At 37.8% G+C, this 135,662-nt stretch overlaps 1 protein-coding gene across 1 annotated transcript; it reads right to left on the bottom strand.

The window, feature by feature from the left end:
* Positions 1 to 26,228: 26,228 nt before the first annotated feature.
* Positions 26,229 to 97,365, bottom strand: LOC150076590 (uncharacterized). The gene is made up of 6 exons (XM_090387508.1): positions 97,288 to 97,365; positions 93,080 to 93,140; positions 84,035 to 84,184; positions 63,602 to 63,736; positions 40,473 to 40,533; positions 26,229 to 26,476 (listed from the first exon to the last, which is right to left on the bottom strand). Exons 2-5 carry the CDS (start codon positions 93,132 to 93,134, stop codon positions 40,523 to 40,525), a joined length of 351 nt encoding a protein of 116 aa, XP_090243634.1. The 5' UTR covers positions 93,135 to 93,140; positions 97,288 to 97,365; the 3' UTR covers positions 26,229 to 26,476; positions 40,473 to 40,522.
* Positions 97,366 to 135,662: the final 38,297 nt, after the last annotated feature.

The raw sequence follows: 135,662 nt of genomic DNA, 5'->3' as shown, positions 1-135,662 counted from the left end.
TTATTGTTTTTTTTTTGTGATTGACATAGTATGTACTCCTGTTCAGTATAGAAGTCTTTTATACTGATAAAACTCTGCGATTAATAAATTTCAATTTCATTATTTAATAGCTACATTATTTAATTATTAAATGGCGTAATAAATTAATATTACATGTTATTTTTATAGTATGAAATAACTTAATAGTATAATCAATAAATTATATAAATTAGTAATAATATTCGCCTATGATGCAAGAAAGACGGATTTTTGCCGAATGCCGAAAAATAAATAAATAAAGAAAGAATTAAACCATCCTCGTTTCTCTTCTCCTGTGAGTACTGATCCGAACTGACTTTGAATTTACCGAAGGCTTCCGCTTAATCCAGCCCTACAGATAATTTATTTCATGTAATTTATTTTCTGGCTAAAAGATAACTGCCAGCAATCCGCTATATGCCTCTTTCCCTCCTTAATTTAAAATTTTGATTAGTGATTCAAGTACCATTAATATATAGGAACAGCAATTAACCACTCTTTAGTCAGATTTCTTCTAATATTATTTATTAAACAATTTCTAGCCCACATAACTGAAGTCCCTTCTAGTACGCCCTTATTTTGATATTTTCACGACACTTGTCTTGTTCCGGAAAAAATTCCATGATTGGACAAAGTACTGCAAGTGCTTTTATTGAATAACTGAATAACTTTTATTTGATAATTTAATACCTCTTTCTGGTAGAACAAGCATTTGTTCCATAAATCGTCAGAAGAAAACCATTCTGACAAAAAGGCCCAGACCCTTTCAAATCTGCCTCGATCATAACTCCAAAATCCCCTTTTTCCTGAATTGTTTTTAATTCATCCCTCAAAGTGTGTAAGATATTTTGGGATTGCTATTTTTAATTGTAAAGCCAAGGATTCTGCAGCAACAAACGTGGCTGCCACATATAGCTGAATGTCACCTGAGGGTAACTTGGATGGGCATTGCTGGGATGGTCTGGAAGATTATCCTTTTAACTTTATCTGCAAATTTTCACATCATATTACTGTATTTCTATGTCAATAATATTTAAGAAAGAGAAACAGCAGTATGCTTGTTGCTGATTTTTTAAAATGATATGATGTGGTGTTGATTCACTTCTAACCTCAGCCATTCTGAAGTGAAGCCATTTAATTTCTCCTCTTAAGTAGCTTTGGAATGTATATACGGACTTTGTCCTTGGTAAACCTAATACTCCAGCTTGTAAAGCAATCCCTCGTGCAAAATTAAATCTTAAAAATTCAAATAATAATGCCAAAATTGTTCCTTTACAAAAAATGCTCTTTTCCCTGGAGAATACCACATTACTCTAGGCGCTTACTTGTATTGCCTTATTAAACATTAGTGTTTTGATTTTTCCTACCACTGAAGCTAGATTGATCAGTTTGTAGTTAACCATTTCGTTCTTAGAGCTACCTTATCGACTGGTGGTGCATTGTCGATAAGGTAGTTCCAAAAAGAAGCGAATATCCCCTGAATCCAATGAATTCAGCTTGATGAATTCACTCATGATAACCCCCAATGTTTTGACGTAATTCTTCACCGATTCGAGCAGAATAACCTGTTATATGTCAGCTACCTCATTGTTCTTGACAGCGGTCTGAGAACTTATTCTAATAATTAATCCTTTGTAATTTTCCTACCGTTGGCTATGCAGTGATCAGATTCACCAGCAGCTGTTGTTCTGGTAAACTTAATCACTGTTAAATATGGCTTTGATATGGCTTTCATCTACAAAACTCGAGGCCAAATGCTCACTCAGTTCATCAGTTTGGTTATCGATAACTTTCCTGCACAATTAAGTAAGCGTCCAATCCGATTTGCTCCCCTCCTCTTTCTTTATACAAGAAGAGGAAGCAACTCATACACTCCTTTAACTGAAAGATACTCTTCTTTGTTCTCATTCTTTACTGTTTTAGGCAGCGATTTCTCATAATTGGGCTTTTCCAGCTCTTACGATTTAGTTATTCAATGATCCTTCTGTCTTCTTTCTCCACACGCTGTATTACTAGTTGAAAGACATTGAGACATACACCGAGTCTAATTTAGGGAAGCTCCTATACGCATTTTAACTCAGCCATGGGACGATACACATCTCTGTAAAATGCCCAGAATTATGATGTTATGTTTGAGCAGTTATTTGGATGTATTGTTTAGTTGTTTCTGGCCAATTTGCTACCAGGAAGGCCTCACTATTACAAGTCTACACTATTATGAGGCGGTCTTAGCAACAAGAATCGTGGAGGATCTCAACTATCACATACTGAATACCCAAAAAAGTTTGGAACCATTCAAGAGATATCAGAAAGGACAGCAGAAGAAGAAGAAGAAAGACGAAAAAATTATAGGAAAGAAAACAAGTGTAAAATCTCTTTGAGAGATGCCATGAAGCATTTTTACTGTCATAGTCCGTTTTCATAAAAAAAAAAAAAAAAAAAAAACTGAACCTTTACCTATACCGTTAAATACCGAGACCTCACTCGCCATCATCTAACACGGGGATCCCCAGACATTTAGAGAAGCGGCCACATATGAATTTTTGGAATATTTTGGGGGCCGGAGAAAATTCCTAATTACTGAAAACTACATTCTCCGTATAACTTTAGTGTTATGCAGAGAAACACGTTTTATACCTACCATTATCTACAATCTACAGATTGAAAAATAAGTCGAAGGGTATGAAATATAAAATATGACAAATTATTACTTATTTATTGTACTAATCACAAAAATACAGTTAGTAAAACAACAAAATTATAATTAATGCGATGAATGTTTGTAGAGTGCGACTAAGCTTCGTAATATTGGATTTTAAAGTAGAGTACTAGTTCAAAATCTAAAAAAAAGTCACGTAAATGCGGGTCAATTAGACGTGTTCGTATTTTGATTTTACATATTTAATTTTTGGAAAGGCGTTCTCACATATGCATGTAATTCGAAAATCGATGTAACCTTTCTTGGAAAATTTCTGACTCAGATAATGCTGAATAAAATTAAATTAGATTTCCATTTTTAAATATTGTCTTCAGTGGGTCATTAGATTGAAGTTCTACTAACTCTAATTGTAAATTTTCATCAACATCGTTGACCGGTACGTCAAACGGATTTTGAAAAAGTTCAAACACCTTTGAATTATTTTTAAAATCCGAAAATCTATCCGCAAAATTTTCCTGCAACAAACTACGTGATACCATGAATTCTACCGTACCACGTTGTGATTATGTCTGCTACGGTTTCTGCTTTGCCAAACATATGGCCCCAGGTGCTAAGCGAACTCGAGATCAAGCTTTCAAACTGCGGTTTTTACAGCGTGCTTCTCAGAGATAAAAGTTCCTTTTAAGTTATATCGTCCTCTATCAGCAGTTCATTTATAAACTACTGGGATCTAAACTCCCAGTCAGAAGTTATGCCAGAGTGCACATGTTACGTAAGGTGACCATTTGAACCCACGGAGCTACGTTAAATTTGTATAGAGTATGGATTTTGAAATTGTAAAGGGCTTCCCGGCAATTTTATTGAGCCACGGGAGCACAAAGTATTCTAGGCTGAGAAATTTCCTAATATATTCTTGTTTAGTGTACTTTGTACATCACTGCCCACCAAGTCTCATTTAGCTTTCTGCCAAACCTTAAAGGATCCCTGACACTCTACCATATCATAGGTAACGATGCTTATCTGCTGGGGGTTTTCCGCTTTATTAAACAGACAAAATTATGTGATCGTTTTTGTCTGATGTTATAGCAGTCACGAAGCATGAGTAACATTCATACTGTGGAGAGGTGCAATATGGCCTAAGTAGTCCTTGCACCGAAGAACTGCAACAATCAAATATATGATACTAAGAGCACTGGCAATTCCAGTGCTCTTAGTATCTAAAACTCTTGTCTCTCGTGGTGAGTGTCAGAGTTTCTCTTGTCATTAAGGAAATTAAAATTGCTAATAACAAGGCATTCACGAAATTGAAATAACACATTATTATTATAGAAAATAATGTCGTTTTACCTTCGTGGGTAGCACACTTCGTATAATCACAGCCCTTCCCATACCGTGTGGAAAAGACCTGAATTCTAATCCCATCAATGACGCTAGGGGTTTTTATGGGTCATTTCACAACGTGGCTGAGTCAATTGGTCTCAGCCGAGGGTAGCATGGCTGGAAACTCGTGTTTTTCGTCCAGAAAATTGACTACAAACGACAAGCAATTTACTAGACATTATAAAACCGATCTTGAAACCTTGCCCTCTGTACGGTGGTTCTCAATAAAGAACAAGAAACAGCAGACTTCTCAAGCGTTACTTAACCGAAGTTCAAAACATCATCTCGTTTTGAGTGATTTCACAATATGCGATGTTATAATAATGATGCCCAACATACAAATTTCAGTTTAGTTTAAAATTCAACTATTAATAAATCTGCATTTACGCAAAACTGTCTTATTCCTTCGTTTTATTCATATTAATTCATGTAATATTTACAGTAACGGAGCTAATACTTTAAAATAAAACTGGAAGGAGAATAAACATTCATATTTATATAGAAATATAAAAGCAAGTTAATACAAAAATGAACATGAAAAAATTTGATATTATTCATTGGTCAATCGTTGACCAATATCAATCGCTGACATATTACTCGTTGCTGAGAACTGGAAATAAAACTCTAGATCAATTAGTGCATAGCTGTGTTATTATCCTTTGGAATAAATACCAAATATGATCGTTTATAATCCATACTACATTAACTAAATAAATTAGATTTCCTACCTTCAGGGTTGTAACAGTAACTTCGACAGCAGTCTCGGCAGCATTTGCCTCCAGGGCCACATTCATAGTCTGAATTGCATGTGAAGTTAGGAGCACATTTTATAAGGGTGCAGTCTCTAACCTCACAGGAATCTGAAATAAAAGAAATATTTCAATAAAGTTCTGGAGGATTCAATGTAATAAACGTTTCATTAAGATACGAAAGAGATTTTGTCCCTGTTACTCATAATTACATAATTGGAGCAACAGCAATTCTGTCTTTGATGTAAAGCGTTAAAATCATGTATTCCCGCTATCATGTCAACTGGCCCTTCACGGCCAGTTGACATGATAGCGGGATAGACATGGATAATTTAGAAAATGGCATGGATATAACAAAATAACATTGATAAATAAATCACAAGAATGCAACATGCTTAGTTAAGTATACCAGCCTTTAACTAGTGACAATTATTTATCAACCCGTTAACACTGAATTCAGTGTTAGTTTATATTCAGCCAGTTTCAATAATCAAAGTGTTTTATTGCACTACTGGTGAAGCTCACTCTAATTTTTTTAAGAGATTGAATTTTGCTTTGTATGTAGAGAAAAATGCATGGGAAAATTGCGTTGATTGATTTTGCTTTCGGAGAAAAGTATATAAAGTATAGAGTATATATACTTTATATACTTTTCACTCTCATGTTCCTAGAATCCGTTGTATACAAACTGGGCCTTGTGAGATAGCGTATTATCCTGGTGGTGGAATTCCTTTGTAGATGAATGGATACAGTACAGCCATTGGAGGGATGCGCCTGCCCAGAACTATTTTCCGGGTAAACAGCAGAATCCAAAATTTTGCCCCACTTAACTTTGTTTTATCTCAAAGTTTAGTCTGAATACCAAATTCCATGTTGTCTCAAGGGATCCAATATATCCATCACGAAAAAGCCCACCACGATCCTTCACTCTTCACCTAGCAGGATGGGTCCATAAACGCATGCTATTTTCACTATATTTTGGTCCTTACTAGTACCAAATTTGATTGATTGCAGCCTTCATGTTACTCTGAACAAGAAAAGTCTTTGTCGGCCTTTTGGCATCAACGAGCTGTTTCTGACCAGGATTTTCGAGGACTGCCGTTGGCTGAATGTTTTATGGTTAATTAGCTCAATTTCGATACACCGAAGACACAGCCGTACCTTAAAACCCAAGCAGAGTTTCTTCCTGACGTACTCATACCGTTGAGTACTTCAAAAACTTCAAAATTCCAAAATTCACTCAAATCTTTTATCATGCCTATTCCCTCACTGAATTTCATCCAAACAGCATCCCTCATATCCTTCCCACCTGCTTAATATCGCATCATTCTAGGAACGACTGATGATATACCTGATAAAGCGGCATCTAATTCAGAGCCCCTTGGAATCATTAAATTCCAGGGTCAATGTTGCAACAACTAAATAGTCTAAGGCCTCCTTGATGGAACAATTCCCAGTTATTTTCGTTCCGGTTAACACCAAACAAAGCACTGCTTTACTATATAGTAGACTTTGGCAATTAACGTACTCTTTCATGAACAAATCCAGTTATTTCAAGCAAACATGAGGGAGGAGTCCTTCACTCAGTCAAGCACTATCCGAGTGAAGCACTATCCACGCCTGTAATATTTAATTCAAAGCACATAAATATTGATGCCAATATGCACTTACCCGGAACTTTGCGATAACAGTGCTTTCGACCACAACATCCAAGACAACATAAATATCCTTCGTCACATCCACTGTCTGCTTTACATTCGGGAAGACGTGATTTGAAACAGGGGTATGTTGGACAGGTAAACCTCGGGCAACCTGAAAGAACGTAAATATTGTTTAAATAAAATGTTCATAGATCCAGGGAGCACATTTATATTATTCTTAATATAAATAGTTATGAGTATTTGATAATATTTTCTTTAAATCAAACAAGGTTCATGAGCTCCTATAAGCTCCTATGAATTTTATATATTTCATGGATTAGCATTCGCTTAATCCAAGGATGGTGAAACTTTTCCTGCGTACCAAATATAAACCGAAACAAAAAAAAATTACAATTTTCGCATGCCATAGAAAAAAAGAAAACAAATTTAGTAACTACTCTTCATTGATAAAAAAAAATGATACTGCCATACTTGTACAGAGTGGCTGATAGACCATTAAACAAACATACCTTCAAATAAAAAAAATACTTTTTTTGTAGTATTTTATAATCCTGGGCGAGAGCATGCAGATATAGTTCACTGTCTTTGAATCTCACTTAATATTATAGTGTGTTTATGCCAATTCACCACCTCACAAAGACTATTTCCAAGTTAAGATTTGTCAAACTTCTCAGATTAAAGCTAGTTGTAAAGAAGAGCAATCTGTAAGATCCAAATCTTACATAAAGCTGATATTATCTTTATATATTCTATTTTCATTTTTAATTGTTTTGAGAAGGAAAGATATGCGAAATGTTAGAAGAAAGATTAGGCTTCGTTTAAGGGGACGCAGTCAGCGGAGCCCTCGTTATTTCGAGAAACAACGGAAGAAAATGTGTTAAAATCTAGTTGTTGAGGGAAAGTCATCAGTAGAGAATGAGTAATGGAGACGACATTAAAAGTGGAAAGTAAATAAGCCTTTGAGAGTAAACCGCGCCGTATGTAGTAAACACGAGAATTATAACCTTTGGGCCAAGTGGTACCGTGTGAGGACCTTCACGTAAGGAAGTGGGAGGCAGTACTGGAAATACTGTATAGTTAAAACGAGATGCAAAGGACGGCGAAAATCTTGATCATAACGTAAAGACGCGAACAACCCTACTGCACTATGAGAGAGTGTAAACCTGAAAGACGGAGAGGTCTCCAGAGGGGAACCTTTGTTCTAGAGTTGTGTGGGGACAGTGGTGACGGAGGAAAGGGGCCACTGACGAGTTCATCCAACAGGAGGCGAAGATGAAAAACACCCAGTATTTTGGTGTGAAAAAAGTCTCAGAAAGTGAGGGTAATGTGCGAATTGAGAAAATAGGGCTACCAAATGTGAAAGTAAAGAAAAAAATAGTAATAAATTGTAAGAATGTTCTATTGTTATGGAAAGAAAGAATTTCGAGGGGTAAAATAGAAAAGGAAAGAAGTTATGTGAGGACCGGCGGTGGATATATTCTAGATAGGCAGTAGTACCGTATACGGTATGGAGAGAAGAAAAAGAGCGAAGTTTTAGTGAAAAATTGCATGAGCCGCGGATGCGCACTGTACGCGGAAGAAGGCAGAAGTAAAGTCCACCAAGGAAACTTAGCGTAATATGGACATGATGAATGCAGTGACAGAGTAGTTTAAGACAATAACAATCATGTGTATCATATGCGCAAGTTGCATTAATGTTCAACTGGGGCAGAAATCTTTGGCAGAGTGCCCGGAAATCTTTAGCAGAGTGATGACGTTTGGGAGGAACAAGTTGTACTGAAGTCATTATTCAGTTTGAGCAACAGAGAGAAGATATAACCTGCTATGGTGATGATATTAAGCTACAGACCCAGATTAACCCCAGCGAACATATCTCAAACGTCGATGAAAATATCAATCGAAAGTTACACGACTTGGGATCTAATCTCCGCCAATTTGGACTACTGATTAACCCTCCAAAATCAGCCCAAATTGTTTTTTCTCTTAAACACCAATCCACGTAAGTCCATGTTGTTGTTGTTGTTTTAGGATTTTATGGCGCATTAGCATCTAAGGCTATAATGCGCCAAGTCAAAAAGGTGTAAAATATAAAAGTATAATATTATAATTGTTTATATATTATTGTAAAGGAGTATACGATATAAAAAGTTTATAAAGCATAAAACGATAAAACATTCTACATAGAATTATTTAGATTTGTAAAAATTAAAAATAGCTGACATGTTGTCGTTGTCTGATAAAATCTGTCTGAGTGTATAAGGCTCAGAACTGAAGTCCAAGTTTCTCTAGACGGTATTCTCCTTTCAGTGGTCAATATACATACGGACTTAGGAGTCGTCTTCGATTATAAACTGACCTTCAACCCCCACATTGACAAGCTCATATCGAAATTCTCCCAAATGTGCTGGACTACTAAACAACAACTGCTCCACGTTAAAGATCAGGATGTGACCCGTCGTAACGTATACACTTCTGTATACTCAGTACTGTTATATGCCTCAGACATCTGGACATTTGCAGCCCCCACCAACATCCAGCTCGTGTATGCCTCCGAATACTGGCTCCTTCGTTGGATTACACATAAACATCGTCGTCCACCCCAGCAAAGAAGAACAGCGATGGCAACCGCACTAAAGTTTGCCCGATTGTCGCATCTTGTAATGGAAAGACGCCTCGTCCCAACTGCTAAAATGACCACCGGAATAATCTCTGAGCCAAACATCTGTAAACTGTGCGACTGGCGAATCTCTCAACCTGGACTGAGGTCAGCTCCCACACTTATAGTCCACCCTAATAGACTAGCCCTTAGTGGCTGTTTTCTCCCAAGGCAGATGCTCATCACAGTCAAAGCAATCTACAATGACTTTACAAATATGCCAAGGATCGGAAATACTGGAGACAGATCCTTGATGACCTAACTTCAACCAGGTAAACTGCATGGTAGTGTGGGAAGTATAATAAAGTCCAAAATTATAATGTCTGTATAGTACTGTAAATAATCTGAAACGTAAATTTTCCATCAACCCCTGCCATTGCTGCTTTTTTTTTTTTTTTTTTTTTTGCAGTTGTTGGCGCATCGGCTTCTGTGGCCATAATGCACCTCCCAAGGTTTTTGCAGTACTTTGATCCAAGCCCGAGGCGGGATTCGAACCCGCGACCTTTGGGTTGCTAGGCAGGTACTTTACCCACCCGGTTAGCCCGGTCGGCCCATTGCTGCTGTGAAGGGCTATATTGTATATATCACTTTTGTATACAATAAAGATTATATACATATATAAAGACCAGCAAAGCAGACCACAAAAATGGAGGTAGCCTTATCCGAATACGCCGACTACGCCGTATCCAATACGCTCCAGAGAGAGAAAAGATTGTCTGCAATTGACAGTTGCAGATGCTGAGATTGTTTAAATCCATTCATATATCAATATAAAATATGATGGTTTATAAAATTTCTATGGAAAGAAGAGAGAGAGAGAGAGAGAGGGGGGAGAGAATACTGTTCATGTAGAGTTAGGTTAAGAGTCTTTAGGATATTGTTATTAATTCATTGACTTTTCTTCAGAAAATTCTGAAGAAAAGTTAATCAATGATTGTATGACGAATCGTTTGATTGAATCGGTCGCTGTCAGATAGCTCTACTGTGCTACGGACAATTTATTTCGATCAACTACAGGAGCACTGAGCAAATATGCGTAGTAGGGTTATTCGTACCTCATTAAAAGCTTCATCATACATTCAGCAGAAATCTTCTTTTAAATACATGTTCTGAAATCTTTGGAGTGCAGATATTAGACATATGTTTATGACAGCCTCGGATAATTTTATCATTTTGTGGGGATGACTAGTCATGCATGGCTTTAAGCAGCTGATTCTTTGCACGTCACCCAGTCCTGTTTCAAAGAATGAGACAGCTGTACGTATATTTATTCTGATTAAGAGTTCGCATCAATAAATTCGATTCGTTCCAAACCGTGTAAACTTATCAATATAAATGATCAGTAATTTTGGCCCTTGAAGTACAATCTGAATTTTTTGGACCTTGCATATTCGTAGCATAGTTCAAATACTATTATTAGAAGAGGCATTTCAAATGAGTCAAGATGAGCCTATTGTACTGCCCTGTATGGAATTAAAGGCATTTATCCTGAAAAGCTCTTAAAAACTTACTCTAAAAAGTTTTCTACTACGAACTAAAACACTTACCGCCTCCTTGGATTGCAGGGATGTAAAGAATGAAGAGCATCCAAAATTTCTGCATGATTATCTATGTGATGATCAAAACAGAAAGTCATTTTATATTCATGAGCTTTGTGCTATATTGAACAAAGGAGAAAATTATATATATATTTTTAAAATACTAAGAATATAAAAGCCATTGTTCAAATATTTATCTGCATTCTATAATTTTTGATATATTTACTCCTAATTAGTAATACTGTTATTACTACGTAATCATATTTTAGTTCATAATTTATTTTAAGGCCCGAAACAAAAACGTAGAGAACACATGTTGCTTCAATAGAAGCAATGTCAAACGAACACTAGATAAGTAATGAGATGCCCTGTACTTAGTCCCTGCACCTTCATTATGACGGATTGTAACAATTGCTTCTTTCAGTACATTATAGGAGTGGTGGGATGGCCTTGGTCTGGGTGGGCCTTTCCACTTTGAGAGAAAATTGTTGTCGTGCCTTCAATTTTTACCCAAGTTATTGTACTAGTAGATGAGCAGTCGATGAATTTTGCAATTATTTCCTGATTTAAAACCGCACGAAGTTTGTCGTCGAAGTTTAATATCGTGTGGACAATATTTAAGATATAATGTGAAACTTTATATCTCAATATCTAATTTAAATATTAAATAAGAATGCCTTACCAACGTTGACTGTGTTCTCCACTGTTGGCAATCGTTCTGCCGTGGCGTTGTCAATTTTTGCTCAATACCTCGCGAGTATGGCGAGAGGATGTTCTAATACTGTAATTTAGTCCCTACATGTTGTAAATGTAAACGCTGATGTTGCAAAATGATCTCTCATTCGGTTAATAACTCCCCGTCACGAAGTTTTGTGTGTTAGAACAAAGAAGTAATACTCATTTCATTAACAAAACGTATTCCAATCGTTAAGGGGATTTGCGCCCCATCCTGCCAGGTGTCAGGAATATTTTTACGAGCATCGTGTTTTGTAATACATGGACAATTGCAACTTCTAATTGCAACATGCAATTAGAAGTTGAACTTTCCCCAGTCTGGTTAAAGTCAGTTGAAAACTCAGTCTAAGTTCAAATATTGACCCGCACATCGGTTTAATAACCAATAAATGCAAACATCTGTTTCAAAGTTCATAGTGATGTTTTCACATTTTAAATAGCAATTTGAATTTAATTTAAACAGGTTTTCAAATTCTTTCACTTCGGGAAAACTTTGTTTCTTCCTTAAATATGATACTTCTGGATATTTTTCTCCTTTTTCTCATTTAGGAGTAAAATTTCAAAAAAAAAAAAAAAAAAAAAACCGTATTCATGATTAGAAATATTAACTTTAACAGAATTAAAAATTAAGTTTTTGGTGAGAAACTTCCATTAAATTATTTTTGTTTAATTTTTCAAAATAAATAACACATTTTAGAAAGGGTTTATTATATTAAGCAGGCAGAATAAAAGTACATTTTAAAGCCTTGAAATATTTTTTAAATATATTTCAAAATATATCGCAATAAATAAAAACATGAACATATTATGTCAAAATTTCATGTTATCTGCAGGCCCAACAGGAGTTTACTGCGAAATTATTATGGCATGCTTATTTCCATTCGTCCAAAACGTGTATCTTTAATAGATCCAGCTCATTAAGATTTTTGGTTTGAATATCTCCATGCTCGCCCAGTTCAAAGTGGAATTTGAATTTATGTCATTGGAATTTTTTGAAAAGGTGCATATTTTAGTGATATATTTACCTCAAAGTAATTATCTAACTACGAAGTTCAAATAATATGAGTAAGAAGCAAAAATGCTGTGTGCATCTTTGTACAGCACATTAGTGTTACTTTCAGATTTTCTTTTCTTTTTTTTTTTTTTTTGAGACGTGATTCCATACTTTGCTATCCAGTCCATGCCAATGTAACATAATTACTCGAAAACTTTAAAATCAATGAAAAATTAACTACAAAATTGTAGTACGACAAAAAGAAATTTAGCTGTTTGTGTTGCATGCCCGTTATCCTACAAACGAACTTATATTTATAATCCAAAAGTGTTGGAAACATTCAGGTGAATCAGAAAGTGGTATAATGTCCATGTACTTCCCAAAATACCCCGGGCCATTTTAGCTAGCAGAAATCTGTGGTGATGATCAACAACTTCTTTGATTTCATACTAACTAGCAACTGGGAACAAGATAATTCCGAAGAATGATCAAGCGTTTGAAGTTGGTTTGGACCTTAGGAATAAAATTTATAACACGATTTGAAGGTGTCGCGGAATTCCAAATTTAATCTCGACCCCATTTCCAGCGATGATAAAAGGAACCCATCGATATCATTTTCTATAAGCAGAAAACTGTGGCAGCCTGGAACGTAATCCAACCTCTTCAGCTGTTGGTGCTGACAGACTACCCCTGTTTCGGCTGGAGGTGCCTTGGTTCGTATATCATTGGTCTTAGTTACCATTGCTGGGTATGAGGCTAGAGGTTAGTTTGGAGTCGTGCGACTCTTTCAAATCGTGTTTTCAAGTCAGTTCATCTCTGAAGTTGAAGATTAACTGGAAGATATGACATTCTTCTGAATTCCATTTTAACTAGTAGAAATTTCTTTCTAATTGCCAGTTGCTAGCAATTAGCTAGCAATTTTCTAATTGCAAGAAAATTCTCATTCTAATTGCTAGTGTCAACCCTCATTCTTATTCTGGCTGTGAATTCATACAAAATTAGTGTTCAAATTTTTTTCGGTGCACAATAAAGGGTGTTTATTTATTTTCAACGCAGTGCACTCTTTAAACACGTATTTTCTCATAATGGAATATCTGTTAGGTGAGACGCCGTCCAAAAACCGTCTGAATACCAACGCTAGAAAAGCATTCGAGACCATCTTCAGGAGGTCAGAGGAGAGAAGTAACCCGACAGCATCATATGCTGCTAGGATACTCCTCTTCTCTCCTCTCCTCTGACTTCTCGGTGACCACTTCTGCATTGCTTGAGATGTGTTGTTTCTCCGCTCATCCTACTTCTTGTCCGTAGTCACACTCCGTTTGTTACCAGTTTATGCCAGATACCTAACGGTCCCACAAAGAGGGATACATTCCGGCCTCTTCACTGCTATCGATTTTTAAACCAAAGACCATATATACTGTCGTTTACTGAAGACGTAAAAACCCTGATCCCCATTCAGAGAAGAGCACACCTCACTACGATCACAGAAGAAAGAACAATGCACTCGCCTGACTAGCCCGCTATCTCAAACAATTTGGATTCAAAATTAACCTGACAAATTCTGAGTGCATTCTCTACTCTTTGAAGTTTTTTTCATGCACATGCTCTGTAGAGCTGTGATTTCCGTTGTACTTTTTGACTCATATTTATGCATCATTTGCGACAAAAATGACATTCAACCATTGCTTCAGCAAACTTGTCGATTTTCTTGAATGTCTCAGTAGACAGCGCAGCAACATCCCCATAAGGCCAGAACAATAAAATATGTTTTGTTGCTGTGGCGATATAGGGATGTTACAGACAAATATCTTTTATTGATAGTAATACGAATTTCTTTTTTCTTTACAATTTGTTTGGAAAAAGTTTGAAACTTATTAAAATATTTCAAACATTCTGTTGAACAAAGTCATATACGCATGTGTCCATATCTGACTGGTTACGGAGCTGTGGATGTTAAAAAATGGTTATGGAGTTTTAAATGGATCAAAAAATACATACGAATGAGCACACACACTTAGTATAAGCTCTTTCTTATATTCCGGGACGACTACCACGTCAGTGGAGTTTACAATAAATCAATCAATACAAATATTAATCGTATTTAGCAGTCACAGACTTGAATCCCGGTCCAACCCAAAGAGCGTATGCTACTGCACTCGTGTTCTCGGCCACTCGGCTACAAATATTTTAGTATGTACGTCTCTGCTGATGTTTATACATTTTTATTTATTATTATTATTTTTTTTTTTATTTCTACCATTCAAGACTTCGAAGCCATTTACTTTTTATATATAATTCAAACGGCAATATTTCTATAACTGTTAAGAACCGGTTTCTGACTGTCTTCATTTTTTTCTTGACAGCAGAATACGAATACTTTTCTGGTACTTGGAATTCCGTGTACGGTATAATGTATACATATATGAAATATTTACATACGCCGTCCTACTTGCAAATCGAGGGAACATCCCCGTGAGTGCAAAAAATTGGTTGCGAAATAATTTACTCTATACCGACGATTTTGGCATCAGTAAGGCTATCAACCTTACTGGTTAGTTGATCAGCCTTACTGATTAGACTTACACATTTCGTTTTCAATATGTACGATAAACTATGAGTGAATGACGAAAGATTGTTGAATTCCGATTTGGTTTATACCTTTTCAGAAGTGCCCGTAACGCTTCGTAGAATTTTTTTTTGTTACTGGATTTTTTCTTTCTTTCTTTTCTTTTTGTTTTTCAGTGATTTCGGAATGTTATTTGTTACTGTTTAGCTTGGTGGCGTCCGGTATAGGATGATCAGTGTATCATTTTTGATCAGAACAGCACAGTGAAAAGTTACAAGCGGATCTTGTGCTGGATTATTTTATAGCAGCTGTATTCACGATAGCGGCCACGAATGAATTCCAATTAAATTCTTGTTAATACTCCAACATGACCACTAGGTCAGAGTAGTTTACAATTAATTAGTTTTTTAACAATGAATACAATTCTTTTTCAGTCCCGCAAGCTTGAACCACGGTTCACTCAAATGGGGATGCATCTTTCACTCGACTAAGTAGTGCAGCTACGCAGGTCCAATTTCCTAAAACGAAGTACTGAAGAATCGATCTCTTGATGATCTATCAGTTAACGGTGCCTAAAGCTAGAATTTTACTGAAGTTATATTTTATTATCATTAAATTAGATTGTTTCAATGTGATGTGAAAGTGAGGTAACAGATTGAAGAATAACTGCGAGCGAACTGTATCAAGGTGCACTAAGATCATTAAACTTTCTTAAGCCATGACCACAACACCAGGTCAGTAATTACTCATGTCACCTATTGATCTCTCTTTGTGAATATGAAATACATTCGCACATCTACTGCAAAAATAGACCTCCCCTAAATCCAAAAGTGCTGTCTTAATAATGGCGAAGGGTTTGCGTACCTAGGTTGTTGCCTTTCTTAATATGATTAAATATATCCCATCCACTCCGGGTTCCTTTTTTATGTTTATCTTCATCAAATTTTCTTCCACTTTCCTCTCATTTATCATAGAATCATTTAGTTCCCTTTTAGATTTTAATAAACTTCTGGCATCACTATTATTATTATTATTATTATTATTATTATTATTATTATTATTATTATTATTTGTTTTTTTTCGCAAAGTGCCAGCAGGGTACTAATTACGTAGTAGGGTACGAGATACTACGGGCAATGGGTTACGTATACTGAGAACGTAGTCTCGTCCCGAAATATTATATATCCAATTAATATTTAATATATATTTAAACTATGAATTCCTCATGTGTGTGAATGTAGATTAATATACTCATTCAGTTTCTCAGCTTGACCAGGATCATGAACAGTCGAACCATCGATATTGAGTCACTAATCTGATTCATCCCTTTCCTTCTAGAGTTTCCATGAGTGAAGAAGTCTTTGTATGTTTTGCGTGAGACGCTCGTAATCTGCATTAGCTTGCCTAACTTCCTTTGTGACTTGATAGTTAATTAGTTTATATCTACGATAGGCTTCTTTATACAGAATATATCAATTGCATCAATTAATTTATCTGAGTTCCATTTAGGTCTAAACTTTGTTTCTTAGTTGACATGTAAAGCCTCCTAGTTTCTACGATTACTTCCCTGAAATTTTCCGATTTAGAACTTTCTTTTTGTAACATAATCAGCTAATCCCACTGCAGAGAATTTAGAAACTGTCTGTGGTGACTCTACTCACCTTTACTATAGAAAACGCTTATCCTTTTACCCGTGATATTAGTTGTCTTGAAGTAATTCCCACCTTAATCACAGCCACCCAGTGGGTCTTCTTCTGCTGAGCAATACTAAAACTGACAGTCTGGCCTTTTCACGGTTTGTACTGCAATACAGAGAATACGAAAGCGGAGATGTGGGGGATCCCCGCTGCCTCTTGACAATCAACACTATACTAGATACGTCCTTTCGGTACATATTGTGCTCCCCCAATTCAAATTATGCATCCCTTATGTCTGAGTGACACCATATCTCCGAAATCTCTACATTAAGTAACCAAATCTTCATTTGGTTACTTAATGAGTACCTCAAATTCATCAAGTTTACTTACAATGCTGATAGCATTAGTGTACACGTTTTGGTGTTGTTTGCGCTCTGAAGTAGGAAGGAGATTCTATTGCACCACTTGCACAACTCTGTCCTAACTTTCAAGTTGAGCACTACAGGGATCTGCGTAATGGTCGAAAACATCCCATTGTGTCAGTCTAGTCGGCACGATACATTGCTGCCTGCTACCCGTTTGGAAAGGCCTAGGTTCGACTCTTCTCGACGATGGGAGGAATATCTCAAGTTTCCTTTTTTCGAGATTGTAGTTAGCCAATCTCAAGATGTGGGTGTAGGATTTCTCCGTGAATTGTCATGCGGATTTTTCTGCCTTCGTGACATTCATGTAAATCTGCCATGTGAACACGTTTTCTGTTTGAATCCGCGCTTAGTTGCTCTATTACCAGTAATATTTTAACGAGAGTAAAGAGATAGAAAAATAAATTCTGCAGTCCTTTCTTCCGATTCATTAACATTAAAAAAGAAAATGTCTTTCTCAGGTTTTTCAAATCTTGTTTTTTGCCATCGTCCGCAATGTTTACTGGACTCCATTTGCTGAATTACTTGTCGTTCTTTCCGTTCAACCAATAATGTCTGATCTGCTAAATAAGTTTCTGCAAATTGCGACGTCCATTTCTGTTGTTCCGTATTAGACTAAACCCTTCACACTGGTACGGTTGGCATCATATTTATACACCAATATGTATTTTTCTACATAAATGTAGATTAGTATTAATCAGACCGAACGATACAAAACCGTTCTGTAGCAGTAAAAAAAAAAAAAAAAAAAAAAAAATGGGGGGGGGGTTGTGTACGGGGACACAAACGCAATCGTTTAAGGCGTGAATCCCTCTTTGTGTTATTAGAGGAAGGGTAAGATGTAAATGAATAAAGTCTTCGTGGTTATAAGTGAAGTATACTTTTATTTATGAAGGAGAAGTAAGCTACATATGGCATAGTATTTACATCGATGTTTCTTACAAAGGTTAAAGCTATACAAGTGTTGCCCAAAGTAGTGAACGATGTAGAAATGTACTTCAAGTTGAACTCACGTTGAACTTTTGAATTTTTCTTTTCAATGATATACGTTTCTTACATTTTTGTTCCTTTGCAATTTTTTCGACATTATGAAAATTTTCTTCAACTCAGCTCACTTATCGGATTATAACTTTATAAATTTTATTTTTATCGGTTATTATTGCTAAATAATATTGTAGATCCTGTTATTCTTAATTTCAACTTCCTATCTCTTCGCAATCCATAGTTACACTGCCCAAACGCCGCGCGGCGTCGCCATTTTCAGTGTTCACGCGCAAGAGCTACCCACCCCCCCAAACTAACCATAATTTTAGATACGGACATAAAGCCTCTATCCAATAAAATTCAAATCATTAGATTATCATTTATAGTTTACGAGATACAAGCGCGACAAATCTTGCCATTTTTTTGGTCGCTAGAGTGCAGTAGCACACACTCTTTGAATAAACCGGGGTTCAATTCCCTGACTGCTAACTACAACTGATCTGCCAACCCGCACTGGAAACTTCGGCAGATTACGGTCTAGTTTCCCTCAACAGGAATTGTTGAGGAGGCTTCCATCCTACAGTCGATTGATAAAAAATGGCTGCAGATTTCCTCTTTTGTTACCTTAAGGTTCTATACCGACAATAATCTTAGGGGTTACCTGCGGACCTTGCTGAATTTCCAGGGGATACCTTTGCCAAAAAGGTTTAGAACCATTCAGTTAAGTCACTCAGTATTACCGTTGAAGCTCATGCAATACTGTATTTTGCTGTTTTATTGGTTTATTGAATGTGCAGGTCTGAGTCCAGTTATTTGTTTGACTGTATACTGGTTGTGCCGGAAACGGTGAAGCAATTTTGAACTTAGTAGTAGCGGAAGTAAGGCATAAAGGTAAAGCTAAAGGTAAACATATCAGCCTGCATCTGTTATCAGATGCAGGTGACCAGCAGATTTTGATCTGCAGTGGAAGTTTATAATTCAGTGTTTCAAATGAGGAGCCTTTCCACTAGATGTGCTAATTTAAATGAGCTCATTTAATTTTAAAAAGTCCTTAAAATTATTATTAGAAATATTGGGCATTTATAGAAAGTGAAATTTAATTTATTGAATATTGGTACAAACGTTTAGGGGAGGTAGGTAACATCTAAAGGAATGTAGGCGCCTCCGTAGCCAGGTGGGAAGGAGCAGCAGTGCGTAGCACACGCTTCTTGATTAGACCGGGGTTTAAGCCCGTCACCACCAAATACGGAGGATGCGGAAAGGTCAAGGAATGACCACCGCATATCCCCGGAGCAATATGGCCTTAGTTGCTAATGCTCCTAAAAACTAATTAACTAACTAACTCTAAAGGAATGTGAATCGCATAGGAACCCATAACCGGAAACGCTACTGTAAGTCTGTACACGGTGGTGTTCATCAGTCCGCGAGAGGGACAATTTCTGGTTTACTCATTCAAGCAGTAGTCGCCGCACAAAGAGAATGCATCGATATACTGTGAGCTGGCAGACATGCACCTAGTGTATGGATTAGCAGAGGACACATATGGTGTGCGTCCCCATGCGGCACAACATCGCTTCGCAATAAATGTGTGGCCAGGTATGGTCGGTGACTGCTTAGTCGGCCCATACCTATTACCATCCCGCATGAACGCAATCTCGGATCTTTCTTGAACAAGTTCTACCAGGGTTACTTGACGATGTTCCAGCAAATGTGAGACGCAACATTTGGTTTCACCATGACGGGGTGCCTGTCCATTATGGAAGGTGTGTTCGTGACCATTTGAACAGGCGTTTTGCTCGTCGATGGATTGGTCGTGGTGGACCCGTTGCCTGGCCCCCACGCTCACCTGATTTATCGAGCCTTGATTTCTTTCTGTGAGGGCCCTCAAATCTATCGTGTATGAATCGCCTGTGGAGACGGAAATGGATCTCGTGGCGAGATTCGTCTGCGCTGCTGCTACCATCAAAGAAACTCCAGGTGTGTTCGACCGTGTCCGCCAAACCATGCTGCGTCGGTGTCAGGCATGCATCGCGCCTCATGGTGGAACCTTCGAGCATCTGTTGTAACATCATGAAATGCATCCATCTCGTACTCCATTGTTAATATTATGTCAAATAAATGTTTGCCACTAATTACTGTCTTGTGTCATTTCTGCTTCTTGTGCCTTTGCTACTACTTTCCCGTGACGTTTCCGGTTATGGGTTCCTATGCGATTCACATTCCTTTAGATGTTACCTACCTCCCCTAAACGTTTGTACCAATATTTTTGAGACACCCTGTATATGGGAAGAATTCCTTAACTGCACTCTTTGCTCTCTTCTTTATTCCTTATCCCCACTCATTGCTCTCTCCCAGACCGAGTAAAGATAATATAGTGAAAATTATACTTAGCTTAATAAAACGTCTTTCTCCTTCAGAAAACGATGAACCTAATTCAACCATGGAAGACAATATCAGTGTTCCGCAAATTCTTTCCAAAATAAGAAATTACCTGACTCCAATGAGATTTTAAGAGATGAACTTGAGTCGGAAATTAATGAAATACTTTTAACTATTTTGACTAAAATGTTCAAAGCCTAGAAAATATGGACTGAGATCATCTACGATTATCTCAGTACCAGAATAGAATCTGAAAGGGCGTTTTCTGCCGCTAATCAAATACTGTACCAAAATTAGATCCATTTTAAACGAACATTCTATTGATTGCTTATGTTTCTTAAGAACTCACTTTATTCGGACAGGTAGTGTGGATGCTTAAACATAACTAAACTTTGCAGTAACAGTATGTATTTTTTGTTTTTAGAATAACTGTATTTTAATGAATTTTTTCAGAATATTTATTTTTGCAATAAAAAGTTTATTTAAAACACGAATTCAAGTAATTACAGTACTTGTTTTTTTCCTTACTTTATTGCACCTAATTGTCATCAGCATTTATTGAGAAAAACGTTTGTTTTTGGAATACCGGTATTAATAGCGGTATTCCGGTTTCATAAATTAAAAATACCGAAATACAGGTATTAAGATTTTGACCGGTATTATAAGCCCTAGATGGAGACATTAAGTTTTGACCTTCAATTAAATCTGCTGCTCTGGGTGCTAACAACCTCTCAAATAGTTTTACAAGGTTTGCCAAAAGCGGGTCTGTATGCTTTGGGATCAGATTTATTTTTGTCAGCTTTGTGAATAATTTTATTCAAAGCTTAGGAATTCCAGAGCTTAGGAATAATCCCCTCATAGAAGTATTTCTGGAAAGATTTCAGCAAAGTTAAGAATTACAGCATTTTCCACACGATCTAAACCTGGACAAAATTGGATATTTATTTTTTTTTAGGGCCAGCTTTAGCTCGGGAAGAGTGAAGAGATCCGTTTCCTGTGAAGAGTGGTAGGTTGAGTTGCTGTTTATCTATTCCTAATAGATAAATCGTTCTGGAGTTTCTGTGGTGACATCGTCTAGGGAAACAAGCGATCCAGGATGGCGTTAACTGAGTCATTCCAGTTAGTCACTTTTGTATCGTTGTTTAGTAAAGTGTTGTACAGGTCACCAGACTATTTTAAGGTGGACATGTGTTTTTTTAAAGGGCGGCTCCTGGAACGTCTGTTCAACTCCGCCTCGTATCTCTGTGAAGAACAGTAACACTACAAATGGTCAGATATGTGTGTGTGACTTAGGTTTGTGTGTATTATATGTGTGTGTTCTGTTGTTGTGTCTGGCCGCTTGGCTACCCAGACGCATCAGTCACCTGGAGAGATGATTCTGGGTACTCGTCCAAACCAAGGGAAGGTGGGCCAGTCCCAGTAAAACACGTACCGTCTCAAAAGACACTCTGACTCATCTGATTTTGCCAAAAGGTGGGCCAGGTTCCTCGGGGGGCCCATTCCAGAGGAAGAGGAAAATAAAAAAAAAAAAAAAAAAAGAGAGAGAGAGTGAGAGAGCTACACTAGTGGAGAGCGGAAAAAAGTACGCTAGTATAGAGCGCGAAGATAAAATGAGAAACATTTAAAAAATAATAATAAAAATAAAATAACACAAATAATTAAATAAATAAATAAAATAAAAACGAAAATAATTAATTAAAACAATTTTAGATTAATAAAATAAAATTTTTAAACTGCTCTCTGGGGATCCCCATTCCTAGCCTGTGTTTTTCAGAAGAGGCTTTCCTGCGCATAAAAGCTTGTCGAGAAGCTCTGGATGGCAGCCAGGGTCTCTGGTATCTGTAGTAGAATATTCAGTTGGTTTTCAGTGGCAGGGATGGTATTTGCTAGTTCTTGCTTCAGGTCCTCGTAGAGAATGCACTGGAAGAGAAGGTGGAGCCAATTCTCATTGGCCCCACAGTAGCAAACGTCTATGGGTATTAAACCGAGTTGGAAGAGCTTCTCTTTCAATGATCCATGCCCAGTGATTAAGAATGATGGCTGAAGAGTTAGAGAGTGTCACTTCTGCTCTCACTTAGAGGAAGAGAAAGTCACATCCAGCTGGAATTTCTTTGTAACTGCTCCTTTTGTGGAAGTTTGCCATCTTGTCTGCCGGATGTTTATCACATAATCATTATAACAGCGTGTTCTCTCTGCCCTGGTCAGATTCCAGGTTCTAGCTCAATGTTCAAGATCTTGGTCAGAATTTTCTTGTTGATTCTAAAGGTCAGGCCACGGAAGATTACATACAGGTCTAGTGGAAGGGTTCCACCTGGATAGCAGCAGTAGATACTATCCTGCATACCCTAAGGCGCCTCCGTAGCCAGGTGGGAAGGAGCAGCACTGCGTAGCACACGCTTCTTGATTAGACCGGGGTTCGAGCCCGTCACCACCAAATACGGAGGATGCGGAAAGGTCAGGGAATGACCACCGCATATTCCGGAGCAATATGGCCTTAGTTGCTAATGCTCCTAAAAACCAAATAACAAACAAACAAACAACAAGCATACCCTATGGATAGCCAGAAGCATTGTCCATTATATAGAGCCTAATTTGCCTATCATTTTTACCAATCTAGCTGGGTGGAAGCACCTGCAGCATACCACACGATCGGAAGGAAAACGGCTGTATAGTACAACTGAAGCGACCACTTGGACAGGCCCCATTCGTTCCTGGTGATTCTCATGATTCAGCCTGAAATTTTTTTAACTTTGGAGCTGAGATGGATGAGGTAGGGGTGAAAGCTTAATTTATGATCAAGAACCATCCCTAGCATAGTGGTCTCTGCGACAATGGGGAGTTCTAGCCCAGAGACTTTAACTTGCAGAGGTCGCCTGAGGTCGAGCTTATTTTTAAAGAGCATCATTTTGGTCTTGCTTGGATTTATCTGTAGTCTAATTAGGGCGGCCCAGGAAGAGAGGTAGTCAAGGACCCGATTACCGTTGTCTTCTATGGCTTTGCGAGAGCGGCCGGACATCACGATGGTGAGGTCGTCCGCAAAGCAATAATCTTGGTATTGTCAAAGGAGACTGTTTTGTGTTGCAATCTGTCGAGATTTTGTTTTAATGGACGAGATATCTTAAATGTGCGACACTCTTGGTCAATTGAGAACTAAAAACTGCGCTGCAGGAAGAATGTAATTTTTATTCTATAGACATCCAGCATGGTTCACCGCTACCAGGCATGTTTAGCCATTGTAGGGGATCATACAGATGTCAAGTGACCATAGTTTCGAGCAACTTGAATCTATTTCTCTAATGTGACCACTTTAGAAATTCTTATACAACTCCTATAAATGTCTCTCATACCTGTCCTAGGTTTCTCGTTATCTCTTCATTTTATCATTATTCTGTGGCACAACACAATATCAAATTTTGTTCGCTTCATCTGATTTTTGGCTGTTTTTTTTTTTTTTTTTTTTTTTTTGTATACAGATTTGATCGCGGAACACCATACTACATCCTCGCAAGGGCCCTAGTCTGGTAAACCAAATTTATGTCTGATGACCAGCTGTACTAATTTAGTACAATTTTTAAAATTCTGGGCATTTTGCGGAGGAGTCAGCAATTAGATTGGAAGTGATTTAAATCATAAACACATTTTACAGAACAATTTTCGTTCATTCATTTCTATAATTTCTTGCACATGTCGTTCAGCATAGAGAAGCTGTGGCAAAAGCAGTCTTCAATAGTAATTAACCGATTCTCGAATAATTAAAAAGCAGCATATCCAACATCACTCTCATGCAGAAAACACTGCAGGCAGTGTTTTCTAACATATTTCGTCATGCTCAATCATGTTTTGATCACGATGGCGATCACTTAACATTTTTGTGACAAATTAAGTAATGTCAGTGAATAAACAGCCATACTTAAACTGATCACGACTTGCGCGAACGGCAATCATATTTCAGCCATCGCCGAATTTGAGCCTTCACCAGCCTTACAAACTAGCCGATTCCTGCAAACGGGATTTGAGATATTACTAATGAAAACCGAATTCCCTGCATCTCATAGTTGTATAAGCAATTGGTGTTTTATATAATATTATACTTGGATATCTGTTTCTACTCAGAGATAGTCTTTATTAAAAAAAAAACAAAACAAAACAAAACATTGATATCTCCAGTTTATGTATCAGACTATATTTACTTTATAAAATTGTGCAGCACACACAAACTATCCTTTTTTCCAAAAACCTTAAATCCAAAACTACTGAATCTAATTCCTTACTATTTGGTAACAATTTATATTGCGTATGTTGCTAGCCAACTGACCTAGAGATGGGTAAATTTTTCTTTTATCAGTTCCACAGTTTTAACGCGCAACGAATAAAACCGAAATAATCCGTTGCACATTAAGTGTATGCCACTTCACTCATTATTTGCAATATCTGCTAATATCATTTTCTGTCACAAGACTCCATCATTCAAACTCTAACAATATCTTCGAACTTACTTGCAGGGGACTATTTGGATAATTAAATTACAAACTGAAAAACGATGGTACAGGATTCAAGGGGGACACTTAAACGCACAAAATAAAATCTTACAGATTTGTAGCGCGTTATTGCAGCAGGTCCACGCGCACGAGAAGCTTTCCGCTCCCTTAAAAGATCGATGCCAAGATCTCGGTGCTAGAGCTTAGTCTTATGTTCAACTTAAGGACAAATTCCGTTATCAACGGTTCCATCTGAGTTGTTAATATATTTTTAAATTTAGTAGCATTACTTAAACAGGCAAATCCACATATGTATTTAGAAAATTTCGTACACTGTCAGGACGGCTATTTAGAAGCTTATGAGAATACTTGTGGCTTCTTTTAACAACCACAGCTGAAATGAATGAATGGTGCACTTTGTCTTAGTGAACACCCAAACAGCGCGGTATATGGAAAATAATTTCCCTATATAACGCACAACAGCATTATGAGAATTCCCTTTTAAAATGGGCCGCAAAAGGTCTTTGCTTGTTCGTGTGTGTGTGGGCTTCTCGAAAATTGAAGAGTCTCTAGAAACAACAGAGGTTATTATTTGATCTACAATCGGGTATTTAAGAGTCCTTGCAATTTCAATGCAGGCAACGTCTTTTACAGTTAGGCCAACATGCAAAGGAGAAAATGGCACAGAACAGCAGTTCTTCCTCGGCAGAGTATAAGCAAACCTGTACTTTCATATTTCGGCTAAACATTTCAATTTTACGCTTATATTTTAACGGGTCATAATAAGTTTAAGATACAAACCCATAGCGCTGGGGAGGCATAGAATGGTTGTTTCTTAGAAAAAAAATATATTTCTCGAACTTTATGGTGCATTCACATGTCTGGCTTATTAAAATCAATCATTTTAGTAAGTTTTTAGTTTCAAAAAACTTCCGAGGAAATTAAAAGTATATAACATCACGCATAAATAACATCATACATATATATATATATAACATCGCATGAAAATAAACCACAGGCGAAGTGAAGAGGTTTTACAGGAAAATTTAACAATTTTAAACCGTAGACTAATTAATATGGTATGTTTGGTGAGAAAATAAACAAATGAATTTATCTTATTTTATTTCATTGAAGGTATACACTAAGCATGTTGGTGCAAATTTCATATGAATTTGGTTTTTCGTCTTTCGTTTTTACTTCAATGGTTGGTTAAAAACACTAAAAAATCATAGCATCATATATATATATATATATATATAACATCCCATGAAAACAAACCACAGACTATGTGAGGAGGTTTTACAGGAAAATTTAACAATTTTAAACCGTTCACTGATTAATATGGTATATGTTTGGTGAGAAAATAAACAAATGAATTTATCTTATTTTATTTCATAGAAGGTATACACAAAGCATGTTGGTGCAGATTTCATATGAATATCGCGACTGTACAGAAATTACCGTTCTGATGAAAACAAAATCCGTTTGGTGAATACATCAGCAGTTGCGAGTATCCCAAAAGAAAGGGTGTGCATCCATTAAGGCGTTTTATTTATTTATTCTTTATTTTCTTCAGAGCACCAGTGTCGCAAGTTGTGCATAGGAAGACATCATCAAATCCTGGAAAGAAAAAAAAGTAAACGAACGAGTAATTTATGAAAAATCGTCAAGGAAAAATTTCTTTAGTTATTTATTGCCAATCAACTCGACTAGACACTACCACCCCACTCCCACTCCCACATGGCACACTTGTTTTCACGCCCACAAGGTATATAGTATTCATTTCAATGAATACTATATATCTGCGAACTCTTCGAAATATATCTTCGAACTCTTCGAAATAAATCGAACTCTTAGAACTCTTCGAACTCTTCGAAATAAATCTTCGAACTTACTTGCAGGGCACTGTTTGGAGAGTTAAATTACAAACTGAAAAACGACGGTACAGAATTCAAGGGGGGGGGGGCACTTGAACGCAGAAAATAAAATCTGACAGATTTGAAGTGCATTATTGCGCTGCAAATCAAATACTACTATGACGAGGGCAAACCTGTCTGCAAGAGTGGAAGATCTATAGGTTTTATCCTTGCAGAGATTCTCAACCTCTATGGATAACCTATTCAATATTTGTAAGGAGTTATGTGGAAATATATTTTCCAAAGATGACAGCCTACGCAGCTTCGATCTATGGGGATGCGTTGGTTTTGCATATTTTTCTATCTGACGGTCTAGCGATGATATCCCAGATGTCAGGTGAGCTTAGTTTTCCGGATAGAAGCTGAGAGAGGATAAGAAGATTCCTAGAGATGATGTGATACCTCCAAGGAAGCATATTAAGATTGGTGACTAGAACAGATTTGAAGATTGTAGGTGTTAGACCGGCAATCTTATTTAGCCATTTAAAAGCACAGTATTCCAGGGATAGGAATCTGGCTTGGTATGTTGAGGGTGCAGAGGACCACATAGTCGAGGCATATAAAGGAATTGGAATTGTGCATCGAAGAATGTATTTGATGATAAGCTGCGGGTTATGGAAGTTGGAGATCTCGTGTTTTACTGCCCATAAAGCCGCATATGTTTTCATTCGAGTGGCATTAAAGTGGAGCAAGAAGGTGAGGTTGGGTCACCTCATGTTGGGTGACTTTTTTAACTGGGAAGTTCGCTATAATGATGTTCCCATTGTTGATATTTCTCTTTTTGGCGATAGAGTTGTGAGGTTTTCTCCCTGTTGATGGAGAGCCCAATCGCATGAAGTTAATTTTACAGTTCACGTAGCTGTCGGTTGGAGCTCACGGTGATAGACTGGGGGCATTTTGTGACGATGAAGAACTTTATATCACCTGCGTAGGTGGAAAAATGTTTTCATGATTTGCTAGGAAGGGCACTACAGGATCACTGCGTATGCTGGTGGTAGATGCGGAATTTACTGAGTATATTTCCCATCTTTAAAACACAACTAGTCCCCACATTCGTGATATTTTCATCAGCGTGATCTCTTACTTCTTTTAGGCTGCAGTTTACAGACAGAGTTAGTTGCAATGTCTTTCTTTCTATACAGAGCAGTTTTATTTAGACTACTTCTAATTGCCCCCGAAACAGAAGCGTGTGCTTCAAAACTTCAGACGTATTGTCCCGTATTCTCCAAAGTGTCTTAATTTCTAATTTCTAAATATTCATTTATTTTGCAATGAAAGAAAACAAGCCTAACACTTACTTTGTGACATCTGTCTTGAAAATCTTTTATTCATTAGTCCATAGAATTCTTTACATTCAGAATAATTTATAACATTAGAACTTCCCGTTTTCCGAGCTCATGTTAGCTAAATTCTTTGTTAACATGTGTCAATAACCAATGGAATTTTCTCCAGGAAGAAGTAACCGGAGATGGGAGCTTCGAAAAAAGAAACAGTAGTTTCATTTAGTACAAACGTTCCTCCATTTCTCAATTAATTACTTGAGAAATGGAGGAACGCAACCGGTTTCTTTTGATGGAAGGCAATTACCTTCCATCAAAAGATAATTCTGAAACTGAGTAGTTATCTGGTCTTATCTACGAATGCCGCATTTTTTTTCAACATCTTTCTTCTTCTAAAAGATATTTCTTGGCTAAATGCCTAAGAGTATGAAGGAATTTATTTATGCATAAGTAATTCACAGACATCATTTCTACTACCAAGATAGTTTTAATGAATCATTTGATTATATCCATATTGTGAATACCTTCACGAGTTGCCATGGTATCGAACTCCCTCGATTAAGGAATGTTTCACTCATGGAGAAGACTAATGCCACATATTCTGGGCGGATACCACCACCCATGCGGTACCGTTTCGAAGCTTATTGGCTTCTCGTCGGTGGGTGGGAGGTTACGCTATTGTTGCAATAATGCCAACCCAGTTATGATGGAGTTACACTTCGTAACTGGGTTGAGTAATACTACAGTGGGGTTATACTTCATAACTGGGTTGTCACTATTGAAACAACTCAGTACCTTCCCACCCACCGATGAGAAACCAGTAAGCTTCGAACCGGTGTCGTCTGGTTGGTGGTATCCGCTGAGAATAAGTAACATGAATATTCTCCACTAGTAATATTACTTAAATAGGCGTGTAACACTACTCCACTAGTAGCGTTACATAAGTATTCTCCACTAGAAGCGTTACTTATTGAAAACAGTACAATACCTCGGCACCTCGTTGTGAAGGTATTGAAATATGAGATATAATCAAACGATGCATTAAAAATACCTTTGCAGTAGAAATGATGCGTGTGTGTATGCGTGTGCGTGCATGTGTGCGTGCACATTACCCATGCATAAATAAATTCCTTCATCTTTCTTCTTGATTTAACGCGTTGTTAGGAAAAAGACAGTAAGATCAATCTTGTTTCTAAAATGTTGGGTTATGCAGCATAATGGATTCCCAAACACGTATACACTGATGGCAACATAAACTGCATCACCTGTAAAATTTCCCTCCCAAAAAGAGCACTACAATTGAAGTAATTGTTCCTACAGACTGAAATTTTGTTAGACCTTGATGTACAATGATTGTATTTTATTGATATGAAAATAAATTAAAGAAAAAAAAAACTTTACATGCATTCATTTACAAATAATCTCTGAAATACACTGCAGGTCTTTATGAGAATGCTTTTTTTATGAATTTTAAATTAGCAATATGGAATTCATTAGAAAAAATAGGGTTGTGATAGCACTAGGACTTCTCTAACAGATACAGGGTAGTACATTACTGCCTCCAGGAGTTCTAATTATTGATTGCACCTGTCCGGCATGTGTGTGGATCAAATCTTGATACAATCTACTTTAGTCCATAATACCAGGCATTAATAATGATTTCTTTCAATCTTATCTCGCTTGATGGCTTTTAGGAGTAGCGTTCAAATCGGAATTATTTCCTGGCCCTCATAAGGGCTTAAATTATAGCATTGCATGAACTTCTTTAAAAATGGCCCCGAGTGCAAGCAATAGTGAGAGCAAATTTCTGTGATATATAGAGGTCTCTTTCGAAGCTACAAAGTTTAATTTCCTTTCTAGTGTCCTTTCTCTTTTGTTTACCTCAAGTGGTTCTATGCTTCAAGTGTTAAAGTAAGAACCCAGAAAGAAAACTACCTTTCTTTATTAAATGTATATATATTAATTACTAACAAACTCTACTACAACCGCTTCGTCAGGTCACTGGTATCACCGCTCCTGCCTCCACGTTGCGGGGCCAGTAACCTGGAAGAAGAAAGACCCTCTGCCATGGCTAAATGAAGTAAACAAGGAATTTGATAATCTCTCCCAATTAAGCCTCGACGCACATGTTCAAAAATAAATGATACTGATCATGATACATCACAGTCCAAAAGACTACAGACTGACGACAGGAATTTTAATCTTTCCTTATTTTCCACTCCTTGTCAAACAAATTCATGAGTACGCTCTCTCCATTTCTGATACAGAAATATTTGGAAAGCTCATCAGGTTCGCCTAAAATGGTGAAAAGACTTAGATCCGGGGATTTATCAATAGGAAGTGCGAGTCGTAAGCAATCAGAGACTCTGCTGAGCCTCTCAACCTTTGGTAGTATTCCCATTCAAGTTATCCCACATGCAACACTAAATACCTCCAAAGAGGTAATTGCTGAATGGGACTTGATCAATGTCACAGAAGATGAACTAGTCCAAGAGTTAAAAAAACAAAGTGACACAAGCTAAGCGAATTATGATTAGAAAAGAATGGTTAGCTTGTTTCCACGCGGAACATCATTCTAACGTTTGATCATTCACACCAAATTTACCATCGAGTATTAAAGCCGGCTATCTCAATTGCAGGAAGACCCTACATTCATAATCCCATCAGGTGTTATAAGTGCGAAAGGTTTGGGCACTCTCAGACCGTCTGTGGTGGGGATTCAGTATTCCCAAAGTGTGGGTCAAAATCCCACACACAAACGGAATGTGATGCTGAAACATCACATTGTCCGAAGTGTCAAAGCCAACACCCCGCTTATTCATGCACCTGTGATCTTTGGAAAACAATGAAAAATATTCCAATATACAAAGTAGAGCGGAAAGTGACTTACCAGGAACCAAAGAAGCAAATTATGCTTACTACACCAAAATATACCTATACAACAACAGCAAAGAAATTCCAGTTAGTAGCCACTCAAACTGACGTGTCAGTTTCCCCAACCATGTCTATGGCAGGTTGGGCCCGAGAAATATTCTCAACCTCACAGCAGTCTACTAAGAAACAACATGCTATAGAGCATGCCAACAACACACCAATTACAGTACCGCCAACTACATCGCAATCTTCCTCAAAAAACAGTAAAAACTAAAACAGCAGTCCCAATGCAGAAAACCCGGCCAAATTTTACAAATATGGATACAGATAAAAACATCAACCCCGATGAGCCAATCTTAGACTGTACGCAGAAGACGATATGGACACAGGACGACCTATCTTCTCGAAAAAAGAAAGAATAAAATTGGAGAGGAGAGCGAAAACAGACTGGACCTAAAAGACAAATTGAATCAAACCCAACTGCTAAAAACAAATAATGGATCACATCGTACAGTGGAACTGTAGAGTCCTACGTAGCAACATTGATGATATCTGTCACCTAGTCCAACAGTATAGTCCGGTAAGCATATGTTTACAAGAAACTAATCTACCACCACAAGCAATTCCAAAAATTAAGAACTATACTATATCAGCATAATAAAAATAGCAATAACACTTTGCGTGGAGGTGTGTGGCCATTCTTGTAAACTCAAGAATCTCTACTAAACGCATTTCACTGCAGGCCTCAGAAACAGTAGCAATACATGTCTCCTTAGGAATCATGTTAACAATAATTTTAATCTATCTATCACCACCAAAGAATATACTTATAATGACATAGAACTTCTGCTGCAGATTCCTGCTCCCTTTTGTTTATTAGGGGATTTTAATGCACACCACCCACTCTGGGACTTCCCGCATACAGATGAGAAAAAATTCTGGAATTGCAGCTTCACAAATATAGTCTAACACTGTTGAAGATGTTTACATTCATTTTGCTACTAGAACAACTACAGCTATACACTTAACAATCTGCTCTCCAACGGTGTATCCACTCATCCACTAAACAGTGACCATTATCCGATAATTTGTGAAATCCAAACAACTAGAATCCCTCAAGCAAATAATACCCGCTTAAAATGGAAATTTTCCAAGGCTGTTTGGAAGTTGTTTGCTTCTAATATCTCATTCGACGTTGAAATTATCAGACATCAATCGATCGATGATGCCACACAACACATCAAACTCAGATTCTAAATGCTACAACCAAGGCCATACACAAAATCCGTACTCGTTCTTTTAAACATGCCAATGTGTAGTGGAGTGATGCATACCAACTTGCCAAAAAAGAGAAAAACTGGTCATGGAACCTGTTTCGAAAACACTAAACAACAGAGAACCTTATAAATTTAAAAAAAACTTAAAGCAAAAGCCAGATTTGTAAGGAAAATCGCTATAAACGATTCTTGGATCCAGTTTGCCTCTACTATAACAAAGAATACCAATAGCAGAATAATCTGGAATAAAATTAAAATAATAATAATAAAAAGATTTGTAGATTTCTACCAGTATCCTCTACAATACTGAAATGGAATGGGCAAGACTTATCATCTCCATGTTGAAATACGAGTAGTATTTCAACTGGCAGATGTTGTTGTTGTTTGGTTTTTAGGAGCATTAGCAACTAAGGCCATATTGCTCCCGGAATATGCGGTGGTCATTCGCTAACCTTTCCGCATCCTCCGTATTTGGTGGTCACCGGCTCGAACCCCGGTCTAATCAAGAAGCGTGTGCTACGCACTGTTGCTCCTTCCCACCTGGCTACGGAGGCGCCACCAACTGGCAGAAAATTTTGCAAAATTTTGCAACAAAGACTGATAAATGCAAATTAAATTTCAGCACAAGGCTAACGCTCCCATGTAATCAAATTTTTGACTTTAAACTTTTGGAGCTACAGGACGCTCTGAACAAATCAACAAATGGGGAATCAGGTCCTAATGGGATTCATTATCTCATGTAGACAAAAAGGCATTAAATTCCCCATCTCTGAATAGGATCTTCTCCGAAAGCCATTATCCTCGCTCCTGGTGACATTCAACAGTGCTGGCTTTTCCTAAATCTAGAAAAGATCAGAGGAATCCATGCAATTATAGACCAATATCGCTTACCACTTGCTTGGGCAAGACATTAGAATAGATGGTACACAATAGACTTGTATGGTACGTCGAGTCGAACTCAGTCAACAGTTGTAATGAATACGGCTTCCGCAAAAAACGGTTCACATTAGACCTAATGGTAGAATGCCATACGGAGTGTAACATACTGAGGGTAAAGGAACATCTCGTCATTGTGTCTAGATATTGAAAGCGAATTTGATACCACCTGGCGCTATGGAATTCTACAAGACCTGTATGCCATAGGACTCAGAGGTCGACTTCCAGTGAAAATAGAGAGTTCAAGTGAATTATCGTAATGCTTTTTCAGAATCTCATATCGAAAGAGAAGATGTATCTCAAGGATCGGTACTCAGTGCTTACTCACTTTGCTCTTGGAATAAACAATTTAGCGCACAACATTTTGGGTAACGTAGACGTAGAACTATCTTTATGCTGAGGACCTTGCAATATCTTGATATTCGTAGAATATGAGTTCCATTGAAAGACAACTGCAACTTGCAATAAACAAAATAGTGTCAGGTACTTCGCGTAATGGTTATTTTCTTATCAACTAAAACTACAGCCATTCACTTTTGTAAAAAAAAAAAAAAAAAAAACGTCAGCTACATCCAGAAACCTAATTTTAACTGGGAAATCAGCCGATACCATTCACCAGTAATAATCTAATTCTTGAGCATGACGTGTGACACCAAACTGACATTTCAGAAACATATACTACAAACACACGAACTGTCTGCATAAAAAAACTGAATTTACTTAAAGTCATACCATCTATGACATGGTGAGTCATACCATCTATGACATGGATCGCTATACTCTATTCCATCTATACCGAGCTTTAATCAGATCTCGATTAGATTGTGGTGCTCCAGTTTATGACTCTGCTCGAAAGACTCTGTTAGCATGTCTTAACACAGTACAACATAATACGCTCAGGACTGCTCTTGGAGCATTCAGGAATTCGCCAGTCTATAGACTATATATATATATATATATATATATAAGCCAATGAACCTCCACTCCACCTTCGAAGAAACATGCTGCTCCTCAACTATACGGTTAAAATAAATAGCCTCCCATCTCATCCTATCTGGTCACACTTCTACGATCCTCAATGGGTAAATCCTTTTAGAAATAAACCTCATGAAAACAAACCTACAGGAATCCGCCTACAAGAACTAATTCAGCAGTGGAATATGCATTTGAATAATTCTCATCAAGGCAGAGAAATCTTGCAACCTACATGGATAGCGTGTATACCTTCATGTGATGATTACTTCCAACGTTGGCGGAAACATTCCCTGAATAATCAAACTTTTCAGAAACTACATGGAACCCACTCCTTGGTTAATGCACAAACTCTGCAAATTGATGCTGACGGTTCCAAAAGTGACAGAGCTGTAGGAGCTACAGTGGTTCTACCAACATCAACAGTCTTTGTCTCATTACCTCAGGAACGCAGTATTTTCGCTGCAGAACTATGTGCCATTAAGAGGGGCTTGACCTTGATTGCGAATAACTCCACTCCGAAGACTATACAGGCTCTTTGAGAGCTGTGACAGCCCGCCATAGCAATTTCTGCTCTCCACATCCATTTATAAATCAAACAACAACTCGGATATCGGATCTTCATAAAAATAGGCAGAACGTCAGTTTCTGTTGGATCCCAGGGTACACCAGAATACCAAGAAATGAGCATGCAAATAAAGCAGGCGGAAATCCCACGACAATGAAAATATCCGGATTCCTTACACAGACTATAAACTAATCATACGCCGAATATGAGAGTGAAAAATTAACAGAAATTAGCATAACTAGTTAAATAACAAGTTACGAAATATAAAGCAGAATCCACAGTTGTGTAAATCTAGTTTCCGCTCGAACAGACAAGAAGAGGTTGTGCATTCCAGAGCACGTATTGAACATACCCACCTTACGCATCTCTATTTATTGCAAGGAAATATACCCGCACTTTGATTCACCACTAACTATGAAACATATTCTTATAGAGTGCGATCATTATCAGTCTGCCAGATTTACATCATTCCGTTCCCTTTGTAACTTGAATAAATCTCTTCAACCAATACATATTATTGGAGACAAGTCCAATTTATCTGAATTTTTCCACTATCTAAAACAGATTAATATATATACTAGTTTGCTAAACTTAAGGACCAATACCCTTTCTAAAGGCTACAACCACAAAATTTTTACTTAAGGTATTCTTTACCGATGAGTAGATTCAGTCTCTGCAGCGATTCTGGACGTCAGCTAATCTGGCGAGAGGTTGGCACACGGTATCTCCCCGCAAACATCACTGAAAGGGATCGATATGGTTCTCGTCTGGGGAAGCGTTATCTTGGATGGACGTACACAACTCCAGATACTGGATGGCGGTACTGTAACCTGTGCACGCTACTGTACTGAGGTAATCCTTCCCCATGTGGTTCTGTCCCGAGGTGCCATTGGTCCCGAGTTCGTGTTAATGGATGATAACGCCACACTCCATCGCACTGCAGCTGTGATATGCTTTTGGAAAGTGAGGAATTGCTCGTGTGGATTGGCCTGCCCGTTTCCGACGTTCTAAATCCCATCGAACACATATGGGACGCTCTGTTGAGACGCCTAGCGGCACGTCCACGCCCACCAGAAAATGTTCATCAGCTGAAGATGGCGCTGACAGAGGAATGGACGATGTTACTACAAGAACTTATCAACAACATTGTCCTAAGCATGGACAGGCGGTGAAAAAGCCTGAATCGACATCAGGGGTAGCCACATCTTCTACAGAGGCCCACCTCTTCCCTTTTTTTTTTTTTTTTTTTTGATTTGGTAGTTGTTGGCGCATCGGCTTCTGTGGCCATATTGCACCTCCAAAGGTTTTTGCAGTACAGTGATCCAAGCCCGAGGCGGGAATCGAACCCGCGACCTTTGGGTTGCCGGGCAGGTACTTTACCCACTCGGCTAGCCCGGTCGGCTACCTCTTCCCTTTGTTCCATCTTTGGCAGTGATGCATCTGCATCATGACAGCCAGTGCTATGTTGCCATTTTTGAATAAAGTCTCTCTGTACCGTTTTGTTTCCGTTGTTGTTTCCTTCACCATTTGTGTACCTCACCAGGTTCCTTTGGTGTGCTTTTCCCATATCCAGCCACTCCTTTGTGAAGCTACAGATGAAAACCTGACTGGTCCGTAAATTTTGCACGACAGTGGATTAAATGATTATGAAATGTTGTACTAACCTTATGTGCAGTCTGCAATCATGTTGGAAACCATAATTTTCTCTTCTTTGAAAGAAGACTCTGAAGACAGGTAGAAGAGCCGTCTTTAAAAGTTGTGTAATAGTCGCCATTAACATTATAAAATGTATATTCGCCCTCTGTTTTGCTCGTTATGCATCCAAAAACCATCTTTCAGTGGACACTTTACTGTTGATTTAATGAAGTCAGAGTGGCAAGTTTTGTTAGATCACCGCGGAATGTGTCATTTACCTATCTGATCAGTTAAGATTAAATTTGGGTTCATCAGAGAACATTGCAGATTCCCATTGCTTAATTTGCCAATTAGCATGTTCTTTAGCTTAGGTTGGTCGTGTTCTTGCTCATGGATTTTGTCAGTAAAGGCTCCTTCCGAGGTCGATATGCTTTCAAACCATTCATCCCATGTCTTCATCTGACAATTTTATTACTTGCATTTACCCAAGTATCTTCCTTCCACGTGGAGTTTAGGTCCCTGGGGCATGCACAACGATCATGGATGCATAAACGATTTTAACTCTGTCCTGTGCTAAATTACTTTTCCGTTTCAGATTTTTTTTGGACAACGCCGTTCTCACATTTCTTTGACTGATTACAACCAACTTTTGCAGCTAATATGACGACTAGAAAAGCTCTCCTTAACAGGACCAATAATTTTAACTTTTCTGTCTTGAAATTAACTAATTGTGGGCCTACCGTGCAAGGCCATATTCAGTACGCTATGAAACTGAGCTTGCAAAGTGGTCACCAACACGGTAGGTTGGGAGACCTAGGTCTGGTGGCAGAAGAGCTTCTTAAAAGCCAACGAAAGCAACCACATCCTCAGACAGTGAAGGTTAATATCTGTAGCGAAGGCAAGGGGGAATCTACCCTGTTACTTTTTCTTTTCCCAAGAAAACCAGTGATGAGCAGTCAAAGAGGAATTAGAGTAACTGGCAATTCTGGGATCAACAATTCATATAAGCAATGTGATGTAAGGCCCGGCAGGGAAAGTAGCAAGGATTTCCAGGCCATTAGCAAGCGAAATCCCTGTTTTGGAATTGGAACATGGAATGTACGCACTATGCTACAGATTGTAAAATTAGAGAACGTTAAAAGAGGAATACATTTTGGACTGGCTGAAACCCGTTGGAAAGATGCAGGAGAATTCCTCAGCGGAGAATATAAAATAATACATTCAGAAAGTGATAAAGGTCAGGGAGGCGTTGCAATTATTACATCAAAACGTTTTTCATCATGCTTGACAGATGTGGAAACAATCAGTAATAAAATAATAATGACCCGTCTTACAATATCTCCAGTTGATATTGTAATAATACAAGTTTACACCCCTACATCAAACAACAATGAAGATACAGTAGAAGAGATCTATGAACAACTGGAAGAACTTCTGAGAAAAAACAAAATCAAATGATAATATAATGGGAGACTGGAATGCAGTTGTGGGAGACAAAACAGAAGGAAATATTGTTGGAGCTTTCGGGCTAGGAGCAAGAAACTTGAGGGGACAACGACTAATTGATTTCTGTAGTCAAGAAAGATATGTAGTAGCCAACACTTGGTTTCAGGAGCTACTACGACGTACGTATACGTGGAAAAATCCTGGATATTCTCGTAGATATCAGTTAGACTACATTCGGTGAAACACAGATATCGCAATCAGGTAAAAAAGCCATGTCGTTTCCAGGAGCAGATGTGGTCAGTGACCATTCAATGGTGAAAATGATAACAGAACTAAAACTAAAGAAAATTAAGGGAAAGAAAGAAAATAAATAATAAATGGAACTTAGAAAAACTAAAGAATGAAGAAATAAGGATACTGTTCCAGAATACTACACACAGCTATAAAGAGGTAAATAAAGAAATTATGATAAATAATATTGACCAGATGTGGAATAACGTTAAAGAAACTATATACAAAGCAGCTCATAAATTTCTGAGAAATGGAAACAAGGCGAAAAGAAAACCATGGATAACAGAAGACATCCTTCAAATGATGGATCAAAGAAGAATCTTCAAAAATATGAAAACAAAAGATGGAAAAAATAATTACCGTGCTCTCAAGAATGAAATTAATAGAGAATGCAGAAAAGCAAAAGTTAAATGGTGGATAGAATGATGCCAAGAAATCGAAACCTTAATGAAGTATGGACGGACATATAGGACCTACAAGAAAATTAAAGAAATAACAAGAAAATATAATGGAATTCGTTCCAGAGCAATCAGGAATGAAAAATATAATGCCATTCTCGATGCAAAAGAACAACAAGAGACATGGAGAAAGTATATAGAGGATTTATACATGGAACCATGTAGATACACTTGGAAATATGATGAGGAAGGAGAACAACAAAATTTAAAACAAGATAAAATATTAAAAGAAGAATTTGAGCTACCTTTAAAGTTACGTCCTAACAACAAAGCTCCTGGTGTAGATAATACCAGCAGAAATTACAGCAGAATTAATAAAGAACAGTGGAGATCAAGTCAAGCAACCACTATTTGAATTGATTGTGAAAGCATGTAATGAAGGAAAATGGCCAGAAGAAAATTGTACAACCGTCATGGCACCAATACCAAACAAATCTTCACCAACCAAATGCAAAGACTACAAAACCACAGCCTCATATCACATGCATCAAAAATTCTCTTAAAAATCATAAAAATACGAATAGAATCCTTCATCGAACACTTTTTAGAGGATATGGGTTCAGAAAGAACTTATCTACAAGAGAAGCAATAGGAACTTTAAGATTCTTAGGCGAAAGAATGATAAACAATGGTAGGAATCTGTATGTGTGCTTTATTGACTATGTAAAAGCATTTGACATGGTAATTTGGAATGGAATGAGCTTTTTCCTCTACTAGAAATCATGGGATGTCCACAAAGATTAATTAAGCTAAAATTTGACTTGTATAAAAGACAAAAGGCCATCATCATCATTGACAGAAACAGCAAAAATAGGGAGAGGAGTGAGGCAAGGATGCCAGGTTTATTTAATATATTTGCAGAATTAATAGTGAAAGAAGTATTTGATGGTAAAAAGTTAGGTATAAAGATAGGCGGAAGAACACTTAGCACAATCAGGTTTGCAGATGATCAGGTAATCCTTGCAGGTAGCCCAAGAATGTTATCCAATATGCTAAAACAGTTAACTAAGAAAGTGAAGAAATATGGAATGAAAATTAACACTAAAAAACTAAGATTATGATGATAAGTAAAAAGCCAAAACAATTTCACATTGAAACTGAAGGAGAAAAAAATAGAACAGGTAACAAAATTCAAATATCTAGGACAGATTATAACACAAGATTCATCTTGTCACAGTGAAATCGGTTCAAGAATTGCGATGACAAAACAACATTTAGAGGTAAAATCTCTGTACTAAGCCAAAGAAACATGTCACTAGACTTAAGCAAAAGAATTATGAAAACATACATTTGGTCAATTGCTTTGCATTCAGCAGTCAAATTAATTCAAAACCAACTTGAAAAAACTAGAGGCTTTTGAGAAGTGGTGTTGGCGAAGAATGAAAAAGAGTAGGTGGACAGAAAAAATTAGTAATAACATAATTTTACAGCGTGGAGGAGAAGAAAGAGAATTGCTAAGAAGAATCAGAAGACAACGGCTACAATGGATCGGATACACCATGAGGCATAGAGGGATGTTACTGGATGTGCTGGAAGGCAAAATACCGAAAAAAGAAAACAAGGAAGACCAAGAAACACCATCATAAATACAATTCAAGGAAACTGGGCTTCGAAGCTATGCAGAAGTGAAACACCTAGCACAATACCGGGAGAAATGGAAACGGCTCATCAAAGAGGCAAACCAGTCGATAGACTGGTACACTGAAGAAGAAGGCCTACCGTTGCTGAATGAAAGTGCAGGCAGACAGCAGTATGATGCTTATATAAACAAGATGATGCGTTGCACTCTAATATTACAAAAATGATTTTTCAATATCACACTGCTTTTACGGGATAATTTAATAATTTTTATAAAGGGAGTTACTAAGAAAATATTAAACTTTAAGAGAGTCATGCAATTTATTTTGTGGCTACTGCGTGTGCACACACACACACATACAGATTGAGAGAGAAATTTACTTACCATAACCATACTTTTTTTATAAAAATCACTTTGCGACAATCCAGATTTGATCATTGTGCTGCTGAAAAAAAAAATGATTTCGTATAAACAATTTGCATCAGTTAAACAAAACCAGTTGAAATGTATTTTCAGAATCGAATGACATCAGATATCACACTGAAATTACCAAACTTCCCATTTTGAGAAAAAAAATATGTTACGCACACAAATTTAACCACAATTAAATTTGTGGTTAAAGCAATTTAAATGAAATTATTTTTGTCTGAAACCAGCTTTACAACAATTTATATAAAATACCATGAATAGAAATCTTATCAGAACTACGAACACAAAATTCTGAAGGCACTTTTCGCCTTCACAGATTTGTGTCCGTGGTCAGTTCAAAATTTAAAAAGAAATGAGAATGCAAACTAAGTTAGGCAAACTAACGTTCATTAAAATGAAATTAACTTAATTCATGTTAATTAACAGTCCTGTGCTCAGAAAGAGCTGTTTATTATAAGACTGTATATACAAATCTAAATGATTACGATATTTTGTTAAATATACTTCATAGTTGATTCACTATTTTTAAGAAATACCTCCGCACAGTTTCCATAGGTATTTAAACAAGTTAATTCAAGTAAATTTAGGTATTTATACAAGTTAAACAAGTATTCACTTGCGCATTCTCTTCCAGAAGGATCAGTTTGTAATTCGTGTTAGGATTTGTGGGTAGAGGGCGACTTTGTATTATTGAAATTAGTATTAACAGTAAAAAGTAATGCAGGGAAACCAAGTTGTTGCCCTAATGTATATACCGTTATAAAATAAGCTTATAAAATAATAAATAAAATAAGAGTGGTTATAAAATAAGTTTCTCTATTCAGGAGACCCCTACGGTCAAAACGCTTAGAGATAGCGCTGTAAAAATCGATAGGTATGTTATTTAGGGAATGGGGAAGCGATTTATAGAAGGAAAAAAATTAGTTCAAATTCCCTCCATCAGGGGAGAAATTGGTACTGTAAACATGAGAAGGAACACTTAACTTAAGATTAGATTTTAATATCAGAACTTAGAAATCTACACATATTGTTTTATGTGCTATCCTTCACTTGAGATGACATTCGGAAAACGGAGGACTGCGTGAGACACCGCGTAGCATCTCAGTGGGGATGTTGGCTACATGCTGTTTAATGCTTGCTTTCAAATCTACAAGCGTCTGTAAGGTAAACTCTGTCTTTCAGGTATTCTCATAACCAGAAATCACAGGAATTGAGATATGAAAGTGTACCGGAAAAACTGGAAATATCCAGTTGTTTTTTCCCGGATCAGAAAAAAATCTTAAACCATATAAATGCAAAATATGGTATAAACAATACGAATTCAAGGAATGCTAGACTCTACTGGCTATATTTATTTATCTGGAATTTTGAAGAAAATGGCATTTTCAACTCAGCCTATAGAATTAGAAAAGTTAATTCTGCAGTTTGCTCAAGAATGGGCATTTTATAGTTTTCCTTTAGTTTTTGAAAGCGGTTTTTACTTCAAACGGCAGGAACTGAAGAGTTTAGTCAGGAATACTGTTTTTATTTTTCGCAGCATTTGGTTGATAATTGCAAAATAGACCTGAAAAAAAAAACTGGAAAAGTCCAGTGGTTTTTGCCCGGATCAGAGAAAAATCTTAGAACTCTATAAATGCAAAATTTATTATAAACAACACGAGTCCAAGAAACTCTAGATGACAGTTGATTCATTTATTTTTCTGGAATTTTTCAATAAAACGGCGTTTTCCATTCAACCTGTAAAATTACCAAAGTTAGATGTATAGGGTGATCAGAAATGTGGATTTTCTTGTTTCTTTGTAGTTACTGAAAACAATTTTGGTCTTATTCATGAGGAATGAGTGGAAGTGTCACGAAAACTCTTTGTAAATGAAACATTCAGTGCAAATAGCTTTGGAAGCGATCTTTGATACTGCTCTGTACTGTTCAACGTATTTTGCAAAAGTTAGTTCTTTAGGTTGCTCAGAAATTGGCATTTTCGTGTTTTCCTTTAGTGTTTGAAAGGAAGTTTTGTTTTAGACGATAGGAAATGAATATTATAGTCAGGAGCGCTCTTTTACTCTCACCTTTCGCATTAAACTTGGAAACTGTATTGGGAAAAACTGGAAAAATCCAGTTGTTTTTGCAGAAAGAGTGAAAAATCTTAAACCTATATAAACGCAAAATTAATATAAACACTACGATTCCTAGGATTACTGGATAGCACTGGCCTCATTTATTTATCTCGCACTGTTCAAGAAAACTGTGTTTTCCCACCAACCTATAGAATTACAGTTAGTTCTGTAGGTTGCTCCGAAATGGGCATTTTCTGATTTCCCCTAAGATTTTGCAAGAAATTTCGGTGTTATTCGAAGCTGGCTTAGTATCAAAGTCAGGAAAACTCCTTCGTTGCGTGATATTTTGTAAATTTTACGAAAAGGGCATTTTCCGATCAACCTCTAGAATTAGACAAGTTAGTTCTTTAGGTTGCTCGGAAATATGAGTTTTGCTACTATTTCTGGTTCTCAAAGCCATTGCTGTCTTCAGATGTGTAGTCTACAACGACAGTGACACCACTGTTTCAAATTGCGGCGTTCGGCAACTTCCACGGTCGCGTAGCGTGTAGTTTAGGTATGTAAGATTCGACGGAGTCTTGATATGTATGCCTGCCGCCAATTCATTCAGCAACGCGGCTAGCCAGCCGGGCACGATTCGCTTCTCTCTCTCTCTCTCTCTCTCTCTCTCTCTCTCTCTCTCTCTCTCTCTCTCTGTCATAGCAGAGATAAGAACAACAAAACTGAAGCCAACACGAACGCGACATTGCTGTTTTTTCAACCGTACAAATTTGTGAAGTTACCGGACGACTTTCTCGTGCAGCGGAAAGCTGCGGCTTACTTTCGGTGAGAGTTACGGTTTATTTTTACCGAAGTTCAAGTTCATCATTCTATTGACCTTCGCACTCGTATATATGAGGGGAGTGAAGCGTAACGCACTGACACAGGTTGGGTAGAATGAGTGCGATGCACGGCCTGGCGTATCTGTGTTGTTTTGCGTTTCCTCTAGTGCTCCCCGTACCGTTCGCGAAGTAGTGCCTGTTGGTCTACACAGCTGACCCTGCACAGCGGCAACCCCGACCAGACTGGCGGGTACTGTGCTAACTGGGTTCAAATTTCCAATTAATGAGTTTGATGCCATTTCGAATTCCTCACACGCATTTGTGTGTGGGGAACGCGAGCTCGTTTCACGAACCGCCCCACAGAGTGAAACCAGGTCAACGATCGCGGGGACGAAGTGCCTGCGCCAGGCTTGACTCTAGTCTGTTAAGTCAAAGAAACATGAAAGGTAAAGCATAAGTGGCAGGTCGCCTGGCGGCCGCCAATGAAAGACCGCTACTTTCAATGTTTTTTCAAACTGCGTTAAAGGGGAGAGGAATTTCTCGGGCCAATCCCTTCGGGGAACGCTGTGAACGTGCTGAATTCCATTGCCATCCCGATTCCAGTTCAGATTGGGAGTTAGGCAGTCAGTCACCTGCGAAAATGAACAGCAGGTGTCCTGAGGTTAGCACCGCAAGGACAGAAACCTTGCGGAAGCAAGAAGGCAAAAGCTAGCCAGAAAAAGCCGCGAAAGCGGAATCATGCCGGCATCTTAGTTTTAAGACATTTAAGCTAAGAGGTGTCTAGAAGAGTCCTTGCAGGGGCTTCAGGCGACCGTGCGTAAATCGCGTGGTCGCCAATAAGGATATCATGGTCTTTGGCTTTAAGATGTAAAGCGAGAGGCAGCAAGAAGACGTCTTGCCGGGATGGTGGCCGAGCGCAGTAGTGACGCCACCCTCTGTTCCCTTCATGAAATGCGGGGAATGAGCTGGACTTAATGAAGAACAATGTGACCTTTGGCTTTACGATGTAAAGCGAGATGTAGCAAGAGAGGTCTTGCCGGGGTACAGGCGTAAGGCGGCCGAGCGTAGTAGCGACGTTGCCTGTTAGCCATTTTATGCAGGATCCGTAGAGCAGGGTGAAGGCGAAAATCGCCTTATGACCTAGGATGACTACTCGTTGCGAAAATACTCCTGCTCAGTAAGAAAGGAAAAGCAGGTTTAAATTCATGTGCTTGGTGAAGTAGATTATGACCGAACGCCATTAGGTCAAGAATCCCATGTACTGCAATCGCTGCGGTAGTAATTCTGCTCAGTACGAGAGGAACGGCAGGTCTGGATGATTGATCCAGAGGGGGTTATGACTGAACGCATTTAGGTCAGAATCCTGTCTACCGCAACGATGCCAATCCTGCTTTGCGAACTGGAAGGCCTTCCAAAGCAGGTCGTTGCCTTCGTCCTTTCTGGGCACGAGGCAAATGGAAGGAGCCACCAGAATGAAATCATGGCAGGCGTTGAAACCATGCGGATGCCGATTTCAGGGTCGTGCCGTTCAGGTGTGGCGTACAGGCAGACATCGTCTGAGGACGGTGATGATCTGGGAATCTTGCGGAGAAGAGCGGTGACTATAGTGCACTCTGGGGAACATTCCTTTGATCAGGGGGTTGTCCGGTCGCATAAATCCCATTTATTGGGAGCATTTCCGTGCCCTCCTCCGATGTCATATTCTCTGAAGAATATAACAAGAGGAGGAGGGCACGGAAATGATTCAATTCTTTAGGGGGAGCATTTCTGTGGCCTTCTCCGATTGTTGTATTCTCTACTTGAACTCAATGAGGGGAGATTCCCTACTGGGGTGCTTCATCACTGAAGCAGAGTGATTTTTACCAAGAGTACGAGGGACAAGGAAATGCTCGCTCCACGAATAAGAATATTCCAGTATTAGCGCGGAATGAGCATTTTTGTGTCCTTCGTGCTCTTGGGAAATCACTCTGCTTCAGTGATGAATTCTAGCTGTTAAGCGGCATAACAAAACGCTCGCAGTTTCCTTTTTTCCCGAATTGGGAGGAATATCACATGAGAATGTAAGTGGGGGCAGAGCCTCAGATGTGAAGAGAGCTGCGAGCAAAGGGAGAATGCGTCGACCTAATAACATAAAGACACCATCCGCAACTTGTGGTTGAGAGAAGTTATTCAGTGATTATAAGGTCGCAGTATGAAGACCAACAGAAGTCATAGGGGATTCTCTAAGAAATTTGCACACCGTCTGCGCAGACATTGTCAAGTTATGGCTGTTTTATTCACGGGCCATGAGATTATCGAGAGAGAGGCTGAAGTAGGCACTATGGAATTAGCCAGGATGGTTTTGGAGTCTGGTGGAAGCTAAGCTTTCCCATCTCCCCATTTGAGGAAATTTTTGGTTGTTGCAGCTGTCTGTACCACATTTCTGCGGCAGAGAGGAGCTGGGAATAGAAAACAAAGCTTATATACTTCTTTATGATTATGAAGGTAGCCGTGTTAATATTTAAAACGGCAATCCAACACGGAGGGGCGATTAGGGATTCTACAGTAAAAGTGCAATTCTTCAAAGGAGTGCGGGGCACCATTGATATTACATTTTTAATTAATTAAATAATATTTTAATAAGCGGCAAAAAGATTCTATAAACAAAATAACGCAAATGTTTTTATTTTTTTAAAGTATTGATTTATACGTTAGAATCGGGTTGTTGCTCTTTGACCCTTTTGGCTATGTATTCTCACACACAAACGCAACGGGGGCTGAGTGTCAAGCACTTTGTATGGGGTCTGCGTTAGCTCTTGTTTTCTCTATCTGAAGGTCTAAAACCATTCACTACACTCTAAACGTGTTTGGTGAATCATTACCAAATATATAGAATAAAATCTTTAATCGCACTGTAAGAGATATACAATTAATCTCATCACGCCGTGGTGGTGGTGCCAGCGGTTTACAAACATATATATCTTTGAGCACAGCGGACGTTTCAAAAATATTGTTACCAAATTAAAGAATCGTTCACTATATTTATCTAAGGTGCGTGCCTTAGGGATTTTAGTATTTTATTATCTAATTAAAAACATGAGTAAACATTATTGATAAATTAGATAATATGAATAGTTAATTCACAAATATATCACAAGACAAACTCAAGACCTTCATCTCAGACTGTCTTGCAATGCGCAGACTCATATTTGTAAATTATGTACGTTTGTGGAATCAGAGATCAGCGTAAATGGTATCAACTGCTGAGGCCAAGTTTTGTTATGAACTGCTGAGGCCACCTGCCAAGTTTTGAAACGCACTGCCAGAAGATGCGGAGGAGCAGGGTTCTCACCTCTGCCCCTCAGATTCAATCCTCTTGAGGGCTAAGAACTATGTGAAAATTTTGAAATAAATACGCATACTTATACAATAAACCGTACGAAAAACCTTGAAAATCCTAAAAATTCAGCGCATTCTGCAATTTCAATGTAACGATCGTTACATTTAAACAAACATTTAAACAATACAATCTATTTAGTAAACAATGCATGCCTAACAAAAGTTATGAGATATATAATCGTTTCCCGAGTCTGGCTACACCGATCACAATTTGAAAGAAAAAAGAAAGTGCTCCACCCTCAATCTTTGCTACACGAAATTCCAACCTACCTACCCTTTTTCCTTACATACCGATTTCAGGTGAAATATACTTTCAAAAATTAATTCCTGTCAAATACATTGCTGAATTAGCCACCCATGTTTAATAAGAAATGAATTTAATTTAAGTCTATAATAGTGTTAAAGCCACACAATTATTCTTTTCTTTTTTCTGGTGAAAACTAGTGGTGTAAACACGTTTAGCTCCTGACAAAGAGCATTTGGAAAATGAGGCCATCTAGCGAACTAATCTATTAAAAATGACAATACAGTACAACACATACAGTACAGTATTATCCCTTCTAATGTCAAAGGTAATAATCATAATAATTTAATGTAATAAAATAATACGAATTTATATAATAAAATCGTGCAATTTTCAAAACCTCCTAAAATAACAGTCGAAATATTATTTATGGAAAAAAAATCATTTTTTCCCATTAATAATAATTTATATAATAATATTTAGCATTTGACAATAATTTCGTAATTAATTAAACCAACTTAACGATTAATTCATTAACCACATACTCTGTGTTTTGTCAGGGTGGAAAAGGCTCAAATTCAAATTCCATCAGAAAAAAATAAGTTTTATATATACACCTGTATATACAGGGTGCCTCAAAAATACACGACATAACTTCAGGAATGAGTTAGTATTAGTATTAGTATTAGTAACGGCCGCATGGTGCAAGAAAGCCTATGGCTTATGCTGCACCAGCCAAAAAAAAAAAAAAAAAAAAAAATCCGAAAAAAACAATGATAAAAATAAATAACTAAATAATAATAATTAATAAATAAATAAAATAAAATAAAAAGGAAATTAAACCTATCATCCTATGCGCTTCCCTTACCGGAAAGTACTATCCAGATGACCTTTGAATTTCCCCAAACTGTCGGCCTCTACCACCCATGAAGGCAACTTATTCCAGTAATTTATAACTCGCTGGCTAAAATAAAACTTCCTGCAGTCCAATCTAAACATTTCCCCCCGTAACTTGAATTTATGTCCCCTAGTTCTAGCATCATTTATAATCTTGAAAATTTTGTCCTCATTCATTTTACTGATGCCTCTCAGAGCCTTAAACACCTCAATCAAATCTCCTCTAAGGTGTCTAGTTTCCAAACTCTGCAACCCACATATTCGAAGTCTTTCTTCATAAGGACGCCCTTTTGCCGACCTCACCAGGCGAGTTACCCTTCTTTGCACCCTTTCAAGAAGCTCAATGTCTTTCTTCAGGTGCGGTCTCCATACTTGAACACAGTATTCCAAGTGTGGTCTAACATAAGCCTTATATAATGGGATTATCACGTCCCTATCTCTACTTGCAAAAGTTCGATAGATCATTGATAGGACACCATGGGCCTTCCTTGCAACCTGTTTACAATGCTCAGAGAATTTCATGTCTGACCGTATCGTAACACCCAAGTCCCTTTCCTCCAGTACTGGGTTTAGTTGAACTCCACCAAGTGAATAAGTTTTTTTGGGATTACTGTTTCCCAGGTGTAATACCTTACACTTTGTTGGATTAAAGCACAGCTGCCATTTTTCTGACCATTCCTGAAGTCTATCTAGGTCTCTCTGAAGAAGCTCAGCTTGACAGTGATCATTAACTACTCTACCAATTTTAACATCATCTGCAAATTTAGACATCACGCCCTCTATCCCTTCATCAATGTCGTTTTATGAAAATTAAAAACAACAGTGGTCCTAATACTGATCCTTGGGGAACCCCACTTTTTACATCAACCCAATCTGAGGAATAGCCATTTATCACAACCCTCTGCCTCCTGCCCTGAAGCCCTGAAGCCGTCCTTCTATCCATCTAAGGATTTTCCCAGTGATTCCAACCTGTTCCAACTTATAAAGCAGCCGCTCATGTGGGACTGATATGTAGATATCAGTTCCTCATATGTAGACAATAAAAATATTTTATATCAACGTAGTTCAGGAAATGCTTGGTTCCCGAGTTATTAACCAGAATGTCTTATCTCCCTCAGGTTATTTCCTTCATCACAAGGTACTGACAGAATCTGGTGGTTTTCCATTCCGACCAAATCAGGAGTAATCGGATATGCACTTTATGTATGGTAAGGGGGACGGCAATGCTATGGAGGCTCGTCGTTTGTACCACTAAAGATTTCCAGAACGAAGATGTCCAGTGAGGAAAACGTTTAAAGGTATCCATCGCCGCCTTTGTGAACATGGGACGTTTACACCTCGTGCTGCCGACAGAGGACGACCAAGATCTAAGGCTCCTGAAGTAGAGGAGATTTTGGATTTGCACTCCAGCACACCCAGAATAGCAATGCAACTGGCTGTTCAACATTCGACTATTTGGAGTGTTGGAGAACACTAACTGGATCCTTACCATCTGCAACGGGTACAGGCCTCATCACCAGCATATTATGCCAGGTGACAAGATCAGCATATTATGCCAGATGCCAACATAACATGCCAGGAATTTGGCATTGTCTTCGCTAGTCCATGAGAAGTCGATGTGAGGCCTATATTCAGGCAGAAGGTGGACATTTTGAAATACATTGCTGAATGTATTGAACAATTACTATAAGGTGATGTGAACAATTAAGTGTCATAGACAGACCTTCAAAACTCGGAAACCAAGCATTTCCCGAACTATATTGATATAAAATATTTTTATTGTCTACATATGAGAAACTCATTCCTGAAGTTATGCCGTGTATTTTTGAAACACGCTGTGTATACATATATATATATATAAAGCATCCATAATATTACTGAGTTTAGGTTGTAAAGATGTAAAATTATAGTTAAAGTGTAATATATAGAACACCCAATTAATGCCATCAAACGATCGAACATTACATCGGACGTTATGTATATACTAAATAGATACGTTATAGTGTAAAGTTAATATCTTTAAAGTTTGAAAATCCATATAGCCATAGTCCTGCCATATCTCCAGTATACATGAAAACCAAAATATAAATCATATTAAGTAAATTAATAAAATAATAAAATAATAAGCCCAACAGCTTACATTTGTCTCAAATCTTACGTTAATGTTATACTAAATTATTCCACATTTCCACTATTATATTATTTTGGCTTTAGTATACAGGCAGATGATAACAGAAACCGATGGCTCAGTCTAGCATGGGTTGGTTATTTTGTAAGGGTTTAGCCCTCGACAAAGTTCCTTGCAAAATAATTTTCCTGTGTTGGGCTTATTATTTTATTATTTTATTAATTTACTTAATATGATTTATATTTTGGTTTTCATGTATACTGGAGATATGGCAGGACTATGGCTATATGGATTTTCAAACTTTAAAGATATTAACTTTACACTATAACGTATCTATTTAGTATATACATAACGTCCGATGTAATGTTCGATCGTTTGATGGCATTAATTGGGTGTTCTATATATTACACTTTAACTATAATTTTACATCTTTACAACCTAAACTCAGTAATATTATGGATGCTTTATTAATTAGGAGTTTGCCTTTGTATTGACTGGTCTGCAAGGATTCTCCTTATCGTTATCGTTATCTAATTACATTAAATTTCTACATCTTTTTATATCAATATTTTTGTTTTCGCTATATTAAAGTATAAGGATACTATTATGCTAGTTATCATACTCTGTGAGTTTGGTAAGATATATAGTCGATGGTTAACTGTATTTCCCCCATTTTTTAGTTATTTTTACCTTATAATACTATCATGAGTTACTACACTTTGAATAATCATAAGATACTACGTCGGTCGCGTAGGCTAAACTGTACCGCGGATTCTACTATGGCTATGAGTGATCCGATAAGTAACCAAAATAGCCATGTTGCATCTAATGTATTAGGCTTACCAAGTAACCGCCCGGTTAATGATACTATAGACAATAACTTACATTTGGACACGAGGACTTTTGCATCGGAGCTATACTTAAAATTCAACAAATGCAACAATATGAGATGTCAAACTTGCCCGGCCATGAACATTAAACATGTCTCCCATAATACCTATGATCCGGTTTTCTGCCATTCTAGGGGAGCTATTTACCTAATTACATGTAATACGTGTATGGCTAAGTATATTGGACAAACAGGAGGTGAATTACATATTAGAATTAATGGGCACAGATCCCATATTAATAATTTTGTTAATAAAAATGACATTGAACTGCAGCACTTCCAAACACATAGTTTCGATAATATTTCTATTACTATATTAGATATTGAACATAGACACAGCATTAGATTACAACGTGAAAACTGCAATATTCTTAAATATAAAACCCTGTACCCTTATGGTCTCAATAGTTTGTTTAATGGACGTAATTATAATATTGGTAGTTTAGATACTTGTGTTTATAAACTTTTTCATATGGCTAATAGATCCCAGCCTAAATTGCCACGTAGTAAGATGAGAAACAAAGTTTTTAACAATACTGGTACTGGCATTCTAATGCGCACTAAGCATACTTTAGGAAAATTTACCGACATGCTGGATACTTGGGATAAAAATGTTATAAATATTAAACTCATACATGATATCTTATTCGGCCTCAAGCATAGCAAGTTAAAAGCCTTAGAAAAAATTAACCAGACATATTCACATCGTAACCAGCATCTTGACCACTTACTTAGGGATATTTTTAAATATCGTCTATGTAATAAACCTGTTATCCATAACATCTATATCAATATTAAATTCAGTAACATTATATTTGACTACTTACCGTTAAAGGAGATATTAAATAAACATGTTAGCAGTTTTCCACTCAGTAATAGGAAGATAGTAACTAGGTTTAGTTACAATAAACCTTTTGGGCTTACTGCTTGTAATTATAAGCAGCTAGCCTGCAACTTAGATAATGTCTACCAGGATGCTATTTGCTACTGCCACTTACCACAATACCATGATTTCGTTGACTTACATCATGGGCATGTAATTACTGGTAATCTTAACCTGGTTCCTCACCAGGAATTGAGATCTGTTCTTTCCTACGGTTTTAAATACAGACCTAACACTAGCCTTAATGCTAATCTTATAACCAAACTAATACATTCTGACCTTATGCATTTTTGCCTTAAATTGGCCTATAAGTTTAATTTACCACTAGAGGCCTTCTATAATTGGCTAGTTCTTACTAATAGCGATTTTAAACAACATATATTTAGTATGCTTTTACATAGGAAGCATCATACCATTAGAGATAGCAAAAGATATAATATGCAGTTAATCAAACGACATTTAAAGGAGTTACAGGATATATTTATCATAACAACTATAGATAAGGCCGCTAATAATTACAGTTTCATCTGCAAAAAATTCTATGCCACACTATTATACAATGAACTACATAGCAGTGCTACATATACTAAATCTAACTGTAACCTTGGTACTATTACCAAAAAGCTACTGGCTATACAAAAAAGGTTAAAAATTAGTAACTATAATACTAATTTTCCGTATTTGTATGGTATTCCCAAGTTTCACAAATCGCCTATTAGTTTCAGATTTATTACATCTTGTAGAAATAGCTACTCAAAAGTCCCACATAGTAAGCTAGTTGAATTGCTCAGCATGATTTTCAAGGCTATAGATTCCTCCAGAATTATTAATAACAATAGACCTATTTTAACCTTTATAAAGAACAATATGAATAGCATCAAACATATAAATACATATGATTTCAAAAATTTATTTACTAGCATCCCACATGATAGTCTAAAATTGGTGTTAAATAATTATTTTACAGAATATAGCCAAATTTTACCCTGCCAACGTAATTATTGGGATAACTTGATTAATCTTTGTATTTCCAACAGCTATATTTATAATGGTAGTAATATTTTCATACAGCATGCTGGCATTGCCATGGGGGCGAGTAGCTCGTGTCTCATCGCCAACTTATATCTGCATCATTTTGAAAACAACTTTGTTAAAGATATCCATATGTTCAGATATATTGATGACCTAATTGTGTTCAACAATACTAGCTTTCTTACAGAAGCGGTTAAACACTACCCGCAGGAGTTGGTTCTAGAAGTCACTAACAACGGTGACCCTTTTAAAGTAGCATATCTGGACATAGATATTCAGATTAATAATAATACACTATCTACCAAGCTATTTGACAAACGCAAAGAATTCAATTTCAAAACTATAGACTTAACCCGTTGGGGTACTAATATCTCTGTACGTATACTTAAAAACATTATAGTGACACAAACTATCAGAAGAGTATATATTTGTAATAATAAAAGTGATGTTATATATGCGCTTATCGATCTTAAGCATAAATTATTGGATAACGGTTTCCCATATAATTTCATTTTGAAACATATGAGTACTGCTTTATCCATAGCACTAAAAAAGTACCACGATAATTTAAACCAGTTGGAAATTATCGAAAATATTAGGCAGGCAGTTTATTAAACTGTTATATACATTTTGGATATTGCCGTGGTCTTAATGTAATCATTATTGTTTTTTAATATAGGGTATAGATATAGCGAGTGGTGTACTAATTAGACTTTGTATATACATGTACATACTAGGGACTGCTGTTTTGAACTCGCTATATATAGCTTACGCCTTAGAAAAGTGGTACCTATATGGGTTCTTTACAGTAGGAATGAATTCTATATTATACTAGGATTTCTCTTCTACATCTGAGTATTATTGGTTTTGTTTTCTCTATTATAGAGGGCGCTATTATGCTTTTGTTCATCCAAAAAAACACCGGCTAATTCTTGACAAATCTTAGGTGGCGCATGACGCTTTGTAGTTATATAAGTCTAGTGAGGTTGCTGCAGGCGTTTTGTTTTTCCCGCCTTGGGCTACGGTAAAGTATGCTTGGTAGATTCCTTACGGGGTTTTTACCATGTCCCCTCTTTTGTTCTCTAAGCATTACTGACAATCCGACCTTATCTGACAGGTTCCGTCTTTCGTTCTCTTAGCATTACTGACAATTTGACTTTATCTGACATTATTTATGTCATACTTAAAGTAAACTTTATTAGGAATTAGCCATTCCGTTTTTTCCTTTTTCTTTTTCTTCTTTTTCTTTTTATTCGATTGATATATTTTTACAGGCCTTTACTACCTAACCAGGATCCCTACTTTTAGGGTCGGGAAGTTACGCTCCCGGTTAATATCCGATGTACTATCGATAAATTGACCTTTTCTTTCTTTTTGCTTTTAGCTTTCCTCTTGCCTTATTTTTCATACCTCGCGAACTATTAGAGTAATTCGAGGGGGAGTGAGGTACTATTGCTCTACTATACATTTTTCCGTTCTCCTTCGGTTAGCTTTATTAGCTATTTTCTGCAAAATTTTATGCTAAATTGTGTTCAGCAAAAATTTTAATAATTACTCAGTTGTGCTTATAATGTGGTAGCGATCGGTCGGGCTAAATATCATCCAGCCTGTATCATTTATAAATTGTTGTTATGTATTACGGTACGACACTTGTTGTTTTGGCATTCTAGACTTACATTTGTCTCAAATCTTACGTTAATGTTATACTAAATTATTCCACATTTCCACTATTATATTATTTTGGCTTTAGTATACAGGCAGATGATAACAGAAACCGATGGCTCAGTCTAGCATGGGTTGGTTATTTTGTAAGGGTTTAGCCCTCGACAAAGTTCCTTGCAAAATAATTTTCCTGTGTTGGGCTTATTATTTTATTATTTTATTAATTTACTTAATATGATTTATATTTTGGTTTTCATGTATACTGGAGATATGGCAGGACTATGGCTATATGGATTTTCAAACTTTAAAGATATTAACTTTACACTATAACGTATCTATTTAGTATATACATAACGTCCGATGTAATGTTCGATCGTTTGATGGCATTAATTGGGTGTTCTATATATTACACTTTAGCTATAATTTTACATCTTTACAACCTAAACTCAGTAATATTATGGATGCTTTATATATATATATATATATATATATATATATATTTATATATATATATATATATTTTTTTTTTTCATAATGCGGCCAAATTAGCAATTGGGGGGGCAAGGGTTTATGATTTTTATCCCGAAAATAGCTCAGTCGATCTCAGGTGAATGTAGTACACGGAATGGACAGAAATCATGGGACGCCTACCTAGTACCCACTTTTCGCCCGATAAGGGTAGTCGCACGGTGAGGCATGGTTCAAGACAGCGTTCCACAGGTATTTCCAACCATGCTTGCTGCACCGCTGTCCATAATTCGGCCGCATCCTTGGTTAAGGAGCCAAATCTCGAACGGACCTTTCCACAGAATCCCAAAGGTACTCCTCAGGGTTATGTCGGGTGAATGGGGAGGCCATTCCATGGTGATAAAATCTGCGGAATGCTTTTCGAACCATGTACTAGTCACCACGGCTCTGTGGAGAGGGGCACTGTCCTGTTAGAGGAGTCCATTGCCCTGTAGGTGCACGATGACCACGAAGGGATGCAAATGATCTAAACGAACGGACACGTAACCTGAAACTTTCTGAGATGCGTCTAGACGTACTAGAGCTCCCAATGTGTGCCAGTTGAACACGCTACAGACCATTACCGACCGCACCTGCCTGAACAGTTTCTTGTTGACATGACGGGTGCATAGCTTCGTGCGGTTTGCGCCATTTACGCAACTTCCCGTCTGTTCAAATAACTGGAAACGGTACTCATCGGACCGGGAGCCCCGTCTCCAATCATCCAAGGTCCAGTGCTGATGTTCTTTCGCCCAGTTGAGGCGTAGAGTCCTGTGTCCTGATGTTAGCAATGGATGATCTCATGACGGTCTTGGTGGAGACCTTTTTGACACCTCCCTTGTTGAAGTCCGCGGTGATTTGTGCTACAGTCACTCCCCGGTTGACTGAAACAATGCGAGACAGACGCCGACCGCCACGTTCATCCACCACCTTTCTTCGGCCACAGCCCTGCACTGCACAATCATATTCTCCACTGCAGTGATCGGTGTGTTGGGCACAGTACCTCACAAACATACAGCAGGATTACCATAATTTGGTTCGGGACCACGCCCACAAGCAGTAACAAAAAATATCCTTTCTGTGCACACATATTCAAGTTCTGCATCCCTTAGGTCTGAGTAACACTCTCTCCAATATCAAAACAACAAATGTCTGCATTCAATAACTTAAGCAGTACTTCGAATCCATCATATTTACTCTGCTCCTAGAGTAATGTACATGCAGGGATACATGCAACCGTTTTTACTCTTATAACCCTGGCATAGCTCATGTATTTGTTCTTTCTATGAGGATCCCAAACAGTCCTTGAAACCCTTACAACTTGCTTTTCAAGCTGCTGCGCTTCCAATAGCAGAAGTGCACGAATCAGTTACGCTGCTTTGCGGCTACTGTTAAACTGTTAGTCTGTATATCCCTAAGCTAGCAGTTTTCCGATACATCTAACAACACTAACCCGATGGCATCAGCAAATATTCTTGTACCACTTCCGTTTTTAAGTGTATCCAATCTCCCTGAAAAACACTCTCTCTCTCTCTCTCTCTCTCTCTCTCTCTCTCTCTCTCTCTCTCTCTCTCTCTCTCATTAACAAGCAGAGACCATTCTGTGAAAATTGTGTGAAAAAATTCTCCATTTTTTTCAGCATGGCTCATGGGATAGACACATTCTGCCCATGAGCCTTGCAGTCTTTCCACGGCTATATTGATTTCAAAGGCACTCATCACACAATACTCCCTCCTGTCGTGTCTGCTCAAAATTTCAGACACTTGCAATTTCATTCCGCGATTTTCTCTAAACATTGACCTGTTGAGTAAACTCTAAGATCCCTTATTCTTAATATCACTCGTATCATCGTGTACAACAATATCACCTTCTATTCCAATTTTTCACTTTTCCAATCAATTTCTTACTCCTATTACCCCGTTGGTACTGGATCAATTGGCCTATCTTGATTCTTAATTCTTCTATCTTCTGCTGAAGTCTTCTTTCCCGAGCCAAGCTGGCGGTTCTTCTGTTTTCGATTCTTCGGCTGCTGGTCTCTCTTTTCTCTTCCATCAATCCTAGTGGCTGCTATGGCAGCACAATATACGGCTGTCTGAATGGCTTCCAGTGTTGGACCATTTTTGTCGAGGAAATGTAGTATTTGCCGATTGAGGTGGTCTGTGTCTCTCCACAAGTTCTATTGCGCCTCTGCTTCGGTATCACGTGTGCCTAGTGAGGTCCATTCCTTAGAATGCTGTTAGGGCCTTCTTCCATTCGTTTTCTATTGTGCATATCATGACCTCGACTCTTTCCACTTCAGCTGTGTGGGTTGTATTTCTTCTTGCTCTTCCTCTTCTGGTTCGGTAATGGTATATTCTTCCTCCTCTGGTTCTGTACTGACCGTATTCTTTTTATCCTTTGTAGTTGATCGCTCACGTCCTGCTTGATTTTTTCCAAGATTGCAGGAGCTATCAGTTTCTTCGTGAAGATGGTCCTTCTCTGGTCCGCTATTCGCTGTTCGGTGACCTGAATATCCGGAAATCGTTCCAACCACTTGGTATGTAGTTTCGCCTTGTACGTTGTCATCTCGGTCTCTAGCTTAGTTATTTCGTAGTATGTTTGCATGATGGACGTATTCATTTCGATGCTCCACTTCATACGTTGGCGTTTTCTTCCTTCCTGGGTGATCACCAGCGCAGTTGCGCAGTAAGCACTTCCATTTGGTGGGACTGGATGATCTTGTTCTTCTCTTGTGCTAGTCATACGGGGGACAGCACTACTATTATTATATATATATTATTTTTCCTGATTGGGGGTACCAGCTCGCGATGGGTTTTGCTACCAAGTACACAGGGTGGTTGTTTTTATGTCTGGTGTTATGTTGTTCGAGGAAATCTCTGACTATTCTACGGGTATTCAGGATTGCGACTTTCTGGAGTTACTTGTATGTGTTTGCTGGGAAATCTGTTGCTGCTAGGCTGTTATGTAGGTCTTTGGCACCATACCGGCGGTTGACACGTTGATTGGGATGGTCGTTTCTTGTTGCATATTCCACATCTCTTTGATCTTCTGTCTTAGGTTCGTGTACTTCCTTAGTGTTATTATTATTGTTGTTGTTGCTCTTATATTATTTCTGCCTAATTGGGGGAGTCCACTCCGTGACGGGTACTGCTACCAAGTACACAGGGTGGTTGTAATGTCTGGTGTTACTGTCGGTCGAGGAAATCTCTGACTATCCTATAGGTGTTCAGGATTGCGACTTTCTGGTGTTCCTTGTAGGTATTCTCTAGTAGACCTATACTGCTAGGCTGCTATGTAGAGTCTTTGGCACCATACCAGTGGTTGACACGATGATTGGGATGGTTGATACTGCTTGCATATGCCACATCTCCTTGATCTAATGTTCTCAGGTCCGTGTACTTCCTAATTTTATCCTCATGGGTTTTCTGGACATTGCTAGTGATGGGCACCGCTGTGTCAATCAGGTAGGTAACCTTTCCCAAATTGTCCACAACGGTTATGTCCGGTCTTTTGTGCAGGATTGTCTTATCTGTTATTATGGCGTGATCCCAGTACAGCTTGTGGGTTTGGGTCTCTAGTACTGTCTGAGGTTCGTACTTCTAGTATGGTACACTTTCTTTGGTCAACTGGTATTTTCTCGCTAGCTTCTGATGTATTATCCTGGCTACCTGGTCATGTCTATGGGTGTACTCAGTCTGGGTGATCAATTTGCACCCTGCGGTGATGTGTTGGATCGTTTCTGAGGCCAGGTGGCATCGTCGACATGTGTAATCTGACATTCCGGGCTCCTTTGCGATGTATTTTATATAGTTTCTGGTGTTGATTACCTGGTCTTGGATGGCCAGCATGAATCCTTCAGTCGCAGGGAAGAGCGCCCCGCTCGTGAGCCATACATTGGAAGCAATGTTATCGATGTGATCTTGATGGAGGTCATTGTAGTGTCTGCCATGGAGTGTCTTCTTTGCCCATCTTTCTAACTTCGTTTCTTGTACCGTTTGGGCGGGAAGGGTTTCCTCGCTTAGGTTGAGTGGGGTATACCACTTATCTATCTTCCTTATGGCCTGGTGGAGTGGTACTGTGTTGTTCTCGAAGTAATCCTTCAGGTTAACTATCGCTGTTTTCTGTTGTTCTATCAGGTCTATCAAGTCCCTTCCTCCCTCTTTCCGAGGTATTGTTATTCTCTCCACTGCTGACTTCGGGTGGTGTTGGCGACTCTTGGTCATCATTGTCCTTGTCTTTCGCATGATGTCTTCTAGCTCGGTGTTAGTCCAATCTATGACCCCGAATGTGTATATTAGTACAGGAGCTGACTATGTGTTTATGGCTTTAACTGTGTTCCCTCCGTTCAATTTTACGTTCAGAAGGCTTCTGAGTCTCTGATGATATTTTTGGGTCAGGCACTTCTTGATTTCCTTGTGTTCTAACTGTTCAGCCTGCATCATCCCTAGGTATTTGTAGGTCTCTCCTTCTGCCATAGCTTCGATCTCTTTACCAGTCAGCAGCTGGAAGTTTCGGCCAACCAATTATTATTATTATTATTATTAGTTTATTTAACAAAGACCCCTGTACGGAAATTATCTAGAAGGGTGGCCCATACATACATCCAACAAAACGTTTTAGAGACTAACACAGAATAAAAATATCACAAAATACATAAAATAAATGAAGAGGAAAAAAATTACGTAGATACAGAAATCCATAGATATATAGAAAATTTACAAATTTCATAGTCATTTACACTAAGAATGGAATCTGAAAGTCATTCTCTTGACAAAAAAAAAGAAAACATCGTCAGTCCTATAAGAGTCTTTTGAAGGCGTATTATAGCGTCAGTACAGATATTTATGAGTTCATGGTCACTTGAATCTTTTCTATGAGTATTCTTCTTTCTTGAATTACGTTCTTCATTATATTTGCAGTTTAGAAAACTGATCCGCTGCATTGAGTTTCCTGTAAGTTCTCTCATTACAATTCTTGTCCGGGTTTATTTTTGGAGTCTCTAAAGAGCTCCAGAGTATTGGAAGGAAATATTCGCCTTAATCCGTCCGTGTTATGGAGAGCACTACGGAGACGACGAGGGTAGTGGAAGCGGACTCAAGGGCAAGACCACAAGATTTTCAATTTGAGGGGTATCTAAACTCCCAGTCATAAGTTGTGCTAGAGTGCAGATGTTACGTACGGTGACCCTCTGAAACCACAGATCTACCTTTAAGTTTGTATGCAGTATGGATTGTGAAATTGTAATGGCTTACCGGCAAGCCTATTGAACCACCGAAACAGCCAGTATTCCAAGCTGAGAAGCTTTCTAATATAAGCATTTGAGGCAGATTTTGCCTGTGTGCATTCTCCAGTGTTCTGCTGGGAGGCTGAATGCTCGAAGGGTCCCTCTTTTTAATAATTTCTTCAAGGATATCCACCTGTTCCTCCATTGCATTGATCCTGTTTCTCAGGCCCTCATATAAACTTATCAGAAGGTTGACTTAGCGCCAGAGGTCGCCTCTCTCTCCCTCTGCAAAGAAATCACTCAAAGTGCGTGGCCGTATATGTCCCACTAGGGAAATCTCCACAAAAAACACCGCAAGTAGCACAACGGATGTAGCTATGATTCGTGAGAGAATCGCCGTTAACAGTCCTCTCTTGAGCAAAGCATTCCACTGGTTTCTTTGAGCTCTTGTTACAGGCATGATTCTAGTATAAATTTAATTAAACACTAAAATTATTTCATGAACTAATAGTAAGAGTATAACAACGCACTTTATTACAATATTATGTTAGAAAACTAAATACCCTCCTAAATATCGCTACTGCCTTTCTAATTTCTTCATTAAAACGAAAAATATATCCACCTACTTCATTTGTACAAATAAAATGTTACAAATGCTACTATGATGGGCTACACTGCAATTTACTGCCCTCGTCAGTAGCACAGTTGATATAATCACCAGGTGGGAATACTCGAATTCGAATCCCATCAAAGATGCGAAGGTTTTTTGTGGGCGTTTAACACAACACGGCTGACTTAATGGTCTCACGAAAGAGCATAATTTTTTTTCCTCGAAACTCGAGTTTTCGTCCGAAATAGACCACAGAACCCAGCAGTTTACAGATATAATATATACACGGCAGAGTATGGCCTGATTTGCCCTGGTCGCCTAAAATCCTACAAAATAAAAAAAAATCATAAAATCATTGTTTGGTTTTATTCGATTTATAAACCAAATAAATCATAGCAATTACGGGGAATCCTATCCATATTTGCGCTGATGATAGCACATTGCATCCCACCTAACAGTGTAAGAAACCTTGCCCTGTACAAACAGTTTCAACTTCTCGAATATCCGCTATTATCTTTAAGGATATCCACGAATATCCTTAAATGCTGATCTCCAGGTAATTCTCCAGTGGAGCAAACATAAATTAGTTGATTTCAATCCTTCTACCACTCAGTCCTGTCTTATATCTCCCAAAAACGATTCTTCTGCTCCTATTCTTCTGCTTATCTTCAACGTCATGTACACTGTTTTGCCACTTTATTAGGCACACCCTGCTGTGCACACAAATGGTTTGTCCCACAACGTTGCAAGTCACATGACCACAGTTGTGGATATAAATGCAGCAGAACGACCTTTCTAATATCAGTTAATCGTACAAACCGTAGCAAGAATGGAGAAAAGAAGTGCTCTAACAGACTTCGAACGTTGTATGGTAGTAGGTGCAAGACGTGCTGGACAAAGCATCTCTGAAACGGCAGTTCTCCTGAAATTTTCTCGCACCACAGTCTCCAGGGTGTATCGAGAATGGTACAACGAACAGAAAACATCCTCTCAACGGCACTCCTGTGGAAGAAATTCACTTGTTGATGAGAGAGCTCAGAGGAGGATGGCAAGAATTGTGCAAGCAAACAGACGGGCCACAATGTCGCACATCATTTCAGAATACAACCTTGGTGCGCAGAACAAAATATCGCAACGGGCCACTAGTCGCTATTTGTCGCAAATGGGCTACAACAGTCGACGGCCACATCGCGTACCTTTGTTATCAATGAAGAACATGAGAGCACGCCTCTTGTGGGCACAGCAACACCAGCACTGGTCCATCGAGGATTGGAAAACAGTTGCTTGGTCTGACAAGTCGAAGTTCCTGGTGCATCATGTTGATGAAAGCTCAGAATTTGGCGAAAACCACATCAATCCATGGACCCGTCATATCTGACGACTACTGTGCAAGGTGGTGGGGGCAGTGTTATGGTGTGGCGAATGTTTTCTTGGCACACGATGGGTCCATTGGTACCCATAGATTCACGTCTGAATGCCACATCGTACCTAAACATCGTTGCTGACCACGTGCATCCGTTCATGTCGCAAATTTATCCTCAGTCAGATGGTTACTTTCAGTAATATAATGTCCAGGTGAACAAAGACCGAATCACTATTGAATGGTTCCAGGAGCATGACAATGACTTTACCTTGCTGCAGTGGCCCGCTCAGTCTGCTGATCTCAATCCTATTGATATTTGGGATGAGCTGGAAAGGGCTGGTCTCTGCAGGTCTACACCTCCATCAAATCTCAATGAACTACGTGACATACTCATGTCTGCATGGTACTCCATTCTTGCACGACGTTTTCAGCATTCAATCCATGCCTAGACGAATTCAGGCTGTTTTGAAGACTAAAGGAGGCTCAACACGCTACTAGGTAGTTGTAACTAATAAAGTGGCAGCACAGTGTATATCTCTGTTGGGGATTAAATCTAAAAAAAAATCTCTGCATCTAAAAAACTGGGTTCGCTCTTTCGCCTGCAAAAGAGAAAACCAGGCCTTACTTTTCTTCTGAGCAGCTGTTCACTTTGTACAATTCACAAATCTACCCTCCCATGGAATATTGTTCCCACATCTGGGACTGTTTCCCCAAAAACCTCTCTCAGGCTTCTAGGTTCCATTCAAAACAAGGCAGTTAGGTTAATTAATGACTCATCTCTAACAGAGTCTCTCCACTCGCTGTCTCATAGACGTACAGTTTCTGCTGCATGCCTCTTCTACAGATACTTCCATGGGCACTGTTCTTCTGAATTGGCTTCTATAATTCTGGCTCTCTCTTCCAAAGCAGTCCGAGCACGTGCCGCAACCAGTAGACATCCTTTTACTGTCCAACTTCAAACTCACACAAACAACTTTTCTTCTTCCTCGTTTATTCATTCAACTTCCGTTTTCTCTACCACCATTATCATACGTATTTCCTGAAAGTTACAATCTACAGAAATTCAAGTCAAATATCACCAAGTTTCTTTTTTCATCTTCTCAACCTTCAGTCAATGCACGATATTAAGTACTATAGGTTCTAATAACTCTCGTGTTTAGGGTTTTCATTAAATAAAATAATAGCAACCACTGTAATCACTTCTAAAATTACATCGCAATGGAAACGTCGAAAATTTTCCAGAGAGTAGATTTTATTTCGATTATATTTTTATTTTTTACATTGTTCTTTTGTAAAAAGCTAATCTTCAAGATTTGAAACTTTGCATTAATCGGATTTAAATATATCTTATAATAAAAGAAAAACTAATTTTTTGACACATATTATTCTAACCATTTTCAATGCACCTCTTCTGTCCACAGCAAAAAGTACAGCATATTAATTCTGTGCCACAATCATTGTCTTCGGAACAATTGGACAGCGGTTCAATGGTACATTCATCTGGGCATCTTACTAGAGGACAATTTCCTAAGTAATAAATAAGAAAAAACAAATAAATTCCATTATTTACCACTTTAAACTTCATTTATACTCTGCTGAAAATAGAAAAAGAGAGAGAGACGGACGGGCATTCAATAACTAACGTGAAAAGTATTTTCTGAGTACACGGAGTCCAATTTGTTTATCTGCTTCAGTTATGAACCATGCAGCAGTGGTGCTCCATAAAGTAAAAAAGCTGTTGACTAAGCATCTGATAGGAACCAAACTTAATTTTCATTTCGAAAAAAACTTTTCTAGAAATGAAATCGTCTGAATTTGAGCATTCTTGGAATATACCAAGAATTCACGTCTTTTATGGGTTGTGCTTCTTGCTGTCGGTAATTTTTTTTAAAGTTTAATAATTTTTGATCTAATAAGCTTATCTGATGATATGGGTCAAAGTAATGCTTGTTTCTTCTTCCAGTGACGTAACTCTCTGAGGAGCTGTTTGTGACCACAAACAAATTCCTCTAACTGCATCGATCTTTTGCTCTACCACCGGCATGTACTGTCATGCCCAGAAGTTCACTGATCCCTTCCTTCCACCTAGTTGCAGGTCTTCCTCTGTTCCTCTTCTGGCGCCTCCGTGGCCAGGTGGGAAGGAGCAGCAGTGCATAGCACACGCTTCTTGATTAGACCGGGGTTCTAACCCGTCACCACCAAATATGGAGGATGCGGAAAGGTCAGGGAATGACCACCGCATATCCTGGAGCAATATGGCCTTAGTTGCTAATGCTCCTAAAAACCAAATAACAAACAAGTTCCTCTTCTCCTCCATTTTTACTTCCATTATATTCTTCAACAGAGTTTTCCCTCCTTGCTATGTGTCCAAAAATGTGAGTTTTCTTTTGTTAATATTATGAAGAAGAATTTTATGCCTGTTAGTTGTATTCAATATCCACTAATTTGTTCTTCGGTCAATGTACGAAATGCAGCTTTCTCCTGTAACACCACATTTCAAATTCCTCATTATTTTCCCTTTCAACTCTTTTCAGATTCCATCCTTCACAACCATAAGTGGCAATTGGAAAAATTAACGAATCAATGATTCTCAGGTTCAGGAGAGATAACTCCATAATTTCGATATATCACTGACCAACGATTTAGAAATTTCTTGTCGTCTCTTTACGTCATTGGAGCAGTCACCAGTTTTATTTATTCTTGACCCTAAGTAATCAAATTCATTAAAAGTCTTCAATATCTTGCCCATTAACCTTCACTACACTGGAACAGAGATTATCACCAATCACCATTATTTTAATTTTACTCACATTCAGAAACAGTCCTTTTTTTTCTTACTTGCTCCACATACTCTCCTTAGCGTTTCTTTAAGATGATCCTTGGAATTGCAAATCAGCACAGTATCATCTGCATAACGAAGGTTGTTTAACTTTAGTCCTCCAATTTTGATGCCAGTGTCTAAATCTTCCAAAGCTTTATGCACAATATCTTCAGCCTAAAGATTAAAAGGTGAGGTGACAAAATGCAGCCTTGCCTTTAGCGATTTTGAAAAGTCTGTTTCCCACGTTGCTTCTTACAGTTCCTTCTTGTTCCTGGTATAGTACCTTAATCAGCTGAATTACAGTATGTGGATTGGGAATCTCATATTAGTCATCGTTTCCCCATGTGGAACACAATCAGATGCTTTGAATAATCTATAAAACACAAAACGACTGGAACATTGAATTCTTAGCATTTTTCAATTGGCAGTCGTAGACTTCAGATTTGACCTCTTGTTGCTCTGCCCTTTCTGAAATCTGCTTGCTCTTCTGGCATTTCTTCTTCAAGTTTTCTTGAAATTATGTTTAGTTTATTTCTGCCACAGTCGATGTTGGCAAGATGTTCTGAGGAAAGCAAAGTTTCAAATGAGTGGAAAGATAAAACTAGGGGAAACCATCCTAAATAATTCCAAAGGTGTGTCAGGGTAGTAAATCATTGAAAAATAGTGAGTTTGAACTGTGTCTGTAGTAATACCAAGAGCGTTGTCAATAAAATGGCTGAACTCCTGGTTAGAATTACTAATGCGGGCATAATAGGACTAACAGAAAACTGGTGCACCCGGAATTTGGTTATGACGAGTTATATTATGGTATGCACATTTAGGAAATATACGGAAGATAGAAGGGATGGTGCAGTCATACTTCTGATCAAGAGCGGCCCGAGTGCGAAGAGAGCCTTTGCTGAGTAAGAAATTATTTCTGCAGCATGGAATCTCTGTGGTATGAGTTAGTTGGACGCAGAAATATAATTTCTGCAGATGAAGATGAAGTGTGATCATGAATGTAATGTGTCGGACTGATTGGAATAAGTGGAAGTAAAACTCACTATGGGGAATTTTTTTAAAATAAACTAGATGATTATTATTTATATTAGAATGTTAGAGAAAATATTATGAGTGAGAATATTCTTGATGACATCATTATTCAAGAATCACATGACGTCATAAGGCTTAAAGTAAAGGACCCCTTGGCGTGTAGAATTCATGCAGTGGTTAGTTGGAAGATAATGGTAAAAGCACGAGATTTAATTTCAGTAGAGGTGACTTTGACAATTTAAAGCACAATATGGTCTCTATTAATTTGGTGTATTGCAGCCTCCATAGCCGAGTGGGCAGGAGCGGGAGTGCAGTAGCACACGCTCTTTGAGTAGACCGGGGTTCAAGCCCCTGACTGCTGAATACTGTCGATCTACCAACCCGCACTGGACCAGCGTGGCAGATTATGGTCCATTTCCCTCAGCATGAACTGTTGAGGAGGCTTCCATCCTGCAGTGGGTTGATAATGGCTGCACTTTACTTTTTTTTTACATTAAAGCAAAATCAGAGAAACCTGGAAATCATACATACCATTAAGAAAATATTGCTCCAGGAAGATGCCGAAATGTATTAATGTACACTGGTATGCAAAACTAAAGGACCAACACTATTTCTAAAGGTCACAACCACAAATCATTACTTAAGGTACTCTTTACTAATGAGAGTAGATTCAATTTCAGCAGCAATTCTGGAAGTCAGCTAATCTGGCGAGAGGTTGGCACACGGTATCACTCCCTCAAACATCATTAAAAAGCATCGATATGGTGCACGAGGTGTTTTCGTCTGGGGAGGCGTTATCTTGGATGGACGTACACAACTCCAGATACTGGAAGGCGGCACTGTAACCGATGCACGCTACTGTACTGAGATAATCCTTCCCACGTGCATCTGTTCGGAGGTGCCATTGGCCCCGAGTTCGTGTTTATGGATAATAACGCAACACCCCGTCGCATTGCAGCTGTGATATGCTTTTCGAAAGTGAGGACATTGTTCCTATGGATTGGCTCTCGTTCCACCGATCTAAATCCCGTCAAACGCATATGGGACACTCTGTAGAGACGCCTAGCGGCACGTCCACACCCACCAGAAAATGTTCACCAACTGAAGATGGCGCTGACACAGGAATTGACCATGTTACCGCAAGAACTTACCAACAATATTGTTCTAAGTATGGACAGGCAGTGCAAAGCCTCCATCGACATTAGGGGTTGCCGTATCTCCTACTGAGGACCACCTCTTCCCTTTGTTCCATATTTGGCAGTGATTCATCTGTATCATGGCAGCCAGTGCTGTGTTGCCATTTTTGAATAAAGTCCCTCTGTACCATTTTGTTTCTGTTGTTGTTGTTGTTGTGTCCGTGTTGTTTCCTTCATGATTTCTGTTCCTCAAGAGGTTCCTTTGGTATGCTTTTCCCATATCCAGGTCACTCTTATGAAAAGCTTCAGGTGAAAACCAGACTGGTCCTTAAATTTTGCACGCCAGTGTATTAATTGCCGCGCTAATAGAGCCGAAAAAAAGCATGGGATAGGTACAGTGCGACAAAAAGTACTGAAACCTACAACAGCTAGAAGTTGATCTGTAATACTCTGGAAGACAAAATTAACAGAACACGTAGAAGTTTTGATGCAACTCGTGAAGGTTGAGATTAATGGGGAAATAATTTGTTCCTTCGCCGCTTGAGCCCTATATGCAGTGGTGATTCCGTGCGTGAAAAGAAAATCTGGGCCAACCGTACCCTTAAAAAGTCACACATACTTTCGAAGATCTGTTCTCGGTACATTTCCGCAGTTACCGTACCCCTATTAAAAACATAAAGAGGGGTGCGGCCGTTAATCACTATTCGGCCCCACACGAAAACAAAAAAAGCCTCCACTGTAGGTGACCCTTACTTTGAAGTTGAGGCGCCTCCGTAGCCAGGTGGGAAGGAGCAGCAGTACGTAGCACACGCTTCTTGATTAGACCGGGGTTCGAGCCCGTCACCACCAAATACGGAGGATGCGGAAAGGTCAAGGGAATGACCACCGCATATCCCGGAGCAATATGGCCTTAGTTGCTAATGCTCCTAAAAAAACCAAATAACAAACTTTGAAGTTAGAGGGAAGTTAATGTTTTTCTCGTTGTCTCTAGATGGAGTAATGTCTGCAACCAGTTTTTAGAGTAAAACGGAACTCATCAAAGAAAAGGACTGTATCCCTTTTGTCCGAGCTCACAGTCACACGTTCATAGCACCAGTTTCAACGAGCACTGCGGTGGTTTCGGCTTAATCGTAAGAAAATCGCTGGCTTCCTTTTGAACAGTCCACTTGAATTGAGCCTACTTAAAACATGTTCTGGTTGACGTAGCCTTCGGGCGAAATTGGCCAACTCTTCTTCTTTTTATTAATGGAGGCACTGGTTAAAGAAGCACTGCAGGATCATCTAGACAAGACTTCAGTTATAGCTCAGACACAGCATGGTTTTGTTAAGGGGAAGTCTTGCCTGACCAATTTGATTGGATACTATGATGCAGTCACAAAAGAATTGGATGCTATGATGCAGTCACAAAAGAATTGGATGCAGGGAATAACTTTGATATTATATACTTGGATCTTAGAAAGGCTTTTGATACTGTTGCACATGGAAGACTGCTGCACAAATTGGAACAGTGTGGCATTGGAGGCAAATTGCTGCTATGGATAAAGGGGTGGTTCAGGGGGAGAAGACAGAGAGTGGTAATCAATGGACACTGCTCATCGTGGACTAATGTTATTAGTGGGGTCCCTCAGGGTTCATTATTGGGTCCATTATTGTTTTCTGTATTTATAAATGATATTGATGATGGTATATCAAGCTTAATGTCCAAGTTTGCAGACGATATGAAGGCTGGCAGGGTTCTCAAGGACACTACTGACACAATGCTACTGCAACATGATCTGGAAAGGTTGAGCAGATGGGCTCAGAGGTGGCAAATGATGTTTAACATTAACAAATGTAAAGTACTACATATGGGAAATAGCAACCCCAGAGCAACGTATCAACTCTGTGGTACTACACTGACAGTGGTAGAGAATGAAAGGGACATGGGGGTGGTTGTGCAGGCAGATATGAAGTTTTCTGAGCAGTGCAGACGGGTTGCAAGAGTAGCTCATGGTGTATTGTCGATGATATATAGGAATTTTTCTAGCAGGGATAAGGAGGTGATTATTCCCTTGTATACGACAATGGTCAGACCGCACCTAGAGTACTGTATACAGGTCTGGGGGCCTCATTTCCAGAAGGATGTTGAGATGCTGGAACGAGTACAGAGAAGGGCAACAAGATTAGTGAATGGAACAAAGGGGTGCTCTTACGAAGAAAGGCTTAAGTTTTGCAAACTACAGTGTCTGGAGACTAGGCACCTGCGAGGTGATCTGATAGAGGTGTATAAAGCCTTGAATGGTTTGAGCATGCTCAATGCTGATGGGACTCTTCCTCTTGCTCAGAATAATCACCTGAGAGGGCATAAATTCAAACTGAGAAAAGATAGATGTAGGATAGACGTGAGGAAATTTGCCTTTAGCCAGCGGGTGGTTGGTTGGTGGAATAGACTTCCATCCCTTGTCGTGGAAGTTGATAGCCTAAATAAGTTTAAGGCTCAGCTGGACAGGTATTTCGAACGAACAGAGGGGTGAAGTGGAAGTGGTTATTTTTTATTTATTTTATTTTATTTTATTTATTTTTTTTATTTTGGCTGATGCTGCATAAGCTTGCTTTCTTGCATCAAATGCCTCTACTAATGCTAATATATATATATATATATATATATATATATATATATATATATATATATATATATATATATATATATATATATATATATATATATATAGAGAGAGAGAGAGAGAGAGAGAGAGATTCCATCAGAATTCCACAGCACCAGCTTGTTCCAGATGCTGCAATTTGCAGAACCGACCGCTTTCTTTCCAAGCACACAACTTCTTTCTCCTCACTAATCCTGTTGTCCTTCTGCGCACCCCTTCTCCTTATCCCTGCTAGCAGAATTGCTGTATATCATTGACAAAACCCCATGAGTTGTCGTGCAGCCCGTCTCCACTGTTCAAAGAACTTCATATCCAACTGCACAATTATCTGAAAACTTGAACATTTAGTCTGATATGCCTTCATCAATATCATTGATAAATATAGAAAACAACGATGGGCCGAACACCGAACTCTCACGGACTCCACAAATAAGATTAGTCCACGAGAGGAGTGTCCATTGATCACTACTCTGTCTTCTCCCACTCAACCATCCCTATATGCCGCACTGCTCCAATTTGTACAGCATTCTTTTATGTGAAGTCTTTTAGTTCCCGATTTCACTGACAGTCTGAATTCAGTGGTAGGGAAAATCTTAGAGGCAGTTCAGTTAGAAATGGCATTTTGAAGGAAGGACATTCAACATGGTTATGTTAAGGGAAAATCATGTTTAACTAACCTAGTAAACCATTTTGACTCAGTTATTCATGAGCTGGATTTGGGGAACAATTTCGACATAGTTTATTTGGATTTTAGCAAATCATTTGACTCAGTCGCTCATGAAAATTTACTGTTGGGATGACTAGAAAGATTCTAAAGTGCAATGCGGAGTGGTTGCAAAACAGAAGACAGAGGGTTCTGATTAATTGGTATTCTTCAAATTAGTGTAATGTCAGAAGTAAAGTCTCCCAAGGTTCAGTTCTTAGACAACCTTTCTTTTTGATTTTCATTAAAGAACGACATCGACGGGATAGAAGGCATTATGTCAAAATGTTTATATGACATAAAGATTGTTAGAGTGGTTAATGATCATTGCTAAGCAGCTCTCCTTCAGGATGACCTGCTCAGGCTTCAATAATGGTCAGAAAAATGGCAGCATTGTTTTAACGCTGCAAAATGCAAGATCTTACACTTGGGAAATAACAAACCCAAAAAAAATTGTACGCTTCGTATGGTAGAATTAAAAACAATAGAAGAAGAAACGGATCCGGGAGTGGAGATATGGGCAGATATGATGTTTTCTGAGCAGCGTAAACAGATAGCCAGGAAAACGCATGGTGTCCAATTGATAATTTATCGAATATTATCCTGTACAGATAGGGAAGGTCCCACTGTATAAGGCAACTGCAAGACCGCATTCGGAAGATTGTGATCAAATATGGAGATTTCATCTAAAGAAAGACATTGAGCTTCTCGAATGGGTCAAAATACGGGCAAGTGGTATGGCGAGATAGACAAAATAGCAACCGTAAGAGGAAAGACTCCGATAATGTGGGCTACAGAGCTTGGCAACCGGACACCTCAGAAGTGACCTGATTGAAGTTCACAAGGCTCTGAGAGGAGTTAGTAAAATGAATGGAGGAGGAATTTTCACTGTTTTATAGAAGTCAATAACTAGGGGCCATAAATTAAAATTACAGAAGAAGAGGTTTAGATTATAACAAGTTTTCTTTTAGCCAGTTGGTTATTGATAGTTGGAAAAAAATGATTCTGCAATTAATTGAGGCTGATAGTTTCAAGAAATTCTATGTTTAACTGGATAGATACCGACATGAGTAGGGAAGTGCATAATTTGTTGTTTCTTATTCTTTTTTTACACTCTTTGGCTAGTCCAAATACAAAAAATAAAAAAATAAAAGGAATATTTAAAACGTGCTGCTATGTTTTTTACAATTAAAAACACAAGTATTAGTTTTGCTGAAAAATAAAAAAAATAACGTCGACCTAAAATATAAAGATAAAACTTTTGGACTTTTAAATTTTTCAGTTTAATAATTAAATATCCATTTATTGCAAATACAGTAAGCTATCACAGCATTAGGGGCATAAATTCGGTACAAAGGAAATAAATATAAAAACAATACGTAGCAGAATTCATACATACCTTAACAATGAATAGGAATTATAATGATAAAAATATATATATATATTTATTTATTTATTTATTTTTTTTTTATTTGTTTTTTTCTTTTTGTTAATGATTTTATTTCGTCCAATATTGTAGTTGGCTTTCATTTTTAAATGATATTTCACATAATTCGGAAAAGGGTTCTGGGGCGCCATTAAATTATCTTCAGTTGGATTCTTTATAAGTTGTTTTACGTAATATGGTAACATTTGGCTTGTTCTAAATTATTTTAGGAACGTTTCCCTCTACAGTACCCTTTATTCCTTCCCTTTATGTTATCTTATGATATTTGGTTTATTTTATTTTTTCTCATTTGGTTTGTCATGCCACTGGCATTGAATTTATTATTTTAGTTTGTGTTTTAAGAAATATGCGCTGGTTCAGGTTAATGCTGCTCCAATGCTTGCTATTCGTACTTTTAAATTTAATTTCCCACAATTTTCTTAATATTATAATTAGTCAATTTATTTTACAAGGTAGTAGCGAGTCGGTTAGTTAACGCACGCTCATACTGCCCTCTATTCTAATTTCTCTTATATATTTCGGTTCAACAGCTACTGTGTCAGTCGTGTGGTGTTGCCAAGTGCTATCTTTCTGCGATAATTTCTCAGTGCATAAGGACCAACATTATTCAAATCTACTGCCTCCCATTTTCCTAATGATTTTATTTAGTCCAATGTTGTACTTGGTTTTCGTTTTTAAGTGAAATTTGACATAATTTGGAAAGGGGTGCCATTAAATTATCTTCTAAATTATAAGTTGTTACGTAATATTGTAAATTTTTCGCTCGTTTTAAGTTATTTTAGGAATGTTTCCTTCTGCAATACCCATTCTCCTTTCATGTTATCTTATGATATATGGTTTGTTTTATTTTCGCTCATTTGGTTTGCCACGCTACTGGCATTGAATTGCAGAACATCACATTTGGCTTTCGGATGAATTGACGGGGTTGCAGGCAGGTTGCTGGTTTTATTTCTCGTCATTTGTTTGGAAATCTGACTCCTGTAGGCTTCAGAGTTGAGTAACCTCTTGCAATCAATGTCGTGATAATATTATCAGGTGAAGGGATGCATTTGGGAACGTTCTGTACATTTGTTTGCGTCTGTAGAGTTTGGATTTGAATTGTTGATTTCTTGAATTATTTTTCTCTGTTGGGGATCTATTAAGTTGGCTAATTTGGCGAATCGCTTGAAGAGGTATAAGGTATGTTAGTGTCTAACGGCTCCTGGGATTTCTCCCATCTCCGCGGGTGTACATTGTATCGGGGCCAGAGATTTGAAGTGTGTGGGGGTCATGTGCTGTATATTGTGTTGTGCCCTTTGTTCCTCCGGTCTATTAGCCGCCGAGCCCCTAGTGGGACCCGACGTTACCACACCATGCCACGGGGAGGCTGACCGGGTGTACCACTGTAGCTAGAGTACTCTGGCGGGTCCTGCCACCTACTTTCCTGGGATTTCAGTGGCAAGGACCAGATTTGAGAATGAGATGATCGCTGTTTCTTGAGCAACGGTTGTAAATTTAACAGAGCGTAGGGTTGTTCGCTGATAACTTGTTCTAGGGCCAAATAGGTCGGGCAGTAATTTTGATGTTTTTAGATTTAGACCTGTGGGGCATGCGTGTGTGTGTGTATGTATATATAAATATATATATATACACACACACGCACACACATATATATAAACTAAATAAAAAAAATAAATAAAAAAAGTTGTGCAAGAGAAAAGTAAGTGAGGAAGGCAGAAGACTGGAGGGTAGGAAACAGAAGAAAGGGGCCAATAGGGAAGTGGCAATAGTGGCATGCCCAGTGCCTCACCAGAGAGAGGAGTGGGGTGGCGGGTGTACGAAAACCAGCACCCCACAAAAAAAAAAAAAAAAAAAAATCATTCTGTAAGAGAAAAATAGGGGGGGGGAGTAAAAGAACGGATGGCAGGAAACAGAAGAAAGAAGCCGAAAAAAAAAAAAAATTAGAGAGAGATATACGCCGCAAGTTCAGGGTAGGTACAGTTAGCACGGCCAGTCAGTTGGAGCCGACAACTTGCTGGAAATCCAGCAGTGTGAGTGCTGCTATGGTGGATGGGTCATGTTCAGTAAGGTCTAGTTCAGGTGCCGTCATTGGGACTCCATTTGGTGAGTCTATGTCGCATCCAGACTGAAGGCTGGTCCAGTAGTCCATCAGAACGAACAGTGGGGGTGGTCAAAACCGGGAGTCCAAGATTGATGGTCAAGTCCAGGGATCGATGCTAGGCCTCTTCTTGATGAGATGTGTCACGTCTGGTCGAGAAAAGTTTGTCCAGGAATCAATGATGAGGAATTTGTCAAGGTATGTGTGGACCCTGTCTTTGATTGCACTGCTTGTCAAGTCTTGTGCAATTTGGTCCAAGGCGTTAGCATCCATGGCTCAATGATGCGTAGCAACAATTGGCAGTCATGGTTGTTATGACCTATTGATTCGGATACTAAGTTGGTTGGTAGCGCTTTCTGCCTGGTAAATAAGTCCTTTGCAAATTGAGTCAGAGCTCGCTAAGTTTCTTCATTCTGTAGGGTGAGGTGTTCTTGATTTTGGTAGTTGAACGTAGTTTTGTTATTAGGATCCTCCTGTAGTCCTCGTAGATTTCACAGCTGTGGGCAAGGTGCTCCCACGTCTGATCCTCTCCACAGTGGCAGCGGGGTGAGTCTGAAATTCTGAAGTCATGTAGTTTTTTTCTGGAAGGAGCCATGTCCAGTGAGGAGGTAGGTAGCATAGAGTTCTGGTGAAAACCAGACAGGTGTGAGGTGGGTAGGAGGCCCTGACATCAGGGAGGAATCTTTTGGTGACAGCGCCTTTAGTTGATGTCTGCCATCTTTCTTGCCAGGTGTCTGTTAGATGTTCATTAAGTCTCTTCTTTTCAGCGTTTCTATTATTTGCTGGGTCAGTGGTGAAACCTGCACAAGTAACTGCTCTTCCTTTGGCTATTTGGTAGAGCAACCCATGACAAACAATCTCCAGGTCCAGTGGAAGAGATCCAGTGAGGACCTGGAGCGCATGGGTTCTGACAGTCGACAGGCACGCGAGGACAGAAGGAGAAGAGAGCGCTGGATAGTTCCTAGGCGCGATCTGTTTACTACGGTATTGGCCTTCTTGTAACAGACTCCAGAAGCATAGGTGATAACCGGGATGAAAACTGCCTTATAGAAGAGTGATAGCGTTCTCTTCTTTAAGCCCCAGGCCTTCCGGGCAACTCTTGAGAGTTGGGCAGCATACTTCCTGAACTTTATCCTGAGTTGGTCTAGATGAGGAGTGAAGGAAAGGTTTTTGTCTAAGATCAAACCTAGATATTTAAGCTCTGTTTTTAGTTTTACTGTAACACCATTGACCTTGATTTGGGGTGGTCTTCTCAAATCAAGGGTGCCTTTTAGTAGGATCGAATTGGTTTTCTCTGGGGAGATCTTTAGGTTGTTATGCTCTGCCCAAGCTTGAAGGGTGGAGATGGCCTGGTTGGCAGTTGCTTCTAGTTGGGTTCTGTTATTGGCAGAAAAGAGCATGACCAGGTCATCTGCATAGGCCTGGGTTTGTACATTGTTGAGTTTGGTGTTCAGGAAATCATCCAGCACCAGATTCCAGAGGAGAGGCCCCAGGACAGATCCCTGAGAGCATCCCCTGAAGACTGGTCTGGAGACACTGCAGTGGGGAGCAGACACGACAACTCGCCGGTCCTGGAGATAGGTCTTGATGCATCTACATAAGTTTTCTGGGACATGGGCTCTTCGGAGCCTGCCCCGGACGCTGGGCCACCAGAGGGAATCGAAGGCACCAGCAAAGTCAAAGGAGATTAGTAGAAAGTATTTGGAGTTGCAGTTGGTAGCAGCTTCAATGATTGTTTCCAGTGCATCAATCGTGGAGCGTCCTTTCCGGAAACCGTACTGCTTAGGTGAGGAGAGACCAGCGTCATTGTAGTGGGCTTCTATTCTATGGGAGATCATCCGTTCGAGAGGTTTGCTGAAAACTGGCAGCAGTGCAATGGGCCGGTAAGATTGTGGCAGATCATGTGGTTTGGTTGCATTCTTCAATATAAGTCTAAGGATTGCAGTCCTCCATTGTGTGGGGAAGAATCCTTGGTGGAGACAGTGGTTTAACAGGTTGAGTATTGTAGGGGGAATAAGTTCAATAGCCTTCTGGACGATTTCTGGATCGAGCATGTCTCTGCCCGGAGCCTTCTTGTTTCTGATTGTAGATGCAGCTAAGTTGAGCTCGGTTGTGGTGAAGGGTTCTTCAATTGCAGTTGTGTGATATGTTTCATTTTCCGTGCAGAGCTGTAGCTGTTCCGGTGTGTGTGGGTCAGCAGGCTGCTGGAATGTAGCGTCTAGAATATTATTGATAGTATCTTGCCACGATCTGGTGTACAGTCCGTTCGGTAATTTTGTGGTTGATACGACCTCGCCTCTGGGGAGCTTGTTAGTGGTCACTTTGTACACAATCCCCCAGGGATCGGCGTTCCCTTCAGTGCTTACCAGGGCTTCCCATGAGCGCCTTTTGCGTTGTTTTATTGTTGTGGTATACTGGTTCCTGGTCACTCGATATTGCTGCAGTAAAGCCTCTGTTTCTTCTGGAGGCCATGTTCTTCTTGCACGTTGATAGCGTTTTCGTCGGTAAATGACTTCGCGTCTAAGAGCCTGGAGTTCAGGTGACCACCAGGGGAGAGCACCAGGTGTGAATCTCTTCTTTTTGATAGCCTTGTTTGCAGCATTACTGACGAGCTGTGTAATTGCGCATTGATGCTGGTCTGGGCTGAGGCCGCTAGGATTGAAGCGGCTGGCTGCACTGGTCAATTCCTCCTTAAAAAAAGGTTCCAGTCAGCCTTATTCAGGGCATATCTTCTTTGTTGAGTTCGGTTGGTTGTTGAGTGACTAGTGAACGGTGTAGTTGGAAGGTTAGTACCCTGTGGTCAGAGGTGGTCCAGTCCTCACGGACTGTCCAGGAAGCAAGGTTCTGAGCAATGGAGCTTGAGGCTAAGGTGATATCTATTGTAGCTTCCCACAGGGTACTGGAGAAAGTTGGCAGGCAGTTAGGTTTGTTTAGAATGACCAGGTTGCTGTTAGACAAGTAGTCCTCAAGACGTTGGCCATTTCTATTTCCTCTGTGATTTTGAGTTCGGCTGTGCCAGGCTGGGACCTGCAGTTAACATCAGCCCCTATAATGAGTTTTGCATTTGGCATTTGTAGCTGGATGGTCTGTAGATATCGGGTGGCAGGAAGAATATCTTCCCCCGGTCGACAGTATATCGAAACTAAGTAGAATTGCCCCAGTGGTGAAATTACATGGGCGCACACAGCCCAGCTAGTACACAGATCAGATTTTGGTGACAGTCAGTTCGGGATTGCGCACGACGATCGCGGCCCAGGGTGTGTCACCATCAACCTGGACCACTTTAAATCTCAAGGGGTAGCCTTTTACCTCCTTGTTATGAGTGTATGGCTCCTGAAGCAGCAGCACATCTAAGTTCTCTTCATCTGCCTTTTTGACCAGTTGTGCAGCAACAGCCTTGGCCCTCTGAGCGTTATGTTGTGCTATTTTCACGATGTGGGTATTTAGGTTTGGTCTGTTACTCCCCATATTCTATTCTTGATTGTTGAGCACTTCTGGCTTTGAGATAAACTGGGCAACTGCTGTCACGGAGCGAATGGTTGGCTGGCACCTTTAGGGCCTTGCAATTGGCACATGTGGGAGGTTGAGACTTTTTAGGACATGTAGCGTATTCATGCCCCATTTCGGCACAGTGGCCACAGGTGGGCAGATTTTGCCTGCACTGTGCGTGGTGGTGTGGCCGAAACGGCAGCACCTGAAACATTTGGGGACGGCTACATGCTCCCTAAAGCGGTGGCTGCCCCAGTTGATGTAAATTCTTGTTTGTTGGGAGAGGATCTTCCAGGCCTTGGGTGATAGCTCAAAGACCCAGTTAATGGTGTGCCCAGCTCTGGGTTTTGTTTGGAATTTAGGGATTATGTGAGAAGTTGGTTCTTCATCTGGGAGTTCCTGTTTCAAGTTTCTGTGGAAAATTTCGCTTTGCAATTCCTCTGGAAGGAGATCCTTGTCCACATCTAGTACCAGTATGCAAGGGCCCTTTTGTCTAGGAGGCTCGGCCAGGAGTTCCAGAGATGGTAATTTAGGATTCTTAACAATCAGTTCAGAATCTTCTTTTGTGGCTGTTTCTATAATTACTCCTGTATTTCGCGTTTTGCGAATTGACTTGATTTTAGTGTTCTTTAAGTCATCTGTCAAGGAATCCGTGATCGTCTTCTTGACCTCCTCACTGGACATACGACCTTCATTGGTAAGGGGTTTAAGTACCACAAAGTTAGGTCTGGGTGATAGCGTTTTCTTCAGTGTAGTCCGTAGGTTGGCACCTGAATTGTTTGTCTGGTAGCTCAGTTCCTGAGATTCGGGAATAAAGTCCGGTTGTGACTTCCTCAGCGCTTGGGCATATGTGGAGTCGCGCTGTCGCATTTGTTTTACTCCACAGTCAGTGTAGGCTTCCAATTTTGCAGTTGCCTTTTCGCTTTCCAGGTGAGTCTGGATAAGCAGCGATTCTAGCTTATTCCATAGGGTGACGATTTCTGCCCGACGAGAGGTAGTTAACGTTGCAAGAAGCATGACTCCCGACTAGTTGATCATCTGTCTGCAAAAAGCATTAAACGATGGAATATTTCGAGCGGGCGCACGCGAATATATCTATGCTTATTACAATACACTGCTCGACAAAATGAACAGAACAGAAATTTTTTTCATGATGAAGCCGAATATTTGATATAATATGCAGCCTGGCAGGCAAATTCCGAGTATCCAATAGAAATCAATTCCCACCTTACAGAGCTTTCATCATTCAAATTATTCATGCATATAAAAACAATAATTGAGAACACATTACTTCATTTCCGTTTTTGTCTTGCTCAGTTGGAATAACCATATGTCCAGTACTCGGAATGGCAAGTCATCGTCGTTTAGCTGATTCTTTCAGAAGACCGGACCGTTGGATGACTTGATGCTGGGCAATCGCAGGCGAATGTGGCACATTGGCTTAATGTGTCACGCTGTATCGTCTCGGCAGTATGGAAGCAGTTTCAGGAGAGAGGAACCGTTACAAGAGATGTCCAAGGTGACCCCAGAGCTACGTCAACAAGAACAGACTGCGCTGCCATCTGGCTCTAACAACAAGACAGAATTCGACGATGTCCTGTAATCAACTGTCTCTTGAGGTTGCTGCGGCCACAGGTGAAAATATTTCCAACCGGCCTGTGTTGTACAGTTTGAGCATCAGCAAACAGGGTGATATTGCTCCGTGTATATTGTCTGTAATTTGCTTGTGTTCCGTGTTCGATTTTGTTTTTCTGGACGGAACTCCCGAGTTTCAGGGAGAAAAAGCCGTACTACTCTCGCCTAAGACCGACTAACTCAACGTTGTGTAAGTTCTTCAAATTCCTTACGTCATCGATGGAACTAACTGCGGTCTTTTTCACCCGATATGTAGAGGACGGAAATTCTTCCAACTGCTTTATCCACGAGGTTACCTGCCTGGGTTAAGAAGGCTCAGTTCAAGTGGACTCTACGCATGGAAGCCAGTAGATTGTAGCCCATTAGACCCAAACCACGGCAGGGCTCATCGAATCTGGTGCCATGAACATGAGTTCTGAATAATGGGGTATAGGTCTGTTTTGAGTTCCGTTTTAGCCTACAAACAGATTATAAACGTTATTTCATCTGGAAGCAAAGAAAAATGCGGTACTTTCTCTCCAACAGCAGAGAAAGGAACAATTACGATGGAGGCAATATTCTCATGTGAAGCGGAATAACGAACAACGCTTTTCCCCCACTCCCTTCATGTTTTTGGTATGGGTACTGTAAATGCACAGTGGTACCGAGGACTGCTCTTCTAGCACTATTTGGGAGTTTTTAGGGATGTGGTTGGCTTGACTTTCTTTTCATGCACGACAATGCCACTGCACATAGAGCTCAAGTGGCGGAGAAATATCTTGAAACTGAAAATATCCAACGCCTGCCATGGCCAGCAAGACCGCTAATCGTTGATCCGATCGAACATGTCTGGGACTCGCTTGGGCAACGCATTGCACGCCAACAGCAAACTCCTCTGTAATTTGGTGTGGTGAGGTAAGGTCTGCGCTAATGGGATTTAGTGGCACAGAATCTTATGGTCACCCTTATATCCCCGTCAAACCTAACAGCTGTCAGGCCTGTTTAGCCGTTGGAGGGAATGATACGCCGTACTGAAGTCATCTGACCATATTTTCCAGCATCTTCTATCGATTTCTGTAATGTGTTTTTGGTAATTCTTATACAATCCTTCCTAAATGTCCCTTATACCTGTCCGAAGTTTCTCGCTGTCGGCGCATTTCATCGTTATTCTATGGTAAGCGTCCGTAACGGGTTTTTTTTTTTTTTTCTCCATTCCATCTCAAACTACAAGAGCTATATCACGTTTTGTGCGTGTTCTGTTAATTTTGTCGAGCAGTGTATTAACATAATAGCATATACGCAGTTGTCATCGTAACCCTTGGGTGCAGACCATAGGAATTCTTTACATAATTTCATGGTTTCTCCGTTCACAGAATTCCCTAAATTAACTTAATGCCTAAATAAGCTTAGTATTGGTGTGAATATATAGAAATTATTTAAAACAGTGGTTTCCAAGGTGGGCAATACCGCCCCTAGGGGAAATTGGGTGAGCTAAGAGGAAAGGGGGTGGCAGGTATACACTGCGGAGGTGGCCTCACAGAGCGCATTGATTGCTTATTTACGATTGATCAGGCTATAACCTACGGCGAAACACCTTCCTCGCCTCGTTCAAGTTTTACTGCTGTTATCGTTTTCCAAGCCGTTTCCTTTGATCACTTTGTATTTACGATTTGGAGTCTTCATGAGTTGGTAATTGTTGATAATTGAGGTAGGTTTTCTTATAAATTAGTTATCGTGCATCTGTGGTAGGTTGAAGGCTTGTGCATGTTTGGCAAGCAGTTAAATGCAAATATTTAATGCTGGTTTTAGTGTTGTCATTAACTTCTCTACAAGAAAAAAATCGACTGTACATTATTAAAAGTGGGATTTAACACTCCTAAATGACTTTAAACCAGACCTTTAGGAAATTGGTATAACTTAATCAAGTACATAGATCTCATTTAAGAATGTATCGAAAAGTGAAGTAGTTTCTAAATGTGGTATTTAAGACTTGCTTTGACTATTACTTTGAAAGCTGGTATCACTGGATCAGGTTCATACATTTCGATGAATTAATTAAACTGAAAAGTTAATTCATTTTAATGAATTGCAATTAATTGTTACTGCTTTGAATTTTATTGTGTTACCTTCCTTAGTGGGTCATGCAAACAGCTTTACTAAAGTAGCTTTAGTGTGGTAACATTTCGAGAGTTATGGAAATTCGCTAAACAAGGATAAATAAAACATGGATAATTTTATTTCTATACAGCAGACTAACTTTCATCTGCGTGCGTCTCTCCTGAAGGAAATCTCTCTTTTTTTTGTTTTTTTTATGTGAACCCCAAACACGAGAGGTATTAGAACCTATAGTACTTAGTACCGTGCTTGGGTTGACCATGTTACCACATGTTTTCCATATTCGATAAGGGAAATTAAAAGTAACACTGTTTGAAAATATGGTGCGCAACTTCGTCAACAGTCGAATGAGCTTCCCTTTAAAGCTACAGAAAGTGTGGTGTCTTTCTTTGTAATTTAAATGCTGTGCAGAAATGAAACTAGCTAATTAAAAATTAGAAACTATCGCAAGCTAATTTCGTTTCTCCCCTTTTATTACAGTTAGATTTAAGCGAGGTAAAAAAAAAAAAATTGTGTGCCAAGAACGCATAGCGGAAGTTAAGTGAGACTTCTTTAGGACTAACATTTATCACTTGACCGAGGATCCCTTATTGACCGTATGAATTCCGCAGGCGACAAATCGGCATGAATGGGAGCCTCAGAGATTTGAGACGTTACCAAATCTAGCTTTGGCAAGTGCTGTGGCATCGGATGATATTTAAAGCCATTTGACTTCGATAGAACCGGAATCACTTGGTTCTTGACAGAGCCACATCAGCTGTCACAGGTCGACACTTGACTTGCATCCTCATTTGGAAATGCTGCTTGAAGAAGATCGTTATCTCGAACTGCTACAATCTTCACTTCGTTTTTGAACCAAAGCCGATCACACGCGGAACAGACTGAACCGAAATCATTATCCAGGAATGTAAGTTGTCCTGTTGTGTACTTATGGCAGTCGGTTTTGTCTTTTTCGTTTACGACTGGGCTTCCACGATTCTTCATCGTTTTCATTTGAGGTATTAACTTTTATGACTCCTTCCAAATTCACTTCTAACATTTCTGCGAAGATGTAAGGCTCTGAAGATGTGGATGGATCTTCTCCGGCTTCCTTGTTTAACTCCATCGCACGCTGTAATTTCTTCCGCTGTCGAAATAGTTTAGATCTCTCCTTTGTACTCAGTGGTGGTGGTGCTGGTGGTCGCATTACATGTACACGTTCTTTACCCCTTACAACCCTCACTATTAGTCTTCGACATGTTAAATTATAAATTCTCTTCTATCGAAATTTTTATTAAATAAGGTGGAGAATAACGAAAGAAATAGCATGATGCAATCAGTAGGGGGTTCTGATTGGGTAATGCTTCGCTCGTGCCTGGCACGGAGTGGTACAATTGTGGGGTGAAACATTTCTTGACGCATTTTCTGACAATTTTCGTCAATCCACGGGCACATTTTACGTCAGCGTGCGCTATACGCCTTACAACGTTCACTACAGTGGAATCCCGCTTTTCAATTGGTTCACTGTACAATCAAATTGCTTTACGATGGACACTCCATAACAAAATACCGTTCACTATACGATATGTAGTAAGCTCCGGTCATTGTGATCACTTTTACGAATTGAATTTTAATTCTGTTAACGGCGATTCTAATAAGCGAAATTAGGAGGAATATTATCCACAGGCCATAAAAGTAAATGTATAAAGTACAGATTTACACTTTATTACCTTACCAATTAACAACATTAAATGATACGTGAAAATCGGAAGAATATTTACCACAGGTTAGCAAAAGGAAACGCAAGAAGTGAATTGATCGGGTATTTCCGTGTAGTCATCCTCCCAATTACTAACTGGGCCTGACGCTGCTTAGATTTCGGTGATCGCATGAGATCCGGGGCATTTAACCTAGTACGGTAGCTGGCTGTACAGAGTGCCTGTAATGCGTTTACTTAGGTGAATGGTCGCATTTTCGTCGCGTTTTTTTTGCAAATCCACGAACGGAAGTTATTCCCATCAGAAAATTGCCTGAAGTTTCACTTTAAAAAAAAGCCAACTGCAGTCATTATCAATCCAATGGAGGATGGAAGCCTCCTCAATGATTCATGTCGAGGTAAACGAACCATAATCTGCCACGCTAGTCCAATGCGGAATGGCATATCGACTGTATTTAGCAGTCAGGGGCTTGAACCCGGGTTCATTCAAAGAGCGTATGCTACTGCACTGCCGCTCTTGACTACTCTGCTACGGAGGTCTTTAGGCGAGGAGTACATGTTTATTCCTGTCGAAAGTCTGTTTTCATCGTGAGAAACAGGAAAACCATCAGTAGAATACAATTTAGAGATGTTGGCTGTAAACCGCATTCTAGATTGGGATCGTGTTCTAAGATATTCCACTGACTTCAGGAATCGTATTCTACCATTCGAGAAGTCCGTTTTCGTTGATCAATCGGCGAATACCTGTAAAACGATTATTGATCTGATCAGCTGAAATGTAGTTGTTTATGAACAACTATTTCTACAAATAAGCGATTATTACATTAATAGTTCATCTTGTTAGTGGAATTTCGGACGTCTTTTGTACTGGCCAATGAATTCGATGTTGTTTGCAACCCACGAGATAATTCTGTCTAAATGTATGTGTTAGCCCGAGCAAGAATTCCTTTTTAAATACAATATTAAAAAAAAAAAAAAAAAAAAAGCCTTCACCTTATTTATTTGTAATAAGTATTTGAATGTTATACTTGCTTCTGTAGCAATACTTTGTGTTGCAGCATCCAGTGCAACAGTACCCTTCGTAGCCGCAATCTGCATCCACTTCACATTCCGGCTTCACCCGTGACGCATCTTGGAGAGGACATTCTACGTCAGGACAGTTGACTTCAGCAGGGCAATGAACTGTGTAATGAGGAAAAGTGGTTATCAGAATGCACACAATCGGAGCAGATATTTCTTTCAGTTACAAATAAATTAAATACGCCTCGTTATTATTTCGATTTTATTAATTCTGATTCTATTAAATTTATTTGCGATTAACAGTTTATTCTAATGTTGTCGTATTTTAATTATTAAATGGTTTAATAAATTAATATTACAAATTATTTTTAATTAATAATGCAGTAACTTAATAGTGTAATTAATTAAATTAAATAATATTGGCCTATGATGTAAGTAGTTTCTGCTTAATTAATTAACCTAAAAATAGGGTTTTACCACCCTCGTTTCTCTTCACCTGTGAGTGGCGATCTGAACTGGACTTTCAATTCCCTCGAGCATCGGCTTCCTACGGCCCTACAGGTAAGTTATTTCATGTAATTAACTTTCTGTTAAAGGAAAACAGTTTGCAATCCGCTATATGCATCTTTCCCTCAATTTAAATTTTTGGGTGGTTCAGGTGTCATTAATAGATCAGTACAGCAACTTGTTCATTAGTCAAATTACCTTTAATATTATTTAGTTACCAATTTTTAGCCCACATAACTGAAATCTGATCTTCAATGCCCTTATTTTGATATTTTCGCGACGGTTGCCTTGTTTCGGGTAACATCCATGCTTGGACAAAGTACAATTGGAGTCTCACAATTAATTGTATTGCATTAATTTAATACCCCTGCTGTGCAAGCAGTGTTCCTCAGATCACCAGAAGAAATTCATGGGCCTTCATTTCCGATTTTCTGCACTAGGTGCAGACAAGTGGCAAAAAGGGCCCTGACCTATTCACGTCTTCCTAAATTAACCCCTAAATCCCTTTTTTCCTGTATTGTTTATAATTCACCTCCTCAAAGTGTGTAAGATAGTTTCATATTGCTGTTTTTAATTGTAAAACCAAGGATTCTGCTACAACAAAACTTGGCTGTCACTTATATCTGAAGTTCACCTGAGAATAACTTGGACGGGCATTGCTGGGACAGTTTGGAAGGTTCTCTTAACATTATCAGAAAAAGTTTACATCATATTCCTGTATCTCTGTGTCAATAACATTTAAAAAAAAAGAGAATCGGGAGTATATGCCTATTTCTGACTCTTAAAATGATATTAATGATGTGGGCCTCACTTCTAACCCTAGCTATTCTGAAGTGAAGCCATTATAGACACAATACACATTAGTACTTGAAGGTAGGTGACCTTACTATAATTTATTTATTTTTTTGTAGCAAAATATGTCAGAATATCGTCGTTCAAAATATGTCAGGGACCCCATTAGCCTTTCCTGCAGGTTCACAACTATTTCTAATAAGAAATTCTTCGTAATTTCCATATCGCTGACTAAACAGTGATCCGATTCACCAGCAACTGCTGTTCTGGTAAGCTTTAGCACTAGTAAATCTGAGATGAAAGCCATATCAACAAAGATCGATGTCAGCTACTTAATCATTTCATCAGCTTGGTTATTGATAACTTTCCCGCATCAATAAGCAAGCGTCAAATCCTATTTACTACTTTCCTCTTTCTTTTTACATGATGGGACGAAGCAAATCGTACTCCTTTATCTGAGTGATACTCTCTGTTCTCGTTCTTTACTATCTTAGGCAGCAATTTCTCATAATTGGCATTTTCCAGCCTAACACTTTTTTGCAATTTAGTTTTCCCACATGTAGAGAGGGCTGTATTGGAGGGTATACGCCGTATACCCTCTGGAATTCCATTAATATGCACCGTATACTCTCTGCTTTTCTAATATTCATAGTATATGAATCTGATAATCTTGCGACTACAACACTGCATGTAGACATATACAGCATCTAATTTAGGGAAGCTTCTTTTTCAAGCCTTCAGTATCTCCAATTTCTGCTCTCCTGTCAGCTTTCGTATTTTGTGTAATTTACGCCCCCATCTTCGCACCTTTCAATAGATTTATTACTTCTTCCTCACACACACGAAGATTGAAAAGCAATTATAGAGCATGAAAGTTATAAAGTCTCAATTTCGAATTAGAATTGAAAAAAAAAATGAATACTGAAATTTTGTGTCAATCTAATAGCTAATTTCTTCACGAAATTCTTAAATATTGTTTATTTCATTCATACATTGCACATTCAGGTTAATTTAAATAAAAACTGAAGCCTGCTCTTATTTTAAACCCATGATACTAATAAGATTAACATAGGTTTAAACCATCTTAAGATTCCTCAGCGGGTCTCGACATTTTATCAATTTTTTAAATTTATTTTTCAAAATTTCTTATTGTCAGATTAAAGAAAGGATAAACAGAATAATATAAACAAGGATAAACAGAATAATATAAACAAGGATAAACAGAAATTTCCATAAGGCCTCAAACTTATGGAAATTTCTTATTAGGACAAGTGGAGTTTCCATGTCTGATGTTGGCCATAAGACATGGACAGCACTAAGTGCACTTATTCTACAAGACACTGCTGCCTTGTAGAATTTGTTGCTTCTTGGAGCAATTGTTGCACACTTTCTCAGATAGCAGTCCACCGCTTGGAAATGGAAAAAATATCCGATGATGAAGGAACTGATCAGAAAAATAAACGGAGAATGCGACTCAAGTAAAATGAAAGCAAATCTTTCAAATGTAGATATCCTAGAATGGGGTTAATACAGTATTATTCATAACAGTAAGTTGACGATGAGGTAGTTTTAAGTAGCAGTTTTTACTTCGTTTTTATACTCTTGTGGGCCCAGATGCAGAACTTCAATTTTCTTGTACCCTATCGTTAATTTTATTCATTCGATGTGTCAGGAAGTTTGGGACTCATTGGTTCATTCCAGATCAGAATCCACTGAATTTATTTTTTTATTGGAGTTCCTCCACCTAGGATTTTTGTTCCTGTGGGACAATAACAGAACGATGCAGGCTTTGCTGCCAAGTTCGAGCCGCCCCTTCAGGCAGCTTCTATTGTTGCTGAACAGGAGAAAAAAGATCTGAAAATCTGCATTAATGAAAACTAATTACTCACTCTTATGCATGAAGGCACACCTGAGAAAAGTTTTTTTTTTCTTCCCGTCCCTTTTGAAAACACATAAAAGGTCAGCAACTCGGAAACAAGCATTTCCAAACACATATTTAAAAGAAATTTTCGGGAAGCATAACCAGTCCTGTAATTGGAAAAAATCCTGAATAAACTAGTTTTTATTGTTTATAATAATCATATCAGTGCTTTATGGTGTTACTATTAACATTCTGCCTTTTGATTTACTTTAGATGAAAAACCAATCATAAGATTTACAATTTTGTTTATAAACATTACAGCAATAAGCAAGAATTTTCTTGAGGTCTACAGTGAATTCCTACTTCATTAAGCACACCTGTCTAACAGCGAGGAGGACTTTCCCTTCAGAACTGCCTAAACTCTTCATGACACTAAATGTGTCGAAAGTGTGCCACATGGATGATGATTCAATTGCTTGTTGCCGTAAACTTGGCTGTTCGCAGATCTGTAACTGAAGTGATCGTTCGGCCTCATCTCCCAGGCGCTCAGTTAGACTGAAATGTGTGGACTCTGCCATCTCAGTAGGGTGAATTTACTCTCATTTCTAGAATCCATTCTATGCAATTTGGGTCTTGAGATAGCGTATTATCTTGCTAGTTGAATTCCTTTGCAGATGAAATGATACTCTGAGGGATGAGGCGTGAGGGATGCGCCTGGTCAGACTAATTTTCAGATAACCAGTGAAATTCAAATTTTGCCTAACTTAACCTTGTTTTATCTCAAAGTTTGGTCTAAATACCAAACTTTGTGCCGACTTAACGGATCCAAAATATGCCCCACGAAAACAACCACCATAGTCCTTCACAGCTGACACCTGGCAAGATGGGTGCATAAACTCGTGACATTTTCATCATATTTTTGTCCTTGTACCAGGGTGTTATTTCACTGACTGTAGCTTTCATGTTACTCTTAACAAGTCAATTTTTGTAAGCCTCCGTTGGCCTTTAGCATCAACGAGCTGTTTCTTACCAGGATTATCAGAGAACAACCGTTGGCTGGATGTTATTAGTTCAATTTCGATGCACCCAAGACACAATCGGACCTTAAACCCCAGAAGACTTTGTTCCTGAGGTACTCATTAGCATTAGTTGAGGCAAGATTATACACCATCAGCCAAAAAACAAAACTTGCCATTTCGCCCATCCGGTCACTCTAAATTTTGTTTAGCCTTAAATTTATCTAAGCTATCGAGTTGCACACATCCATTCTAAAACTGTCTTTCCTCAATTTGACCCTATGCTCCCTCAGGTTCTTAGTCTGAGCAAAAGGAAGTATCCCGTCAGCATTGAGCCTCCTCAAACCATTCATAGCCTTATACACCTCAATCAGATCGCCCCGCAGTTGCCTAGTCTCCAGATGCTGCAACTTGCAGAACTTGAGCCTTTCTTCGTAAGCGCATCCCTATGTTCCTCTAACCAATCTTGTTGCCCTTCTCTGTACTCGTTCTAGTAACTCTACATCCTTCCTAAAATGAGGCCTCCAGATCTCTATGCAGTACTCAAGGTGTGGTCTGATCATTTCCTTATAAAAGTGGATAATCACCTTGTCTCTGCTAGAAAAATTCCTATGTATATCATTGACAAAACTCCATGACCTGCTCTGGCAGCCCGTCTTCACTGCTCAGAACCTTCATATTTGACTGCACAATTACTCCCAGGTCTTTTTTATTCTCGACCTCTTTGAGTGTAGTACCACACAGTTGATACGTTTCTCTTGGGTTACTGCTATCCACATGTAGTACTTTGCATTTTTCAATGTTAAACTTCAGTTGCCACTTCTCAGCCAATCTGCCTAAATTTTCTAGATCGTGTTTCAGTAGCATACTGTCTTTAGTGTCATTAACAACCCTCGCAACCTTTGTATCATCTGAAAACTTGGACATGAAGCCTGATATACCTTCATTGATAAATACATAAATGAACAATGGGCCGAGCACCAAACTCTGTGGGACTTCACTAATAACATTAGTCCACGTAGAATAGTGTCCATTTATTACCACTTTCTGTCGTCTCCCACTCAACCATCCCTTTATCTATTGTAGCAACTTTCCCTTAATGCCATACCGCTCCAATCTGTACAGCAGTCTTCCATGTGCAACAGTATCAAAAGCTTTCCTGAAATCCAAGTATATGAATCAAAATTACTTTTCGCAACCAGTTCCTTCGTGATCACATCGTAGTATCCAAATAAATTGGTTAGACAAGACTTCCCCTTAACAAACCCATTCTGTGTCTGAATTATCACTGCAGTCTGGACTAGATGATCCTATATCACCTCTTTAACCAGTGACTCCATTATTTTCCCCGGAACAGAAGTTAAACTATCAGGTCTATAATTATTTGTGTGACCCTTTGAACCCTTTTTTGCATTCGGGAACACCGAAGATCCTGCGGCCGACTGCAATCCCACGCTGAAATTGACTTAAATCTCTTCTCATTTCCCTCACTGAATTTTATCAAAACAGCACCCCCTACATATCCTTCCCACCTTAATAATACATCATGCTACGAACACGTGATGACATACCTCATAAAATGGTAGTCTAATTTAGAGCCGATTGGAATCATTAAAGACTAGGGTCGATGTCAGAACAATTAAATGTGGATCAATTTCTAGTTATTTTCGTTCAAATACGTAGCAAAGCAATATTTTGCTTTGCTACGTAGTAGATTTTGGCAGTGAATGTTCTCTTTCATGATCAAATTGAATTATTTCAAACGAAGGGGGAGGGGGAAGCACTACCTCCGCCTTTAATATTTCACTTCAGAGCAGATAAATATTGACTCCGATAGCACTTACCCGAAACTTCGCGGTAACAGTGCTTTCGATCACAACATAAATACCCTTCGTCGCATTCACTGTCTGCTTTACATTCGGAAAGACCCGATTTTAAACAAGGGTATGGCGAGCAGATAAACTTCGGGCAAACTGAATGAATATAAATATTATTTATATAAGTCTTTGAGAATCATCGAGCACGTTTACATTTATTCTTAATTTAAACAGTTGAATATTTGATAATTTGCTTTCTTAAAAGAAAACAAGGTCCATGACTTTCATCATAGAACTCCTTTAAGCGTTCTAATGAATTTTACATATTTCATCTGGATGAACATACACTTAATCTACGGAGGGCAAACCTTTTACAGATACCAAATACAAGATGAAACAAAAAGATTACAATTTTTGCGTTCCATAGAAAAAAAAATTAAATTAAAAATTTTTTTTAATCATATTTAAACGGCGGACTTTAATAAACGTTCCTGGTTTCGCCAAACCTATGAATTACATAATTACTCTTTATTGATATAAAAAAGATACTTAAATACTTGTGCAGAGTAGCTGCTAAACCATAAAACAAACATGGCTTAAAAAAAAAATAAACTTTATAGTATTTTATATTCATGGGCGAGCGCATGCAGATATTTTCTAACGCGTATCATCGTTCGCAATCTTTGAACGGTTTAGTGTGTTTATGCAAATTTACCAAATTCATCATGCGGAAGAAGGCAGAAGTAAATTCCACTAAGAAAACTTGGCGTAATATGGACGTGACGAATGCAGTGACAGAGTTATTTTAAGAAAATAACAAGCATGAGTATCATACGCGCAATTTGCATGCCCGGAAATCTTTCGCCGAGTGCCGATGTTTCAGAGGAATGAGTATCATGAAGACCACCACCAGAAGTGAAGCAGACCATAAAAATGGAGGTAGCCTTATGTGAATACGCCAACTATGACGGATCCGATACGCTCCAGAATCTAGACGTTCCTGGGAACTTGGAATGGTGCTGTCCTGGAGAGTTCTAGCTAAGAGAGAAGATTGTCTGCAATGACTGTGAGGAGGAACAGAAAGAGGCTTTCAGCAAAATGAGCTATACCTTTTGATTGGATAAATGTACTGATTATCATTCCTAATGGTCCATACGAGGATATATAGAGTAGGGCTGTACCATTAGAAGTAAGGAAAAATGGAGAATTGATTGATTTATTTAGCTGATGTGAAGATGAGGTTAATTTTACTTGAGAGTGAATGTGAGAAATGAGAGTACAAAGTGAGCAACGAGAGTTTCTGTGAACTACTGACATTGGTATTAGATAGTTTTGAAAAAACGAATTCTTATTTTCTAAATAAAAATAAGAAAATTATTGTAATTGGGAAAGGGAATTTTTTTTTCTTTTCTAAGTGTCAGTTGCAGTTCCAAGATGGTTTAAATCCATCCATTCATATAAAAAATATGATTTGTAAAATTTCTCCACAGAGAGAGAACAAGAATAGTGTTAATGTATAATTAGGTTAAGAGTCTGTAAGATATTAATTCATCCGAGGATTGAGAATATTCTTACGTTGTAAGAAACATTGATGAAAATGGTTCATGGAGAAAGGTTCTGTATTTAATACATTTATGCATGTATAAAAATATTTATACGATTGAGGCAAGGGCGAAAGAGTAAATGGTAAATAAAATCATGGATAGATAAGTATAGTTGGAAATGATCAGGATTATGCGGAAATTTCAACAGAAAGTGATGTTCATTTTTCATATTCTTTGTATTATCCACTTGAATGGTGAACGTGTAATAAATATTCTGTTTAAAATTAATGATAGTATCCTGTTTCAGGAGAAATTCACTACCTATTTTGAGAAGTTAGATACATACTGGAGTAAAATATAATATAATCCTCCTTATCTGGAAGAATTCTAATAGTAACTGCAGTCAGGTGGGTAAGAAGTGGATCTTCGAGTGGTGGAAAAATAAATTGTAAAGAAAATTAATCCTTTTTCTTTAATGTTGTAAAGAAAAAGGATTATACAACAGTCATCTTTTAGTTCAAGGTAAATGTGTTTTCCGTTACTTTTTTTAATGAGATCCATATTTCTGAAATTGCGGTCATATACGTTATCCTGTTACTAACATTACTCTCACGCGCCGTCGTGGAAAAACATTACAGTTGAAATGAATGTACATATAAGAAAACACTCTCCGCAAATCCTGGCCTCAACAGATAATCAGTTACTGCATCTTCTGTACATGCCATGGATTGCCTTTTTGTTACTATTTATATCTTATTCATAGTCTGAAAGCATTGAATTAAGCAATATTTTTATATTCTGTAGGTCCGAGTGTGATGTGGAGTTTACCTACAAAGATCCACTAACATTCTGTACTACAGACATCTAGGCGGTCTTTCTGAGAGTTGGAAAGCTATTAATCTTAAATAAATTTGATTTATCCAGAAATCGTATATTGAAGTTCAGAACACTGATCTGCGAGGTGTGTTATGGAAGGTGCGATCATCGATTGACTTTTCAGAAAAGTTAATGATCGAATCGATCTCCTTCAGATAGCTTTATGGTGCTGCTCTATTTGTGCTGCGGTACTGCAAAAGTCTCCTTTTAAACAAATGTTCTGAAATCCTTGTAACGCAGATATTAGACATTCGTTTATGATAGCCTCGAATAATTTGACCATTTTGGAGGGATGTCTAGTCATGCATGGATTTAAGTAGTTAATTCTTTGAAAGTTATCCAATCCTGTTGCACAGAATGAGACACCTGCACGAGTATTTATCAAGAAATTCGAGTAGTTTCAAACCGTGTAATTTTAGCCCTTGAATTACCATCTGAATTTTCTGGACATTGCATATTCATAGCGAACTTGTATAGACATGGAGAGAGAAGCGATAAACTATGACTATTATTAGATGAGGCATTTCAAATGAGTCAAGATGAGCCTATATTGTAGTGTCTTGTATGGAATTAAATAAAGTTATTCTCAAAAGCTCCTAACAATTACTGTAAAAAATATTTTTCTAATCAATGAAAACACTTACCGCCTCCGTGGATTGCAGGGACGCAAAGAATGAAGAGCAGCAATAATTTCTGCATGATTATCTAAAGTGATAATCAAAACAAGTTTATTTTATATTCATAAACTGTGCTGCATTGAAGAAAAGATAAATTATTTTATTTTAAAATACTAAGGATTGAAAGGCATTGTTAAAATAAATATCCGCATTCTACAGTGTTTAATATATTTACTCCTACTTAATACTTTTATTACTACGTAATCATCTTTTAGTTCATAATTTTTATGACAAATTAATTTTAAGGCGCCAAACACATTGATTCAATAGAAGCAATATCAAATAAACACGAGATAAGTTATCAGATGCCTAGTCCCTGCCCCTTCATTGATGGATTGTAGATGTTTGCAAGCTTTAATTTTAAGAAAGTTGCACCAAATACGGAGTGACCGAAAAATTGACTGCGAAGAATGTTCACCCAATTCTACTTAAATCCTCTACGGCCAGACTAGTCAGCAAGATACATTTTTGTTTTTTGTTTTTTTGATTCCCGTCTAGGAATTTCTAATTTCGTCTAGGAATTAAAGTCTTTTTCAATCGAGTTAGTCAGTCAGCCGATCTCAGACAATGGGAATAGTGTTTTCTCCATTCAAGATGTTTTTCAGCCTGCACAACAACCTGGACCCCGAACACACGCTTTCAGGCTAGACTACTGCAGGAGTGTCATCGCAGGCGTTGAAGTAGGACTGGGTTTGTAGTCCCAATACTGCAATCCCCACCATCTATTAAGCTGGACACGCGATTATTGTCATTCTGTTGAACATGGTTGAAATTTTTAAGAAGTTCACAGAAATAAACGTTCCTGCTAGATTGGGTTGTTTAAAATAAAATACAATAAACGAGAAAGATTACGCTTTTGTATAAATGTGCATATGGTATTTTTGCATTTAGGTACTATAAAACTGTACTATAGTAGTGTAGTATTTTTCTTTGTTATTGTATTTATTATTACTCGAATACTATTTATTCAAATCAATTTATTCAGTTCAGAGAGAATTAATTACCAAAGTAGTTTTGCAAGTGTCAAAGAAACCTTTACAACAATAAGTGGAAAAGTACTCTTCTCTCAGTTATAATTTCTATGGTTACTAAAAAGCGAAAATTTACGTTGTTGATTAAAGGCAGTGGAAACCTGCTAAAATGAACCGATTTTAATATTGCTAAAATTAAAAAAAAATACTATCAAAGAGAAAAATCGTATTGCGCTTCCAAGAAAAAAGCAGAGGCGTATCGACCTACATGACGATTTAGACAAAACAAGGCACTGAAGAAATCAACGAAGGTAATGTATTCCCTACTTTGTTGCGTGAAAATACCCCCAACTCCCAGTCAGAGGCTGTATCTGTCATCATTATTTTGTCTCTTAGAATAAATAAAATACTACTAATAATAATAAATTGTTTTTTTATTGCTTGGAAATGTTAGTTCGCTATCCATAACCTTTAAACTTTTCTTCGATATAAAATTTGCCTTTAAAGCACCTTTCGTTGTATTATTAGTGTCGGAATACTTCATTAACGGCGCATGTTTTTTATCTAAAATTGTCATTGCATGTGAAGGTTTTACGAGATCTCTTAGATACACTAAAATATTAATTTTTACTCATGGTTTGTCCTTTTTGCATTTAAAAAAATACAAAGTTATGTATAAAGGTAATTTCTTATTTATATACAGTTCTATGATTGAAACTTGTTCTGATTAACGTAGGTGTCAAACTTCGGCATATATTTTACAAGTTAAATTTTGAAAATAATGATACGCAGTATAGTTTTCTGTTGCTGATCAACAGAAAAGTAAACTAAATTATGAATAATTAATTCTAAATATTCCTTTATTTTTTTGTAATTAAAAGGTTAACTATGGACTAAAAATTTAATGAAATGCATTATGTAATTGAAATGGACTATAAAGTATTTAAGGGCAAAGGCCTCATGCTACGAGGTAGAATGACTAATATGGAGGTTAGTGCAAATGCATTTTAACATAGCTATCTACCAAAGTAGTTAATTAATTAAATTGACATAGGTTTGTTTATATCTCATATTGTGACTACCTTCACAACGATTTGCCATGGTGTTGTACTACTTCGAATAAATAACACTTCACAGTGGAGAAGACTATTTCTATTTATTCTCAGCGGGTACTACCACCCAGACGGCACCGTTTCAAAGCTTGTTGGCTTCTCTTCGGTGGGTGGGCAGGTACCCTGGTGTTGCAATAGTGACAACCCAGTTATGAAGTATAACTTCCAATATCCGCTGAGAAAAAATAACAATAGTCTTCTCCACTGGTGAAGTGTTATTTATTCGAGGTAGTATAATACCGTGGCAACTCGTTGTGAAGGCAGTCACAATATGAGATAACCAAAACGATGCCAATTTAATTAATTAAACTACTTTGGTAGATAGCTGTGTTAAAATCATACATTTGCACTAACCTACATATTAGTAATTGAAATGTTCATTCAAGATATGTGTTTGGTCCATAATTAATTCATTCTGCGTTCACCAAAAAATGAATTAGTTCTGAGCCATATTACTTTTTTTTTTTTCACTGCTGGCAACTTGAGATGAATATTTTCTCCGTCAACCTTGGGAGAATTTTCTGATTCTCTCTAGGGCTAAAGCAGGATGTGATAAGTACCTGCACATATCCGCTGGCAGTAATGTGGAGTTTTCGCCACCTCTTCGCGGTGACGTTATGAATTTTATCGGCCGTTTTCATAAATTGGCAGAGTTGGTCTCAAGCGAGTGTATTGGTTCTTTTTCTCCCGGAAACTTGGGTTTTTCATCCATCAACAGAAAATCAACCACAGAAAACAAGCAATATACAGACAGTACTCACCAAGCAATATGGCTTTAGCCGCTAAAACCCTACAATAACCTCGTGGACTGAACGGGCACTAGAAGTAACGATCACCTTCTTGGCGATCGCGGCCTCCCAGCAGCAAAGTAGGGGACCGCGATGACCAAGGTGACCGCTGCTTCCAGTACGTGTTCATTTCTATAGGAAGGTTGTGAAATGAAATCAGTGATCGTGGCCTCTCAGGAGCAAAGTGGCCCGAAACAACTAACCAACACACACACACACACACACACACACACACACACACACACACACACACACACTGTCATTTTACGGAGTTTTGTATTATAGACTGGAGTTTATTATTAGTTATGAATACTCAAATGATTTGACAGACTAATGGGTATCGATCAGAGACACGGAAGCAAGTGATTGAGTTCTGGTTGTTATTGGTCTACCCGTGGCAAGAGAACTTCTGGAAAAAAATATTTACTCGAGACGAAACTTCAATGATCAGTTATAATAAATGCGAATATTCTAAGGCTATTTAAAACGAGTTTGAATTTTTAAACCATACGAAAGAGAACTTGTAGAATTACAATATTTCTATCTCAGAATTCAAAATAATTCCCCCCTCTAAATTGAACTTTCATCTCGGTAAAAATGGCTGTCCATAAAACAGATAAAGTCATCTTAACTATCATTCCAATGCAATTTTGCGCGTGCAAATATGGACACCACTAGCTGAAGGCGCCTCCGTGGGCATGAGCAGCAGTGTGTACCACCCGCTTCTTGATTAGACCGGGGTTCCAGCCCCGGCCCAACAAATACGGAGGATGCAGAAAGGTCAGGGAATGACCACCGCATATCCCTGGATCAATACGGCCTTAGTTGCTAAAGCTCCTAAAGAAAAAAAAAAAAATTAGCTGAAAGTTCCTCAGGGATGAAGCAAACAAATCGATTTGACAAAAAATTCTTTTAGTACATCATCGTAGTGGTGAGTGGGCCTTTCCGCTTTGAAAGTAAATTGTTGCCGGGCAATCAATTTCAACCTAAGTTGAAATCCATCAACAGAAAATCAACCACAGAAAACAAGCAATATACAGACAGTACTCACCAAGCAATATGGCTTTAGCCGCTAAAACCCTACAATAACCTCGTGGACTGAACGGGCACTAGAAGTAACGAAGTATACTGCTAGAGGAGCATTCGATGAATTTTGCAATTAATTCCTGTTGTAAAACCTCATGAAGTTTTTATAGTTGAAGTTTCAAGTCATATGGACGTCACATATATAATGTGAGAATCACGTCATACTGTGAAACTTTAATATTAATATCTAATTTAAATATTAAATAAGAATTTCTTACCAACGTTGACTGTGTTCTCCACTGTTGGTTATCGTTCTGCCGAGGCGACGTCAATTTTCGCTCAATATCAGGCGAGTATTGTGAGAGGATGTTCTATAAATACTGTGATTTAGCCCGTACACGTTGTAAATGTAAACGCTGATGTTGCAAAATGATCTCTCATTCGGTTGATAACTCCCCACCACGAAGTTTTGTGTTAGAACAGTGAAGTAATATCCTCTTCATTAACAAAACGAATTCAAATCGTTAAGGGGATGTGCGCCCCATTCTGCCAGGTGTCAGGAATATTTTTCCGACCATCGTGTTCTGTTATGCAAACACATGAACAATTGCAATCTCGACCTTTACCCAGTCTGGTTAAAGTCAGCTCAAAACTCAGTCTAAGTTCAAATATTGAGCCACACATCGATTTAATAATCAATGAATGCAAACATTCCTTTAATTTATTAGTTTAAACAAGTTTTCAAATGATTTTACTTCGGGAAAATTGTTTTAACCTTAAATATGATACTTCTGGGTTTTTTTTTTTTTTTTTTTTTTTTTTATTTAGGATTAAAAGCACCAAAAAAAAAAAAACCTGTCTCCAAGATTACTTTTAGAAATATTAACTTTAACAGAATTAAAAATTAAGTTTTAGGAAACATAAGTTAAATTATTATTTATTATTATTTTTAATTATTTAAAAATAAATAACACACCGTTAATTTGAGAAAAGGTTTTATTATATTAAACAGGCAGAATAAAAGTACATTTTAAAGCCTTGAAATATTTATAATGTATTACAAAATATATCGCAATAAATAAAAACAAAACATTTTTGTCAAAATAACACTTTCATACTTTGCTATACAGTCTGTGCCAATGTAATAAAAATATAATTACAAAATTGTAGTATTGCAAAAAAAAAAAAAAAAAAAAATTCTGTCTGTGCTCCTGTTAGTGCTCTGTTACTCTATAAATGAACTTATCTTTATAATTCATAAGTGTTTAAATGTCCTAGCGAAATAAAAAGTGGCAGAATGTCCTTCTCAATAGTCTGACCATTTTAACTAACATAAATCTGTGGTAATGATCAAGAACTTCTTTGATCGCATTTGAACAATAGAATTCAGAAGAATGTGCAGCGTCTCAGATTGCTTGGACCTCAAAGGATTTTATAACACGAATTGAATCTGTCACGGAATTCCAAATTTAATCTCGACGCCATTCCCAGTAATGGTAAAAAGAACCCATCATTATCAGTTTCTCTAAGCAGAAAATCATGGCAGCCTGGAACTTAACCCAGCCTTTGCAGCTGTTGGTGATGACAGAATACTCCTGTTCTGGGGTGCCTGGGTTTGTATATCAGTGGTCTTAGTTACCATGGCTGGATATGAAATTCGAGGTAAATTTGGAATCCTGCGACTCCTTCAAATCGCGTTATGAAATCAGTTCATTTCTGAGAATCAAACTAAGCTGGAACGAAAGAACATTCTTCTGAATTCTGCTCTTTCTAATTGCTAGTGTTACTAGGTGTGTGGCCCTGGTACGCCTTATACGCGTCGGTCATTTGGTCTTCGGCAGCAGAAACGTACGTTAGTCTTCCTAAGAATTGAATATTGGTTACTTAGGCTGTTAAAAAATCTTCAAATTCTTCTTCACCATATCAAGAGGTATTCTGTATGCGAATATGGAGTGGACACCTTGAATGTTTATTGTGATAAGGACTAATATTCATTTTCTGGCCAAGCTACTGACAGGCAGATACGATGCGCCGCTACTATCAGGCATCATTGCACATCCACTTAGTCAGAGGAATACATGCGGTCTGTAAAAGAGGATGTTCCCACTGCAGGGCGTTCCCACTGAATACAATGGAAATCCTAAACCGATATCAAGTCAACCGTGAAAAATTATGCTCCAGAAAGGATCATAATTTTTCACGGTTGACTTGATATCAGTTTAACGACTATCTTGCTTGATAACGTTTAATTACATAACGACTATCCTCCAACAAACAACTGAGTCCCAGCAGTACTAACTGGAATCCATAGTCTTTTGCTTGCAGTGCAAACAAAAACTGAGCTGTAAGGTAGGCCTCCTGTTGGAAGGGGTACCCATGTGCAGTCCTCTCCTAGTTGTCGATATTGGTCTAGGATGTCGTGTAGGATATTGACAGCCCCCGACGCAGTTATGTTCCTCAAAGGCTTGCTGCAACAAAGCAATCAGAAGTCAACCAGCAATGAAGAACAACTCATTTTTTTATACATTTTTTTTTTTTTTTATTACTCATTTTTTTTTTTTATTATTAATCATAATTACATATAGATTACTGAAAGTATTGGTCTTTGATTACTGAAGTAGAATATATAACTTTTTACATTGAAGAGTTCATGATAAAAACACCATCTATAGTTGTTCCATTATGTGTAGTATTTATCGAAAGATCTGATGTTTTCCAAGTCCGAGTTGAGAAAGTTTTCATAAATGTGCAGAACTCTTTTCCAGTTTCAGAGTTTAATTGTAAAGAAAAACATTACATTCAATCTGAAAACACCAGGTGACTTGAAACCAGATGAGTTTTCGAATTAACTCATTTCCGAAAGTTTTTTTCTACCTTGAAAGTTTAATAAGGCGCCTCCGTAGCCAGGTGGGCGGGAGCAGCAGTGCGCAGCACACGCTTCTTGATTAGACCGGGGTTCGAGCCCGTGCCCACCAAATACGGAGGATGTGGAAAGATCAGGGGATGACCACCGCATATCCCCGAGCAATATGGCCTTAGTTGCTAATGCTCCTAAAAACCAAATAACAACAAACAACAACAAAAGCTTAATATTTCTGTTTCTAATTCCCTTTAAGTCCACATTATCCCCTTTATTAGTGAGAAAATTTCCTCGTTCACATTTTCCACTATCCTGGAAAAACTACTGCAAATTTCAGAGGTTTGAAAGTTTCTCCTCTAGTATAGAGCTAAGATCCGTGCAAAATTTCGTTAAATTTGCTCCAATAGAAGACAAATTATTATTGCCATCATACACGTAAGGTTGCAACAATACAAGTTACAACAATTCCCTTCTGGTGGAAGCTTAAGATGACGTTACTTCCATAACGCTTTTCTCATGACGGTTTTTCGTTACAATTTTTTTTTTGGAATAACGCCAGTAAAAACTTTTTTAACGTCAAAAGTTCCGCCGATCTTCTCAATTAACTCATTCTTAGACTTAAGCTGTCACCTTATTTTACCTTTCAACTCGATGAGAACACTGATTTCAGTAGCTTAGCAGAGCCGTTAGTATTTATTCAATACCTATATGATGGAAAAACTGTGCGAAGACTATCTCTAACGATTTGAATTCGACTACAACAGAAGCTGATACTTTTAATACTATAAATTGATAGCTTTTTTTTGTGCTTATGAACTCGACTGGAAGAAGAGCATTGATCTCTGTACTGTGGCAAGGCTATGCAGGATCCCATTTCAGACGTTGTTACGAGAATCGCCCACGTTCATGTAGTCACTGTAGTCCACAGGAAAATTTTAGTTGTGTAAAACATTCCTGAAAAACTGAAAGATATTTTTAAGACATTAATAGAAATCGTAAATTATGTGAAATGTATCTTAAATACAAGGTTTTTCCTTGAGATTTGCGAAGAAATTGTCAGCAACTACGACTGCTTACTGTTTTACACTGAAGCACGTTAGCTGAATGGAGAAAAAGTGCTGATGAGATTCTCTGAATTACGCTCCTTCTTCCCAATATGGGGTAGGAAGTGGAACCATTAATGGTTAAATGACATAAATTAATAAATTTTAGAAAAAGAGACAGGCCAAAGGTCCTACAAGACCAAAATGGCGCATGTGCTGTGAAGTACACACCGCCACCATTCAGGCTCAATAATGTTTTTTTTCTAGGCTGTGTTGTATGTGATATGATCTGATTACAAACTGGCCTTCAACGTCGATATCATATTATTGTAATAAAATATTATTCAAACTGAATGAACAAGTAAAATAAAATATGCGCATAAAATATTAAAATTACAAATGAATGCATAAAACAATATAAAAATGTAAAACCACTGAAATACTAGCAGAAATACACTAAAATAAGAACAGAACGGCTTTTAAAGCCAAATTCAACTAATAAAGGAGTGTTTGGGTTTAAAAAGGTCTGGTAGTTTTATATTGTTTTAATGCATTTTATGTTTCATTTTTAGCATTTTATGTGCATCTACTTTTTAATATTTTTTGTAATTTTTTTTTTTAAATTTTGAATTGTTCTGTTCGGTCGGTTGGAACGAAATTTTATTATACTGAAAAAAAGGTTTTCGGTAATAAGAATAGATCGAATCGAGCAAGAATTGAGAGTGCGCTTATTGACAACCAGTAGAAAAAAGCGAGAGGAACCGTGTTGACCGTTTTCTTTTAAAGTTGTTGATCTGAATAAGTTTGGTTTTTGTGTTAGATATGTTTGCTTACGTACCTTGAAGTTTTTGAAGATTACAGTTGTATTGTGCAAGGTGGCAACCTGAACTTCACACTTCTCCTCTTCGAAATTGCACTGCAAAAACACACACACACACACACACACACACACACACACATATATATATATATATATATATATATATATATATATACAGTATATATATTCTGTTAAAAATAAAAAGGTGAAGGAGGCGATAATTACATGAAATGCCATAACTAATAGGAGAAGGTTAGCAGAGAAATGAAGTATTGTAGGCGTGAAATCCTATTTGCTATAATGAATTAAGTAAAATTATAGACCGATTTGAAAAGCCGATTAGAGAAAAGGTAACTGTAAAGCAAACATCGATTAAGTAAAAATGATTAAATTAAAATAAGGAGTGAGCCAGCATCATATATGGGTGGGTAATTTTGGTTATAAGTCCAAAAAAGGGGTAGAGTAAATATAAAATTCAAATCTTGATGTTAGCTAAATGTAAAAATTGATTTTTAAATTTTTATTTTTTTTCATTTTTATCTCTCCGTTGCCACTTTTTAACCCAATATCCTTATTTCATATACTATATATTATCGGTTAGAATTTAGCTTATAGTTTAATGAATACTTTTGTATTCATTAAACTGAAGGTAATGAAAATTCATTATCATGTAGTGATATACTTCTTAAAATTAATATGTATAGGCCATGCTAAATTAAGATAACCTAGTTGGGCTAACTTGATTACCAGATTTGTATGCATAATAATATTTATATGTCAAAGAGCCACTAAAAAGACAAAAAACACATACACTCACATACACATATATATATTAACTGCTACGCCGAACCTGGCTTCCATACACGCTCATATAACATCATTTATTTATATCTACCACACGTGCTACTTATATTCACGTCAGAAACAGAGGCCTTGCTTCTTGCTCAATTTTCTTTGATTTTGTCTGCTGACCTTTGACAAAGACGTTAAAATCATCGAATTTGAAGCATTAAGTACTTTTAATTCCTTGCTTTTAATGTACAGTACTGCTTTTACTTTTATTTTACGACTTCGATTTTCGGTTTTTTTATACTACCTACTCACCAATAGGGAATAAATGGACCTTTAAGGAATAAATAACAAAAACTCCTCGACATTTATTTATGGTCTTTGGGTTCGTTCTACTATACATAGCAGTACCCCTATAATTTAAACAAAAATTCCTCTTATAATTATACACGTATCAATTACTATTATATATACACACACACACTGTGCTGCCACTTTATTTGGTACACCTACCTAATAGCGTGTTGAACCTCCTTTAGCCTTCAACAGCCTGAATTATTACAGGCATTGATTGAACAAGATGCTGAAAACGTTGTGCAGGAATGAAGTACCATGCAGACATTAGTGTATCACGCAGTTCCTTGAGATTCGACGGAGGTGTAGGCCTGCAGCGAAAAGCCATTTCCTGCTCATCCCAAAGATGTTCAATAGGATTGAACATCTTTGGGATGAGCTGGAACATCTTTGGATTGGATTCAAAGGAGGATTGAGCGGGCCGTTGCAGCAAAGAAAAGTCATTGTCATGTTCCTGGAACTATTCTATAGTGATTCGGGCTTTGTGCACCGGCGCATTATCCCGCTGGAAGTAACCATCTGATTGAGGATAAACTGTCAACTTGAACGGATGCACTTAGTCAGCAACGATGTTTAGGTACAATGTGGCATTCAGACGTGAATCTATGGGTATCAATGGACCCAACGTGTGCCAAGAAACATTCCCCACACCATAACACTGCCCCCACCACCTTGCACATTAGTCGTCAGACATGACGGGTCCATGGATTCATATTGTTTTCGCCAAATTCTGAGCCTTCCATCAACATGATGCACCCATATCTTCGACTCGTCAGACCAAGCAACTGTTTTCCAATCCTCGATAGTCTAGTGCTAGTGTTGTTGTGTCCACAGGAGGCGTGCTCTCTTGTTCTTCATTGATAACAAAGGTAGGCGATCTGGCCGTCGGCTCTTTAGCCCATTCGCGACAAAGTACGGTAGTGGTCCGTTGCGATATTTTGTTCTGTGCACCAAGGTTGTACTTTGACGTGATTTGCGACATTGTGGCCCATCTATTTGCTTGCACAAACTAACCATCCTCCTCTGACCTTTCTCATCAACAAGCGATTTTCTTCCACAGGAGTGCCGTTGAGAGGATGTTTTCTGTTCGTTGCACGTTCTCGATATACCCTTGAAACTGTGGTGCGTGAAAAATTCAAAAGTGCCGTTTCAGAAATGCTTTGTCCAGCATGTCTTGCACCTACTACCATGCCACGTTCACTCCTTTTCCCCATTCTTGTTACGGTTTGTACGCTTAACCGATACGAGAAAGGTTGTTCTGCTGCATTTATATCCACAACTGTGGTCATGTGATGTGCAACGATGTGGGACAAATATTTGTGTGCACAATAGACGTATACCTAATAAAGTGGCAACAGTGTGTGTGTGTGTGTGTGTACGAATCAATTAATTTAGAAAATGCACATTGGCGAAAACAATCAGTTTTTGTATATTAAATATAAAAGTTCGTTTCCATCGGCGAGCGAAACTAAGTATTGCAAATAAAATAAAAACTTAAAAAAGAAAGAAATATGTTAGTATATCTTTGTATACTGAATCATAGAGAAGAAGCAGACACAAAAGATGTGTTCAAGTGGTTGGGGGCAAATACAACGGTAGTAGAAGACGGAGGGAACACGGAACATCAGTCCACGAAGAGTCTAGGATTAGCTGGAAGAAGTGTACCGTTGCCTACACTTTAAAATCGAAAATTCCACAAATTGTAGCAAATACCTACTGTACTAACTTCTGTAATTACATTGTAATGGAAACGTCGAGGATTTTGTTTGAAGTAGTTTTTAAGATAGTGCTTTAGGTTTTATTTTTTTACATTGTTCTTTTGTGAAGTTCTAATCTTCGTGTTTTCAAATTTCGCAGTAACCGGATTTAAGTATTTCTTATAATAAAAGAAAAAACAGTAATCGTTTCATATATATTACTGTAACCATTTTTAAAGCAACTCTTCTGTCCACAACAAAAAGTACAGCATATTTTTCCTGTGCCACAATCATTGTCTTCGGAACAATTGGACTCCGGTGTAGTGGTACATACACCTGGACAATTTCTAAGGAATAAATAACAAAAATTAAATAAATTGACATTATTTACCTCTTTAAACTTAATGTATACTTTCCTGACCGGTACAAAACTTATTTTTCATTTCTAAAACACTTTTTCTGTCGTTTGAATTTGGGCTTTCTGGGAATATGCAAACAATTCGTCGTGTTTTTATTCTCCATTTTCGGTTTCTATTTCGACTCGGTTTTTAGACCTGTTTTGAATTGCATAATTTTCGCTTTCCCTTCATTACCCTTTTTATACTAATACTTACAAAGCCAGGGCCCTTACGAAAAGGTTGAGCTTTACAGCCTCAGCTAGCCTAGTTAGTTTAATGTCTTTATCTATACTTTTTATCTTTCTACTTCTACCTTTTTCCCGTAATACGAGGGCGATACGAACGTTCCATCTATCCACATCTATCGCTATTTTCGTCGTTATTTAATTATTCCTTTATCCCTCCCCATCCTCAATTTTAATACCTTGCCTACACCATTTGCTTGTTCTAATTTTAATTTCGACCAAATTCCAACACTAATATATTTTTTTTCCAAAATTACATAAAACCTACATAACATTAAATTTTTCCCCTACTCTGAAAACACTTATTTATATTCTATTTTAGCTTTATCCTTAATTTTACCTTATATTTATATCACTGAGACTGCGTTGGGCCTATGGCTTACAGTACCGGGATCTCGGTCATTTTTTTCCGGTATTGAAATACCGGCATTGATACAAAAAATACCAGTTTTTCGGTACTAATTAAAAAAAATAATAATTATTTATAATTTAATCACATAAAGGTTATAAAATCACCTTTATGTCATTATGACGTCGTTATCTCTACTAGAAAATGTACGATAGGACACCATGCAACATTGCAACCCGTCCACAATTCTCGGACAATTTCATGTCTGACCTTATCATAACTCCCAAGTCCCGTTCCTCCACTACTGACTTTAATTCAACTCCACTATGTGTATACGTTATTTTGGGGTTGCTGTTCCCCAAGTGTAAGGCCTTGCATTTTGCTGAATTAAAGCATAGCTGCCACTTTTCTGACCATCCCGGAAGTCTATCTAGGGCACTCTGAAGAAGCTCTGCTTGGTGGCGATCATTAACTACTCTACTGATCTTTACATCATCTGCAAGTTTAGACCTCCCGGCCTCCATCCCTTCATACATGTAATTTAAGATAATCAAAAACAACAGTGGTCCCAATACTGATCCTTGGGGAACCCCACTTCTTACATTAACCCAATCTGAGGAATAACCACCCTCTACCAGGTGCCCTCAAGCCATCTTGCTATCCATCTAAGGATATTCCATATAATTCTAGCCAGCTCCAGCTTATAAAGTAACAGTCAGCAAAGCATTTGACTCATGTGGGACTGAGTCAAATGCTTTGCTGAAATCCAAATAAACAATGTCGAAATTATTCTCTAAATCCAGCTCACGAGTGACCTGTCAAAATAGCTAATGAGATTTGTTAAACATGATTTTCCCTTTACAAAACCATGCTGTGTATCCTACAGAATTCCATTTCCATCTAAATGATCCTGAATTCTGCCTTTGATCATTGCTTCCATGATTGTCCCTACTACTGAAGTTAGACTGGCCGGTCGGTAATTTCCCGTTACACTCCTAGAACCACCTTTTATGTTCCAATTTACACCAATCCAACGGAATCTCTCCTGAGGCCAGTGATGCTTTCATAACTAGCCTTAATTGTTCAATGCGCTCACTTGCCGCTTCCTTTAAGATTATAGGTTATAGGTCATCAACCACAGGAGCCTTACTCGCCTATAGGCGCGAAAGTAGTTCTCATTAATTAATCGTTTGAAATTTCAACATCATTAATTACATTTTTTTCAACTTCACTTCCATAATCTCATTGACACAAAAGGGTTTCTGTAATGTAAATATCGATGCAAAGTAACTATTGAGTTCATCTGCAACTTCAGCTATGTTATCTAATACTATCCCACGTCCATTGCATAAGGGTCCAATCTGATTTTTCCTTCTGTTCTTTGCATTTATATATGTGAAGAATTCCTTAACTGCACTCTTTATTCTCTTCTTTATTCCTTATCTCCATTCTTTGTTGTCTCCTAGACTCAGTAAAGATACCATAGTGAAAACTATACTTCGCTTAATAAAACGTCTTTCTCCTTCAGAAAATGATGAACATAATTCAACCAGGGAAGACCAACACGGAACAGAATCAGATCAGATCAGTGTTCCGCAAATTCTTTCCAAAATAAGAAATTGCCTGACTCCAATGAGATTTTAAAAGATGAACTTGAGTCCGAAATTAATGAAATACTTTTAACTATTTTTGCTAAAAAAGTTCAAAATCTTGAAAATATAGACTGAGATCGTTTACGATTATCTCAGTACCAGAATAGAATCCGAAAGGGCGTTTTCTGCCGCTAATCAAATACTGTACAAATTTTTGTATGTATCAAAATTTAGTTGACATTGTAATACCAGATGACGTTACTGTTTGCTCAGTGAATTTCTGCATTTATTTTTTGCTGCAGGATTGAACACGCGGGTATGTGTTGTACAGATCCGGAACGCTAGCTTAACTCCTCCGTGATACTCTATGACATCACACATAGCTTGGCTATAAATGATGCCGTTTTTCCCCCCTTTTTATTATGACAGTGAGCTCAGAGAGTTCTATTAATCCTACTGAATTTAGCTGAGTTGTTACAGTAACGACTCCCGTCGTGTAAATAAAGCTTTGGAGTAACCTTCAAAATATCGGAATGCGATAGGATATTGAATGAATTTGTGCTCCTGTCCGTACCAAAACTTTGTGCTACAGAATTAAAATATTGTCTAAAATCTCCATAAATAGATAGTAAACATCAGATGCTTCCAATTAGATGGTTCCCTAGAGCCCCCCCCCCCCCAAAAAAAACAGCAGTGAGAGATGAATAAAAAATGTGATTGTCTGAAAAAGATATAATTTGAGAAAACACTCGGGATGAACCATTTTTGTTGACTTATTAGAAGAGTAAAATTGTCTGCTCATCTCTCTCTCTCTCTCTCTCTCCATCTGCAAACCAAAAGCTGTTGACAACGTGCCTTCCTTGACTTTAGATCGGCTGAAGTATTTGTGGTGATACCATCAAATTCAATTGGCGCATTGTTTCTCTTATAGAAACACAGACCTCTGTAAACTAGATCGAGGTCCAGAAGGATGGAGCCAGAAATTACTTGAAGAACAGCAGTGGAACCCGTTCTTCATGTACGATTTAAAGCTAGCAGAAAACATCCTTCCAGTTATCCTAGTTTTCTTTGAAAAGTTAATAACTTGTCCCTCAAAAATCATTCCGGCGTAGGATGCAATTGAAAGGATATTCATAATCCGATGAATGAGAGCCCACTCTTCGGATTATGATTCATAATCCTAAGATATTCATAATCCGATGATTCATAATCCTAAGATATTCATAATCCTAAAATATTCATAATCCGATGATTCATAATCCTAAGATATTCATAATCCGATGATTGAGAGCCCACTCTTTCCTAAATACCCTCATGAGTTTTGATGAAATGAACTTGAAATTTTCATTAAGTATATTCGTGGATAGAATGTCAGATCTAGATAGATAGAATGCCTAACGTCAAACCAATAAGTATAATAGTTGCCACACACCGTAATATTAACGTATTTAGCAAGCGCGTGGTGGGGCTCTTCTCAGAGTGAGAGTGAGAGAGAGAGAGAGAGAGAGAGAGAGAGAGAGAGAGAGAGAGAGAGAGAGAGAGAGAGAGAGAGAGAGAGAGAGATTTTGAATACTACCATTCTGGTTTTCACTTTTGAGACTTTTGTATTATCTTCGATCCAGCTTGTCAACTGCTGCATCATAAAGTTTAGTTTGCGTTTCTTTCCAGTTCAGCATAAGAGTTTTTCTATTCTGCGAATCGTCGGCATACGCTGACGAGAAATAACTATCAAACTCCTTTCGTAGCCACTGATGTAGTATTCAGTTCCAAGCTGGCACAGTAATTGATCCTTGAAGGCCTTCACGAAACACACAGCGTGAGACGATATTTTATTTTACGACGGTGATTATTCTCTCAGTGAAGTCTGCCAGTCTGTTAGAAAGCTTAAGCTGCTCACGGACGATTTCTCACCAAAGCGAGAAGAAAGCACCCTCAAACTCGATGAGAGCTTCTTCAGTGCCTCTACCAGATTTAAACCCAAACTGATTGTTTTTTCAAGCAAACTGTTATCCTAAGTAATCTTTCCAAAAACTTCCAAGATTTTCGACAAAGCCTGTAAAATCTTGATCAAGATGCAGATTTACTTTCTTAAAGAGTATTTTAAAAGTGCTGGCTTCCAATATATGGAAATAAATTGCCTCCTGTATGCATTTGTTAAATAATAACAATAAGACAAAAGGTTTAACCTGCTGAAACTTTATTATAAATTCTCCCTTCAAACATGCCCGCAGACTTGTGTTTAATTTTATTTTTGAGATGGCAAAATGGATTTCTTCCTCTCAAAATGGTGCAATTCTAATCGTAGGAGGAGCATAACCCTGTTCAGTTGGCGTATAACAGAATCAGAAGTGAGATCATCTTTTGGGAATAAGTGTCCAGAATGTTATTTACTGTTTCTGTCCAAGTTTTGTTGTTTCTTCTCCGTTTATAATTTTTTTGTTAGAATCTATACGCCTGGTCAAGAATCTACTCACATCCAAAATTGCAATTTATTTCATGCATTACGAAAGTTTGCCAAGGAATGTGTTTGCCAAATGATTAACACTAAGTTTAAATCTTACATCAATTGCGGCTGTTTCTCCTGTTACTTCTGCTACTGTTCCTGCCAGTTTGCTAATTCGTCTGTTATTATAACTAGACCAATAATTCCAGATTTCCAATTATTCTGTAGATCTGCTTGTAGCGCTCCTGGAACTGTTTTTTTTTTTTTTTGTTTTTTTTTTGGCACAATGAACTTCTCTATAAATAGAGTATTTACTGCATCATTGCATTTATGTAAATAGCTTTGCGCATTTTAGAAAACTGACCTTTAAATCAATTACTGAATACCTGAAGAACAAATGTGTTTGTTAAACGGAACTTAAATTGTCTAACTGTGTTAGATTGAACTTAATATTTTTCTTCTTCTTCATGTATCATCTCCATCTTGGAGGTTAGAGGCCATCAGACACCAATAGTCCTCTACTTCTATGAATGATTTATTCTGTGGAAAGTCCATCCAGTCTTTTATTTAATCCATCTAGTTTCTTCCTTTCCTTTCTCTGTTTTTTGCTGGAAATTTTCCCTTCTGTGGTCAATTTAGGTTTTTCATATTTTGAACCTCTTATGATGTGGCCACAAGTAGCCTATTTTCAGTTTGCGGATTTTGTTTGATAGTTTCCTTTTGGTGCCGCTCATTTGAAGGACTGTTTGATTGTCCTTTTGATTTTCATCACTCCTCTCAATCTCATATTTCAAATGCTTGATTCGGATCCATACATTAAAATGTGCTAGATATAACGCTTTAGAAATTTTAGTCTTATTTTAAGGCATAGTTTTCTTTCGAAGGATGGGTTCTTTACTCTGCCGAATCTTTCATTGATCCGATCCGAATTTCGATTTCTCTGGTCTGATCATTGTCTGAAGCGAGGGGTTTTCAAGATAGCAGCAGTTGTTTATAAGATGTTATTTTTACATTTTATTTGGAATGCAGTTTCATCTCTATTTACGCACATTATTTGTTTTTTTTTTTTTTTTTTTGTATTTATTGAAAGGTTTCATTTTGTTTTTCTATTGCTTCTAACAAATTTTGGGGGTCGATTGCTTGTGATTACTGTTAACTCCATATCATCTGCATATCTTAAATTGCTGACTGTCATTCCGTTTATAACAATTCCTTCTTTTCTATTTGCCAGTGATTCTTGGACTACTACTTCTCAGTGAGTGTTGCACAATGGGGGGAGAGAGAGAGAAATATATCCTTCTCTAGCACCTTTTTTGATTTCATCTTTATAAGTCTACCTTTTGAATCAAGGCCATTTCTTTTGAGGATTTCCATTAACTTTTCGCGTTTAATTCTACCAAATGATTTTTCATAATCGAAAAAGCAAATGAATAAAATTATTTTCATTTCTATAACTTTTTCGGTTAAGGTAATAATAAAATAGCTTCTCTTGTCTATTCTATTCCAGGTCTGAATCCAAATTTTTCTTTCCCAATCGCCATTTCAGCTTTCCTATAAATTCTGTTGCGTATGATCTTTAAAAGAATTTTGTTTATACGACTCAAAAGACAGAGGGTTCTATGTCCAGCACACGTTAATGTGGTCGGCTTCTTTTTTCGTATCTGCATTGTGAATGAATTATTCTTTTCTTCTGGTATTTTCTCTGTTTCATAAATACATTATTGAGGAGTCTTATTCCTTTATTCCAAATCACTTATATTTTTAACCGATTCTATTGAGATGTTATCTGTTCCTATTGCCTTTTATTGTTTCATATCCTGAAAAGCGTATCTTACTCAATCTTCAATAATTAAATAATTTCTGGCCCTTCTATCTATATCTAGATGATCTCTTTGGTCATCATATTGTTCTTTAAATATTCCTGCCATATAATCTTATCTTCCTTTCTGCTATTGTCCTTTGTTACCTTGCCTTGTGTTTATTCATTTTTCAAGTCCTTCAATGTTTTCTAAACTCTTTTTAGCTCCTTTAATTTTATTTTCCAGTTTTATAGTAAGAAATGAAACTAAAACATTGTGGTCTCTTCCACAATCTGGTCTGGAATAAGCTTTTGTATTACATATCATATTTCTTAACAATTAATATTTATTAAGTGAAGAACTTAATACAGATTGTGTAAATTACACTTTATGAACTGTTAAATATTACTATTTAAATTCGTATACATTTTGTGCGGGTAAGTATAACTTTTCTTCTTTCTTTTTGTCCTGGCCTGGGCCCCAGGGATTTGCCTCCACCCAGAAGTATCGCACTTCCTCCTGTGAGTGTAGGTTCTTGTTTCTTCGTAGACCAGTTGTGTCGTATAGTAGAATTGGCCTACCTTACCATGGTTAGGGACGTGTACTCAGAAGCAGCCAACCAGATGATTGCCACTTCTGGGTAGCCAAGAGGCCAGTACGAAACAATTACACAACACATACTATTACATGCAAATTTATCTTATCTCTAGGCAGCTATAAACGAGGCTCCACGGTTCCCTTTTGCCTGTTTGAGATGCAAATTTCTTCCACATTTTACTTTAATAGATAGTTTTAATTTATTCCCGTTTAAGGTTGAAGTCGCTGACATCTGTCTAGAAGTCCATTAACTTCTTCATTACTCCAAGTTCTGTGTCTACGTTAAATTCCATCTGGCGTTATTGGGCAGCTTTTCTGGTTCGTTCGGATGAGTTCCTTGGTCCGCCAGGAGTTGAATCGAAAATTTGGATTTTCGTCTTGCAGACTGTTATATAGCTTTCGGTCTGCGCAGTAGCTTAACGCCGTTCTCCCCATAATGGGTGAATAAGGCCCAGATTCCAATTCCGTCAGTGACGCGATGAACTTTTGTGGGCTCTCGTTCAGCATTTTGCTCTGAACGAGAAACCAGAGTTTGTCGCACAGCAAAACATGCAAAGCCACCAGAGCACACAGGCAATTATGGACATAATACACATGGGTGGCCTGCCATAATACATATGGCAGGGTTTTTTCCGTATAGCTTTCATGAGAGGCTTCTGAACAGAAATGCAAATACCAAAAGCAGATATTCCATTTAGAGCTTCATTGTTACGATCACGGAACTAAGGAACATTGGCATCCTTAAATCTGTCCCAATTTACTTTTTGAAGTGAAATACAGTTTATATCTAGTAGAGCAGTTAAGGGATGGGCAGCAGGGAACTCACAAAGAGTCATCCTTAAATCTGTTGCAATTCATTTTTCTAATGAATAACGGTTGAGATATAATAGGGAAGTTGAGCCTGGGCAGCAGGAGCAGATATTTTAAATATGCGCTGTGATCGAACACCGTCCAATTGGTAACAACCTCCCAGGTAGCAATTATTGAAGCAGCAGAGCCGGTAGCTAATGTGACGACAATGGTTGATTGATCAAGTCAGTTTGAGAATACGAAGGGTTGCTCTTGTTGCTCGATTATAAGTAATTGCTCTTGAAAGATGTAGTCTTCGAATGCACCCACGGGTTTCAGAATTTCCATGAAACCAGAGCGTAGATTTAGATTTTAAATCCCCAGGGTTGTTTAACTGTAGATGAAACCATGCTGATAGCATAAACAAGATATTAAAACTCTATTCATTGTCAATAGAAGGTGAACAATAAACGGCGATTTTACAAATGTTGCAAATGGCGTGCAGAGTTTTGTGATAATAGTGACATCCAGGTCATTGTTAAGATTATGGCAGTCCGGGGATCGTTGTGATTAGTTTGTACTAGGCGAGAAGCTAGAAGATAGCCCCTAAATTTCCCTTTAAAGTAATATGGCTCCTGAAGGATAAGTAAATCTATGATTTTTTTCTTGTGTGATCTGACACAGTTCATTTGCAACAGTCCTTGATTTGTCAGCGAAAATTTCAGAGATATTGTATTAAATTAAATTTTATACGAGACGAAATAAATTATCCTTAATCTGCCCTACTCATTGCTATTTTCATAACTCGTAGATACCCGGAGCAGTTTCGATCTCTAATGTAGTATAGTTACGACATACAAACGGTTGATCTTTATTGGAGTAATGGACAAAGAACGAAGGAGAGTCCTACAAGCAGCTCTCCGTCGTTTTGCCTGAGTTGTGAAAATGATCTCTTATTAGAAAACCATTTTAGTTTCATCAGTCAAGAATTTAAAGACGCTATCACTAGTCTGTTCTTTATACGACGTAGTGCCAGGAGGTATTAAATTTCTGTCTCGAGTAAGTGTTTTTGATTGGAATCCAACTTCTCGGTTGGCTATTTCGATCGCCTTTAGTACATTTATGAATTTTCTTGTGTGATCTGACACAGTTCATTTGCAACAGTCCTTGATTTATCAGCGAAAATTTCAGAGATATTGTATTAAATTAAATTTTATACGAGACGAAATAGATTATTCTTAATCTGTCCTACTCTTTGCTATTTTCATAACTCGTAGATACCCGGGGTATTATCCAGAGTCAGATCAGAGCTATTTGTTGTTTTCAGACTTTCCGATTGACAAATATCCCCTGGTGTCATTCTATCACTCTCCAGGTTTATTTGAATAGTTGGATATATCGTTTTATATTAAGTGACACCGAGGTCCATCTTGCTTATTTTAATTAAAATTAAGTGGAAGACGATGGTGCATCTACATATAAACCATAAAAAATTCAAATATGCTATGAAATTATATAAATTTATGTAAATGTGATACATTTTGAACGAACTTAAATCTAATGATTACTGGCTTCCTGAGCTGCTCATTTAAAATTTACTGATAATATCGAACAGCCTTATTTTTTAAAACTGTTTTTTTTTTCACTTTAAGTCGGTGTCAGTTTGGAAATTATTCGAAACTTGAAGGAACTGGGATAAATTTGGATGTATTTCGTACAAATGTGGGCATTGAATCGGGAATGAAAATTTTACATGCATTTATTTTATGTTTTGTTGCATTACCCAGAGTCCTTCTGCCCTATGCTTAAGAGGAAAAGTAACATTTTCTGTAATCAGCCATTTTAGTTGCGTGTACAGTGGCTTTAAAATGAAGTATGTACCTCTAATTCCCTTTCAGAAAGGATCCGCTGCGTACCATACTGTAGATGTTTAGATGGTCTCTGTGTGTAAGAAGCATGAAAACTACTTAATCTTAACTATTTCCTGCAGGGAAATCATAAATTGAAAGTCAAAGCACAGACCTGCAATATACGATTTCAGTTCAAGAATGTTCAACATACAGTTCAGTATACTTTTCTGAATTAAAAATCAGTCGATGGGTTTGATTTCCTATCGATCTTCTTCAGATAGCTCTAGGCTGTGGACCACATCTGGATCATTGAAGCACTGAGCAAATGAGGGTATCTCTAAACACGAGATTTATAATTAGATTCCAGTATAAGTGTCGCAAAAAAGGATCCTTCTGCTCCTGTGCTTATCTTCGATGACACTCCGATTTCTAGCCAAGTTAATATATCTCTATTGGGGATTACCCTGACTCCTAATCTCTCTTGGTACAAGCACATTGCAAATATTGCTTCCTCTGCATCTAAAAATCTGGGTTTTTCTCTTTCGCTTTCGGCGTTGCTTTTCTTCCAAACAATTGTTCACTCTGTAGAAATCGCAAATCTGCCTTACCATAGAATATTGTTCCCACATTGGAGGGTGTCCCCAAAGTCTCTCCCAAGCTTCTAGATTCCATTTAAAAGAGGGCAGGTAGGCTAATTGGTGACTAATTTCTAACAGGGTCTCTCCACACTTTTTCTCATAGACGTTCTGCATCTGCTACATTAGCTTTTCTATAGATACTTCCATGAGCACTGTTATTGTGAATTGGCTTCTACAATTCAAGCTATCTCACTTTCAAAGCAGTCTGAACACGTGCCGTAACCAGGCAACATCCTTTTACTGTCCAACATCAAACTCGCAGAGCCAACTTTTCTTCTTCTTCATTTGTTCAATCAACTTCCATTTTCTGGAACAACCTTCCTTCATACGTATTTCCTGAAAATTGCAGTGTACAGAAATTCAAGTATAATGTCGACAAATATCTTCTTTTATCTTCTCAAACTTCAATGTATGCACGGTACTAAGTATTATACGTTTTAATACCTCTCGTGTTTGGCGGTTTCATAAAAAAAAATCTTTGTCTACTTTTATTTGTTTTAAACAAGTTTAAACCTCCCAACTTGTTTTAAACAAGATATCTCAAACCCTTGAAGTCCAGATATTAGGCATCTTCTTCTTAATATTACAGCTTGATGTCGGGATCACGCCGAGGAATTTGATGAATTTGTATGGGATAAAGAAATGCTAGCCATGCACGAATTTAAACAGTTGTTCACTGAGAGTTAAGCGGATTTGTAAATAATTAAAGGTTGTTGGATTTATCTTAATTCAGAGTGAGCTCCATAAAATTAGAGTACGTTCAAACCTTCTCAAGGTATGAGTTTCAAGCATCGGTATTTTTGTCCCATCTGAATTTTCTGAACCTTACTACGACATATTTTGTTTTCCATATAGATAAGGAAAACAAAGGCAGAATCATGACTGTTCTTAAAAAAGCGTTTCAAATGAATCCAGTTGAGTAATTACTTTGTATTATTTTGTGCAGAATTAAAAGATACTTGCCATTTCTAGATCAGTATCATACTCCAACAATTAATTGCCACGCATATCTATGTAAGATTTCAAATGAACCCTAGCTCGCATTATGAATGAGTACAACATTTTTATAATTATCACTTAAGTTGTTACCGAATTTTTAAGAGATAAAAAAGTGATTTAGAAGGTGAATTACTTGCCTGTAATTCACCATTTTTTTACCTTTTCTTATTATGTTTTACGTGTATATTAATTGACTCTTTAGCGTGCCACCTGGGCCAGAGATTCATATGCACTAATGCAAAATATTTTTAATGTATGCCTTCCATTTTTTATATAAAATATTATAAACGACAATTACTTTAAAATAAACAATGCAGCAGTTAAAATAACGTTAACTTATATAAGAATAAATAAAAGTATATAAACATCAATTAAATACATAAAAATGGAGCATGGTTAGCCTTTCGCCAGTGAATGATATCTTGTACCATCCACTGGCTCGTGTTGACGTCTCTATACCTTCTTCTAAAAACATTTTCAACAAATCTGAAAAATGCAGTAAAATAAGATGAAGTGGTGAAACCCATGTTTAGTCTCTAGAGCAAAGTTTCCGGCATCCCCCCCCCCCCCCCATACTTCTCCTTCAACCCATGCACGGTACTAAGTACTATAGGTTTTGATACCTTTCGTGTTTGGGGTTTTCATAAAAAAAAAAAAAAAAAAAAAAAAAAAAAAGTTCTGTTTACAAATAATAGCTTTAAGCTATCCTCATAAAGAGTGAAAGTCTCCTTCTCAAGATCTGATATCAAGTCTGATATTAAGTCGACGGGGTTGTGACGTTGAAAGATAAATTTCTTACGAGTATCCTCCAGCACCATATTCGCATAAACCAGAATCTACATCTGAGGCTGAACTGCTTATGCCTTAACCTCAAACTGTGCAAAATGTCTTGTCTTGTACTATTGGAGGTATTTATCAATGTTCTAGTTATTACTGATAGTAGTACTATCCAAGACATTTTACATTCGTTTAATAATATTCATTCTAGACTCAAATTTACTTTGGAAAGGGAGGGTACGGATACTAAGTCATTAAATTTTCTAAATTTCACGCTTACTAGGGACTCGAATAAAATCCAATTTAACATCTATCGTTAAACACCAGCACGCTTCTACATTATAACAGGTATCACCCGTTCACCTACAAAAGGTCGATTACCGTTAATCAATTTCTAAATACCTATAAATATTCAACGACAGAACCTGTTTTGAGCTCAGTAATACAAATATTAACTTGATACAATATACCGAATTAGGGTACAAGCTAAGGAAATACAAAAAAATACATCAACCAACAATAGTAATATCAAAAAATACTTTATTTCTTCTAATGTTTTGTGGATGTACATCAGTTTTATATATTATTCGTGCGTTCATTTTCTTTTGCAATGTACAAATATACGCATGTAGACTTAGCTGAAGGCTGTTCAGCAGTGAATCGAATCGTAATAAATTGATTTATTAATCTAATAATAAATTACTTCTTTCGGCCTATCATAGGTGGGAGTTGTCATTTTGAGGACGCAGAGTTACCGAGCCCTTTTAATCCGAGTTATTGTACTACCATGTTTTTACCATCTAGTTTGAGCGATGAATTTTGCATTCGTCCCTTGTAAAACTACCGAAGTTTTTTGTCTAAGTTTTATCACGTGTCCGATATTTAATATCTTTATATGAAACATTAATATCGATATCTATGTCTGACGTTGCCGAGTGGTCAGGAGCGTGAGTGCAGTAGCACGCGGTTTTTGAGTGGACCGGGATTCAAGCCCGTGACTGCTAAATACGATTAACATTTGCATTGATGATTTATTGTAAACTCCACTGACCTGTTGGTCATGCCGGAGTATAAACAAGAACATCTACTCTAAATATGAAAGAATAATTCCTTACCAGCAACTATCTTCTCCAATATGGTTATCGCGTCACTCTTCTGTCGTGGTGCTGTCAGTTTTCTCTAGTTAAAATACGAGTACCATGAGCGGATATTCTAATACTGTAATTCAACCCGTACACGTTGCAAATGTAAATGCTGATATTACAAAATGATCTCTCATACAGATAATAACACTCCATCACAGATGTCCGTGTGTTAGAATTTCCATTTCCTCCACGAGTGTTTTCCGTTCATTAAAGGAAATGCAGCACAGTCCATTAAACAGTTACAATTTTTGGGGAGGAATTCTGTACCTTTAGCCAACAGCACCTAAGCCAACTAACAACTTGAAACAAATTTTAAAATCAGAAAAACAAAAGAAATGCAAAAATACTGAACTCTGTTTCACTGGGCACATGTATTCATCTTTATAGCATAACGAAGACCTATTATCCAATCTTTAAAACCAAATACGCATTATTTATTTATTTTCTGTTATACAGGCAGCACTATGAACCTACGTACCATCAAAAAACTGATATTTCTTACTAATTGGTACTTACTGCATGTTGCAGTGATATATATATATATATATATATATATATATATATATATATATATATATATATATATATATATATATATATAATTATATTTAAATATTGTTGGAAAAAAAAAAAAAAAAAAAATATTACTTAATAAAAATAAAAAGGAGGATATAGCACACATCAAAGGCAGCAAAAAGCACATTCCTCTACATGATGCTTGAAACATAGTCATAAATTAGAATAATAAAATAAAATAATGCCAGCAGTACGGCAAGACAAGAGCGAAAAAACAAAATTAAACCTAAATTCAAATCTAACAGGGAGGGAAGAGAAAGGTAACAAGAATAAAATACAGTATATTGCAACGGAAACTCTAAATTAATTTAGAAAATATAATTATATGAATAATAATTCATTAAAATTTAAAGCCAATTAAATAGAAATTTAGCGGTGCCCCCTCTGATGGGCACCAGGTCCAAATTTATGTGAAATATCACCAAGCAGAGATTTAAACCATTCACAATAAAACAAAACAAAAATAGAAAAAAATAGACTGACCATTATGCCCCATCTCAACAGAGGACCACAAGGCCAATAATGGTCAGGGAATCGCTGCATTTCGAACGCTAAACAAATCGCCGCAAAGGCGAAACGATCGCAAGATCAGTCCGCCACACCGATCCCCAGATCGAACCGCCAATGCAGGGAATTGAACAGCGGTGGTCCTGATGCAGCGAATGCAGCATCAGGACCACCGCTGGTCGAAATGCAGCGATTCCCTGACCATTATTGGCCTTGTGGTCCTCTGTTGAGATGGGGCATAATGGTCAGTCTATTTTTTTCTATTTTTGTTTTGTTTTATTGTGAATGGTTTAAATCTCTGCTTGGTGATATTTCACATAAATTTGGACCTGGTGCCCATCAGAGGGGGCACCGCTAAATTTCTATTTAATTGGCTTTAAATTTTAATGAATTATTATTCATATAATTATATTTTCTAAATTAATTTAGAGTTTCCGTTGCAATATACTGTATTTTATTCTTGTTACCTTTCTCTTCCCTCCCTGTTAGATTTGAATTTAGGTTTAATTTTGTTTTTTCGCTCTTGTCTTGCCGTACTGCTGGCATTATTTTATTTTATTATTCTAATTTATGACTATATATATATATTTATATATATATATACAGTACATGTATTATTATTTTATTTCATTTATTTATTTATTATTTTTAGTAAGCCAAAGCTACAGTTGCTTTATGCCAAGCTCCGGAGAGTTCTACATGTCAAATGGGGAATAAAAGGCAGGTCCCTTAACTTATTGTACGAGGCAGTATTTGTCCCAATAATAACTTACGCCTCTGGGCTTTGGTTTAGTAGTGCAGTCAAGACTGAAATTAAAAGATATCTTCTATCGGCACAAAGGTTTGTTCTGTTGGGTATTTCACGAGCCTGTCGGACTGTTTCGACAGATGTGCTCCAAGTTCTAGCGGGGAAGTTACCAACGAACCTGTTAGTAATTAAAGCGGGACAGTAGTCGTCACTGGGGAACTAACCGACTTCTGCTCTATGAATTTTGGCGTCGATTTTCGTTCGTGCTGCCGCCGAGGTCGCCTGTTTTGCGGTCTTGGTTTCGAGCGTGTGCCGGCGATGTGAGTCGAGGTTTAGGCTTAGCTGTTGAGTCGGGAGGAAAAAAATTTTAGTTCTTTTTTTAATTTAATAAAATTTAAATTTTTTATTTAAAAATTTTAGTTTTTTTTTAATTAAAAAAAAACATTTATTCAATTAAATATAAATTTCATTTTAATTTCCCGCAGTTCAAACCCACGTTATCGTTACTGGCAGTCTGGTGCTTATCCCCACAGCTCGCTTGAATGTACATGTTATAGTTAAGAGTGTGTGAGTGTGACGTCAACAGCTCTGTATTTTGCATACGAGATTTGTTCTGATTGGAGGGGGATATGAACCAGTGTGCTGATTGGTTGTGGGAATATAAACCGAGTATGGCTCTATAAGTTTGCCGGTGATTTCTGGTCGGGTTACTGCCATAGAAATTGTCTGTTTTTGCCGTGCCGGTTTTCATGCTAGCGTCGGAGGGTGCGCAATGAATTGTGGGTTCGTGCACGCGCGCGCATACACACACACACACACACACACACAGAAGAAAATTGAAAATCGAACAGCAGACATACTGCCTTCTTCCCCAAGATCTGAAAGAAAGGATTTGGAGGGAAAAACGTGTATGATGTAGACTACGACTAACATACGGGTACCTGGGGCCACAACAGTTCACACACTGAGATTGCCATGACAACAGAAACATCGGAAAACCCGATAACGTGGCGCCTTCTATCGATTCTTTCTGTAAGTTGAAAAGCGAGAATCTCAAATTAAAGGATTTTATTTTATTTAATTTTGTGTTTTCATGATTAAATATATATATATATTTACCAATAGCTATGCAAGGCCATATGATGGCGCCATCTGTTGACCCCATCTGCAAGTTAAAGGATTTTATTTCATTTCATTTTATGCACTTTGACGTTTAAATATATATATTTTTACCCATATTTTTACCCAGAGATATGCAAGGTAGTATGATGGCGCCATCTTCTAATCCTATCTGCAATCTGAGAATCTGAAATTAATGATTTTATTTCATTTTATGAACTTTGACGTTTAAATTTATATATAAATTTAAATTTATTGAGCACGCTGAATTCTGATGGGATCCTTCCACTTGTTCAGATTACGAACCTAAGGGGGCATAAATTCAAATTAAGAAAGGACAGATGTAAAATAGATGTGCGGAAATTTGCCTTTAGCCAGCGGGTGGTTAATTGCTGGAACAAATTTCCATCTGTCGTTGTGGAAGTTGATAGGTTAAATAAATTTAAGGAGGACCTGGACAGGTATTTGGAGGGAATGGTGTGATTTTTTTTTTTTTTTTTGGCTGATGCTGCATAAGCTCATACATTTGCTTTCTTGCATCACATGCCACTACTACTACTACTACTACTATATTTTTACCATGGCCATGCAATGTAGTATGGTGGGGCCATCTTCTGATCCTATCTGCAAGCTGAGAATCTGAAATTAATGATTTTATTTCATTTTATGTACTTTTGTTTAATATTATGTGTTTTTGATGGTTAAATTTATATGTCTATATTTTTACCCAGTAGCCATTTATGAAGGCTCCATATAATTCTACAAGTTGAATTTGTCTCCCAATGTTTAGAGACACATTCTTGTCTTGGAAAAAACCTGAAAAGTAAATGTCTTGATGCGTATATTTATTTATTTCACCGTCATCGTGAAACAATGGCACCATCTACTGTTCCAATCTGCAACTTGAATTTTTATTCTATATTTAAAATAATTTAATGCCTTTTACTTTCTAAAACGTAACTCCTCAAAAAAAAAAAAATTAAGGTTATTGATTAATGGTAAAAATTAAAAACTTATTTTCTAGTATCTAAGAAAGACAGACAGACAATATTTTTACAAATAGATATGTTTTTATTGATAACTTTTTACAGAGCTAGTAACAAATCACAAAAAAAAAAATTAACACAAACACTTACCTAGGTACATTGCCTTTATCAGAACGGATACTTCGTATATTTCAACGTGTAAGCAGTTTGAAGTTCTTTGATCATCGAAATTACAGCGCTGTGCGAACCATAAATGTTGAACTCTGTGACTACGCCTTCTTTCAAACACTTAGCAGAAAAAATTTTAACAGTTGTATATGGTTCAGCAGTTCTTATGTAATAAGCATACACATCGTTAAACGTAACATCGATAGAGCCTTTAAACACGTCGTTCTTTATGCATTCTCTAACACTGTCAAGATGCTCCAGTATAACTGTTTGCATTAACAGAAATGCAGGCTTTTCGTTTTCTAGACGTTGAAGGAAAGAATCTATGTCTATGATTCTAATAGATATAACTTCAAGTTCAGAAAGGTGTAGGTCAAGCGTTGTTCTGGCGCTAGCGGGAAATGATTTCCAATAAAAATCACAAGAGCCACCATCTGTATAGATTCAGAGTCTATGTAGCTGGATTTCATCTTTAGATCTCGCTCTAATGGAAAGCAAGACATCAGCCAATCTGTCTTTGAATTCATCCCACTGTCTTCTCGATAACATCATATGTGTATTAGCTGTCTCGATCGTAACATGCGGCTCGAATTCGTAGCAATAAACATGCACTGTAGTATTGGGGCTCAAGCGTCTATAAAAAGTAACGTTCTGTTTTCTTACATCGTCAAACGTTTCAGGCCGTGACATTTTAGAAAAAAAAAAATTACAACAGTGGAAAAATTACAAATGCACAGAGAAAGTTTCAAACTGCAAATGAAGTCCAAATGCTACCGTGTCATGTGCTCCGAATCTACTCAAGTGGTTACAAACGTAATCACTCGTGATGCACAGGAAGCCAGTAGAATGCGTACATGGTGCAATGAAACAAAGGTTAGTTTGAACTCAATCCTAAGACTTTTGCTTTAACTGTAGGGTGATAATAACAAAAGCTAGTTTAACTTCAAAGAAGGTGACCACGTTAAGATAACATGATGTTTGAACTCAGTGATAGTGCTCTAGTATCACTCCTCGCTTTAATTGTAGAGTAAACAAAACATTTCTGGTCTCTCGCCCCAGCCCCATGATGTTATTAACAACACCAAATGTACGATTTTTGTTTTAAAAGAACTCATTTATCGTTCAGCATATTTTCTACAATGTATATTCGTAACCAGGAGAAATGTTTCTTCTCAACCGTGAAAATAACTAAACTTCCAATGCTCCAGGGTTCATTTGACATGTACCAAATTAAGATTGCTTTTCTGATTTGTGCCATGCATTCAAACCATTCCTATTTTTCTTAGGAATAAGAAAAACAGAGAGAGAGAGAGACAGAGAAAAGTTTTTATTTCCAAGGCTTGATAATATTTGTATCCCAATGTTTAGAGATGCTTTGTCTTTGAAAAACTTGACCGCACAGAGAAAGTTTCAAAAAGAAACCAAATGTCTGGTTTCCTTTTCTTAGGAATAAAACACTGCAGAGAGAGAGCTTATTTTATTTATTTCCATTTACTGTATACATTATTTTTTAAAATTCATATCGATCCTTTTCCTAACAATATTCAAAGTATCGCTTCTAAGTTTAATGAAAAAATATACTTTTATTCTGAAATCAAAAAAAAAAAAAAAAAAATGGTTTAAACTATCAATGAAAGTTACGAGTTTAAGTTGGCGCCAACTAGGGAGTGTTTCTGCAAGTTGATTTATTATTTTTTTATTAACTGACTACTATTCTTAGCAAGACAAGCATGCGATTTTGTGTTTTCTTAAGTTCATAACATTCCTTAGAAAAACAAAATAGAATCACAGCAACCAAATATCTTTTTTTAACTCCAACACAATTCTTTCAAAACAGTAAAGATTTTTTTTTCTAGCACTCACTGCTTTTCAAAAACTGCATTTCAGCTTTTAAAATTGGATTGCAACGTATAGGATGTACAAGAGCGAACTTCGAACACAGAAACCAAAAAGACAAACCAAACGCATCCACAGGCCTTCTGCTTCGCAGAAGGATTGTGAATGTTCGGTTGGTTATGCCAACAGTGCCAATGTCACTTACTGCATACGGATTCCAAAATTCGATATCATCGTCAAGCTCCAAATCAACGTCATTGTTCGCAGCCTGGAACTGGTCAAGGGAGTATGATGATTGCCCTGAATGTGAACTAGGCGTACATTTCAAAGCAAGAGCATAGTACAAGATGTACGATGACTATGCATTTTAAAAGTTAAGGTGACTCCATCTAGGGAGTATTTCAGCAAGTTTACTTATTATTTTTGGTCTATTTTGAAATATAACGACTTTACATTATAAAGTAACTTACCAAAGTTTAAGCTTATTGATTAATGGAAAAAAATTAACTTATTTTCTAGTATCTAAGGGAAAAAAAAAAAAAAAAGGAGACAGACAGACATTATTTTACCAAATACAAATAGTTGATTTTACTGGTTTAACTTTACAGGCTCGAATAAAGGTAAAAAGATTTAAAATACAAAGAAAAATGTTAAACCTGACTACAGTAGCCTGTATCTGATGTAAACTCATCACCGCTTCCATCGCTCAACATGAATGGTTCTGTAGTGGCACCTGACATTGAAAACACATTGTCACTAGCGGCATACGGATTCCAAAATTCGATGTTATCTTCAACGTCAGATCCTTCTAGATCCTTTTCAGATGAGGATTCATCTGAAAAGGATCTAGAAGTAGTAGTCGATGACAGATCGCCATAGTAATCAGTGCTTGGAGCTTCAGACGTTGAGCTTTCACTGAACGATACGGGTGTTGAGCATTTAACACTTGTAAAATTTAAATCAAGATCACTATTAAATTCATCGTCAAAGTCCTCTGTATGTAAAACGTTTTCAACTTCAGAGGAACCGAGAGAGTTGTTCAAGGCAAAACTTTCACCAGCCGATGTACAAGATGTGTGATGCTATGCCATTTTAAAGTTTAAATTGAAATTTAAGCATTGCGGTGTTTTGTGTGCGTATTTATAACTGCTCACAGTCAACACGTAGTAGAGCCAAAGTACAGATACACAATGTCGCAATAAATGAAAGACTTGAACTAAGATAATTTTTACAACCTATAGAATGTACATGAGTGAACTTCGAACACTGGAACCCCATAGCCAACCGAGCATCAACAGCCTTCTGCGAAAATGAAGGGCTGCGGGAACGCTTTTTCTGATTTGCACCGACCAGTCAAACCAAAACTAACAAGTACGAAGGATTAGATACAGACCATCAGTAACGATGACATTGGGTTCGAACCTCAGAAAATAAAAATAGAGAAATACATGGCGCCAGCTGGGATACGAAATAAGAACTTTCGTTTTGTGTGCGTATTTACAGCCGCTCAAGCAGTGAACTTCGAACGATGAAACCACAGCCAACCCAAACGCGCCACAGACCTTCTGCGTCGCAGAAGGTCGCGTGAAGGTCGCGGAGAATATTTTTTTCTCCCAACTCGACAACTAAGCCTCGACTCAACAGCTAAGCCTAAACCTCGACTCAACTCGCTGGCACACGCTCGAAACCAAGACGGCAAAACAGGCGACCTCAGCGGCAGCACGAACGAAAATTGACGCCAAAATTCATAGTCATACTCGGTTAGAACCCCCATCTTAAATACTCCAGACTCTGACGTACTGTAGCAGTAGTAGTGGCATGTGATGCAAGAAAGCAAGGGAATGCTGCATAAGCTCATTCACTTGCTTTCTTGCATCACATTCCACTACTACTACTACAGTACGTCAGTCCGGCTTTAATTAGTAACAGGTCGGCTGGTAGCTTCCCCTCTAGAACCTGGAGAACATCTGTCGAAACAGTCCGACAGGCTCGTGTAACACCCAACACCCTGTATGAGAAAGGGCATCTCCGCAGAGATCTTGGGCGTCGGCCCGTGTTCGGAAAGTGTGGCAGGAGGTGTCCAGCTGTCGCCGGAGCAAGAAAAGGCAAGAATACATTATGAGTTAGTCTCCATTTGGCAAAATCATTGGAGTACCTCTAAAGGAAGAGAGACTTTTGTCTTTCTTCCAGAAGTCAACATAGTTGACTTCAAAAGAAAGCCTTGGCTTCAGTTCGGGATGTCTGCCTGCTTTATGATGACCGGGCATGGGTTGATGTCTAGACTAAGCCAATTTGGTTTGTTTAACTCTGGATTATGCCCTTGTGGAGCTCCTGAAACGGCTCCCCATGTAACTTTTGAGTGTGCCTGTTATCATGACATACGAGCTCTTTTGGAGCGTGAAACCGTTTTGATCAGCTGTGATACCTTTTACGTATCTGTTTCAGGAACGGTTGTCATACCAGAAATTTAGTGATTTTGTTTTTAAATTGTTTAGACGTAGGACAAGTTATTGCTAAATAGTGGAGGTCTACCTCCCCGAGGTGGGGATGGAAACTGGACGCACTGGACTCATTAAATTGAGATTTCAGTGCCTCCAGTCTAAAGACCAAATTACTAACAAAGTTCACGTGTTGTTAATTGGTTTTCTTTTGTTAGTCGCTGCGTTTGTGGCAAAAATGTTTTATAAAGTTGAAAGTTGATTAAACAAAATTTTCTTTTGGTAAAAAAGGGACATATGGGTTCCGACCTAGACGGCTCTCTAAAGTCTAGTTACCAATACAATGACATGTCCATCTTGCATTTCGCATCCTGTTATTTTCAAGGCATTATATTAGCCTAGATTCCACCCAGTAAGGTACGTCGTTCTGCGTATGTCACTGGGCGAAGTATAGGCTAATCCGTACTCTCATATTTTGGCTAAATGTGTGAAATCTACATTTACATTTTAGGGCGTCATAATACGCTGTAAACTGGAAATACACCAGCATACCGAAATCCACGATCACAAGCGTGGGGAGGCAGGAATGGAAAAGTTATGTTTCTCTACGAGAAATGTTTTTTACGAGAAAATACTGTGGCCCAACATTAAAGTACACGTCTCCAGTACATATTTAATTTGCTTTAAATTTTGGGTTTAAGATAGAGTCTGCTGCCGAAAAATCCATGCCTGCTTTGGGAAGGTCAATCCAAGCACATCATTGCAATTTTCCTACCATGGGATGCATAAAGTAATTTCAACTCGGTTTCCTGAAAATACTGGCTTTTAATCGTAATGGTTTTAATGGTCATGAATTATGTTCATAACCATTTTTATCATATCCCTCACAACAGGGATAATAAACGCAGATAGATTGTAAGTATGATTTAACTTTTCTTACTTTCTAATTTAGTAATGAACAACTATATTTTTCACAACAGTAACACAGAATGCCCTACACAATCCCCGCACGATTTTATTTAATTTTGTTAAAATTTTGACTTTAAGAAGTCGAAAAACCTACCGAAAAATTCGTGCCCTCGCTTATTCCAACTGGATGGGCTGAGTGAGGGCACCTTCTGCCTGCTCAGAATATATTGAAAAGAAACTTTTATATTACTTTTGAACATTAGAGGGCAAGTGAAGTTATCTTTCGTGAATATACAGGTTTTATTCATTTCAATCGCATCATACGTATACTGAAACCACCTCCTTAATCGTCTTAAATGCAGAAGAAAATGGAGACTAAGACTAGGCCGAATGACTGAATTCTTCTAGCTTACTAATTAAAAAATAAATATCACATAATGCAATACAATAAAGTACATTGTTCTGAGGTTAATTTGTATGAAATTTTTGTTTAAAGAAACCAACACCCTATACCAAAATGTGCTGCTGGACCGACATTGCATATGGTTTTAGATTTTTTTTTTTTTTTTTTTGGCATTCTTATTTGAATGAAATTTGAAGGGCAAGTACTGCTGGGTGTCCTACACCTACTGCCTGCTAATCGTTGCGAAAGATTCATAGTTATCTTAAATTCCAATCTTCCCGTTTCATCCATCCATTCACTCCAAACGTTTTAGTTCAGCCTTGAATTTATTTAGGCTGTCAACTTCCACAACGACAGATGGAAGTTTGATGGAAACAATTCCTTTAAAAGTATACTTCACAGAGTTCACAGCATTCCTATTTTAATATGAAAATACCGTAACGTAATTTAGGGTATTTCTGAATTAAAATTTCAAACTGGCTTTCAAATTTCAATAACAAGTTTTTATTATTCATTTACATCCTCATTTCCAGCATGACTAGATTGTCAAGTGCAATATCGGTTTGAAGGAAGTTCATTCTCTTTTAGAAATTTTAGAAAACGCAATTTCTTAATAAAAAAAAAATAAATTTTATTAGCAACATGAAATTTACATGCCAAATTGTTAGTATGTACAGCGGTTCAATGATACATAAATACTGAATAATACAATCAATAGTAACTGTACGTCATTGGCCTCCTTTCAGCATCACTTCAACATACTCCTGAGTTGTCCATATCCGATTGAAGCAAGCATTCTGGACGAAGCGGTCCTCATTCGGAAAGTCAGTTTGGAAATTCGTCATTCAGCTGATGCCTAAAGGGAGAAACCAACCATAATTAGTGAACTGGATCCGTAGACGGAATTGCCCTTACGGAAGGACACCAGCACAAACAGATGAGTGCACCGTATACCTCCCCCTCCTAACGGGCAAACGTGTGCCGTACTGGTGCCCCCATCCCATCATCGGGATCCAGTTCGTCCGTCTTGAATAAGCCCACCCACCATCCAGTTCTTACAACGTAATAGTTTCAGGACTTAACTACCCTCCCGATGAGCTCTTTTGATGGACACGTTGGGTTTCCATTACGCAACACCCCGTGTGGGAATGATGAACGTTCCCTCCATCCTCCTAACGAGCATCATCCGTACAGCAGTGTGCTGCTCAGTTGGAATCCAACACACCCATCGCCCACCACATTTACACTCCATAAACAAAACAAAAAAAAAAAAAAAAAAAGAAGGAAAATGCGAACTTACGAACTAATATTACTAGGAAAACGGTTCTAACTATCATAATAGATAAATATAAGTTTATGTATTAAAAAAAAATAATTACTAATTTTTAAGTTAATAGCTAACTATCTCACTAACTATCTACAACTAATGGATATAAATAATTTATGTCAATTATTTTAAAATCCGTGTTATCCATCTGAGAGATAAAACATCATCTCCCAGTTGAGTAAATATCCTCGGATGGATGGTTGCAATATTACGCTGCAGTCTTTTCTGTTTCCGAACAAACCAACATCAAAGCAGCGGTAACTTACATCCGATTATATATGATATGTTTATCCACTTCCCATGGTGCAGTTCCTCTTGGATAAGAAGTGATACCGCACTGGAGATACTCGTGGACGGGGTGATGCTTTAAAGTTGAAGATCTGAAGTTGTTTTGGTGTGCTTGAATATCTAATCCAACCAACTAAAACATACGCCGAATTTTCTGATGCAGGAAGTAACTTAATGGACTTGTCCAATCAACAATTTGGTATTATTATGAAGTCATCAGAAAGGATCACAATCAGTGGATTGTTAAAAGTTTCCCATTCGTTATAAGAATGAACAACAAGTTCTGAACAGTGAAGACTACTTAGTGTTGCAATAATTGAGTTTATGACGAGTCTGAAATGGAAATTTTAAATTGATAATGAATTGTATCGATGACTCCATAATGAATTAAAAATATGTTATTAAAAGTTGTGGCGAACTGTGTCTTAGGGACTTAAGTTGCCTAAATTTATTTAATTAAACTCCGCTTCAGACAATGTGATGAATACAAAACGTCAGATTTATGTAGGATAGTGAGTGTCCGTGAGGTTGTTCATCTGTTCTCTTAGCCCTTGAGGAGGATGGAGGGCACAGTCGTTATTTCCACATGGGTTGCTGCGTAGCAATTCGGAATGTAAACCCAACGTGACCATCAAATGATCTCATGGGGAGGGTAGTTAAGGAGAGAAATCGAATAGCTGTTAATTGTAAGAACAAAGAGGAGGGTGGGCTTATCCGAGACAGAGGAACTGGATTCTTATAGTGGAATGGGGACAGCAGTGTGGCAGACGTTTGCCCGTTAGGAGGGGGAGGTATACGGTGCACTCATCTGTTTGTGCTGGTGTCCTTCCGTAAGAGCAACCCCATATACGGATACGGTTTACTAATTACGGATTTTCTCTCCCTTTATGCAACAGCTGATTGACGGTTTTTCAAATGGATGTTTATAATGAGGGCCGCTTTGTCCAGGATACTTGCTTGGATCGGGGATACAATTGCGTTGACTGTATTATTGAGTATTTATGTATCAGTAATCCACTGTACTTGCCACTAGAAATGTAAATTTCTTGTTGCTAAGAAAATTATTATTTTTTTGTTTATTAAGAAAGTGCGTTTTCTATAGTTTTCAAAGAAGACTGATCTTCCTTTAAACCAATATGCACTTTACAATCTGCTTTTAATGGGCTGGGAACGAGGATTTATGATGAATAACAGAAAACTTACTATTGATGATCCTGCATCACACATTCAGTACTTACGATCAAGATTAAGAACGTGTTAGGATGCATAGCAAGGTGTTCCGTTACTGCTGCTACTACAGTAAAATCTCGTTAATACAAACTCGGATTATACAAAATTCTCGTTTATATGAAGCACATACAATTCCCCTGCGAATGGAACTGCTTTCCTGTAAATATATTAGTTTATAAAAAATTCGGTTCGTATGTATTACAAAGTTCGTTTTCACCCTGTGAGAAATAAATATTGTTATTTTGCATGTTTAATACAAAAAAAAAAATATAGCTACCATAAACCAGTTTATGGTAGCTATACCGTAAGTGCACTCTGAAAAAAAAATCTTGGAGAAATATATTTGCAGCCAAATCGGAATGTCTTGGATGCTATCCGTAATCTTCTTTTTATTGCTTGGGACAGTATTGCATTAATCTCAGAAAGAGTGGCTTCGGAGGGCATTTCATCGAAAAACAAGGTCCAGTAGACAAATGTGATAGCAACATTGAGGGATGGAGGAATTTTAAGAAGCATATGGATTTTTTTGGCGAATTTGAAGAGTTTATGAAAGTGGATGATGAAGTTACTATCACAGTAACGCCAACACCAGAAGAGCTGCTGAGCACCAAGCAAAACGGTATTGTTTTCGTTACCAATGACAGCGAAAGTGAAGAAGCACACACACACTACAACCTAAAAAAAAAAAAAAAAAAAAACGCAACAAAATGCATTGAGCATAATAATGTGTTGGCCTGCAATAACGTTGCTAAAGAAACAACTGTTACATTTGATAATACAATAGTTAGTGAGTTAGAATAGTTAGAAAGTTTCAGTTGTACGGTTGGTGTATTATTGCAGTCATTATGAATCATTTTGATTTAACGCTGGAACGAGCAACTTTTATGAGCTTGAGGAGATTACGAAGTCTCTTATGGAAACAATGGAAATAGGTCTGAAAGTTTCGTACAGGTTGGCACAGGAATTTCTGCCAGTAGGACTACTGAGTATTCTTTCCATTTAGTGGCGAACCAATTGATTCGAAAACGATAAAATCTTTTTAAATGATAAAATGAGATGTCATAGCCGTTGCCTAGACAGGTCATAAGAGCACGAGGAACAAAACTGCGAGCAGTTTTTGAAAAAGAATGTTGGATAGACATGGGCGTCCGCAGAGGGGGGGAAACGGGGCACTTGCCCCTTGGGTCGAGTAAAAAATTCCATATATTATAATCGCAAAAGTGATTATAATCTTTAATTTCATCATTAAAATCAAGATTTTCCTCGGATAACGAAATACCATTTTCAGTGTTTCAGTTTCATCCCAAGAATATTCTAAAAATAGATAAAATAACGTTCCAAAACAACGTTAAAAGAGTAAGCGAAAAATACAATTTACAATATTTAGAAATAGAGGTAACAACGTGGTATGGAATATCACGTTGTTGCCTCTATGTAATGGACAAATTTTCCTTCGACTGATATTCCCCAAACTTTACCAGAAGTTTTGGAACATTGCGAATATTTCCCGTCTATAAATTCGGCAATAACTATTGGTATGACATTACCTGTTACGACCTGTACCATTGAAAGAAGTTTCAGCACCTTGAGACGTGTGAAAACATGGTTAAGGCGTCCACTATCTCAGAAACTCGCTTATCAGGTTTATGTATGATTAGTGTGCACAGGAAGAAACTAGAAGAGGAAGCGGTAAAGAAGAAATTTATTGAAAATGTCATCAATAGGTTTGCAAGTGATAGACGGAGAATTCAATTCTTATACGATAAGTGATTATTGAAATTATTATTATTATTATATATTGCTCCAATCTTTGCCCTCCCCTCAGGAAAATTTTCTGTGGACGCCCATGTGGATAGATATGGCAGAGATTCTTAATAGAGATTCTGGCTCATGCGTGTTAACAAACTTGAGTGAAATTTTATTGTAGTATTTGGGATTGTTTTTTGCCGATCGTTTCACATTACAAGCATAACTAATACCGGTTAATGTTTTGAAAATTAATAATTCATTTACAAATAATAAATTTGAAAATTCCCAATACTGGTCGTGGATGATTGTTGTTTTTGGGTTTTAGGAGCATCGGCGACTAAGGCAATGTTGCTCCGTGTACATTGTCAGTAAATTGAGTGTGTTCTGAGGTCAATTTTCTGTTTGCTGGACGGAAAATCCGAGTTTCCGGGAGAAAAACCCGTGCTACTCTCACTTGAGAACGACTAACTCAGCCACGCTTTGAAAATGACCCATACAAATTCATCCCGTCATCTTCGCAACTCGAACTCAGGTCTTTTCCACCCGTTGTGGGAGAGTACGACGATCCTACTAATTGTGCTACTCACGATGGATTTGTGAATGGAATGTCACTTGGTAGTCATTTAGGGTTTCCTGCCCCTTCCCCTGACTGACAGCAACGTTTTATGCTGTTCTTGGCGCTATCAAAAAGGCCAGGTGGCAATGATGCCGACTGCTCCTTGAAAGCACTTGCAAATGCCTCGAGAAATTGTAAGGCTGATAGGAAGGTAACTAGGAAGCTGTAAGTAGCTGTCTTTCATGAACATCCTGGCATGCTCTATAGAAATGCTGTTGGGCGATAGCGCTCTCCAGGAATAACCATTTTTATCTCCAATACGGGTCAAGTAATCTGGAGAAGTTTGGTTGAGCACAATGATCCTGTTAGACAGAGCAGTTTTTTACTGTGCCAGTGCATATAGGAAGTGTTTTGCACTTTAACAAAAGTTTGAAAAATTTACTAACATTAAAAATAAAACACGAAAAGATGTTAAACATTTAAAGATTGGAGGCAATTTCAGTTGAACAGGGATTTTCGTCACTTTCAAACTATGAACTTAATTTTGATTCATTTGCTATTTTTGCTGATATGTACAAAAATCATTCAATTTCATACCATGAACGCAGAATACAAACTTTTCTTTTGATATCCATTTAGGCCTGAGTTTCGTAGTTGGAATGAAAAGCCTAGTAGCCTTCAAGATTAAGTCCCTGAAGGCTTCCCATTTAGAATTCAACGTTGGTAGCATCATCAGTTGGTCCCACTGTACAGAATTTAAAAACTGTCTATGACCCCTGTAGTCACCTTTACGAAAGCAAAAGCCCTTCCCTTTAGCCTTGATGGTAGTTACATATTTAAATAATTCCCACATCAGTACATTGTGATCACTGTCACACAGTGGTTCATTTAACTGCAAATTCTTAATGCATGAATAATCACTGCTGATAATCAGATCAAGAGTATTACTCCCTTTGGTTGCCTCTCGAACATGCTGACGTAGAAAACAGTAATCCAATAAATCCAAAAAAGTGTTGCTAGTGTGCGAGTGACCAATCCGCAAGTTCCAGTCAATATCTGGAAAGTTAAAATCCCCCATTATAAGACATTCTGATTTACTGGCCCACTCTATTTCTCTGCACAATTGCTCATTATACTCATCAGATTCATTAAGCCTAAAACACACACCTAACTCTCATTTTTCCTTTCCCAGTGCTTATGTCACACCAAACAGACTTGACATTGCATTGTCCACCAAAGTCAATTGGATGCACTCCCTTTGATTTTATGTGTTTCTTAACAGCATAACCCCTTCTCCCTTCCTATCCCTGTCTATCCTTTCTGTAAACATTGTACTCCCCAAATTCCAATTCTGCATAGCTTATGTCTGTGTGACACCACGTCTCTGATACCCAACAATATACGCCTTTGATGTCTTGACTAGCATTTCAAGCTCATCAGATTTATTAACTATACTCCTAGCATTAGTGTACATTCTACTCTTAGTTACCCCAACACAGCACATGTATTTATTTGTTCCACTATGACTCCTGGAAATCTCCATTGCCTTGCTTTCCGTGCTGCTGTTCATTCCAATAGAAGCAGAACAAGAATCACTTTTGCCTCTGCCTGCGGCCACTTTTAACCCTTTAACCCGAAGTTAGCAGTTTTCCGACCCACCTAACACTGCCGCGATAGGCATATGTACATATAGTCGTGTACATATGCCTATCGAGTCGTGTTTATACTTTTAACCCAAGAATCTATCACTTCGAGTAAAAACACGACACTTTTCATGGTTAATGATAAAGTCTCTGCATTCGACGATGAAAGTATTATTTTAAGAAAGAGAGCTGAAGCAGGTCAATGTTACTTGATACTTTACTATATGTCTTATTGAAAAAAAATATCCCTGCATAGTCAGACTTGCAGAAAGCAATAATTGACATTGAATCAATATAGACATTGAAAATTACAAGTGGATAGCTAACCCTCTTTTGAAAAACCGAAACTCCTCTGTCCTATCCACAAAAGAAGAACTGCTGATATCTCTAGTGACACATCTCTCCAAGAGGTGAAAAAGAGGTCTTTTATTAGTGTTGTATTCGTTCTAGCCTAGTTTGTTGGACTCTTTCTCTAACATAGCATACAAAGTTGCGCCTTCGTAGCCAGGTGTGAAGGAGCAGCAGTGCGTAGCACACGCTTCTTGATTAGACCGGGGTTCGAGCCCGTCACCACCAAATACGGAGGATGCGGAAAGTTCAGGGAATGACCACCGCATATCCCAGAGCAATATGGCCTTAGTTACTAATGCTCCTAAAAACCAAATAACAAACAAACAAACAAGCATACAAAGCAGTTTGTAAACCTTGACGTAAAATCAAAAAAGCGAAAGAGAGATTTGATGCTTCAGCAGACTTTGTTATCAATGTCTTCAGTTAGCTTCAACCCCTAATTTCAGAAAAATCGCTGGAAGCAGCTCTCTCATTAGATTCACTGAGTACATATATATTTTTTATTTTTTAATTTGGAGTCTTAATAAAACTTACTTTTTTTTAGCACACCCCTTTCTTAGCGTCCTATGCCTGCGATAATCTTAGGGGGTACCTGAGGACCTTGCCAAACTTCCAGAAGGTACAGCGGCCAAAAA

The sequence above is a fragment of the Mastigoproctus giganteus genome, chromosome 13, assembly GCF_048544385.1.
Source record: "Mastigoproctus giganteus isolate SK-2022 chromosome 13, ASM4854438v1, whole genome shotgun sequence".
Classification (NCBI taxonomy): Eukaryota; Metazoa; Arthropoda; class Arachnida; order Uropygi; family Thelyphonidae; genus Mastigoproctus; species Mastigoproctus giganteus.
The sequence above is the reverse complement of the archived record's forward strand: the minus strand, read 5'-3'. Positions and strand labels throughout refer to the sequence as shown.

What these genes read in the sequence shown, in the direction of transcription:
- LOC150076590 (XM_090387508.1), bottom strand. Translation starts at nt 93,134, where the DNA reads ATGCAGAAATTATTGCTGCTCTTCATTCTTTGCGTCCCTGCAATCCAC. An exon ending in CCCTGCAATCCACGGAGGCG is followed by an intron (nt 84,185 to 93,079) that starts GTAAGTGTTTTC and finishes CTCATTACACAG; the next exon opens with TTCATTGCCCTGCTGAAGTC. An exon ending in CACAAAGTATTGCTACAGAA is followed by an intron (nt 63,737 to 84,034) that starts GCAAGTATAACA and finishes TTTATTACTTAG; the next exon opens with GAAATTGTCCTCTAGTAAGA.